Source organism: Coffea arabica, chromosome 10e (genome assembly GCF_036785885.1).
Source record: "Coffea arabica cultivar ET-39 chromosome 10e, Coffea Arabica ET-39 HiFi, whole genome shotgun sequence".
Lineage (NCBI taxonomy): Eukaryota > Viridiplantae > Streptophyta > Magnoliopsida > Gentianales > Rubiaceae > Coffea > Coffea arabica.
In genome coordinates this window covers 7,728,885-7,850,175 of record NC_092328.1, presented here as the reverse complement: position 1 = coordinate 7,850,175, position 121,291 = coordinate 7,728,885, and the positions used below count along the sequence as shown (strand labels likewise).

General features: G+C 36.3%; 12 protein-coding genes, 1 long non-coding RNA gene and 1 other non-coding gene across 25 annotated transcripts; 5 read left to right on the top strand and 9 right to left on the bottom strand.

Moving 5' to 3' along the window:
* Positions 1-7,325: 7,325 nt before the first annotated feature.
* On the bottom strand, positions 7,326-8,389 carry LOC140015038 (uncharacterized). The gene is made up of 2 exons (XR_011821800.1): positions 7,878-8,389; positions 7,326-7,771 (listed from the first exon to the last, which is right to left on the bottom strand). It is a non-coding gene; the product is annotated as an uncharacterized lncRNA (long non-coding RNA).
* Positions 8,390-8,630: 241 nt separating this feature from the next.
* On the top strand, positions 8,631-17,517 carry LOC140004261 (serine/threonine-protein kinase CTR1-like). Of its 3 annotated transcripts, none has more exons than XM_072066863.1 (15): positions 8,635-10,212; positions 10,789-11,087; positions 11,169-11,313; positions 12,325-12,440; positions 13,062-13,267; positions 13,784-14,200; positions 14,302-14,342; positions 14,758-14,826; positions 15,083-15,183; positions 15,287-15,371; positions 15,449-15,547; positions 15,635-15,703; positions 16,330-16,461; positions 16,595-16,689; positions 16,942-17,517. In XM_072066863.1, the coding sequence occupies exons 1-15, from the start codon at positions 9,313-9,315 to the stop codon at positions 17,036-17,038; spliced, it is 2,871 nt and encodes a 956-aa protein (XP_071922964.1). In that variant the 5' UTR covers positions 8,635-9,312; the 3' UTR covers positions 17,039-17,517. The 3 variants fall into 3 exon arrangements, with proteins under 3 accessions (XP_071922966.1, XP_071922964.1, XP_071922963.1); XM_072066862.1 differs by having other exon boundaries at positions 11,154-11,313; XM_072066865.1 differs by lacking the exons at positions 16,595-16,689; positions 16,942-17,517 and having other exon boundaries at positions 8,631-10,212; positions 11,154-11,313; positions 16,270-16,409.
* Positions 17,518-18,065: 548 nt separating this feature from the next.
* On the top strand, positions 18,066-18,701 carry LOC113713877 (uncharacterized). The gene has a single exon (XM_027237684.1). It carries the CDS (start codon positions 18,066-18,068, stop codon positions 18,699-18,701), a length of 636 nt encoding a protein of 211 aa, XP_027093485.1.
* Positions 18,702-20,752: 2,051 nt separating this feature from the next.
* On the top strand, positions 20,753-24,251 carry LOC113714704 (cuscuta receptor 1). Of its 2 annotated transcripts, none has more exons than XM_027238711.2 (5): positions 20,753-21,207; positions 21,369-21,521; positions 21,649-21,804; positions 21,953-22,106; positions 22,325-24,251. In XM_027238711.2, the coding sequence occupies exon 5, from the start codon at positions 22,351-22,353 to the stop codon at positions 24,184-24,186; it is 1,836 nt and encodes a 611-aa protein (XP_027094512.1). In that variant the 5' UTR covers positions 20,753-21,207; positions 21,369-21,521; positions 21,649-21,804; positions 21,953-22,106; positions 22,325-22,350; the 3' UTR covers positions 24,187-24,251. Both variants share the same exon structure in this region, with proteins under 2 accessions (XP_027094512.1, XP_027094514.1).
* Positions 24,252-24,543: 292 nt separating this feature from the next.
* LOC113713876 (serpin-ZX-like) lies at positions 24,544-26,923 on the bottom strand. The gene is made up of 2 exons (XM_027237683.2): positions 26,271-26,923; positions 24,544-25,508 (listed from the first exon to the last, which is right to left on the bottom strand). Exons 1-2 carry the CDS (start codon positions 26,652-26,654, stop codon positions 25,044-25,046), a joined length of 849 nt encoding a protein of 282 aa, XP_027093484.2. The 5' UTR covers positions 26,655-26,923; the 3' UTR covers positions 24,544-25,043.
* Positions 26,924-31,491: 4,568 nt separating this feature from the next.
* LOC113714703 (kinesin-like protein KIN-14R) lies at positions 31,492-41,190 on the top strand. Of its 2 annotated transcripts, none has more exons than XM_027238709.2 (19): positions 31,492-31,860; positions 32,186-32,487; positions 32,701-32,872; positions 32,960-33,009; positions 33,143-33,326; positions 33,486-33,595; positions 33,688-33,787; positions 33,855-33,941; positions 34,067-34,243; positions 34,600-34,873; positions 37,533-37,694; positions 37,893-38,108; positions 38,188-38,225; positions 38,529-38,692; positions 38,909-39,160; positions 39,242-39,307; positions 39,684-39,758; positions 40,193-40,264; positions 40,429-41,190. In XM_027238709.2, exons 1-19 carry the CDS (start codon positions 31,662-31,664, stop codon positions 40,912-40,914), a joined length of 3,186 nt encoding a protein of 1,061 aa, XP_027094510.1. In that variant the 5' UTR covers positions 31,492-31,661; the 3' UTR covers positions 40,915-41,190. The 2 variants fall into 2 exon arrangements, with proteins under 2 accessions (XP_027094510.1, XP_027094511.1); XM_027238710.2 differs by having other exon boundaries at positions 31,757-31,860; positions 32,088-32,487.
* LOC113715249 (U11 spliceosomal RNA) lies at positions 34,376-34,504 on the top strand. The gene has a single exon (XR_003453889.1). It is a non-coding gene; the product is annotated as a U11 spliceosomal RNA (small nuclear RNA).
* Positions 41,191-41,720: 530 nt separating the features above from the next.
* LOC113713875 (E3 ubiquitin-protein ligase UPL1) lies at positions 41,721-60,095 on the bottom strand. 2 transcript variants are annotated; one of them, XM_072066911.1, is made up of 17 exons: positions 59,676-60,095; positions 59,337-59,462; positions 56,501-56,596; positions 56,163-56,366; positions 49,424-55,997; positions 48,226-49,262; positions 47,822-48,109; positions 47,539-47,743; positions 46,299-46,567; positions 45,926-46,200; positions 44,353-45,463; positions 44,135-44,281; positions 43,961-44,041; positions 43,653-43,878; positions 43,208-43,347; positions 42,142-42,248; positions 41,721-41,987 (listed from the first exon to the last, which is right to left on the bottom strand). In XM_072066911.1, the coding sequence occupies exons 2-17, from the start codon at positions 59,430-59,432 to the stop codon at positions 41,885-41,887; spliced, it is 10,959 nt and encodes a 3,652-aa protein (XP_071923012.1). In that variant the 5' UTR covers positions 59,433-59,462; positions 59,676-60,095; the 3' UTR covers positions 41,721-41,884. The 2 variants fall into 2 exon arrangements, with proteins under 2 accessions (XP_071923012.1, XP_071923010.1); XM_072066909.1 differs by having other exon boundaries at positions 48,226-49,286; positions 59,676-60,094.
* Positions 60,096-66,074: 5,979 nt separating this feature from the next.
* LOC113712380 (transcription initiation factor IIA subunit 2-like) lies at positions 66,075-71,260 on the bottom strand. 3 transcript variants are annotated; one of them, XM_072066744.1, is made up of 4 exons: positions 71,039-71,260; positions 69,647-69,792; positions 69,481-69,531; positions 66,075-66,457 (listed from the first exon to the last, which is right to left on the bottom strand). In XM_072066744.1, the coding sequence occupies exons 2-4, from the start codon at positions 69,773-69,775 to the stop codon at positions 66,317-66,319; spliced, it is 321 nt and encodes a 106-aa protein (XP_071922845.1). In that variant the 5' UTR covers positions 69,776-69,792; positions 71,039-71,260; the 3' UTR covers positions 66,075-66,316. The 3 variants fall into 3 exon arrangements, with proteins under 3 accessions (XP_071922845.1, XP_071922843.1, XP_071922844.1); XM_072066742.1 differs by lacking the exon at positions 71,039-71,260 and adding an exon at positions 69,974-70,128; XM_072066743.1 differs by lacking the exon at positions 71,039-71,260 and adding an exon at positions 69,951-70,085.
* A 732-nt stretch (positions 71,261-71,992) lies between these two features.
* Positions 71,993-76,775, bottom strand: LOC113712398 (uncharacterized). Its single transcript, XM_027235804.2, has 15 exons — positions 76,498-76,775; positions 75,635-75,756; positions 75,479-75,538; positions 75,155-75,274; positions 74,962-75,081; positions 74,496-74,637; positions 74,169-74,339; positions 73,922-74,077; positions 73,726-73,832; positions 73,482-73,572; positions 73,260-73,401; positions 72,986-73,145; positions 72,738-72,854; positions 72,503-72,629; positions 71,993-72,399 (listed from the first exon to the last, which is right to left on the bottom strand). The coding sequence occupies exons 1-15, from the start codon at positions 76,534-76,536 to the stop codon at positions 72,145-72,147; spliced, it is 1,929 nt and encodes a 642-aa protein (XP_027091605.2). The 5' UTR covers positions 76,537-76,775; the 3' UTR covers positions 71,993-72,144.
* A 2,261-nt stretch (positions 76,776-79,036) lies between these two features.
* Positions 79,037-84,104, bottom strand: LOC113710999 (uncharacterized). 2 transcript variants are annotated; one of them, XM_027234115.2, is made up of 15 exons: positions 83,920-84,104; positions 83,697-83,818; positions 83,408-83,467; positions 82,828-82,947; positions 82,612-82,731; positions 82,208-82,349; positions 81,954-82,124; positions 81,382-81,537; positions 81,201-81,307; positions 80,882-80,972; positions 80,630-80,771; positions 80,397-80,553; positions 80,042-80,158; positions 79,632-79,758; positions 79,037-79,481 (listed from the first exon to the last, which is right to left on the bottom strand). In XM_027234115.2, the coding sequence occupies exons 1-15, from the start codon at positions 84,085-84,087 to the stop codon at positions 79,236-79,238; spliced, it is 2,046 nt and encodes a 681-aa protein (XP_027089916.1). In that variant the 5' UTR covers positions 84,088-84,104; the 3' UTR covers positions 79,037-79,235. The 2 variants fall into 2 exon arrangements, with proteins under 2 accessions (XP_027089916.1, XP_071924314.1); XM_072068213.1 differs by having other exon boundaries at positions 81,201-81,289.
* A 2,159-nt stretch (positions 84,105-86,263) lies between these two features.
* LOC113710944 (uncharacterized) lies at positions 86,264-94,385 on the bottom strand. 4 transcript variants are annotated; one of them, XM_072067887.1, is made up of 15 exons: positions 94,344-94,385; positions 93,812-93,933; positions 93,582-93,641; positions 93,348-93,467; positions 93,141-93,260; positions 92,826-92,967; positions 92,326-92,496; positions 91,889-92,044; positions 91,537-91,643; positions 90,689-90,779; positions 88,944-89,100; positions 88,710-88,866; positions 88,310-88,426; positions 87,301-87,427; positions 86,264-86,548 (listed from the first exon to the last, which is right to left on the bottom strand). In XM_072067887.1, the coding sequence occupies exons 1-15, from the start codon at positions 94,383-94,385 to the stop codon at positions 86,315-86,317; spliced, it is 1,923 nt and encodes a 640-aa protein (XP_071923988.1). In that variant the 3' UTR covers positions 86,264-86,314. The 4 variants fall into 4 exon arrangements, with proteins under 4 accessions (XP_071923988.1, XP_027089832.1, XP_071923990.1 ...); XM_027234031.2 differs by having other exon boundaries at positions 88,959-89,100; XM_072067889.1 differs by having other exon boundaries at positions 88,959-89,100; positions 93,141-93,245.
* Positions 94,386-96,123: 1,738 nt separating this feature from the next.
* On the bottom strand, positions 96,124-103,149 carry LOC113710943 (uncharacterized). Its single transcript, XM_027234030.2, has 16 exons — positions 102,347-103,149; positions 101,316-101,389; positions 100,586-100,707; positions 100,307-100,366; positions 100,097-100,216; positions 99,883-100,008; positions 99,258-99,399; positions 98,813-98,983; positions 98,549-98,704; positions 98,342-98,448; positions 98,124-98,214; positions 97,633-97,774; positions 97,396-97,552; positions 97,093-97,209; positions 96,695-96,821; positions 96,124-96,612 (listed from the first exon to the last, which is right to left on the bottom strand). Exons 1-16 carry the CDS (start codon positions 102,399-102,401, stop codon positions 96,376-96,378), a joined length of 2,004 nt encoding a protein of 667 aa, XP_027089831.1. The 5' UTR covers positions 102,402-103,149; the 3' UTR covers positions 96,124-96,375.
* A 2,309-nt stretch (positions 103,150-105,458) lies between these two features.
* LOC113710842 (uncharacterized) lies at positions 105,459-109,328 on the bottom strand. Its single transcript, XM_027233889.2, has 6 exons — positions 109,158-109,328; positions 108,898-109,006; positions 107,659-107,794; positions 106,535-106,672; positions 106,288-106,409; positions 105,459-105,908 (listed from the first exon to the last, which is right to left on the bottom strand). The coding sequence occupies exons 2-6, from the start codon at positions 108,939-108,941 to the stop codon at positions 105,749-105,751; spliced, it is 600 nt and encodes a 199-aa protein (XP_027089690.1). The 5' UTR covers positions 108,942-109,006; positions 109,158-109,328; the 3' UTR covers positions 105,459-105,748.
* Between the last annotated feature and the right edge of the window lie 11,963 nt (positions 109,329-121,291).

The window sequence follows — 121,291 nt, the reverse complement described above, 5'->3', positions numbered from 1 at the left end:
GAATATAGCAACCTATAACAGTTTAGGATTAATGTCACTTTAAAGTTAGTATAAAAATTTCTACATTAACACTAGGGATGACAATAGGGGTAGATGTTTGCATGTGCTCGTTTTGCAGGAGAGAAATAAGGTGGGGATTGGGGCAAGGCGGGGCGGCGGTGGTGGGAGAATTTTTCTCCCAGTGCCTTAAATGGGGTGAGGGACAAGGGAACATACCCTTGCTCCATCCTTCGCCCCGTACCTACCTAAATTTTAACATAATATAATATAACATCTATTTATGTTTTTATATGTATAATATGAAATAAATACTAGTATGTGTTACTGTTATTATATAAATATATTTGTATGAATTAAACAATATGTTTTTATGATAAAATGATGTAGTATTTTGCTAAAACTTCAAAAGAATGATTAATAAAACATTATTTTAGATCTATATAAATAGAAAAAGTTAAATCAAATATAAGATAATAAATGATACTCCAGTAGAATAGGGCGAGGTATTTGTCGAGGCAATGGAGCGGAGCAGGAGCAGCAATGATTGGGGGAGTTGGGAACGAGGTTGGGCAGCTGACTGCCTGGCTGCCTTCCCTAATTAACACAAACTATTGCAAAATGCACATACATGATACAACGTGTGCGCAATAAAAAAATACATAATATTTATAGTTATATATTTTAGATAAAATTTTTATTATTGAAGCAAATTTTATTTTTTTTAATATTTTTTATAAAATAATTTCATATGTAGTTATAATATTTAGAGATAGTTATGTTAAAAATATATATATTTAAATGGTTAAAAGTAAAAGTAGTTGTAAATAATTATAAGCAGTTAAAGTAAAAATAATTTTGATAAGAATAAAAAAAGAAAGTTGATAAAGTGATGCTAAATGTTAATTTTAATATTAATTTCAAACCCCTTCTTCAAGCTTTATATACAGTATAGATATCTAATGAATGCAAATAATGAAATCAAGTTGCACACACACCAATGGATAAAATGAAAAAAAATGAAAGAAAACCCTCCGATATTTCTATCGAGCCAAAACAAAAAGCTCCAATATTAGCAATCGAGCCAAGTATTTGTCAGTATTTGGACTGGATAAAATTTCTTCGTCTGCTTGTCTAATTAATCAACGCAGTATTCTCGTCGACCAAACAGATCCGGATCCCTCAGCATTCAAGAAGGGCCTCATAGTCAACTTGTCCCGCTTCATTTTACAATGACGATAGCCATCATGCTGACACTCACGGGCCCAAGTCCTCCATCCGACTAGGATTTTGCATATACAAACTTGCACTTTTTTAGGGTTAATTCCACTTTGTCCCCTCAAACTTTGGGCGATTACCCACTTCAGTCCCTTAACTTCAAAATGGGACACTTAAATCCCTAAACTTATGAATTGCTCCCAGTTAAGGAAAATTGTTGACAGAATCCTGATTGCCGTTGGTGGTCGAAGTGCGTGGCAAACACTCTCCGTTAATGAAGATGGGGGAATATTGTTACTGAAAATGATAAGGACATAAACGTAAATTTGGGTCGTAAATTAAGGACAAACAAAGACAAATTCCAGAGAAGGGAAAGTGCGAAACAGTCAGAGAGTGGTCGTTTCTTTCCTCTGTCTTGGATGAAAAAATAGAGAGGAGGGGTAAAACCAAAGTGTGTAAAAATCCGAATGATTGTTGCTGAAAAACACTGAAGATTGCAAAAATGGGAAGAAAGCGAGTCAATGTGAGAGAAAAAGCGTCCGCGTCCGCAGCGAAACAATGGAAAGCAAAAGAGAAGACAAGTACTGGTATGAGAAAAATATTTTAGAGTTTTTTGTGTACTTTAATTGAATTTAATAATTGGAATTTGGGTAAGAATTTACGGTAGCAGTAGAAAAACGTTTTAAAGCCATAAGGATTGTTGAAAAGTTAGGGTTTTGGATGGTTGTGGAATGCATGTCCAAGGCATTATATATTTTTGATGGTACTGTTAGTGGGTCTACATATTTTACTGAAAAGTGAGTGTTGTGGGAACCCTAATGTTCCTTCTGTTGAAGACATTGTGGTCCCAAATGCTAAAAATGTTGTTAATAATTAATGGGTTAATTATTAAAGATTTATTTTTTTATTTAACCAGAGTGTGGTCCAAATGACATTTTGCCCAACTCATTTTCCTTGGCGATACACCATCAGGGTGAGTTCAGAAGCTCTCCCAGCAAAGAATACGTGGGAGGAAGGGTAGACTATATAGACAACTGTAATGCTGAAAAATGGTCACTACAAGTGCTTGATGAATGTGCAGTAAGACTAGGATACCCGAAAGATGCTCGTTTTGGGTGGTATGGTAGGATTCCTGGTATGCCGCTTGAGACTGGACTATATTTTTGCATGTGTGATTGGGATTGTGATCTTCTAGTAAACACATTGCCACTGAATAGAGTGGCAGAGGTTTATCTACAAGTTGGCACTGATGATAATCCAGTGAGGTTTCAAACTCAAAAAACAGAGTATGTAGACATGCCTGAAGGCCACAAAACTTCTGCTAAGCAGGATACAAAAGATAAAGAAACATCTGAAATGGACAGTGACATAGCAATACTGGAAGAAGTTGACTTCAATGATATGGACAACAGAAGGAAAAATGTGGCTGATGACAACAGTAATGAAGTTGCTACAAACAGTCATGAGAATTTTGATTCCAAAAGTCCTAATTTGCAACAAGAAGAGGACAACAAGAGAGATAATGCAGGGAAAGAAGCACAAATGGCAGCTGATAATGATATCCAAGCTGATGAGACTGATGTGCAGGCTGATAATAATGTGCAGGCTAATGATGATATGCAGGCTGACGACAAGTTCGATGATCCAGATTATACGGGGCAAGTTGAGGAGGATGTTTTATTTGATGAAGCCTTAAAGATTGGACAACAATTTGGCGTGCATAAAGGAGCTCCTGAAGTTGGACCTTCTACCAGCAAAGACAGAAGAAAGAAGAGAGCAAGTAGGGAAGGAGAAGCTGTTGACGAAGTAAATATTTGTGATGAGCCTGACATGGTTAATGTGGAGGATATGCAGTCAGAATATGAAACAGATTGTTCTAGAGAGTTGAAGAGTGAGAGTGAATCCGAAGACGAAGATGGTCGTAAGAGAAATAAGAAGCCTAAATTTTCAGTTTTTAATGAGAAAACTGAAATAAGAAGTCCAAGATTTAAGGTAGGCCAGAGGTTTTCATCAGTTGTTATTTTTAGGTTGGCTGTTAGAATCCAGGCTATTATGGAGGGAAGGGATGTCCAATTCATAAAAAATGACACATATAGGGTACGGGTGAAATGCAGAGGCTGTGAATGGCAAATTTTTGGCTCAAAAATGCAAGGTGAAAACACTTTCCAGATCAAGACACTTAGCAAGGAGCACACCTGTGGACGTGTCTTCCATAATAGAAACATGACATCAAAACTAGCTACCAGGTTGTTTGTAGATGAGGTGAGAAAAACACCATCCATGACAGTCCAGGAGCTCATGACTAGGGTGACTGAAGAATTAAATGTAGATTTCAGTCTTAAACAAGGCTATAGGACAATGAAAAAAGTAAGAGACATAATTGAAGGCAGTCATGAAAAACAGTATGCATTGTTAGAGGACTTCTGTGGTGAATTGAGGAGAGCAAATCCTGGATCGACAGTGTTCGTTGAGACGGATGAGGATGAGGATGGGATTGTCAGATTCAAAAGGCTTTACATGTGCTTAGAGCCATTGAAGAGAGGATTTCTAAAGGGCTGTAGGCATTGGATTGGGTTGGATGGGTGCTTCTTAAAAGATACATATGGTGGACAACTACTTACAGCCGTGGGTATGGATGGGGATAATAAAATGTTTCCACTAGCTTTGTCAGTTGTTAGAGTGGAAAATTATGACAATTGGAGCTGGTTTTTGGGATTGCTTGTACAAGATTTGGAAATATCAGATTCCAGTAATTGGTGTGTCATGACTGACAAGCAAAAGGTATGATAAATTGTATTAGCACTTATTTATACAGCAACTTTTTATTTAATAACTCAGGTACAACTTTTTATTTAAGCCAAGTTGTATTCAAACGTGTACAGGGACTAGTTCAGGCAGTTAGAGACAAAATGCCACAAGCTGAGCACAGGTGTTGTGTGCAACATCTATACACCAATTTCAAACAGATTCATAGAGGCCTGGCCTTAAAAGAAAGACTTTGGAAATGCGCAAAAGCTTCTTATGTTACCCACTGGAAAGTCGAAATGGAACAGTTGGGGCAAGAATCTGCAGCTGCGCATTCTTGGCTTGATGAAAAAGATCCCAAAACTTGGTGTAGAGCCCATTTTAGATGTGGATTGGATTGTGATATTTTGGTGAATAATATGTGTGAGTCCTTTAATGCAGTAATTTTAAAGGCCAGGTCACTACCAATCATATCCATGCTGCAGACCATTTATTTGTACCTGCTGAAGAGGATGGAGAGGAACAGGGAAGCAATGTCCAAGCACGAAGGTTAAGACACATTTTATTTATTTACTAGTATTAAGGTCAGTTCATAATTTCTTTGAGAAATTTATGACCAATTTATTGTTTTCATTTTGTATTCAGGTCTTCTTTGTCCAGCAATATTTGAGATATTGGAAAAGGCTAAGCAAGAGCAGTGTATGTGCATAGCGTCATATGCTGGGACAATGAAGTATCAGATAAGCTGTCCATTTGGGGAGCAGTATATTGTTGACATGGCTGCCAAAACCTGTTCATGTAGAAAGTGGCAATTAAGGGGAATACCATGTGGCCATACTGTAGCTGCCATCAACAGGAGACATGAAGCACCAGAGAAGCATGTTTCCAACACCTACTTGAAGATCACGTATCTACAAAGTTATGAACCTGTACTTAATCCAATCAATGGTCCTAATTTGTGGGAGCACATAGACCTTCCAGCAATGAAGCCTCCGACTTATAGAAGATTTGCTGGAAGGCCAAAGAAAATGAGAAAAAAGGCTTCAGAAGAAGACAGACGGGACAGCTGTGTCAATCCAACTAAACCTCACAAGGTTAGCAAGGTTGGCACCATGATGAGCTGCAGCCGCTGCAAAAAATACGGACATAACAAAAGAGGATGTCCGGATAAAAATAAGCAAACCACTGAGGGGACAACTACAAGTTCAGCAAAGGAGAACAGTGATATTGGAGATACAGGCCCATCTATACAGCCAAGTACTAACGAGGCTTGTCCAAGTGATGTGACCGTTGACATACTTGGAGTAAGTACGCAACAGAGTCACACAGGTCCATCTCAAAATTTGGATGCCAATCAGCCAAAACAAGGGGCACAAGAACCAGTGACAAAGAAAGGAAGAAAATGCTCATTTTGTCGTAAGCATGGTCACTCAAAGAATAGTTGTAAGTTGAGGCAATGGACCTTTAGGAGCTCACTGGACATGACTGGAGACTTGGGATTCAAAACTGTAAAAATACGGTCTGATGATCTGGAAAACCCATATAATCATGCTCAAAATAGTTCTGGGCATGTGGAAAAGAGTCCTACAACAACTCATGTAAGTGGTCTCCATACATCAGGTCTTTATTTATGGGTGTCATGTCTTATTGATTCATGTTATGTGCTTGTTTGCAGTTAAGCTCCAAAGCTGATGGTCGCAAACTTTATTCCCACAGCCACGGAGTAACGATGAGAGCACCACACTCATACGTGGACTTGGGGACTTAAGCCAGCACAATTCACATGGCAAGGCAATTTGTGTGTTAACCTGTCTACATTACAGACAGCTGCGGGACATGCGAAGGAGTCACTTGGAATTGAAAATGTGCAGCTCCATGGGGATGGAAACCAATCTGTTAAGTTGGGAAAATTGCAGCAATAGGCCAAATAGCCTTCAAGCATGAACTAACTGATGCTGGACAAACCAACTCAAGAATTGTACAGGCATATAGCCTTTTTTATTTTGCAGATACAATCAAATTGGGCAGTAAAAGCCTCTGTTTTGCTAGTCCAGATGTGGCGAACTTTTGTTCAACTCATATAGTCCATTGGAACTAAGAATTTTTTTGTTAATATGGAATTTTTGTTAGCCTCTGTTTTTGGTAGCCTCTGTTGTGGAACTCATATAGCCTTTGTCTTGCTAGTCCAGATGGGTGAAATTTAGAGGCTGTTAATGTGGAATTTTTGTCATTCCTGGTATTGCTATTATGTATTGGATGATTTGTTGAATGATCAAAGGTTTTTGCTGAAAATTTTATGTTCTGAGTTGATTGCTGTTGTTAATGTGACATAGATTACTTGCAATAAACTTTACAAATTGGGACACTAAAATCCCTAAACAACAAATTCTGATTACATAGCAGGTCCAACGTTCACAATTATGGGACATAGCAGGTCCACTATATCCCTAAATTTGATACAATACATTTAAAACCCATCTACCACCACTCAGGTCATTTCACAAATACATTCATCAGACAAAGCTTTCACCAGTCACAAAAATTCAAAACAATGTGGTACATGTTCACAAGCAAGATGGTTAAAATCCCGACTGTATAATAACGCTGAAACCCGCAAGCGGGATTCTGTGTTTTTCCTACTTCAACGTTACCTCGCATGCGGGTTAATGTTATATTTTATGGCGAGAAGAAAAAATTGGTAATTAGGATAAAAATATGGATAAAAATAATTGGATAACGCAACCGACCCAATTAACCCATCTACCACCACTCAGGTCATTTCACAAATACATTCATCAGACAAAGCTTTCGTCCTGTCACAAAAATTCAAAGCAATGTGGTACATGTTCACAAGCAAGCAGGTTAAAATCCCGCCTGCATAATAACGCTGAAACCCGCAAGCGGGTTTCTGTCTTTTTACTATTTCATTGTTACCTCGCATGCGGGTTAATATTATATTTGATAGCGAGAAGAAAAAATTGGTAATTAGGCTTTTTGGGCATTATAAGTCAATATTTAAATTAATGACAGTTAAAAAAAAGGGTTGTATAAATTGGCAGTTAAGTTTTCAAAATTAATTTAGACGAATTTGTAAAAAGTTAGAATAAATAGGTTGTAAACGAGCAATTGGGTTGTCAAACTCGTTTTTTGACATTTCTATTGAACTACATTTACCCATACCGGCCATGAATAGATGGGTATGCGAATCTTAAAATTTTACTTATGGATATAAATAATTGGGTAACGCGACCGACCCAATTAACCCATCTACCACCACTCAGGTCATTTCACAAATACATTCATCAGACAAAGCTTTCACCTGTCACAAAAATTCAAAGCAATGTAGCACATGTTCACAAGCAAGATGGTTAACATCCCGACAGCATAAAACGCTGAAACCCGCAAGCGGGATTCTGAAAGTGCTGGTAATTACATAGTCAGCAAAAGCAAGAATTTCCTTCCTGCACCACTCAAAAGGTCCACTACTTAGCAATGACAGACAAAGGTGGTCCCATATTTGAGCAAACAAAACGGGCAGTCCGGCATAAGCGGTTGCTTCTTCTACAACTCATTTTGGACCTTCTCCCCCAGATTTGAACAAAAACAACCACATGACAATGGCAACCCAGTGGATAATCAAGTACATCCTTAGCTTCCTTACTTTCGATTGTTGGCACCTTGAATTTTCTTTCAACCTATCCAACTCAGCTTCCATCTTGTTCATCGACCTTAGCAGTCCAGGTATTATTTCTTTTGACCTTTGACACATCTCAGGATCAACCCAATCCCAGTATATGCAGCCTCCTTGTTCCTAGTTTGACAAGAACATTATGTTTGCAGACAAGATTAGGTGGCTGCAATTCATACAAACCCAAAATAAAAAACAAGTATAAACACAAAACCCTAATTTCCCTTACTCTGTACTTGGCACATCGACAAAACCTTCTTCCTGGGTTCATGGCAGTCCATGATGTCATCATCAATGTTTGCTTTCCACAATCACAAAATTGCCTCACCATTTCTCTTTGTTTGTTGAACCATGCGTTGGGTTCTCCTTTTCTTCTTCCTGCCCTGTGGATAGCAGAATGACAGCTTGGGTCTCTCAGCATACCGACCTGAAGTGCCCTTTTATGATTTGGATCGGGTCTACATTATCCATCTGAAGTGGGTAGCATGGAGGGAAACTTTCCCTCCATATTTCACCATTTTTTTTTAATCTATATATGTGATTTTTTGTGAATTTTCATTGTTGCCCTCAGTCAAAGGACAGTGTTTGCCACGCACTTCGACCACCAACGGCAATCAGGATTCTGTCAACAATTTTCCTTAACTGGGAGCAATTCATAAGTTTAGGGATTTAAGTGTCCCATTTTGAAGTTAAGGGACTGAAGTGGGTAATCGCCCAAAGTTTGAGGGGACAAAGTGGAATTAACCCACTTTTTTAAGACCATATCCTTCTAACCTGCGCGGCGGTGCACAATATTACGCACCCACCTCAATTTCGCATACGCCTCCAAACTTCCGCTGACGTGTGCTACAGAGCTGTAGGTGCGCTTTCAACACGCCGGCGCATTTTATCACCCACCCGTCCCTACCCCCTTTCATTTCTATTTTTTTTTTAAAAATAATTTCCCACCGATTTCCCTTTCTCCCTCTAACTCTTACGGTCTTACCCGCGCTTAAAATACTTAAATTATAACCATTTCTCACAATTCTCTCTCTTTCGTTCGCCGCCCTTTCTCTCTCTGCATATAGATACAGAAAATTGTTGTCTGTATCTATATCCGAATTTTCACACTACGCCATTACCTGATAGATCGGAAAAAGAAAGCTTTTTCCGTTAGTCATCTTTACATCTTCCGATTCAGAATTCAGATTCTGTTCTCCTCTTGCTTCGAGCTTTGATTCAACCGCCTGAGCTGGCTTGCCTTTTTTTTCTCTATGGCGTGGTCGTCATGTTCATCTGCAACCAAATTCGCCGATTTTGTTGGAGTTCGGCGTAGCCGGCAATACGAAAAGTACATTTACTCGAGAGTTTGATTATTGCGCAATTGCTTTGTTTTTTTGTTTGGTTTTTTGAAGTGATTGAGATGATTGTAAATGCTTGATCAACGGTTGTTGCTGCTACTTGCTAGTCGTTGTTGGTGAGTTTTGGAGATTTTCTGGCAGATTGTACGGAATTGCCAGGCTCTGGAATTGTCATTTTCATTTGAAAAGTTAGTTGCAGTTAGTTTTGATTGAGACAGGCGGAAAAAGGTGTGTCTGTGGACAGACGGGTAATAATTATAGGAGACTGAAGAGGAGGAGAGATTTTGGTTGCTGTTGTTTTGATCACGAGAGGATTGTGAAAAAATGCCGCATCGGACGACCTACTTTTTTCCACGGCAATTTCCTGACAACCGCGAATTTGATCCATCCTCGTCAAAGTTTTTCTTAGATCACGAGAAGAAAATCAGCGCCACCGCAAGTGTTCATGAATCCGCACATTCGAAAGCAACAGGTACAGGCACAGTGAGTACTGGTCGTGATAGATATGGTGAAAAGGTTACACGTGTTTCTTATACAGCTGTATCTGAGCCTGAGGAGGAGAAGGAGAAGCAGCATCTACATGGTTTCACGGGTGATAAGATCCACCGAAAGCAAGTGGCGGCTTTTGTCAACTGGTTAGCTGAGAAGAAAAAGAAAGACAGTCACGTGAGGATTAAGTTAGAAGGTTGTGATGATGAAAGTGAAGAACATGAGCAGTTGCTTCCGCCGGCACCGGAGGCTGTGTCGCCGGAGATTGTGCAGGTCGAGGTTGGCCATCATTTACCAGCGCAGGAGAAAGATCAGCATGTGTTTGACCGGCAGCTTTGTTTGACCGGTGGGAGCAATTTCGATTATAGTGTTGGGAAGGAGAGTGGGTTTGTGAGGCCTTCCTCGTTGCAGAGGTTGTCGAGTTTGGGGAGTACTAGCTATGCTGGAAGTTTGTTCTCCGGTGGGACGACGACGATTTTTGATGCAAATTGGACTAGTAGCACTGGAGTTAAGGACTCGACGACGAGGACGAGGGAAATTGAAGAGGTGGAAGAGGATGAAGAAAGGGGTAATAAGAACAGTACGGTGCAGAAGTCTAAAGAGAGTTATTACTTGCAGCTGACTCTTGCGAAACGGCTCACTGAACAAGCCACTCTTGCTAGTGAGCCTATGCTTTTGAAAGAGTGCACGAGTGCTGTGACTTCTGATGCACAAACTGTATCCTATGCTCTCTGGGTAACCCTCTCTTCTTTTTGTCGTACCTTTTTATGCCCTTAATATTTGATACGAAAGTGTTATAAACTATTTCACTTGGCCTTTCCCCAGTTGTTTTGGCTGTTTTTGTGTCCCAGTAATTACTTTTATAAAGGCTTATGGATCATGGACTGATGGTTTAGATGTTTTCTTAGTAGGATGGCCAAGACGTATGATCAAGCTTCGGTTTTCCTCCTACTAATTGTTACTTCATACGGGGTTTTAATTCTTTCTAGGAGGATGCTGTGTTTTAACCTTGCATCTTGGTGTCGGGGGGTAAATGCTTTCGCTCAAAAAAGAGATAAAGAGTAGTTCTAGTGACACCCCCGGGCAGATATCCTTTTACTGATAATAAGTGACTGCAAAAATATTTTGGTTTAAAATATGAATTTTAGACATGGGCAGTACGTTTGACAAATGGAATCATGCCTTCTTACAGCAGGAAACTTTCTACCTTCCTTTCCCTCATTTTGCTAAACTATCATGGTATCATGTGCAAATCTGCTAGCTTGTTCTTACGCAAGCACTTCTGTTTACTGTGTTCCTGTCCATCTCCAGGTCAATGGTTGCTTGTCATATACGGACAGGATATCAGATGGGTTTTATAACATTTTAGGTATGAATCCATATTTGTGGGTGATGTGCAATGACGTAGAGGAAGGTACAAGTTTGCCGTCTCTGATGGCACTTAAAGCTGTTGATCCCATTGATACATCAATGGAGGTAGTTCTTGTGGATCGGCGTGGCGACTCCCGGCTCAGGGAGCTAGAAGATAAAGCTCAAGAGCTGTATTTTGCAGCAGAAAATACTTTGATGTTAGTAGGCGAACTCGGCAAACTTGTTGCTGTCCATATGGGGTAGGTATTGAATTCTTCTTTCAGACAACCTTGCACTTGTTTATGCTTCTTTGTAAGGCCATTAAGTTTGTTGAATTTAAGGGGCTCTTTTCCAATGGAGCAAGGTGATCTTCATAGGCGCTGGACTTTTGTGAGCAAGAGATTGAAAGATATGCAGAAATGTACAGTGCTTCCCATTGGGAATTTATCCATGGGACTTTGCAGGCACCGAGCAATTCTCTTCAAGGTAATTTTGTGGAGCTACTCTTGACTTCTTAAAAGGAGAAAATTTCTCTTATACATTTTCTTTTACCCCAGGTATCTACTCAATGCACTCTAATTTACCCCAGGAAAATTTCTCTTAAACTAAATGATTAAGTGGCTAAATGGCCCCAATCCATATACGCGGCTGGTTAGGATTTGAATGTATAGGGATTTTGAGGGAACCATGTCGAAGGAACTTGGTAAAATGACCCCACTTTCATGATTAAAGAATCTTGTTAGGTTTTATATGAAAGAATGAGAAGGTAATAAGTATATGAAAATATAGCTGATGTGTCCTCTTCACATTATCTATGGAGAGAGTGCTATTTTGCTGTATCAGCACAAGGAATGAAACCAAATACGACAACTAGGAAGAAATCATGACAACAGTGAAGCTAAAAGATCAGATTCTTTATGCTCTTAGGACATGATTGTACTAATGCACTGATTTTCCAAGAGCACGGTTGGTGCCTAAGTGTCACAAACTGTCCACAGTTTACCATGGGAGTAGGCATCCTTAGTTGCTTCTCTTTGATAATGTGTAAAAAATTTGGAAGAGTGTTTCCATATGAGATGCTTTACATATCATGATTATTTAGGAATATTCAGGTATTTGTTTATTAATTACTCGACACAGAATTTTTCCTTACTGTATGTTGATCATGGCATCACTGGTTCAAATAGTTGAAAATTGAACTCATGCCAAACCTTGTTGAACAAGTAACGTCTTGTACATTTTATTTAATTTTGGTTCAAACATATAGATAGTCCTGTCTGGCTGGCTAGCTTTCTTGTGCTGTAAATGATGAAAATTTCAGTATAGTTATGTAAGGGAAAAGTTAGTTTGAAATTACAAAAGTAATCCTTTCTGCAACTTAGTTTGGATAAGTGCCTACTGGCCTGAGTTACTGGGTCCCTAGTGCTTCTGGGTCACCTTGTTTATCTTATTATACAGGAAGCAAGGCCACTATAGTAACCACAAGTTTATATGCAGAAATTGGCCGATTATGTAGGTTTGCCCTGCAGGATAGCTCGAGGCTGCAGGTACTGTGTTGCAGACCATCGATCTTCCTGCCTTGTAAAAGTTGAGGATGACATGAGGTCATCAAGGTAATGCAATATGTATTTTTCTCTTAGATATTTGCCAGATATTCTATTCAAAGGAGAGAGAATAAGGATGGGAGGCCATATTTAAAGATGTAGTTCTCTTTTAGTTCTTCTTGACTTCTTATTGGCTGGGAGAATGTAGTAGTGTCATTCTGTCAGTGGTAGCATGTTTAATCAAGTTGACTACCTATCTTTTAAATGATCTTTCACATGCTTTTATTTGTCTTGATTTTAGCAGGTCTCTAAGTTTTTTAATTTTGTATGTTCATTCTTTGTTCGGTTTTCCCCCTGCGTTTGATAGGACTTCTACTGTCCTAGAAACTACTTTTTTTTGTTTTGGGGGGGGTGGGGCGGGGGCCTGTACTTGCAAACCTTTTTGCCATACCATTTTTCCAATGCTTGTTCTGCTATTTTTTTTAACTGTCTAGTAAAAGGCAGTTATCTTGAGGCTCGATACAATGCTTGAACTGTTTAACATATTTCTCTACATCAGGGGGCATGGATTACAAGGTAACATCATGTAGGCTAACAAGTCATATACTATAGTTTTGAACATGTCTTTAAGTTGTTTTAAGATTTTGGTTCACGTGACTCTTTCTGAAAACACGTTTAACGTTTTATCAGGGAATTTGTAGTTGACCTAGTTGGGGAACCGGGAAATGTGCATGGTCCAGATTTTTCCATAAGTGAGGGAGTTCTTTCCTCAGTGCCTTCGCCATTTCAGATTTCTCATCTAAAAGAACATCAAGATCCTTACTTGGATCGTGAAGTATGTAGTCAAATGCAAAGCTCAAAGAAATTTTGCACTCCTAAAAATATTCTCTATTCAGGTATTTAATTCTTTTTTTTATGTATTTGAGTTTATTATTGGTTTTCCTCGTTGATTAAGAATTGCGAGTGTCTTTCATTTGAATTTTATACTACACAACACGTGGGGTGTTGTGCAAAATTTTCCACAGTGATTAATTTGAGTGATTAGGTGATGCCTTTTGACTTTCTTCTACTGTGTATTGTTAGCTGCAGGAGCCCCTGGTGCTTGTCTACGTCCATCTAATGAACTAAAATCAAATGCATTGCCTCCTTGATTGCTGCACAATGTGGACTTTTACATCCTGTCACTTATCAGCATGAAATATGGGAGAAGCTCCTATGTTTGATGTGTTATGTATTCAAAATATTGAAATTCGTTCTGCATTCAGCATCTTGAAGAATTCTTGTAATCACGAATTTACTTTTGAAACCATAAAGCGAAAGACTAAAGTGAATGAATTAGTTTTACAGTAACAATCATAATACTGGAATATGTGGCTTTTTGTCATTTGAAGCTTATTTTCCATATCTTGCAGGCAATGAGGAAGGTGGTCATGCAGTGCAGGGGATTGGCCTGCACCACAATCTGAGGGATACAATGTACTGTCTGACTAATCAAGCTTCTGGAAGTGCAATACGTGCACCTATTATTGCCGGTATAGCAGTGGATGAATGCTCTCTATCCAGAGATGAAAATGTAGTTGTTAGCCAGGGATACAAAAACGAGATCGTCATGTCTGGAAATTCAGTTGTATGTGCTGCTGGCATGCAAATTGCTAAGTTGATGTTGCCTGTTAAGACAAGTTTGATGGATGTTGAGAGCCGACCTAAGAAGTGCGGGAGCTATCCTGCTGGTGGCCATTCTAGATACTTGAATCTTGAACCTTCACTTGCAATGGATTGGCTTGAGATATCATGGGATGAATTACATATTAAGGAGCGTGTTGGTGCTGGTACTTCCTTTGCTATCTTTTGTCTAATATGGAAAGCTTAAGAATTACCGTTAACTTTATCGTCTGTGCAGCAACTAAAATGTTTGCATCCTGCCTTCCAGGTTCATTTGGGACTGTACATAGAGCTGAATGGCATGGATCGGTTAGTAATATAGCTCCAACTTTATTTGTTATCAGCTGCCCTTTTAGACAGTCTAAGACTCCCTAAGTTATTTGTATCCCTGGTACCAAGATATACAGGTAGTTTTGAGTGTGTATTTAGGTGTCCATTACTACTTTACTTGTTCCCAGAACTAAATTTGTTTATACAAATAAAAGATTCCTTGGTCTGCTTGGAATCATTTGTGCATGATCATGTATTAAATGCATTAAAAGATTACAGATCTAGAAATACTCGCCACTTTGAAGGTGATATTTGACTGAAAACAAAGTGGGATGTGTATGGTTCATGTTTATAGAATTTTCAGTCTAGAGCAAAAGCTTCCTCTTTTTTCACATTATGATTTTGAATACAATATTCGTTTCACGTGAAGCTCAAAGTACTTAATTTCTTGCAGGATGTTGCGGTCAAGGTGCTAACTATCCAAGATTTCCATGATGACCAGTTCAAGGAGTTCCTGAGGGAGGTATGCCTTGCGGACCTAATTCTTCGCTACAAGTATAATGATCTCAGATACTTTTCGTATGCAGAATATTTTGTTATCCGACAGTCTTGTGGCATCCACTCTGGAATAAAAAGTCATTTAAGCATGGATCACAATGCACTTACTTCATTGTCTATTATATAATCTTATTTTTGCGACGTGAACTTGACTCCTGTGCCAGAGTTCTTTTATGAGGTAGTAGCTTATATTCTGAAAAACAAATCTGTGGCTTTTCAAGGTTGCAATTATGAAACGTGTTCGTCATCCAAACGTCGTTCTTTTCATGGGAGCTGTTATGAAGCGTCCACATTTGTCGATTGTGACAGAATATTTACCTAGGTACATTTTTTCTTAGTTTCTGTGGAAAGTTAAGTGCTATTTTGTCACCAGAGATTAAATTTTCACTAATTTATGTATGCAATGGCCAATTGTTATGAAACAGAGGAAGTCTGTATCGCTTGATACACAGGCCTGCAGCTGGAGAAATATTGGATCAGAGGAGGCGGCTAAGGATGGCTCTGGATGTGGTTAGTGCAGAATATAGATGTACCAATCATACTGCTTACCCTCATGTACAAAACTTTCTTATGCCTATTACTTGCAGGCGAAGGGCATCAACTATCTTCATTGTTTGACTCCTTCCATTGTTCACTGGGACCTCAAATCTCCAAATCTGTTGGTTGATAAAAATTGGACTGTAAAGGTACACAATGTTAATCCACTTGGTTGGTAAATTTGCTTTCAACCAACCTAGACTTGCTTTAACTTCTTTTGTTATGGTACGCACCAGGTTTGTGATTTTGGCTTGTCAAGATTTAAAGCAAGCACGTTTATCTCATCAAAGTCTGTTGCTGGAACGGTAAGCCTCGCTATCCTCTCTCTCTCTCTCTCTCTCTCACATGCTTTCGCATGTACAATTAGAAGGATTAGTGTTGATACATCACTAGTTTGTGTACTTTGTCGCATTCCCTTGTAGGTTAAGCTTTACTTGTAGAATGAGATACTGATGGTGCTCATGTTTGACAAGATTTCGCTGAGTGTTTAATGTAATTGTCATTTGAGTGCAAATGGTTATATAAATCTCATTGATTTGATTATATCTAATTTACCCTTGGGATCAAGGTCTAACCAATTTCTAGAAATGGTGTTAGCTTTGCTGTGAATAAACGTACTATAGCCACGAATGTTCTAGAATTGCTGTTCTGTTGACAGAAGAAGAGCTCTCCCACTAGGGAGTTATGTTTCTGATTATGATTTGTTGCACTACTAATTATTTACTAAATATCTAAGGAAGTTCTATTTCCCAAGTCTTATATGTACATGCATTTTAGCTTTGCATTTGGATTTTTTTTAGCAACTATTTGGACAAGTGGTCTCCTTTTCTTGCTCAACAGAAAGTCAGCTATGCAAATTAACATCTTGCAGGTTGAGCATTTATTTGGCCCTGCATCAATCAGCATGTAACTCTCTTGGTTTTCCTTTCAGCCTGAGTGGATGGCCCCTGAATTTCTTCGAGGAGAGCCCTCAAATGAGAAGTCTGACGTCTACAGTTTTGGAGTCATCTTATGGGAGCTTGTGACTATGCAACAGCCTTGGAGTGGACTTAGTCCAGCTCAGGTTTGTTTTGACCTGTAATACAGACAACATAAAGTGCTGCTTGGGAAAATTACATTTGTAGCCTATTTCTTACACAAAGCACAACCGAGTTTCATAATGCCATATAATTGAGGAAAACCTTGAAATGTCTCAGGTTGTTGGTGCGGTAGCTTTCCAGAATAGAAGACTCGTTATTCCGCCTAATACATCTCCTATCCTCACGTCTTTGATGGAATCATGTTGGGCTGAGTAAGAATTTTTTGCTGTTTTAGATCTATTATCGTTACTTCAGTACTCCTGTACATTCAAAAAGATATTCGTTAATCTGATCTGGGATTTGGCCTTTGGGTTGAAATGAATCAAAGTTGTTGGAAGGGATTGGCTCGTGCAAATTTGTAGCGAATTTCTTATAGATTCTGTAACAACTAGATATAAAACAAGTTGCTTGTCTTTGACTACACCTCTTATGCTATTAATTTCTGATTTTTTTTTTTTGGACAGTGACCCTGCACAGCGTCCGTCCATTAAGAGCATTGTGGAGACACTAAAGAAGTTGTTGAAGTCCCCGATGCAGCTGATTCAAATGGGAGGGCCATAAAGAGGCATCTCCAATTCTTGTTGTCAGGCGTTTTGACGATTTTCGGCACTTTGGTACACCTAATTGTCCATTGTGGTGTGGTGAAGAAACCACAATTTAAAGTAATGTAGATAGAGATCGTTACAGAGTTAAAGCAACAAGTGGAGGTAGTTTCTTAGCTAACCTATCCGAAGAAGAAGTTAATTAAAGATGTCCACTGCCTGTTATATTTGCATCTTTGGGAGATCCTGTAGCAGGTTTCCTGCAGTGCAAAGCCGCTGGTGTTCCTGTGAGCATCTTTTTTTCATGCCTAGCGACAAATAAACAGCCGTATACCATGTATTGCATTTGCAGGCTTACTTTGTTGGCCATAATGAGCCAGAAGCAGAGCCATAATGTATTGCATTTGCAGGCTTACTCTAGTTTATGTAATTTGAATAATGTTAATTAAAATTCAGCTAATTTTTTTTTTTTGTCAAGAAAATTCAGCTAATTAGTCATGGTCGCCTTGGTGCTTTTTGTCTAGTATGTAATGCTGAATGTGATCGACCATTTATGATACGCATCTTACTAACATTAAACCATAAAGAGAACCTAGTGTCGTCATATCATTTTCCATTCCCTCATCATGGATGCTGGATCATAGCAGTTGCAAAACGATTTGGGGATCTTAAGAGCTTTTCAAGTCTTTGGAGCATTTAAGACTTGATCTATTGGAACTTTTGATGGAATGCCAAGGCAAATGAAGCTTCCAGTCATGATTACCGATTCATCTTAGCTTTACGTCTTTTAAGTCAATATGTTACATATTAATTAGAGACAAACATAGCGGATATACACACTTCCTTTTCATCCTTCTTTTTTGGGATAAACGTTCCTTTAGATGCACAAGCATGGGATGCGTCGAAATACTCGTAGGAGTATAGTACTGCTGAACAGTCACTTTCTCATATTCAACTCTTTTTTCATCCAAAACTGAAAAAAATCGGTCTCTCAGAGTAAATAACACGAACACTTATCAATCAATTTTAGAGCGATCAAATCAAAGATGTGGTCCGATCTTCTTGTTCAAGCGGGCATGATCCTCTTCACAATCTTCATGTTTCTGTATATGCAAAACATCCCCCAAAAATTCTTCTCCAAGCTTCGGCTCCGGGGCCAAGCCAATGTTCAAGCCAAGCGCCACTTCATCAAAGGAGCTCAGCTCTACTCTCAAGCCAAATTGGCCAAAGACCGCTCATCCACTTCCTCCCTGGCCAAGTCGGCCGAAGAAGAAGCCGACGTGGCTATCGCTCTGGACTCCAAGGACGCCGCGGCTCACATTCTCAAGGCGCTGGTTCTGGAGCTCAGGGGACTGAAGGCCGCCGCCATCGACACGCTCGACACCGCTCTTTCGCCGGGTTTGGCGCGATCGTTGAGCGGGGAGGAGAGAGGGGACGCTTTGTTTAAGAGAGCTGAGTTGAGACTGGCGCTGAGTCGACGCGGGCAGGTTGACTCGGCCGTGGAGGACCTGGTGGAATCGGTGAAGCTCAAGGGTGACAATGCTAGGGCCTACTGTTTGTTGGGTGACAGCTATAAAAAGAAGGGGATGGTGGAAGAGGCTAAGAAGGCTTATGAGGATGCCCTCAAGGTCCAGCCCACTAATAGCGAGGCCCGCGAGGAATTGGAACGCTTGGCTCCGTAGTCCAACTTGGGATTTGTCTTGTTTGTGGACTGTTGAATTTGCATTCTCTTTTTGTTTTGATTTTAAGCATCTATGAGAACTGAGGAGGCATTGCCCAAGAAGTTTCTGCTCTAGACACCTCGCTTAATTTTCCGGCCATGTTTGTAGACTTGAAGCAGTTTCTTGCTATATTTTCTTTTTCTGAAACTGACTAACGTGTAATTATTGCATGATTATTAATATTAACCTAAACAAAATAAGATAACGTGTTGCTAGTGCTGGTATAATCCACCTATATGAGGTAAAAACAAATAAATAAATGAAATAACGTGACTAGACTCTATGAGGATATATATATATATGTGATGTATGGAGAGTAAGGATTGATTAAGATTGTAAGAGCATTTTTATCTCTATGGAACTGTCCTCCTATTACCTTTGTTGAACAATTCGTGTCATACAATTTTCAATAAATTTAGTAGTAGTAAAATCTTCTTTGTTATTAAAAAAATGAATATATAGTTTAGACTTATAAGTTATTTTTGTGCATAAAGAGTAAGGGTTTATTAGAGTTGTAATTATAGCTGTCAAATAAACCCATTTAATTAAGTTTACCTATACCCGCCCATGAATAGATGGGTATGGGTATCTTAAATTTTTACATATGGATATAAATGGGTTACCCAATAATATCCATTTAATAAATGGGTATTATTGGATTACCCAATTAATTCATTTAGAATTGTCTTCCCCCACCCATTTTTTTTTTCAAAATTTTCACTTTGTCATGATGTTAACTATTTTTGTTTCATTATTATTATTATTTGTTGGTTTTATCTTATCATTTTATTTTCTTTTAGTTTGTTAACTTGCTCATTTTTCAACATTACCAATTTATGACAAGTTTTAGTCTCTTTTCTTACTTTTCCAAAATGAAATTTTAAATTTACACACGAAAAAATGCTAGATGTTCAAAATTTTTGGATTAAGTTTTTATGTTAACTTTTATAGTACTTAGTTCAAATTTTTGTATTCCTGTTATTTAATTATTAATTAGTATGTAATTTTGCGACATAGAGTACAGATGAGAAAAAATTGATAATTAGATTTATTAAGTATTATAAATAAATATTTAAAACTAATGATGGGGGCAAAGGATAGTATAAATTGATAACTTAGTTTGTAAAAATGAATATAAATGAATTTACAAAAAGTTAAAAAAAATGGGTTATAAATGGGTAATTAGGTTACCCAATTCATTTTTTGACTTACCCATTTATACCCATCTAATTAAATGGGTATAAATGGGTTGACTTACTTATACCCATTATCCATTTTACCCAATCCAAACCCGCCCAAATCACCCATTTTGACACCTCTAGTTGTAATTAAGTATTTCTATGCCATGCCACGTTCATGTGGAGGTTCGACTCTAATTATCAAGACGAACCTCTCGTTATTGCGACTTGCTGTGCTCATTTTTCGTACCATATATGAAGTCCCCAAAAAAAAAGAAAGGAAACTTCCGATAGCGTAAAGTAGAAAATGAGCACCAGTAATACGCGCAATTGAAGGAAATTTAGAGACTCTGATGATCATGGTTCAAAGACTCGGACTAGTCACCGGAAACGGAGCTCTCCGATATCATATCGGGACGAGTTGACTTCAAAATAATGGATCGCCGAGAATTCGGTCGATTCGCTGAGAACTCAGTAAAGACATTTACGAAATGGATAAAAATGGCCAAACCACCCCAAGTCATTTCGAATCAACTCAAAATTTTTATTATTTTTGTTTATTATATATATATTTTATATTATACATAATTTTTAAAATATTAAATATTTCAAAAATTTGCGTCTCGTCGAAACTGCGACCCATATGTCAAGACCGACGTGGAACAGTCGTTCCACGACTGCGACTTTGAACCATTATGATGATTGACATAGTCCATCATCATATTAAATTCAACGCGGTAGACGGCAATGAGCCAACTTTTATCGCATTGACGAGGGAGTTTACTAGTTTCCTAGATATCTTTTGGACCATTATCATCATAATTGAGACTTTGAAGTGTAGCCAAAAGAATCAGCTAACTAAACGCGTGGATCAATATTGATGGAGTTCAGAAAAGCAGTGCAAAAATGGGAGTTTTGTTGCTCACAGACAACTGTTGTTTCATGGATTTTCTGGTTAATGACACTATGTCATCTCTTTACTAGTTCCAAGGGGACAGCGGCAGAGCACGAAAGAAGAGCTCTTTTTCAACTTAGGGATTCTCTGAATCACCCAAATGGCTCTGCACTTGTAAATGAATGGGTTGGAGATGATTATTGTGCTTGGGGTGGCATTTTCTGTGCTAGGTACTTAGATGGAGACCTTCGTGTTCTTGATATTTTCCTAACAAGTAAAAGGCAACTTGGACTCGGAGTTTGGTATCCCAATGCCAGTCTGTTATCTCATTTTAAGGGTCTTCAGTCTCTTGACCTATCTGGGAATTACTTTGGCAGTTGGGTCATGCCAGAAGGTGCCCTCTTTCGCCTTATGTAGTATCATTTTCGTTAAGTAGTATCATCTTTGGCAGTTGCAAATTACTTTTAAGGTTATCTCTTTCTTTAATTTTTTTTTTTTTAAAAAAAAAATTGATAATGCAGGCAAGAATTTGTTTCATAGTTTTGGCACTTGCAGCACTATGCAGGTTGGATAACCTTAAAGTGCTGGACCTGAGTTCAAATGCTGTGGATGGTGATATATTACCTCACTTTAAGACATGCAGTCTTTCTTCTTTGGAGGAACTGCGCCTGTCAAGCATTTATCCCAAATTCGTTCCAGTTTTAACAGGTCAGTCACGTAGTAGTCCAGATAGTTAATGAACTATATTGTATGCAGAGATATGCACGATTACAGAATTTATGAGTATTTTCTTAACTTTCATGACAATTATTAAACTACTCTTCCTAAATTCTAGCTTTCTGTCAACTCAAGAATCTTCGGTCACTGGATCTAAGTAACAATAACATCAATGATGAAAATGCTCCAACATGCCTGTTGAAAAACCTTTCCTCGCTTGAGATACTTGACTTATCAGGAAATCGTCTATTGAACTCTCCCCGTATATTAACAGGTAAGTTTTTCGTAACCTGAATAGCAAGATTTAATGTCTCTCCAGAGTTGCAATGGTACTCTCTCTTTTAGATGGAGAGACGTTAGAATGATTCCATCCTCAAACAAGTTCCAAAGTCCTTGAATTAATTATCATCGATTTGTTCCAGCTCTATGCAGTCTGAGGAACCTCAGAAGACTGGACTTGAGTGAACTTTCTGGATGATATTAGCATACCACCTTGCCTATTCGACAACAGCTCATCATTGGAAAGTCTGGACATTTCTCTGAATTATATCAAGAACCCCTCAAAACTCTTTTCAGGTATGGTTGATGAAATATGTGGCAATATAAAAGCAAATGCCACTCAGCATGTTTAGTTCTGTGATTGACATGCTTCTTGATTATTCTCGATATATGTCAAGATCATGTGCATATAATGCTTCACTAACTTGTATGTTTTTGGTGCTCCAAGATTATTGCTTAAATAAGATGCATCACTTTGTCCTAGTGGTGGTGATTCTGGACATCCGATTTTGCAGGAATTTGCAAACTCCAGAAGTTGCAGATGTTGAACCTAAAAGGAAACCTGATTCAAGGAGGAATAGATCCGTGCCTAAGTGAAATGACATCCTTGATTTCTTTAGATCTATCCTTCAACCATTGTCAAGGAAATTTCCCTTCTAATACATTTAGAAACTTGACTTCGCTCCAAACCTTGCTTATCTCAGATAACAAGTTCGGTGGAATTCTTTCTTTTGCAATGTTTGCTAATTTCTCAAATCTCCAAGACATTGATCTGTCAAACAATATGTTTGAGGTGAATACTGAAACTCCACGCTGGTATCCTTCATTCCAGCTTGTATCTCTCAATTTGAGAAATTGTGGTGTAAACAATTACCATGGTCGGGTGGTTCCAAGCTTCATTTCTAGTCAAAAAAATTTTAAAGTCGTTTCTTTGGCCTATAATGCCCTGCAAGGAGCACTTCCCTCCTGGCTAATATATAATACAACACTTGATCTACTGTCTTTGAGAGGGAACTCTTTTAGTGGAGGTTTCCCCTTGTCTTCCAGGTTAGCAACCTCAATGCTCATAATGCTAGATATATCTGATAATCGACTTTATGGGCAGCTTCCTGCTACCATTCACCAACTGTTCCCAGACTTGAATTACTTAAACACATCTTTTAATCTTTTCAAAGGAGACATCCCTTCTTCCTATGGAAATCTAACAAAATTGGAGGTGTTAGATCTATCTAACAATTTCTTTCAAGGCATAATCCCTGCGTCTTTAAGGCAGAATCACACTTCACTAGCACAGCTAGTTCTATCAGGCAACCATTTTCACGGGCGGACCATGCCTTTATTTTCAAATATGTCAAATCTTGCTTACTTGCATCTCCAAAATCTTGGCTTCAGTGGGTCCATCACTCATAGTTTAATGAATCTTCCCATTCTAAAGGTTCTAGATATAAGTCGGAATAATCTATCTGGCAATATCCCTAACTGGTTTCACACATTTCCAAACCTTGCCATAATTCTATTTTCCAGGAATAAGTTTCATGGAATCATCCCCATATCATTATGTCAGATGCAAACATTGCATGTCTTGGATTTTGCTTCAAATTCTTTATCTGGGGTTATTCCTTCATGTCTCAGTAACATAACATCATGGAAGAAAGAATCCGAACTTCTACTTCCTTCTTTTATGTGGTTATCACCTACATATGCCAATTACAGAGTCAAAGTTCCCTTGACAGCAAAGGGCAACAGACTACTTTATGAAGGCACTCCTCTTTCTTTAATGACTGGCATTGACCTATCCATGAATAAGTTAACAGGTGAGATTCCCACACAATTAGGAGAACTTGCTGCACTTCATTCACTGAACCTTTCTTTCAACATTCTAGCAGGCCACATTCCCAAGTCCTTTAGTACCATGGAAGAAATAGAAAGTCTTGATCTTTCTCACAATAATCTAGTCGGAACCATTCCACATGACATAGTCCAACTCCATTTCATTTCAACCTTTAATGTCTCCTTTAATAACCTCACTGGAAGCATCCCTTTTGAGAACAACTTCCAAACTTTCGACGAGTCAAGCTTCATAGGCAATGGGGAACTTTGTGGCCCACCACTTCACACAAATTGTACTTCCAACAAGAACAGCAACAAGCCTCCTGAAGAACAACAACATGAAGAGGAGGGTGACAGAACAGGGCTTGCGGAGAGTGACTTCTTTTTCTACTCATGTATTGCTGTTTCCTATGTTCTGGGATTTTGGTGTGTGATTCTTCCTCTGATGCTAAGTGAAAACTGGCGCAGGAAGCATTATGCTGTAGTGGATATTTGCATTAACATATGCTGCAACAAGTTGTCTAGTTTTTTTCCTAAGTCGGGATAAAGATTGTTGTTCAATAATTCATTAACCAGAATTCTAAATCAACTTGTAATAGTATACTGTTTGAATTGGAGCTATGTCAGCTAGTATCTAATCATACAAAGATCTCTACATCAACTCATATTGCATTGCACTTACTGCCAATCGCAAAATGCACTTACATTGACGTTTTACTAAGTTACCAGCATTAGAAGCCAAAATGGTCAGTCAAAAGCTGCAATAGATACTCTTTTTGAAGTGCCTCTTTTTTTATTTATTTTTTATTTTTTATATATTCCTGTTAAAGTTTTTTTTTGTTGGGGGGGGGGGGGGGCGGGGGAAAGGATATAGCTGTTAAAGATAAAACGTGCAAATTTGCAATGTGTAAAGCTAATCTTTAGCTCATTTTGTTACAAGATCTCAAACTGTCCAAATTACAGTAGAGCTGTATACATTCAATACAGAATTCATAGAGCTAAAACTTTTATATTAACATTTGTCCTTTGGTTTCTTATTAAGATTTAACTTCAGCAAAACTATTCTAATGATCATGTAAGTTAAAAGGAACTGATATTGAATGATGAGACAAAATGATCAATCTAGGTGGGGGTTTAGTACTGCTCCAGCAAAGAAAATCAATCCAGTCTTTTGTTGTTTGATAATGAACATGAAAGGATGGTCCGCCACAAAACTCTCAAGTTTCTCTTCAAGGGTAGGAGGAGCCCCAAATATGTCGAAGCGTGTGAAAGCTGCAGCCTCTGTGCCTTGCTCATCCACTTCAATGACAGCCTTTTGGACTATGTTTGAGATCACAGGGTGTTCTCCACTTTCAAGATGGACCATCTCTGTCAGCTCCATGGGTTCTTCCATGAATGGAAACTTTATGTTGCCAAGGTTGTACGAGAACTTGAATTTGTACGGGTTAGCTGGAAATTATGCCGGTTTATTAACCCATATGAATCTGCATTGAACTGCTCGAGTAGATTTTGCAAGCCATCTTTCGCATTTGGGAGGAGGAATTGCATGGAGAAATGCTTCTCGTCTTGTTTGCCACTTTGATATGGGATCTCTAGAGCTTTGAAGTTGTCGAACGAGCCATATAGATATGAACATGAACTAGTCATGAAGGGGACTGAAATCTTGTTTCCATCAAGCAGGTAAAAGTCCCTCTCCTCAGTCCTTTTAGGATTAAATTTGTTCTTCCAATATCCTTTGAAATAAAGTGCATTTCCTAGTACTAGTGCAGTAAGAGGATCAATATGTTTTTGAGAATCAAGAACTCCACTGATGAGGCCGTTGGTTTGGGACTCTACCCATGAGTTAATTTCCTCCACCGCTTCATCAGCCTTAATGCGGTTAAGATATGATTATGTCAACATAAAACATAATGTCGAGAAATCTTTCAATCATCATGATAGGAAAATACATGCATTATATGCCTGCGAATTCTAGAGATTTTGTTTATTCTAATGTAGGTAGCCTACTCTCCTGCAGATTCCAGAGATTATATCCATTCTAGTTAATGTAAGTAGCACGTAAACTTCGAGCAGGAATAGTTCTATTCTATTCTAGTTGTTAAACTTGACTTCGTTATACTCATTGTTGTACACGAATGTGTAAAAGTTTTAATGTATACCAATACAACTATATTGTGTTTTATACATCAGTTAATGTGAAAAAAAAAGAATATATAACAATCTCGTGAAACCGTACAAATCGTACTTCCTGCAAACCCAAAAGCAGAAGTGGAGAAACTCTACACTGCTCTCTCTACACACACACACACACTGGACCAGACGGCTCATGAACAAATGTGATAATCATTGGCAATTTCAAGAATTTTTGCGGGTCAGCAGTTATCTACACTTTCAAATTCCAGTTAAAAGGTATATACACAGAAGATTATCCATTGTACCCACTGTCATTTAGCTTTATACACCACGAACTATATATGATATTCGGCTCCTAACTTTCTAATTAAGCAAAACATGTCCGTCTGTAAAAAGTTTAGCTGCTTGCAGATGCGAACAAAAATTATTACTCCTACATTTGTTTAGCAGCATGAGAGTAGGTAAAGACAAGAAGAGATCATGCAAACAGAAGAATACCTGGTTGGAGAAATCGACGTTCTTAGCTTCTGCTTTGAAGGCATCCCTAACACATTGCTGGAAAGAGGGCTTGAGAGGAAAACGTTTATCCACCCAAACTCCGTTGGCAAACGAGATTTTTGGACCACCTTGTTGATCACCAGAACAACAGGATGCTGCAATACTAGACATGGCATCTGAAATTCTTGATTTAAATTCGTCCAAATTGTTTGATCCAACAAAGCTCAGTACACGCCGTTGAGAGCGTCCTGAACATCCAGCACCCACCATTGCTGCCATGGCACTCAACAACAGTGGAGATAGCACAATATTCTTATTGGAGAACCCATTTTGGAGGTTCTTCAGCAGAAGCTTTCCGGCCAAGGGGAGACAAGAATTCATCATCTTTCTTTATTTGGTCTCAAAAAAAAAAAACAAAATTGACAGAAGGGAAAATAGGTTGTTGAGCTTGTCATAAAACCCTAACAAGAAAAATTGATGAAAGGAATATAGCCCGTTGAGGTTGTCGTAAAACCCTATCAAGGTTCTTGTTAGGACTATCAACGGCTCGAACTAACTTAAATTCGACTCAAAAAAAAGCTCATTGAGACTAAACTTTAATTGGGTTAGGCAGATATTGCATATAAATATTAGGGATATGAATCAAGTTTGAGTCATGCTAGACTTAGTTTCAATTAAAATTTGATCCATATATGAGTGTAATTATATTTATATATGTAATATATATAATAATATCTGTAATTCATAATTACACATATTACAATGTAAAATGTTAATAATTTATATATAAATTTGTATAAATTCATAATTATAAAAAATAAATTATATTTAATTATATATTTAATTATGAGTTTAGACCAAATGCAATTTGATCCCAAAACTCATATAATAGTATAAATTGAGATTGAACCTTTTAGTGTGAATCCAAAAACCAAAAACTCATATAATTAATGAGCCGAGTTTAAACTTGTTAAAACTCGACTCATAAATCCCAAATGATATCCCTAGTACTTGTGATGGTTGATTGTTCAAAGTTAGTCCTGAAAATAATTGAGTTTGAACCTTTTACTATGAACTCGAAATCCAAAATTTCATATAATTAATGAGTAGAGTTTGAACTTATTAAAACTCGACTCATAAATCCCAAATGACATCCCTAGTACTTGTGAGGGTTGATTGCTCAAAGTTAGTCTTGAAAATCTGCTGCCGCCTACAAGTTGTTGGACCAAGTCATAGAAAAGTGTGCTAGTAGAGAAAATAGGAAGACCGATTGTAAGTTTAAAATAAAGGATTTTAATTTGAGTTGAGTTGAGTTACAAATGTCTTAATTCCCTTAAGGACAACTTAATTGTTGTTCTTATGAACTACGTCTCTAACACGCGTAAAAGGATACCCTTAACCCCATGGGACAAGGAACAAAGGGACAAGAGAAGCCAAAGCTATGGCTTGCCATCCTCTGTCCCCAAAACTACTCCTGTCCCTCTGTCCCCTTGTTACCAGTGGCTGCCACGTGGATTCTTCCTTTTTGAAAGCAAGTGAGCCAAATTTGTAGAGTCAAAAATCATTTTTTGTCTTGCTAAACTGCAAAAGCCCCTTCAATTACTTGGTTTAATTTCTGCATTTTCTAAGCAGCCACCAGTACATTCTTCTCCATATTAGCCTCTTTGCTGGTAGGTCTAAACTTATGTGCTTTTGCTAGCATGGAGAAGCGAGAAGATTTGTTAAGGAGAGAGCATCAATAGCCATCAACAACCAAGTATTCTTCTGAATTTTTCTTTGGTCTTTTTATGTTAGATTTTCAAATGAACTTAGAGGCAATGGGAATTTTGTTTTCGTACAAAAATGTAGCATTTGTCTGCTGTAATTTTTATGTGAAACATAAAAAAATCTGATATGGTGTTGATTTTGATTTCCCAGTTATATGTATGGTAATATAGAAAATGTCTAAACGATTGATTGAGCATACTTATACATTGATGATGTACACAGTACACATCGAATCTAATTAAATTTTTAAGAATGAAGACGAGGAAATTCGGCCATGCTATCAGTACAAAGCCCCTAGTTTGTGAGGATGACAGAAGAATCCGTAAAGATAGAAGAATCCGTAAAACATCATTTATTGTGTGATACACACGTGGCAGGAAATGGGACAAGGGACAGAAGGACATTAGGAGTTTGGGGACAGAGAATTTGAAGCCTAAAACTATATATGTGAAAATGGAAAAGCCAAGATACGTACTTTCTTTTTTTCATCAACTAAGTTTTTTTTTTTTATTCAAATCTCAAATTTCAACTTACCAAAATATCTATGACACAGACACAATGGAGGGAACCCAGGGGAGGAAGGAAATCAGATAAACAAAGGGAAGTCAAACTACCGCTCTATTCATCTAGAAGACCTTTAGAAAGTGTTAGAAAATAATTACAACTAAATAATATAGAATATGGTTTTGACGTGAATAAATTCACTTTTTATAAGGAAATTTGCCACTATTTTGCTATCAGGTTTGTGGCAATTTCCTTCAAGAAATAACAAAACCAAACCTAGAATTTCCTTATAGTGAATAAAGAAATTCTCCTAAAAACGTTTTGAATTTGTTTTTATTAGAAGTGAATGAATGAAAGAGATGTTAAAAGTGAGTAAATGATGTCTCCACCTTTTATTTATAACTAGTGGGTGGGGCACATACTATGTGTGTACATATTTTAGAAAAAAGCAAATAATAAAAAAGATATAGAATAAAAAATTAGTTAGAGAGATTTTTGGAAAGTGACGCAATGTTCATTAGTGGATTAATTAATCAATTAATCGGTAGTGATAGTTATCTAGTGGTAGTTATGCAGGGGTGAGGTTTTTCAGATAAGATATAGATAAATACTGATAAAATATTAAAAAGGTATTTTGAAAAAGTAAATGTTAACACCAAACCCCTGCTCATACTTTATTATATATATAGGTAATTACGTAGGAGTGAGAAGTTTTCTAGATAACACAGATAGATAATGATCAAATGTTAAAAGGGTATTTTTGAAAGGGTAAATGTTAAGACAATTTGTTAATACCAAACTCCTGCTCATGTTTTTTATTATATAGTAAGATAGTCTAAACACTCCTTAATAAAGATGTGTCTCTTTAGATATATACAACTCTTTGTCATTAGATACCTTTTAATAAATAGATATCTCTTGAATAATAGGCACCCCTTAATCAATAGACACCTTTTATCAATGGATGCATTTTAATATATCACTTTCATATTTCTCTAACTTTCCAACGTGATGAAAAAAGAACAAAGAACAAAAAGCCTTCTTCAGTTTCTCCTATTCTTTAAAATAGGTTTCTCTGAATGCTGGAAGAAACACGAAGAATGTGTCAAATGAATTTCCCATGCATGAACAATATTACCATTAACTCATGCATGCATGATCCACAAAAAAACACGTAACAAGGAATTAATTTGGTTATTCCACAAGGGGGCTCCCGTGAAAGAGAACTACTCCGGATGTCTTTTCCTCTACAGTGGAACATGAATGGATGGTCAGCCACAAAAGTCTTAGCTTCCAGTTTTCCCGGAGGTATTTCCAAACTCACAGCTGCCGCCTTTGTGCCTGTGTCTCATCAATTCAACAAAAGTTGTCTGGATTATGTTCCAGAGGGGAAGATCTCTTTCTTGAAACATCTCTTCCAGCTCCATGGGCTTGCTAGTATTAGTGCGGTAAAAGGAGTAACATTCTTAATTAATGAGGCCTTTTGCATGGAGCTCCGCCCCACGAGTTAATTTCTTCGACGACTTCATCAGCCTGAACCAAATTTCGTCATGTCCAACAAAAAACAAAGAAAACTTCAACAAGAATCCTATACAAAAAGTCAACAGATTGACTAGCTGATAAGACTTTTATTATGATGGTTCAGGTTGAAATCACCAGAATTAGAGATACTGAATTGATGTTATGTAAATTTAGTTTAATTAGATGCTAATCCTAATCCCGACATTGGATCTTAGTTGTAATGTTGATCAATTGTTGGCCGCATGTACCAATCCTATACTATTTGTGGGTTAATTGTAAAATATGGGGAAAAAAAAACAATCAATAAGTTATCTAACTTTATGAAGATATTATTAAAAAAAAAGAAATTGGAATTGGAATATTTGAAACAACTAAGCTTCTGAATATTGTAATTAAAAAAGAAAGGGTAAATTATCTTTTACCTTCCTGTGATTTGGTGTTTTACCTATATATAATTTTTTCATGATTTGGATTAAAGTGTCACAATTAACTTTTTTCGTTAAATCTAACGGTCAATAGTAAAAGGTCAAAATTAAACTAATAAATTTATTAGTCGCGAAGTTGGTTGCGGCCAGAAGTTGATTGTGGTCCTTTGGTCACGACGGATCATGGAGGGAGAGGGAGGGGGAAGGTGCTAATGAGGGAAAGGAAGGGAATGGGAGGGGAGGAGTAGGAGGAGAAAAGAGGAAGAGAGAGAAGGAAGGAGGGGGAGAACGAGGGAGGATAATGGAGGGGATGGTGGCGGCGACAGCGGTGGTGAGTGGTGTAAATTATTAAAAAAATACCAAAAAAATTTTAAAATTCTTAAAATATTCTAAAATACATTTCAAAAACATCCATAATACAATTATAGTAAAAGGTTTTCAAATACAATACTAGAATAAAGTTTTTGAAAAACACTTCCAAAAATAGTTACTCAATACGGAGCCATTATAATTTCATTGCCAAAACAACATTTGCATTCAAGTGCCAAATCTCTTGTCAATGCTCATTGCTCAACACCTTTACACAATATTACATTAAAATTTTTGAAAAACACTCCGAAAAATAATTAAACTATATGGAGTCATTATAAAAACTCATACTTGAGTAGACCTGATTTTCATAGATCAATGACTCAAGTTGTGCCACACCACTTGGTGAGATGGTGTGGCACAATCTGAACCATTAGATCTATAAAGATCAGATCTACCCAAATTTCGACCTAATTTTATTGCCAAAACAACATTTGCATCCAAGTGCCAAATCTCTCATTAATGGTCACCACCATTTTTTTTCCTACTCAAAAGAGGGAATTATAGCCATTTTAATTTAAGACTGCTGTGACAATAAAATGGTTGTGGCAATATCATCAGCCCACAAGGTCTTTGGTTTCGGCAAATAGTCAATTGCAATAACAATAACGGTCCTATAAATTCAAAATTCAAAAATGAAGCAGCAATCATTGTTAGAATTAATACTCTCAATCATTCACTCAATAGTTCCTTTTCAGCTCCGATTTATGCAAGCAAGAAAACCAGTAAACCACCTATTCGACCTCAGAATATCTCCATACTTTTCACTTTCCAATCCTGCTTTATTCCTTGTAAAATCAAGAAAATGATGGCCGGGTTTGAAACTCAACCAAACAGGGCATTTCTTGATTGGCTCCAAGCTTCTAGTAATAGCACTAAAAAGATTAAATCACCCCCTCTTCTCAATCAAGAAGAGCAACCATTTTTCGAAAATGCTGAGGCTGTTGATTCTATAATATGTGTTCCAGGTTCAAGGCTGGTTTCTAGGAACGCCATTTCTAAAGGTTAGCCATAGTTGTAATTTCCAATTTTTTTTAATTAATTTCCAAGAAAACCCTTTTATTTTTTTAACTGAAATTTAAGGCATGTATGTTTGTTGGATGAAAATTGTGGCATTTTAATCTTTTTCTGGATATGGGTTTTCTAGTGAGTTTAAATTTGAAGTCTTGAATTTCTCGGATTCACAAATGAGTCGTAATTATTCATTGTTTTGCTGAAACGTGAATTCTAGGTGTTATTCCATATTCTAGGGGTGGATATCATGTGTGGGTGCTGAACTCTGTGAACAGTGTTGATGTTTTCATATTACTGTTATCCTCTTTGGGACAGAAAATGTAGTGAAGTTTGTAAATGCTGGAGGTGGGACTATCAAAGAAGAGGGAGAACATGGCAAGTTTATCATGTCTGATCATGGTTTTGATGGAGGGAACGTTCTTAAAACCAATGAAAGTGTAATTGATGACAGCAATTTTGGGGCTTTGTACCAATCAGCAAGGATAGGAAACTTCAGCTATCAATTTGAAAACCTCCCAGCTGGAGACTATTTCGTTGATCTTCATTTTGCCGAAATCATAAACACAAATGGTCCCAAGGGGATGAGGGTCTTTGATGTGTTCATACAGGAAGATAAGGTGAGCAGCTTTCTTCTCGCAACATTGTCTAAGATTTCATCACCTTTTAAGTCCCATTGATAGATACAATTTTCAAAGTGTTCTATTTGCCTCTTATTGTATTCCATCGTATGGGAAAACTGTCAATCACTTGTCAATCCCCACTCATAAATTCATTCCAAAGAAAGCTCTTTCTTTCTCTTATTGTATTCTTTTGTGTGTCATAATTGGTAGATTTTATCAGAACTTGACATATATTCCCTAATTGGAGCCAATAAACCTTTGCAACTGGAAGATGTCAGAATCTCTCTGGGGCCCAATGACGTGATAATGATAAGGTTTCAAGGATTAAATGGAAGTCCAATTGTAAGTGGCATATGTATTAGGGAAGCACCTAATTTGCCTGGTATGCTGGATCTCCTGAACTACACTCAGTTATTTTGATTAAATGCTCAAATCTCATACTTAACATTTTTCTATGGCTTGATTCCAGTATCTCTGGTGAAACAAAGGTGCCCTGAAACTGAGAACCTTTCCTTTGAGGTAGATTTTACTTTGCTCTGGAAATGTAGTTGAAAGGCCAACAGCTAGTTAGCTTACTCTTTAAGTCTTATATAAGACTTTTGTTTTTCTTGGTTACAAGTCTCATCTAAGACATATACTTGGTAATTTGCAGAATAAAGATGTCAGAGCAAGAAACGATGCTAGATATCAGAGGAAAATGGAAGAGTTGCAAGCACAATGTGAGCGAAAGACAGATGAATGCTACCAGGCCTGGATGTCACTAACAGACATGAGCAAGAAGCTTGAAGAGGTGACCATGGAGCTTGATAACAAATCTTTCCAAAATAATTGCCTAGGTACCTCTTTTTGGCATAGCTCTTTCTTTCAGATATAAAAAGGCTGGATCCTTTTCTATTACTTTTCTTGGTGAGGCATAAGAAGCTTGACTTCTTAGGAGACATCATGTCTAATGCTTCTTCTGTAACATGCCTTCCCAAATCATGATGTTTGTAAAGATCAATCCATGGTGCTACAAGCAGAGAAGTTAAAAGATGTATCCACCAAGTACAATCGTGAAAAGAAGTTCTGGTTTGAAGCCATTAATAAGATAGAGTCAAAAGTCAAGGTAATTTTATCTTAAAGTGATAAAAATATATAAAATTTGTGTAGCATCATTGTTTTGGTGTCAATCAATCCTCTATGTTAACTTGTTTGCAGATCCTGAAGGACGAACAGAGCAAACTATCTCGAGAAACACATGATTGTGCCAATTTAATTCCTGATTTGAATAAGATGGTTTCAGCTGTTCAGGGGCTAGGTGAGTTATAATCATTTTATTGCAATAATGCCTGCAGATGTTCTATTATGAACTGTTTGCATTTCAGTGGCACAGTGTGAGAATCTTAAACTGAAGTGCAGCAAGGAGCAGGCAGAGAGGAAGAAGCTATACAACCAAATTCAGCAAACAAAAGGTATCCCTAATTCTAAAAGGTCTAGCATATCTCTTTGGATACTAGGGACTTTTTTGAGAAACCTCTTCTTTTGACATGAGGATTTTTTTCCAAAAATTTTGAGCCTAATCATCTCTGCACATCAGGAAATATAAGGGTGTTTTGTCGGTCTCGCCCACTGAGTAGAGAGGAAGCTTCAGCGGGATATGCAACAGTCACAGATTTTGACGGGGCAAAGGATGGAGATCTGGGGATAGTTACAAGTGGTTTTACTAAAAAAACATATAGATTTGACCGTGTCTACATGCCAAAGGACAATCAAGGTAGATATTTTAACTTACATGCTATTAAATTATGCGTTCTTTGATTGAATCTAGTAAATCAAATATTATTCATGCAGATTTTTCATATATCTTTTGATGGACATAATGCTTAGTAAATCTTCTATTATTAGAAAAAAGGGTAGGTTGGCTAAATATGCCATTCTTACCCGCGATGGTGATAGCTGTATGCTTATCAAGACATATGGCTAACATAATTTGTGGAGCCCTGTAGGGTTGGCTCGCTTGGCCAACAACCCTCACAAAAAAAATACTTCTATTATTGATTTTGTTCATATTCGACTTCTATTTTACCAAGTTCCCTACTCACTTGAGGTGCTTATTTGGTTCTGTAACAGATGATGTATTTGCGGATGCTTCACCATTGGTGATCTCGGTTTTAGATGGCTATAATGTGTGTATATTTGCTTACGGACAGACAGGAACTGGAAAAACATTTACCATGGAAGGAATTGAGAACAACAGAGGAGTAAACTATAGGACTTTGGAGCTTCTTTTCAGAATGATTGAGGAAAGGAAAGATGCTTTCACATACAACGTATCTGTCAATGTACTGGAAGTTTACAATGAGCAAATTAGGGACTTGTTAGTCAACTCACCAGCATCAAAGAAGTAAGTAAAATAAATGTATACTATAATAGCTTGGTTAATTTTCTTGGATTGAGTTTGCGATGGTCTCAATTAGTTTAGGCCATTAGGATCAAATTTGGATACAATGAAGACTCCAATACATACACAGTGAAAACATATAGGGCTAGACATGAGAGTCAAACCAAGAATTTCATAGTTATTTGATTAATGTCTTGATTAGTTAACTTAGGTATTAGAAACGAATATTAGGACTTTGTAATACACTGAAAGGTCACTAAAGAATTAATTATTTTGAATAGTTAGATCATACATATGAAATAAAATGTGTGATGACCCAAAAATTTTTAAATTATGTGTATGCATATGTATGTCTGTGTGTGTGTTTCGTTGTAGATATATATCAGTTGAAGAAGGCATTATATTCTAGACATGTGGTTCATATAAAATACAATGTAAAACGAATTAAAATTTGAATAAGACTAATTGAAATAAAAGATTGCAATTTACTTGAATTGAGTTTTGCTTTAAGGACAAAATGCCCTAATTGGCACATAAAATCTATTCTTTTGACAGAGTCATTAACCATGTGTAATTCGTCATAGTATGTAAGTAAATCCTCTTGACAATACTCGCTCCGTTCCAATATATTATGTACAACAATCTTTTGTTCAATGAAACTATTCTTTCAACATGACAATATCGGCTCCAAAAAGAAATAACAATGTGGGCACAAGTTAGATAATAAACTAATTTGTTCAATTGTGCATTTTTATTAGTGCTAGAATTTAAAAAAAAATCATAATAGTGAAATGAATGACTTGGTTTTGCCATGGAAAATGGAGTGCCCATTTTATGGGGGACTATTTATCAATTCTGACATTGGGATGTCAATTTATTTTAGAATCATATTTGCATATAATATATGTGTTGTCATCTAATTTATGGTTTGACATTGAAATATATCTCCAAATCTTCTTTTAGGCTCCTTGACATTTCTCGTTGACAAACCTAAAAGAGTGACATATGGTTCCATTACTACAATGACAAAAATTTGTTTATGAGTTCATTTCTATGTTATAACTGTTTGCTACTTATTGCCCAAATGATTCCATCAATTTAGCCTTGGTTTAGAGGTTTTTATAGTTAAAAGCACTTGCAGCTTATATTTATGTAGATCTTGTAATGCAATTATATGATGTGAACTTTCAAAAATAAGAATCACATGTCTGAAAGCTTTTACCTAGGATTCAAACCCTAAACCCCCTAAAACTGGCAGCGAGAAGAACTCTAAGAGCCTTCCCCTGGCCACTGGGCAAACCCCAGTGGTTCACATGTCTCAAACCTTGTGTGTTTGTTTCATCAGACGGGTTTCATCCAAATTTTCCCACTGGGCATATTCTGTAAAAGAATGCCTATTAGTTTCAGAAAATGTCATATTCTTCAGAAGTTGAGAGATTTGTTTCACAAGAGAGATTAAGAAAGCAATGATTTCAGTTCAAGTTTGATTATTTTATAAGTCATTCTTCCATATGTAAAAAATTTCCTTCTATTTTACAATATTTATTCCTTAACGACAATTATTTATTTTAGCTTATTAGTTGTTTCATGCTGAAACTCATCTAATGGTTTCATGCCATTGGTTTCATTAAACATTCAAAAAATTCTAAATAATCTATTAAACTTCTAAACTCAGCCAAACTCTTTAAGCTGAAGAAAATAATCTTTTTGTGCCTTGCTGAACATAATTTTTGAATATAAATATAGATTTTGGTATTAATGATATTTTAGCTAAAAAAAAGGGAAAAAGTTAAACTCTTTATAGCATTTTGTTTTAGATTTTCTTTAAGGTAAATAAATATATTTTTCTCATTGGAAAGGTTTTGCGTGAGTTTTAGCTGTTGTACAAATTAATTACTATTTTCCAAAATCTCTAATACTATTTCCAGGCCAATGGCACGAAAGATTTTGAATAATCTCTAAACTTCATTAGCAATTCACCATTTTCCATTGCAAGCACAACCTGGGCCAAAATTTTAACATTAAAGAGACCAAATTGGTTCAACAAGATACTAAGGGACCATATTAGTTAAAGTTTTAAAAATAGCAGACCACATAAGTCATAATTGTTGTTTTAAAGAATATCAATAAGTTGGTAGATCTTGAAGATATTTGGAAACATTTGTAATTTCAGTAGCTCGGGTTTTGATACTTTCGTATCGCATAAGTTAGTGTCATGCTAAGTATTTGTCTTACATTTTTTTTTTATCACATTTAGTTTCTCTTACTACATTTTTTCTTAAATTCAATTTGATAATATGTTGTGTGATTGCAGTGAAATGGAATGTGGGTTAAATTTTGACAGATGTAAATTGTTGAATATCAGTATGACTATTCATGTAGCTTTTATCTGTTATAGCCAAATAATCATGAATAACTTGAAACATTTACCAATCTTCTAAATATGCTTAAGAATACATTAAATTATTAATTTTTTCCCTCTCTTTTCTCATTAATCGTGGGAAAATTGTGTGTAGACCTAATTATCGCAAAGAGGAACACATTACATGTGCAACACACATACTCCCATACTAGTTTCCTTCAAAGATGACAGTAATCATCGTATTGTTGTTTCTTCTTTTGATTTTCACACATTGGTCATATTTTGAGTTTGAATTTCCAGGTTGGAGATAAGACAAGATATCGGAGGAATTAATCACGTACCTGGAATAGTGAATGCTGAAGTAGAAAATATAAGAGAAGTTTGGAATGTTCTGCAAGCTGGAAGTAATGCAAGGGCTGTAGGATCAAACAATGTGAATGAGCACAGTAGTCGTTCTCATTGGTGAGACTGAACTTCATTGACTGCATTAACACCTCTTGAGTTTCTCTTAGTGGATGTGATTCAGATATTATAGAAAGTCAGTGGCTTTTCTTGGATTGTATATGAATTAGTCCTTTGGGTTTTCTTTGTTATTTATTCTGACCCAGCACATTGAAACCTTGATCTTCTATTTGTCACTTACATTTTTCACCTTTCCAGCATGATCTGCATAACTGTGAGAGCTAGAAATTCAATGAATGGTGAATGTACCAAGAGCAAGCTATGGCTTGTGGACTTGGCAGGCAGTGAGAGATTGGCAAAAACTGATGTTCAAGGAGAGCGCCGCAAGGAAGCTCAAAATATCAACCGTTCTCTTTCAGCACTGGGAGATGTCATATCTGCTTTGGCATCTAAGAGCAGCCACATCCCATACCGGTATTCTTTTATTCTTCTTCATTAAATTGTCATTGCTAGCTACCACTAATCCTAATTAGTTCGTTTGGGTTATTTTCAGAAATTCAAAGCTTACACACTTGCTGCAGGATTCCCTTGGTAAGCACATATGTCTGGTTAAGTATTGAATTTCAGTTGGTAAAATTGATTCCATTGCAAAAACAAAGATTTTTGCTCATCCTTCTTGGCTGGTTGTACTTCAGATATTCACTGGAAATTCCTCAAATCTTTAACAAAAATGGGATGCAAATTGCCACTCAAATAAGCTGCATTAAATATGCTGCAGTAGTTTCTTGATGTTACTAATTTATCAGATCTATATTTTGAGATTGATGAAACTAGACAGCTAATTAGGTCAGGCCATGTTATTTGTAAAAGCTATTTAACTTCACTATCTTTTAGGCGGTGAAGCAAAAATTCTGATGTTTGTGCAAATCAGCCCCTTGGAGCAAGACTTGGGTGAAACTTTGAGTTCATTAAATTTTGCAACTCGTGTTAGAGGTGTTGAGTTGGGTCCTGCAAAGAAACAGATTGACTTTGGGGAGATTCAAAAACTTAAGCTACTGGTAAGCTTTATTGTTTTTTACACAATTTTTTAGAAAATTCTTTAACTCCATTTATTTATTCCCCTATTCACGCCTTTAGTTACATAAACACAGATATATTTACATGCATACTGTGGACTCTTTGGTATATATTAGTAACCCATCTGCATGAACAGAAAGTTTATTTTGCTTGTAACAAAGTTTTTGTCATTGTCTTTTCTGCTTGATCTTTTAAAGCTTGATAAATTAAAGCAAGAATCCAGAACAAAAGATGATGCCTTGCGGAAGTTAGAAGAGAACTTTCATGCCTTGGAATCTCAAGCAAAAAACAAGGATCAGTTCTGCAGAAACCAACAAGAAAAGGTTAATGAACTAGAAAGCCAACTTGCGATGAAGGCAGACTCATGCAGTCAGATGGACAGACAGCTGACAGAACTCTCAATGAAAGTGAGAGTTGGAGAAGACATTAGAGCGAATCTTCAGCAAAAGGTATCAAAATTTCCAATGTTATTGCTTCTTTCCATTGTCTGGCTACCAAATCTTATTTTGGATTTCTATTCAATGAATTAGGTAAATCAGCTCGAGAAAAAGCTGATAGAATGTGAGCATGTTGAGAGCAATGCTCTTCAGCACAAGGTTTGTGCACATCTTGGACTAGTTATGTTGGCTTTCTGATATGCTTTTAGCTGCATGGATCAGTTTTTTATCAATTGGCAAGTGACCTTTCTGGGTCGTGAATACACCAACCTTTGATTCAATCTGAACTTATTCACAAGATTTTGCTCTAAATAGAACATCAGTCAAAGTGATTTAGCTTCTCTTAATGAAGTTAAAATTAGTGCACTTTTGAAGCAAGGACTTTGTTATATGTACCTGCCTCTTGTACTATTTCAAGTATGCATGTCATAAATGTAATTTGCTTATAGCCTGAATCATATTTTCTTTTTGCCAAAAAAAATATATATCTTAAATTGTCGTGTACAATATTTGTTGCTCTTCTTATGTATGACAGGTCAAGCAGCTTGAAAGGACATTGAAAGAAAGAACTAACGAGTTTGAAGTTCATTCAGTGATCCTCCAGAAAAAGGTATTAAAGATTTTCCCTTCTAATAATTGACTCTCATTTTCAGTTGATCCTACTGAATTCCACTTCTCTCTGAACTTTGAAGCCAAACAGTCTGGTATTCCTGAGATGTGGTGGAAAGTTTTCCTTTAGTTTTTATTATTGGTAACAAAAGTTATCGTTTTGCTTCCTAAGTGGCATGGTTACACCCCTCTCCCCCCAACAACACACTCCTCAGCTCAGGAAAAAGATCCTTCACTTTACATCTTTGCTTTGTGAAGCTACTACAGGTCATAGTCCATGCACACTTGAACACAGAGGGAGAGAATTGGTTCTTACTTCTTACCTTATACTAATCGACATGAAGTTTTCCCTGTGTCAAAGCGATGACCTGTGTTTTATCACCTGTAAGTGTTTGAGGGAATGCACTACTTAGCATATCGCTGTTGCTAATACAGGTTAAGGAACTTGAGCACAAGTTGGAAAGGCAAGGAGGAGGTACTACGGTATCTCCAATGCTTCGTCCAAAGGTCTTTTATTTCTTTCCCACCCAAACACCCCCCCCCCCCCCTCTTTCCCTCATTTTTCTCTTGGTTTCTTTATCTATTTGGTTTTACTTGGGTCAGAGAAACACCATGGATATATATCACCAACCTGAGGTCTCACTCAAATCCTGTCTAATGTCTTGTTTCAGATTCAAGAGCTTCAGGAAAAGGTAAGCCAACGTGACAGACATTTGGAAAGTTCACCAGAACTGTGTGCATCTGAGCAGTCAAGAGCCAGTACAGATGAAAGAAAAGACTCTTCATCAATAACAGAAAATGAAGTCAATACAGGTCCAGGCACCCAAATGTTACAGCCTCGGAAACGCCCCACAGGACAGGGTTCTATTCTTCTTAAAGGAAATGAGTCACTGGGCCAATTGCGAATGAAAAGGGAGTTCCAGAATAAAGGGATTGAGAACATCTGCTTATCAAACCCTTCAACTGAAAAGAAGCGGTCACTGGCAACTGAATCAAATAAAGGGAGGCATATTGACCCGACAAAAGCATTTGCAAGAGTAACAAGAACTACAAAACCATTCCCTGGTATTCAGAGGTCCTTATCTAGTCGAATCAACAGAGAACCAGTGCCAATGGTCAAGGAGAGGGAAAGCAGTACAAGAGTTTGGTTGAGATAAAGACAAATTATAAATTAACCCCAACAAATTTTTTTTTTTGGCTTTGCATTGTATTCCGGCTCATGTGTAATTCCTTTTCCTCTCATCTGGACGTATGCTCAGGTATCTGCACAAATACACTGAGCTGTCTGTTTATTAGAGTTACTGTACATAATATGGCTAATCCTATAAAGATATTGGAGGCTGTATATAGCAATGCCAGCGCCTCAATGGCATAAAGTACAGCCTGCTTTCTGGTGTATCTTACCCATACATCTCATTATATGGTTTCTGCTTTACATACCAGGCAAAAGATTACAAACATGATTGCTAGTAGCATAACAACACTTGCGATTAGACATGGGAAGCCCACTTAGTATTTACTACCTTTATTGCAAATCGACTTCTGATTGATTAGTGATGGGTTCACGGAATCCTGATCAATTGGTAGAAGCACTACTCTGTTAACTGAATCTAGTTCAGAAATCTCTGCCTCGAGACAGATCATATGCCTCTGTAAACTGGCGCTATTTATTATCTTTGGGTGGCTGTCAGTCCTTAAAAATTGAACTTACCTACCGCGTTTGATCTCTCCAATCCATTTGAAATCAGTACGGTTCAGTATATAGAAAAATCAGGGCGAGCACTTTCTTACAAAGACCCTGGCAATTCTTTCAGTCTCGTCAGCTTCTCTCAGTTACCGGTTTCGTTTGCTGATGATACATTTTGGACACGTAAAATCATGAGAAAGGATAACCATAGCCTCATAGAACCAGCAGTATACGCAACTCATACATTCGCTCAGATTAAATAGAACAAAGAGCAAATTGACAAAATTTAAATTGCCATAAGCATTTGACATAACTGTACTGTACAATAATATCAACAAGGATAACTTGGGCCTTCAACTGGCCGCCCTAAACAATTTCCTTTCATAATAAATTTCTTCAACATTGACATATCTACATCATTTCCTTTTATCAAATTGCTCTTAACCAAACCCAAATCCTTCATTAGCTTCATGAATTGCAAGTAGCAGTCTCTCTTCCAAATGCTGTTTGGAAGGATATTCAGGTAGATCCAATTGATTGAAACTGCATAAACCAAAAACAACAAACTTAAAAAACTACACATAAAAATTTGACTGGAGATGAGACCTAGCAAACTAGATTATCCATGTTAAAGATTTTTTGTTTTTTTTTCCCTGCAATTGATAACCATGATTGCCAGATAGTAGTAGGTTATTACCATGTGTGCGCTGAGGGCAAGTGATCAGGACTGCCATATGCTTTATGAATCTGAAATTTCTGGGAACCCGAAATTCCTTGTAGTGCACTGAATCCTTCTAAAGGAACCTGTAAAGACGGATATTATGGGTCAAACTGTTTAAAATTTGCGTGAAATGTTAACACTTCGTAACATCAAAAACAATAGATGATTAGTCAGTTGTCTTGCGGCAGATTACAGGCGTCAAGCAAGGCTTCTTGTTATTCTTAATTTTTAATTTGTTCAATAATTGTCTCTGCATACGTGAAACTGTTGATGTTGACTGACGTTCAATACACTCTCTTTACTTTCTAGAGCAAATGGACAACCTTTTGCTTGTTAAAGACGTACATTTAATGTCATGCTGTCTATTTATACATAGGAATTAAAAGAAGAAAAATAATCAAGACAACACTTAACAACACCATCATCTTGCTTGTCACCTATTTTTCCAGATTCCTAATCACTCATCTGAACCAGGGCTTTCAATGAAACTAGACATAAATCTACATTCACCAGTGCTAGCCAAGTATAGATTCAATCTAAAGCGTGCTTGATGCAATCAGTTCGTCAAAATGTACACTAGCTAATTACAACCAATGCCTTAACTGAGAGAGGGAAGAAGATAATGATGCCCTGGAAGCATTACACATTCAATCTACACTTTTGAACAGCAAACCACATTCAGCACAAAGCACTTCATATATATAGAATCAATTTATTGAAGATGCTATATGACCTTATATCACAAACTAGATCTTGGCATACTGGTGCTGAGAACCGCCTAACCATAGGGCCAATTGTCTACTAAGATACTTTTTTCTTGATTTATTATTAAGTAGTGAAGATGATCATGACATGGAATGAGTTGGGGCTATTAAACACAGGCACAGTAAGATTTGCTACAGAATCCATCAATTAGTAAATAGTGTGATATTACTTACAGTGAGTTCTGTACCACATTTGCAAAGCAGCAGTGAACAGCACAAAGAAAAGATGGGAAAGCACACAAGTATGCATGAATCAACATGAAATGATGGGAAAGTACCTTAGAGGTTCCTGTTACAAATTGTAATAACCGAGCCTTGTCTTCCTTGCTAAAACCTTGAACCACCTCCCAAAACCATTGAATGACAGGAGATGCTGCACTATAACCCGAATACTCCGTATTTGCTCTCAAGTCATCCACTGAAAGAATTAGCTTAAAAGTGAGAAAGAGCGACAGAGAGCTCCCCCAGGGTTGAGGGACTGAGAGGAAACAATCAAATAACTGCTGCATCTTTCATCAATGTACTTTGATTTGTTTTTACTTCATTTTACCTGGGGTCTCATCTTATCCCTTATTTTTCCTGTTCCCTTTTAAAAGGCTCAGGTTTTGTCCTTTAGCTTTTTCACTTTTGCCAGCATGCAGTTGTTTTTTGGGCCCCCCGAATTGGTGCAGGAGAGCATAAGATAGATGGAAGAACATAAAGCAGAGTATACTAGTAACTTACAGTCAATATCTGGAAGCCCACTTATCAGCAATTCCAATTCCTTGTCATGGAATATAGATATCAGGTCCCGAGGTATTAATTCATTGAATCCCTCCAAGAATGCATTTATCTGTGGACGAATGGCAGTATTTAACCGATGCTCTGCAACGAGATCTACATACTGGTGTTTATTTTCCTCGGTAACTCGGATGTTTCGACCACCGGGAATCAGTTCATAGTCAGTAACCTGTAAATAAAATGAAATAAAAATTAAATTTGGAAAACCACCAAAAAGTAAATTAATTCGAAACAACTACAAATATTCATACTTCTGTCCGTTCATATAGGATCAGTTTTTCTTCATCAGCATCAATACTGAATGTGAGATCAATAATATCACTGATATCATTCTGCAGAAAGATTGTAAAGATTAGTTTTTTCAACCAAAACAGTTGTGTGCAAGCAAATACAAAATGCAGAGAGAGGCTTTAAGAATGCCATACCTCCAGCAACCATTTCAGATTCTTAAAGTAATCAGGGTCAATAGCTTCAATGTCATGATATGTTACTTTGACCCCAAGGATATGCTTGTAAAACGACCGGGTAAAATGAACATCAAGAAGTTGTCCATCAAAAAGAGCCTTCCCAACCTATAATACACAAGATGATTAGGCATGCACACAACATGTCAATCCAACAGACAAAATGGACTAATACTCACAACACGCCCGACAAATTTGAAGTATGAAAGGTGTTCCGTCTGGTAAACTGAGTTTGGATTAGGCTGGAAAGTTGATTCATTGCCAACAGTGGTAAATAGCAGCGCTCCTTTATCAAAAATTACCCTTGACAACAATTGATACCATTCCCTTGTTAGACCACCAGCATCAATTCCTTCCTCCCCTTGGAAGTGAACGGTCAACCTTCCTTTCAATTCTTGTGCTGTCCTCATGCGAAGCTGATTGTATGAATCTTCCAGAATGTAAGCTCTTCTAACAGAAATTCTTAAAGGACTGTGATGATGATCATGGTGGTGTTTGATCTTAGATCTAAAATGCGCACGTTTATTGTCAAAATCAATAATGCGAGGAACCTTCAACATCAGCGAGAAAGACTTCTCAAGTAAACCAGGATTTTGCCGGATGAAAGAATTCAGAAGTTTTCGGTGCTTATCTGAGAATTTCACAAACGCCATTTGCTTTTCATCAGCTTTTGCCAAAGGTCCAGAAGCTTTCTGCTGACTAGCAAAAGCAGCAGCCTCTTCAACATCAGAAACAGTAGCAAGACTAAAATCATGCCCTGAACCTGGCTCTTCAGGATGCAACTTCTCACACATCACAAAAAAGGATTCTATATAGGGCAATATATTCTGACTGCCAGCAGGAAGGGGGGGCATCATGCCAGATGGTTTAGATGTTGAAAGAATAGATGAGCGCAACAAATCAGGTGCTGAATCAGAATAGCTCTCCATCTTGCTGATACAAATGCTCAGCTCCAACCACAATGGCTCTAATGCTACATTGATTTCCCGGACAAGAGAAACAGTTTTAGAGTGCTTTTCAGAAAGAATCTGAGAATCCTTCTGGTTAAGTGCAGCAACAAGAGAGCTTAAAGCTTGTAGAACCCTTAAAATAGCAGCTCCATCAGAGGAACTAGTACTAAGAAGCGCTTTCTCTACTTCCCCAAAAATGTGCAACTCATGCATCGCAGACTTGATCAGACTTTGCACAGAACTAGCTAGCTCAGTAATGAACAGATGACAATGAACAGGAGCAATAGCCACCAATTTTTTCAAAACTTCTGCCACAAGAGTGTATGCATTATCTGACAGACTGAAGAAAATATCCATAAGTTAGTAGAAAGATAATAATGATAAGTTAAATTTCAACTGCAAAAAAGCAATAAAGTGATCAGAAAACATCATTAGGACTCGGTCTTCACAAATAGTAATTGATCACAAGTTTTATACTGAGTTTTGAAAACTTAAAGGTAAAAAACCAGTTGGTGTTGGATCTGAGTAGTAAAATTTGCGTACCCTTTTTACCTTACTGTCATTTTTGGACTCAAAATTTTTAGAAACAAAACAAAAATCTTTATTCCGCATTTTCAAAAGGATTAATGAAAATTTGCGGAGGCCTCAGCAATTTCCTAGTTTCAATTTGAAAACATATCCTAATAAAATAATATACTTATGCACAAAAAGGTTAATATGGAACAACATGCCTGGAAGGACTTTCTAATATGAACAAGAACATTCAAAAAAATGCAATAGCTCAAGCACAACTTTTTTATACCCTTCTCTTGCAAGCAATGAACACAGAAGTCGAAGTTCTGCTTGCGGTAAATTAAGCAGAACATGAACAGAGTCCCCTTCTCTCTTGGCACCAGAGGAAGAAGCCTTCAAGGAATCATTGACTGCTGATGTGGCTCCAGAACTGGCGTTCATCTCAGCATCAGATGTGGAAGTATGAGGATCAGATTGTTGTCCAGGAACAGAAGAACCAGGCTCATCAGATGAATTTGATTTAGTTTCAGCATTGTCAATGACCACATCCAATAAATTTAGCAGCTGAAACAACAACAAACACAAAATTAGAGAGAAGCCGTTGGTACATAAATTTTGCAAAATCTAGTAATGACACTACACGATTAGTTTGGACCTATCACCTGTTCAAGATGTGCTATACTTCGCAAATAGAGCGGTTGCTTCAACAGTGACAAAAGCAAGGCAAGTGACACAACCCCTTCTTGCTGCTTTTGTAATTCATCCTCCTCAACAATCATTATGGCTTTTCCCTTCTGTTCAGAGGTCCCAGAAACTTTCGAGCCTGGCTCAGGAAGGCTAGATTCTAGAAGAATCTTTGCAACTAAAGGATGATTCCGAGCCAAGTAGGTAAGGGTTTCTAGAACACGCCGGGACACCAAAGGAGGAACCCCTGTGCATAAACAATATTTTAAAAAACACACTTTATGATCTGAAACTGAACTCACAAATGCTTGCAAGAGCAAAATCTAACCAAAGAACATTATTCTTTGATAGCTAAACGAGCCATTAGATTCTGAGATGCAGCTGGAGAAACAGAAATAAATAGCAAGTTGGCACCTGAAAGAGTAAATTATCCAACACCCACCCCCCAACTCTCTGTCCCCTGGGGCCTAAGAAAATGGCAATCTGAGCATCAGAGCAAGTGGTACCTTAAACCAAATCTTGCAACATTTTTTAAGGCAAACAAACCACTAATTCAAGAGGTCAGTTTGCTTTGACAGACCAGAAAAAAAGTTAAGAAATTCAACTTTCAAGCACCTCTGTTAATCAATTGGAAAGTCACAAATCTCAGTCTATTCACCTTACGACCAAGTTGAAATAAACCAGCTTGATCATAAAAGACATGATGATTCAGCTATTTAATAATCATATTCCCACAAATTCAAACACTAGAAAGGAAATCTATATTCTATCCAATCTGGGATTCCCCATTTATGCTGAAGAACATGAAATGGTAATGCAATTTAAGTAAGTAGCAACAATTAAAACCAAATAGAACCCAAGCATGTACAACAAGAGGGGCCCGAACTGGCAGCAGTGAGATATCTATTTATAAACAGGGGAATCCATTTAGCTCCTTATTTGTGCAAAATTCAATAAATCCTAGACCAAACACAATAACTTAAAAAAAAAAACTTGTTTTTGTTCCTTTTTTCAATTATATTTCACATATAAGATGATATAAAACAACTGATATCAGTCTTAAACCATTAGATTACAGCTCATGAGAAAAAAATTGGACCAACAGCACGCAATTGTTAGGAATTATAGATTACAGGTACGCCCAGATCTAAGACATAAGTCCCAAGTTAACTTAAACTGAGGATTGATCACGAAATGTACATGGGAAAGTATTCTTACCATCAACATACTGAGGGCGAGAATACGTCACGTGACTCTGACAGGCATACAGTCTGTAGAGGGGCTCAGCAGCATTAATACAACTGGCTGGCTTCTTTATATCAAGCATTAACAAGTCCACAAGAATTTTGACCAATGCTGATCTGGTTTCGGCATGAGCGCTAAGGTTCAGGAGAAGCCTTTGCAGCTGCCCTTTATAAAGTGGCTGGAAAACAATAAGATCAGATAAACAACAGATTGTGAAAGACCTAAGAAGAGAAAACCAACTCTTCCAATTGAATACCTGAACTATCCGAAGCAACCGGATCATTGCTTTCAGATCCTCTGTGTCAACCAAAGGTGAGCCCTCAGCCTCAACTGGCTTATTTCCCATTGACCTTCGCGGAAGAATTCCACTAGCTCTGTCAAGAACTTCACCACGTCTAGAAGATTCACCCCTACGATTTCTTGGATACATCCCAAAAAGAGTGCGATTATACCGACGTGCAAACCTTTCCCTCAACATGTTTGCTTCCGCCACAAGGGCAGGAGTCAGATTTGCAAGAATAGCATCAGATGAAGTCAAAAGCACCTTGAGATGATAGCAAAAGAACATCAAGTAGAGATGAGATTCCCAAGAATGAAAAAAATTAAGCATCCTAATTCAACCCAATAAGTAACCCAATGAAAAAGAATCCTAGAATGTACCTCTTCTCTTAATTCTGAAGGAAATGTTGCAATTATTGAGACAGTGTCCATTTCAACAGGTTGACCTTCCAGCTCTTGTGCTTGGTGCAGCCTTTGGGCACGTTGTTGAGCCAGAACTTCTTCTCGAATATCGGGGGGAAGTGCAGCAAGAAACTCAGGATCAATATCTCCAGCATTCTCTGGATCAGGATTTTGCGGTTGGGCTGCTTGACCCTGCTGAGCAGAAAGAACTTCAGCACGCAACTCCTCGGGCAGTGCATCAAGAAAAGCAGGATCTATTGATCCAGAGTCAGCATCAGCATTTCGTTGCTCTTCAGCTGCATCACCTTGCTCTGCTTCTTGACTGGGATTTTCAGAAACCTCAGTTACACTATGAAGGGGAGGATCTCTTACATTCAGTGGGGCAGCATTTACAAATGATACACTAGTCCTCCTTGTTCGATCTCCAGTGCCTTGCCTGTCTCCACCCTCATCATGGCCATCAGCACTCCCAATTTCGACATCCAAACTCCGAAGACTCTCCCCAAGAGTTGCGCCACTACCACTACTTTCTTGACTTACTGCTTCAACGTCCCGAACAACAGCATCACTTTGCTCAAACTGCATCTCAACGGATTGAGGCTGTCTGCTAGAAACATCAGCTTCCTGAGTGGTTTCATTTGCTGCAGGTACAGTATCAGTAACACGAGAGGTATCTATTGCTGTGGAAGAGGTAGGCGGTAGGTTTCCACCGTCACTGTTGGCACCATCAGCAACAGAGGGTCCTGTCATTATCCCAGCTGATCCAGGGGAATGACTAGCCTCTTCTTTATTTTGTGATGACACTGAAGTATTATGATCAGAGTTTCTCTCAGGAGTTGCACGCCTCAACTGAGAAACAAGCAAGTCTTCAAGACCCTGAGGGATTGCTGATGTACTTGATCCCCCACTTTGCTGGTTATCACTTGCCCACAAATTAAACCGGTGGCCATGACGTCCATTGCGAAGTGAACGGAATATGGAATCCAACCGAGATGATGTTCCGTCCAAGTTTCTATCTGTGTAAGCATCACGAGCATTCTCTGAGCAAACAGGAAGATATAAGCATCACACCCAAATAACAATTATACAGGGAGAGAGACAGGATAGAAATCGGGCAATAAATCATAGAAGTTAAAATTTGCAACATATAAAAAGACAGATGTATGAGTAAATATACCTGGCTGTCCCAAAGAAGCTGCTGGCGATGAGGATGGTTCCACCAGAAGTGGATGTTGTGAAGGAACAATACTATCACCACTTCTACCCAACAAATTGTAGATGGATGTTGTACGACCTTGACGTCTGGAGCCAAATACTTCAACAGGCATTACATGTAGAGTTTCACTCGAAAAGCTACTCTCTCTCCCAAAAACTTCGATATGGTCAAATACATTAATGCCATTCATTCCACCTCCCAACCTCAATATTACACCATCCTCATCATCCTCGTCATCTTCCTCCTCTTCTTCCATCACTTCTTCATCAAACTCGTCTTCATCAATTTCATGGTCATCTTGATCTGTATCATGATGTGGTAAGTGATGCACTTCATCTTCTTCAAGAATGTTCTGTTCTTCATCATCCCCATCTTCATCAACCTCATCTCCTTCATCACCTGACATCTCATCATCCTCATCCTCATCTTCTTCTTCATCTTCTTCATCATCATCAAGATTCTCTTGCACATCCGGCTGTATTTCAAATCTTACTGCTACAGAGTCTAGGCCATTTTCCACGCCTCTTGTGTCTTCTGGAGTTTCATGCATATAATCTTCTTCAGGAGCAGCAAAACCTTCATCCATATCCTGGTCATGTTCCATATCATCTGTCACAGCCTCAGATCCACCATAATTCTCAATCACAGTAAAAGACTCAACATTGTCCACGTTCACTGCATTTGCATTAGCTTGGGACATTGTTTCCTGCGACTGTGACGTATCACCAGCAATTTCTGTTTCTCTAGACTCTATTTGAGCAGATGGTTTCCCCAACTGCTCACCTTTCCCTGCATTGGAGTCAGCAGCATTGACATGTTCCTTAGTCACCAATTCCAGAACTTTCACAAGCCCAGTTACCAACTTGGCAGAATCGGCATGATCTAGATCTAACACATGAAGAACTCTAGTTAGAGATCGAACTAGACCAACATCAACAAAAGTTACTGAGGCCTCAGCTGAAATGTATGAGCCTGTAGGAGTGCGAGCAGCCAATACATCATTTAGGAGATCAATGAAGGCTTGGATATCAACATCAGGTGCTCTAAACCCTTTAGCTGAATGAGAAAAATCATTGAAAACATAGCTTATCTCCACAAAAATTCTTTTCCTTGCTTCAGTAGAGCGAACACACGATGCCACCAAAAACTGGTTTGCTCTGCTTGCTAATTTATGCCTCCAATCACCATCTGTTTTCTTTTCCTTTCTAGAAGTTTTCAAGTGTGGTAAAAACTTATGAAGAATATGGTGAAACACTCCAGCACTAGAACCCCGTTCAGATGTTACCCTGCAGCTGCTAACTTCAGAATCTTTCCGGAGCAAAACATGAATAGACGAAGCATACATCAGAAGAATCTCGGTCAAAAGCTTCAGAATAAATACAATCCTGGCCATGGATGCTGCAGACTCTTGCTCATTGCTTTCATTCTCATCAGATGCAGACACTATAGCTTTACCTTTGCCTTTAGATCCAGATATATCAATGTCCATGTCTTGCGACGATGAGTTATCTTTTGTCAAGGATTCTTCTTTAACTGGAGGATCAAAAGTAATAACTGAATCCAAAAGAAGCTCAATTACATTTACAAAGCTATGAGGAGGTTTCCTGTGGAGTTTAACATTCTTTGAACTTGTGTCAAAAAGCTTTCCCTGCCCACTTCCAGGCGACTGTGAATTCATATGACCCAGACTAGCTTTCCCATCACTGTTCTGTAGCTTGTCTTTCTCTTCTGGTTTCTCCTTCTCTTTCTCTCTTTCCTTAGTTTTATCCTTGTCACGATCTTTGAGCAAGACAATGTACGGCCTCTCTCCAACCATCTCAATTTGGCAAACAGACTGAGCAGCTTTCATAAAAATCACTGGATCCCGTTGAATGACAGAACTTAAATTTAGTAGAAAATTTCGAGCTGTAAGCCTTCCACTGGCCTGCCGGTTAGCTGCAGTTGCTATACTGTGCCGAATTTCAGATTCCATTGCTTGCTGAAGTGTCTGGGGATCTTCAAGAACATGTCTGATTATGGTAGCAGCTATATTATCAAACCCAACAAATAGGCTACTTGTTGGCAAGGAAAGCAGTGACTGCAGACCCCCAGCATCAAGAAAACTGACAGCAATTGAATGAGTTCTTGTAAGAGTAGAACATAACTGCAGCACAGCATGCATTGTCTCAGAAGGAAGTTGTCTCTTAATACAACCACATGCTATTTCAACAAGTCGCTTTTGCTCCTGTACATCCAAGTGTTTGGGAGATGAGCCCAATGTTTTCTGCAACTTGTTTTGTCTATCATCATCTATCACAATAGATGTCTGACTGCCAACCTCTTCCTTCTTTAACAGTTCTGAAACATCAAGATTTGATTTCTGCTCCACTTGAGCAAGGCGGTCAATGGCAACAAATGCTGCTGTCACCCATTTAGGGACTTGAGATGCAACCTGGTCATATGAACCTGAATTCCACTGTGACAGGAGGTCTGATGCAACTTTAACCAAAGCATGCTTTGCAGCAACTTCCCTAGCAGCTGCATCTTCATTTAAAATCAAAGCAAGAACATGGAATAAGGAAGACAGCATGGTACTGCTGCCACTGTCAGAAATGTTACCACAAAGCTTCACTTGTTCAATAATAAACGAAATAACATGGGACCTGTTATGACCGTCATTTTGGGAGCAAATCATCACAAGGAGCCCTCTAACAGGAAAAGCCAGTGTCTCTTTCATCTGCAAAAGCCTCCTACAAGCTAATAACAAGTCATCAACAGGAGGAAGTTGCACCATTTCCTCTACAATAGATTGTCTAGATTCATCAGCAGAATCTTCCTTTGACTCTGATCCAGAGTTCCCAAGGGACATTGCTAGTGCTCGGGCAAGTTCATCATCTTCTTGAGTTTCCTCAGGATGCGAGAATAACCACTCCATTGCCAACTCCACACTGTTTGAACCGACCTGTCTCAGTGCCTCTTCAGCGCGGGATCTGGAAAAACCCATCTCTGCTATTGTTGCAATAGTTGATTCATTGGGGGGAGGGCCAGATATCCGAGTTGCATTGCTAGCAATGTTTTTCACTTCTACCCCAGAGTAAATGTGTCTGATGATGTTGATTAGTGTTGTAATGAAATCATAATTGCATTCTGTAAACTGTGGATGAATCCAAACTGGAAGAACAGCTTTCAGTACCATAGACTGGAGAACCTTAACAAATGTCTCAGCATCTCGAGGAAATGGTTTATCCCCATTCACCAAAGGCTGTGTAAGCAAGTGCTTCGTAAAAGGAGATAAAATAAAGGATGAAGTTACCAGGTGGTCCATAAGTCTACCGAAGCAGGCTAGGGGACCATATATCCAGGAATGATCTACTTCTTCCATTCTATCCTGCCTCAAAGCCCCTTCATCAGTCTCCATGGGCGATGCAGGAGCTCTGTTCACATCATAAAGCAACTGACTAGTAGCGTCAAATGTGGTCAAAATGGATTGGATCACCCCTCGTCCATACAAGCAATTTAGTATAACAGGATTACACGAATCAGGCTTGTCAAGTAGAATGCCATCAATAAAATCAACCACCTTTCCAAAATAGCGACACTTGGTTGAAACAGATGCATCAGATCCACTATGATTTACGTGGCCTCCGAAGTTCACATGGTCTGATGCAATTGAAGCAAAGCTAGAACCAACTGATTTTGAAGGAGAAGACACATTTAGCATGTCATCTCGCCTACGAGATGGAAGAAGCATTACCTTTCCCAACTCTTGAAACAAATGGGTGATGTGAATTGATAATGATCTCGCCATATCACAACAGGAACGGTAATAGGTTCTCTGCCTATCTTCATCCTTCTTACCACTGGACTCAGCAACATTGGCAGAAGCAGACTGATGAGACTGATGACCAACTCCTGGCTGTATGTTTGAGAGACCATCAACAGTCTGTCGTTGCTGAAGACCAGATGCGCGAGTAAGATCACGATAGAGGTTTATCAGATCAAAAAACTGTGATTCAACACTCCATCCAGACATTCTTCTTCGAAGCAGGGGATCAAGAAATTGTCGGAAAGAGTTGAATCTTTGCTCTTCAGAATCAATCATATCCAACTCTGACTGGCGTGACTCATCCGCAGAACCAGTAGCATCATCCTCTACATCAATCTTAGAGTCTTCAAGAAGAGCAATCTGCCATAAGACTTCACGATGGATACGCCCAATATCCTCCAAAACTTCCTTGCTTTCACTTCCAAATTCAGTAAGCAATGCAGTTACCCAACGATTGTCTTTTGAGGCAGCCAGAAATAGAAGAAACTCAACAATAAAGAGTGATGAAAAAATTCCACTATCTGGAATCACCCTAGGGTCCAGCAGAAAGGATCCGGAGACACCAGTAAATCCAGTTAAAGCCTTTTTCAGATTATCCTTGAGAGAAGAACAGAAGGCACGTGCTAAAGGTGTCGAATGATGTTGAGTGAAACTCTTGAAGACCATAGTACTGTGTAGTGCTATGGACATCCCTTCAGATGACTGTGCAACACTTGGCCTTAAAAGAAGTTTAAGTAGACCTTCAATTCCTGACTTCTCTACAAACAACCTACATGTTTCAGAATTTTCCATTGTCCTGTGAACAAGTACCATGACATGAAAGATACTTAGCTGGATGAACTGCTCATCCGAAAGCCCTTCAGAAGTTGAACCGGTAACATCAACAAGGCTGCAAGGACCCATGTTTTCCTTGTTTTCAGAATCCATTTCCATTGCAGTGCTTTCATTAGATTTCCCTAATGAATCTACAGGTTTAGCATCCCCAAGCACTGCAATCCTATTGATAATTTCAATTATCAGATCAACACCGGTACCTCGTAATGAAGAAACATGCCTCAGAAGCTCTTCCACAGCATTTGCCAAAGGGACAATACCTTCATTCATAGCTATCACATACTTTTTGTCCGTGAATATATCAACAAGAAAGCGCAGTGCCGAAGTTTCTCTCACTGCCTCTAAACCCTTGGCATTAAGACAAATCGCACCGAGACCATTTGGAACACATGTAAGTGCCTTTGAAGAAGGCAATATACCAGCCACCACTGATGACAGAAAAGCATTGGGGAGGCCCAATTCATACAAAGCAGGAAAGCAGGTGGGGTCTTTATGAATTATTTCACTCATAACCGTCACAGCAGAATAATAAATATCACCTCCAAATTTTTCCACATTACCAAAAATCAGTGACAGAGTAGCAGGTAAAGAACCATCATAAGCATTCTGGGATCTTGTCGAATTTGCTAAGGCATAAGTAGCAGAACTAAGAGCCTTTAATAGAACCCTGATGAGTCTTTTCTGAGAATATATCTGATCATTAGTGTTCCTGGAGCATTCACCAACAGCCATTGGACTAACATCTACTCCAGCCAAATCAATTACTCTGTGTACCTCTATCTCCAATCTATGTGCCAAAAGCTCCACCCCACCCAAATCTTTAAAGAGTGTCACTGCCGCATTGCTATAGTCCAAGAGCTTTTGCAGAGTTTTCACAGCTAAACACACAAGATGCAGATGTGTTGGATCAGAATCCTCTAAAAGAGGTAAAAAGGCAGGGACCATCCCCGAACCTCTGATTACGCTCCCAGAACTTGAAGAAGATATGACATGTAGCAAGTAGAACTGAACAAGTGCTTCAACAAAGGCAACACACAATGGATCATTGGAGTTATTTAACGATAAAATTGCTCTTTGGAGCACATTCAGAAGAATCATACGATTACCCCCTGCAAAACTGATGCTTGAACCACTCAAAATCCTTGCCCGCTCATGCGATGATGAATGAGCAGCTAATTGGGCTCCCAGAGCATTCATTGCAAGCGTTCTGATAGCTCCAGATATGGTTTCTTCAGACCTCACAATCCTAATTAACTCATTTGTGTATTCTGGCTCATTGGCAAAAAAGGAAACAAGTTCATCATGAGAATCACTGGATTGGACAAGCACAATGAAGGACAGGAGGCAAATCTTGCTGTACAGTCTGCATATTCTAGGAGAACGAAATGCACGGGCAAATCTGATCCTTGTCAGTAATGAGAATCTGTGTTCAGGAGGAACATCATACTGATCAATGCACAACTTCATAAGCGATAGATCATCCTCTTTCCTCAAATGGAGCTCAGGCAAGTGAATAACACTCATGCCAGAAGACACCGAGCTTTCACTAACTCCCTCGGTACTTTGACTACTGGTACCATGCAACTCATAGTAAAGGGTTGACCCCAAATGATACTGTGCTTTGCCAGTATCATTTTCCACATCAGAAGGAAACAAACATAAGCCCCCTTCTTGGGTCCTTTCATTAACAGTAACGCAGGAGTACAAGCCCAAGCCTTCTTCTTTGCTTCCCCATCCCTGTGCGAGTGATAGGAGGCAGCTATTTACAGACCCACATCCGACCAACTTCCCACTGGCATGCAACTTGGATGGATTTATTTTCACTAATGCAGAAAGAGTCTCTAAAGTTGCTATAAGGATTTCAGGATCAGTCGAAGCAAGTAAAAGCCTGAAATGCTGGAAAGCAACAAAAAACAGGGATTATTCAAAAATCACAGACACAAGTAGTAGATACTATAATGCAAAGGCACATAATGCCATCTAAAATGAGAATAACACAATTTTTTTCCAGTAAATAGTGAATACAATAACTCTTGTTCTCATTCACAGCGTCCAACTCACCTCTAAGCCACTGAACGTACTCTTATTATGGCAATTTTCTAATATGATTTGCATCACTCGCAAAATTTGTAGAACCACTTGCTTCGGAAATGGACTAACATCTAAAATATTATCAGATAACAGAAGGTCATTCCTGCAAGATATGTATGTCTTTAAATATGTATCAAAATGAAGAAACAATGGCCTCCAATGATTAAAGTTCCCCTGAAACACAAGCAAGCTGCATTAGAAACCAAGAAGAAGAAAAACAAGCTTATGGCAAATATAACAACTAGCAACTTTCAGGACATATCAAATGAAGGCAAGAAGAGTAAAATAAAAAAGAAAGACAAAACCACCTTGCCATACTCCCATCGAAATCCAGAAAGAGGTATAGCTATGTCTTGTAATGGACTTTGAATCACCTTGTCAATAAAAGCCTTTACTTTTGCCGGCTGCACAATACATAGAGTATATCAGACTACAGATGAAAATAGGAAGATATAATCAAAATTAATATCTTCAAACATTGCAGGAAACTAATTGCCTAGGCGACCAAGAGAGAGAGACAAAGATTACACATAAAATTAATTGTTCTGTTCTCTTTTTTCCCTCTCCTTTAGTCATTTTACATTTTGCTAGTGCCAAATGGGATTTTGGAGATAAATCATCCACAGAAACAAGTAGGTTCTTGTCAAAATCTTTCCACATAAGCATATAGTAGAATACAATCCAATCAATGATTTTAGATATATCCATCAAATAGTGGATATAACCACCAATATCCCTACCTACTTTTTTGACCATGACCAAAAATTGTGCCAACATACAACCTAGTCATTTTTTAACTTGTACACACCCAAAACACAAATACAGCAATTACAAGCAGGAGTCCTTCCAGGAAGACACATAAGGCCCAAAATATTTCTCTTTTGCTGATATTGACATTGAAAGTGCTACTTTATGGCTTATGAGGCTGAAAGGCCATGTTTTGCTCTTAATGTGTTCCTAGTAGTCCACCTGGAGTTGGCAACACTGGGTTGGGTGCATAACATGATACAGACTACAACTTTGTACTTATATCTTCCTTTATCCTTTCCATAAAACAAGTGCCAAAACAGTAGGAGTTTAGATATATAATAGTTACAGGTACCAAGCGTAGACTACATGGACTCTTCGATTATTCCCCCTCATTATTATAGCTTTTACCAGATAAAAGATCTAGAAGACCAAGTAATTCAGAACCCATGGTGATATGAATGTTGGCAAGTTAGTAACTTAAAAACTAATGCACCTGCTAATTCAGGTCTTAAGTTCACATTTCAAAATTCCAGGGACTAGTACCATAGTCCAAAGCAAGGTAAGTAGATTGTTAACAGTTTCCATATGGTTAAATCAGAAAAATACAAAATTACGAAACATGACATGCTCCAAATATTCCTGCATATCATGACCAATCCTGCAGTTCCCACTATACAATACTGTCAAAAACAGACATTATGTCGTACACATTGTGTGCAAGCATTTGATGGTACCACTAACACTATTCAGTTGGAAATCATGCTTATGACAAACATACATACATCTTAATTAAAAGATTACTTAGTAAAAATGATTAAGCCTGCAAAACATTAAATTATGGTACTTAAAAACATATAGTAAATAATGCAGAATATTTTATGAAAATTCAAAACTAAAAAATGTTTCCTCCACTTCGTTCACATCCATCTTACATGGTAATCCAGATGCATATCAAATTGTTGTAGCCATCAGTAACTGAACCAATTTCATTGTTTTATCATCATAGCAATTGATGACTACTACAAGTCCCGATACAATTTCCTAACTCAGAATATTCTGTTATCAATACATCTAGCAGGTAGGAAGATCCATGTTCTAATCCCTGGAAAATAAAAATGACAATAGACTTAATCTTTATCCTATTCCAGTCTAGAACTAGTAGCATACTTCTTCTACAAGAACCAAACTTGCACCACCCCCAGCGCATACCAACAAGTTAAAATCTACTTAAGCTCAGACAATCGAGCAAGCATTCTGCTAAATCTAAGCACCACAACCAAAAGGTCAAACTGGAAGCAAATGCTTGGGCTTTGATACAAAATTGGGCTCAGCGGCATATAACTATATGATAAACATTATTACTCTAGACAAGCTAATATTATTCATGAAACCAACAACAATTGTATCGTTGTACGTTGTACAGGATCACTCGCTCTACATAGTTTTTTGAAGCACATATTGTATATTCCACAAAGTTTAAGGAGGAAAAAAAATCATAAATTCTAACTATATACTACTTCAGCCCAAAATATTTTCAATTTAATAAATCTAAAAATACATAAAAAGTACCCCTCTGAGAAGCAAACTGCTTAGAGAACTTAAGATAAAAAGACGCATTTACTGAGGAAGAACAGAGAATTTACTCATGAAGGTTTTCGCTTACTTCAATTCCTTCAAATAAAGTCATTCACTAGCAAAGTGGAGTAAAACCAATGTATGTCACAAATTCCAAGTTTCAAGAACACAATGGAAAGGAAATTAGAAGAAGGACCTTAGTTCACAAAAAAAATAAGCCACGCAAGTCCTTGAGAAAGCGTAAGACCAAGACATTACAAAGTATAATGCTCATAAAGCAACATAGACTACAAAAAAGAGCACCATATCCTCCTTGGTAACTCTTAAAATACACAGAAGCTGAACAACCAAAAAACAAAGACAGAAGTTTTAAATCAAACGAAATCTCCAATGCTGCCGCATCTATTAAGCATCAAAGCAAATAAAAAGTTAATTGCGTTTGTCAAGGTTGATATGAATTTCCCTAGGCAAATTAAGCCATTTCACATTTAATTTTATCTTTCAATATACTAACCATTAGGCTGAAAGCACATAATACTGCTAAAAGAAATCAAACAAGTGCATTTTTCAGCAAAGAAAGCAATACCCATATCCAGGCTCACAATACAACAGAAAATTACTTGCACATTGCCACAAAGAAAACATTTTGCAATAAATTAAACCCAAAATACAAAACCCTCAAGTTGAATCACCAGTAAATACCATCACATAAACTAGGCATCACTTGAACAGTTATAATATACACGCGTATATGTGTTTCTCTGTGTGTACTAGTGTAGTGTAAGTAGTGAAAGTAGTGTAAGTAAATTGAAGGCATACAGGCTCGGAGTCAAGTTTAGCAGAGGGACCGATTGCTCCGTCACCGGACAGAAGTTGCCGTAGCCGTGACGGCAAGCTCGATCTTAAGCTCGCCATATCCAAAGTCTACTTCCCTATATCTATTTACTGTATTCACCAAAACCACAAACAATAAAACATAAATAACAGAAGTTAGCATCAAAACAAACAATTTTAAGCTCGAAAATCGACAAATTAAATCAACAAAACCCTAAATCGATATTGAAAATAAAACGAAAACCATCCCTAAATACCAAAAAAAACCCCCCATAAACACTACAGACTTTTATGTGACAAACATAAAAAGACAAAGTGGCTGACCTGCAAAACGGTGGATGCTTCGGACATCAAAAAGGTATAACTGTACAGAGAATTTTTTGGAGAAGATTTGGGGATTGGTTTAATTCGAGAGGAAATAGGTTAAGAAGACAAAAAGGGTCTCAGAAGAGAGGAGAAATTATGTAACCCTGGGGCAAGACTCAAGGGGCCTGGGCTGTGGCAGGGTTTTATATATATAATATTTGATGACGTGCACTGTATAAAGAAATGGAGAAGAGAAGTCTCAGCGATACATGGGCTCTCTCTTTTTTTCCAAACAGTAAGGCGGTTTTGCAATTTAGTCCCTTTCGTTCTAGGTTGTTCTTTATTCTTACCTTTATATAATTGGCTTTGAGAAGAGTTCCTCTCCAAGTTTTAATCCTTTTCTTTTAACAAATTGTAGTATCTTTTTGTTTGAGAAATTTGTGGATTACGAGATTTTTGAGATGTGATGGCATTGGAAGCCAAGAGGCAACCCTTTTGGCAGCGGATATGTTCGTGTCGGTGTTTATAAGCGGCTCCAATAAATACGCTTGAAACTGTCGATGTATATATATAGCGATTACGTATTACGATTATAGTCAACATGTAATTGTCGGTACGTGCAAGTAGAGATATTTAGTGTGTTTGGATACCCCAATTATCCCAAATAATATTTCGCTTGCATCATAGATACATTTTCCAACACACCTTTTTATATTCCCAACCACCTTTTTATCTCACATACATCACATCACAAAAAGTGCTACAGTAATTATTTCAAATAATACACTATCCAAACAAACTCGAGATGTATTATTGATCAATTAGTGAATTACGTTTTTAGATATTTGGTTTATGAAAGTAGTTAACACGCAGATGACGTTATGAATTTTGTTAGTTTAATTTTGTAGTAGCGTGTAACTTGATGGTGCTTTGTAACCTAGACAGAGTAGATGATCTATGTTTAATTTGCCTGTTTTATACTGTTCAAGTATCAAAGAGCATAGTGCTCTAAGTCAAATTATGAGATCATACTTCTCCATGCATATTGCCTTAGATTATCAAACATATAATTATCAAAAGATTAGGAATTCCCATTAACATTTTACTCTAAAACCATGAATATATTTAACTATATGTATATATATATATATATATATATATATATATATATATATAGGGAATAGTAGTTACAAATTAATTTTACTAGAAAAAAGTTTCAATTAAACATGTTGGTAGATGAAAGATGAAACGCATCTTTGGCTTTCACAGTAATATCCTCGATATTATTAACATGATTAGATAATATCACTAACAATTTTGATGGTGTCAATATTTCTAAACCAGTTACAAATTCTCATGGTATTCTTTAAATGTATGTTCATGTAATATGTTTGAGAGCCATTGGGATTTTTTTTTTTTTTTTTTTTTTGCGTCTATGGAAGTTTTATTACATGATCTCCTCACAGACAACAGCCAGCTTGAAACATGATGGATTTTATTTTCCTCAAAGGATAATATTATTGACTTAATTATTTACTTCCACTTAGTTTTTTTAGATGAACTGGTCTAATATATGTGTGTGTGTATGTATATATATATATCATCTTTAGTATAAACTATTAAATGTATAACACTTAGCTCATTTTATCGGTCGTCCTTAATTATTTATTTCCTCGTATTGCTTTCATTTAATGTCATGAAAATTTGTCTCAAAATATGTAAAATAGAGCACTTCCTTTGCTATATTTGATAAAATCTTATCCCGACTCAACTTCTTTGGTTCGGAATAGAGAAAAATGGTTGAAATAAAAGAGTAAATCTTGCTATGATGTGTGCTTACTTTGTTCTTTTTTCAAAGCCACTGGAAGCTTGAGTCGAATTAGAATAAGTTACCCAAGACAAAATTATTATCTTTATATATATATAAAGTTTGAGCATGGATTTGGTGTTAAAAATTTTTGTCATCTTTTATTTTTTTCAAATTTAACGTCACAAAAGTAAAAATTTACTAAATATAACTACTAAAGTTCAGATAACTTCCACTATTTTAAGTTCCAATAATTTCTTTGTTTGCAAAAAAAAAAAAAGAAATAATAACCTTTTTTGCAACAAAAAAAAGTAAACTTCTAATAACTTCCATTGTTTTAATAAAAAAAAAATTCCTTAATTTGCACACCAATAGATGTGTAATCAAATCACTACAACAATCATAATCAACAACAAAGAAAACAACTTATCAATGAAATATGATTAGGCAATGATGATATGATTTTGGATTTTATCCTCATAGAGTAAATTTGTAAACGAGTTTACTGGGTTCTAAATCAAATTATCAATTTGCTTTAATGATTTGTCTCCAAACTAGGATGAGAATCTTTTTTTGGCCCCTACCAAAAACATGTATCCAAAGTTACCAACCTACTTTCCAACTAGTAATATAGATTAGATTGAATTTTATGTACACTAACAGTGCACACATTATCACCGTTGAATCTATGACACATGTGCAAAAATTGAATTTCAAATTTAAATTTTATATTGTTGTCATTCATGATATTGGTTTGTATGATTTCTTGAACTATTTTATACATTGCACGATCAATTCTTTTTTCAACAAACAAACAGAGCGAGAATATTTACATTGTTCAGTTTCAGCAATACATTATACTCTTTAATAAAAAAATGCACTCTCAAATCCGTGAATCTACACATTAGTGAAGAACAAAATGCACAGATCGATGAAAAAGGTACATGCCAAAACCAAATTGAAAGGCTGGTCACCATTTCCAAAGAAAAAAAGGGTTTAAAAGGAGAAACCTAAAAGTTGAAAACAAAAGGTTCGGGTTGATCCATATCAACCTGAACAAAAGGTTAAAAGCAAAAGTTACAAACAAAAGGTTCAGGTTGATCCATATTTTGCCCGCGTGAATGATCCAACGGTAGCACCTCCCATTGGTGACCATTTGGTCCCGAGTTCGAATCTTTGCTCTGTTGGATTCCTCCGCGCACTTATCGTGCTTGGGTCGGGTTGGGGCGCTGGACCCGGATTACAGGGGATTAGTCGGACCCCGTAAGGATTGACCCGGACACCCCTGTGTCGACAAAAAAAAAAAGAAAAAAAGATCCATATCATTGCTTCTGAAGAAAAGAAAAGTAGGAGAACAGAAGTCAGATGACCTTCTCCATGTCTCAACATGCAAAATATCTGCATGATTGAAAACTGTGCATATATATACATACATATGATTAAGGATTTTATTGAGCTTAGAATTTTTTTGTACCCACCAATATGAGAAGAGGGGGTGCAAGAAAGAAGTATAAAGCATTTGTGGAAAAGTTCAGATGGGCCATAAATCAGAAAGCGATGAGGACAGAAGTTTGACGACTGGACTTCCAAGCCAAGACATGAAAACCACAGACATGGATTGGAAACTGGAATTTCATCCACAGCAATATGCCAACAGCAAAATGAAAAAAAAAAAAAAAAAAAGGGAATTTTGTAAAAAGTCTTTGGTCAATACTTGCACCAACTTGAGTGGCATCATCAATCATCATAGTAGGACATTGCATCCATGTGGCAAACGGTTGCTATTCTGTCATACATCCTAAGACTTTGCATTTGAAGCGATAATCATAGCTTACCCTATTGCTAATCATCTCTTGGCTGGCTGTGCCAATATAGCTCTTTAGACATTTTTATGAATTGTGAATATGTTCTTATTGATCCCATTACAATTATACCAAGCTTCCTCCACCATATGAAATGGAGTAGTGTGCTTGGATGCAAATTTTTTGTTTTATCAAATATTATTTTACTTATATTATAAACACGTTTTTTTTAACTGTTCTTTTATCTCATATATACTGCATTACAAAAAAAAAAAAAAAAGTTACTGTACAATAATTATTTCAAATAATACCCCTTTATTCAAACATTTTTTTTCCATCATTGCCTCAAAATTTGAAATTGAAAACTGAGCTATAAGAATTTCTTTTTTTTTTTTTTCCTTTTCATATGAATTTTAGGACAACATCACAATATTTTTTTTTCCTTTCACTCGCCAACTTCCTAGGGACTCACTCAACGTTATAAAACAACTAAAAGAGATGGATGTACATTGAGTTCCACATGTTCATTGAATTTTTCCTATATTCATCGAGTTTCTCTAGATTAGAATATGAAGCAACATAAGGACTGATATGGATGACCATTTAATTCCTTCGTATTTATGGGGTTAATTCCACTTTGTCCCCCCCAAACTTTGGACGATTACCCACTTCAGTCCCTAAACTTCAAAATGGGACACTTAAGTCCCTAAATTTATAAATACCTCCCAATTAAGAAAAATTGTAAATAGAATCCCGAATGTCGTGGTGGTTGAAGTGTCCCATTTTATAAGGGTTTAGGGATTTAAGTGTCCCAATTTATAAGTTTTAGGGACTTAAGTGTCCCATTTTAAAGTTTAAGCACTAAAGTGGGTAATCATCCAAATTTTGGGGGGACAAAGTGGAATTAACCCTATTTATGTACCATTAATCTTGTTTTGTATATGATTAAAAGTCATCTAACTTGTCTTATAATATCGGGAACACTTTTTTTTTCCAGACTTTTGAAATTAGTTAGTTAAACTTAATCCCAAAAATCGGTAACTTTTGAGGCAACCTTGAGGACTTAACTACCCAACCCCCCAATATAAATACTTGAGTGAATATAAATACGAATTCCCTCTACTTTTGTCTAATTTGCTCTATTCCATGCCACTCTCTTCCACATTTTGTTCTTGCATCCGTATTAGTTTTATTACACTCACAAGTCTAGAAGTATAGCTTCACTAGTTTTTTTTTGTTTCAATAGAACATCTTTAAGGGATCAACGATTATGTCACAGATTAACAGGTGAAGACAAAAAGAATAAAAAACTAGGCAATTGGCCCTCTTACGAAACTTTTGGCTCCTCTTCGTCTCCTAGCACTTTTTTTTTTTTTTTTTTTGATCTTATCGCAGCTTAATTACGTGGGCTAGAAGCGATGTCGTGGTTGATTTAACCACTGTTTTATGTGGTTAATGTTTTATGTGGTTTGTATTTGCACCGTTGCAACTTGCAGAGTAGGACAAGCCATGATCCACCGCCCAACCCGAAACGAAAGTGCAGGTTCACGAATGAAATAGTGGCATGCAATTGGGAAAGGATGCTGATTAGTACTTGCGGATATTCCTTGGTACCAAAATCCTCGAGTTTTGTCGCACCAAAATGCCTCCTCAAGGCTCGACTACCTTTACTTTAGGGTGGCTCCAACGGTACGCTCCTCCATTCAACGCTGCTTGGGGGAGTTCACAAATGGCCATTACGCGCATCATGCATATCATATTTACAATATGATGCAAAATAGTACCGTTACTTGAAGTCTTACATTTTTTATAAGATCCGATAATCCATGTGACTCAAGGTTCTATTAAAAATTTTCAAAATTACCTTCAAAGGAACGCGGAACTATGTGATCGTGAAATACATCATCAACTACGATTGGACTCGTTCGAGCATATTTGAGAACGATTTGGAGGCAATGACAATGAAAATTAGTACTATTTATTATATTATTATTTGCATTTTATTTGATTTAAATTATGTCATGGAGTTAAATTAATTCGATAGAGTATTATTAATTAAGTATGAATTATTATGACATCTTCCCATTTAAGGGAAAAATATTAATATTTTTGAGGGACAGAAAAATATATATTATTGAAAATCACAAGTTAATAATATTAGTTTTTAGAAGATAAAAAATCGGAAAGGTAAAAAATTTAATGAAAGTTAATATTTTATTTTTCAAGAAAAAAGTGATTATTTTAAAAAATTAATCTTATTTATTTATGAGAAATTAGAGATGTGCATTATAAAAATAAATATTTGATTTAATTGTGAAGTCACGTTATTATCCTGTGTTGGATACCCTTTCTTTCTTTCACGTCATCTTCAAAGAGAAGGCAGTGTCGTCACCTGTGGCCTACGTATTTAGAGAAATCATACCATACAAATGTTTTAGCACTGGCATGATAGATTCATGCTGTTATCAGACGAACATTCGACTGATGGCTCCATGCTTCCTGATGCTTAATTTCAGAGGAATAATCACAAGAAAGAGGATGGAACAGAAGAAGAGCTCACAGGGATGTCAATAAAACGGGGAAGGAAAACAAATTCAATCCAGCCATCCATCTAATGGTCTTTGTTTCTGTTGAATGAAAGTAGTTCCAAGAATAAAGCAGCATAATGCAAAGTTTATCGCTAGCATCTTCGCAGCTCTGCTCAGATATCCACAAAATGCAACTAGACCTCACAACAACAAGCACGCTGGTTTTCTATTGAACAAAAACACAGAAACATGCTATGAAATCGAACCACCTTCTCAAGAATGAAGAAAGAATTAAAGACTATCCAATATGTATATGTCAAGTAGTCAAGAAACACTCAGTTTACAATGATCTGGGATTTATACAATGAGAGTTCCAGTTTCCCCCTCACTTACAAATACAACTACATGAATGAGCTTCCATATCCCTTCCGCCAACTCCTCTTACCAGTCTTTTGCACCATCTGGCAAATAGGTGACATCAGCAGCTAATATTACTCAATATCGGCCCAGTATGCAGCTTTCTCACTGTGTGAGCAGCTTCGAGTCACATGCCACTATCTTAACACGGCTGACAGTCTCTTGACATTCATCACTCTTGAAATGAGCATCTTGTAAGATGAAAGTCCAAACATTGTCACAGAATCTATAGGTGTGGAGATGTCCCTGTAGGACAATGCAAAACATGTTAGTGTTGACAAGTAACAAGAAACTAGACAGCAGCTAGCCCTTGGCAGTAGCAGCAACCGAAGCAGCATAACATCGAGACAAAAATTTGCCAACCAAGGAACTTTGCATCCGAGACTAAGCCCTACTCCAGTTTGAATGACACTTCTAAGCCAGCCAAGCCTACTCAAACTCATACTGACTAAGGCAGCTAAAACCGTGCTTTGTTCTTACAATTTTCTAAGCCATCAAAAATTTGAATAAGAGAACATTAACATCACCAGCAGTCTGACATACAGTAATCATGACTTTTTCCAGTCACTTTTTTTTTTAATCTTGTCTATCACCCTTTCATCTCACAAACATCACACCAAAAATAGCGACAGTAAATTGTAACTAACATTCTCCAAACAATCTTCAATTGAAACACACTGAGAGCAAATTTGAGAATCATACGCCCTAGCCCCTAATTCCTACAGGATGACATCAAGGTTCTTTCTGTGGAAAGCTAACCCAGCAGAAATACTCTTACAGCCACATTTATTGTACCAAAAGATAAACGACAGCACAGACTAAAATGAAGAATGCCAACTGATTGCAGCTGTCTTGCCATGTCACATGGCAGGATATATATGCATCTAAAGTGCACCAGCTTTCCACGTAAAGGATACATAAAACTTCTAAAAAATCAACATCGTTATCTCCCAAGTAGGCTAAAATTGCTTGCATCAGGCACAAAATCTTGATGATTGATAGCCACAACTTTCAGATCTATATACTAAATTGTAATAAACCCAAAATATTTCAGAACAAAATTAGTGGCATCGCTTTTCCATACTAAACTATTGGGGTTGATAATTGGTGCCAACCAATTTTAGCCTATAAATGTCCAGCTATACGTGATAAAATCTTTTAATATATGGGAGTGCCTGTGAAGTTTGCGTGGATGTTGATTAATGATAAAATACCATACTACTACTTTTTCGGATAATATGAGAAGTGGCCGACAAAATTACAATTCCAGCAAGTATGGAAACTAAAATGCTTCTCCAGTCACAACCAATCAATATTTCCACAAAAGCATGTCTTCACCCATTAACTTCATTACAGCATGGTATACTGGTATTCACATGTGTAACTCACAATAGAGATATCAAATATTTTGAAAAGAAGATCTCCCACACCCAAGATACCATAAGCAATTTGTAAAGTGCTTGATATGAAAGAAGAATAGAAAAGGAAAAATAAAAGGCTAAAAACAAGAAAATTCATAAACTTCTTTTGAAGTCAGTAATGTTCCCCAAAAAAGTCAGTAATATCACATGCAAAACTCCAATGCACTTTACAGCTCTCCCACAGAATCACATGTCAAAGTCTTTAATGTACTTTTTACCAAAACCATATAACAATGTACCAGCAAGCTATGCCTTTTAAAAATCACAAATTATTTGAGAGAAAATGTTCTCACATAATGGGGGGAAAACTATTTACTTATGGTTTTGACAAGATGACAACACTTAAGCATATAAACTGCAAGAATTTTAAAACAGAACAAAGGTAATTCCTTAAAAGTCTGAGCAATAATGTCCGAAGAAGCATGACATGCAATGCTTCAAAAATTATGCAAATGAAAGCATATGAAACACAATATTGGGGGACAGGCTAAACCACTCAAATCCCCCAAAGAAGAAAGGGTCAAGAACACAAGGGCAAAGCAAACCACATCCTCAGTAGCATAATTAGCTATACCTACTATGAGGTTTTCCTCGATCCTTCTAACGTCCAACACATTAATTATGTAAAAAGATGCCCTTTCTCCTTTTGTAGCTACCAATGTTCCAGATCTTATAAAAATCCTTTTCCATTTCTTTAAATTTGAACAGTATTCTAACCACAAGAATAAGTAAACTTGCAACATAATCTTGAAGTGGAAACACAACAACTGACATAATTAGGAGCAGCGATGCTTCTCCTAATTCTATATATTTATAGCAAGAACAAAAGAGAAAAGAAATTCAACTGAGCACTAAGAGTTCAGGAATTTGAAAGTGATCTAACAACAAAATTGAACTGAATTACAAAATGAATGTGTCCATGCAAGTCTTGAAACTTACAAATCCTCCACTAAGTCTTGCTAAGATGTACAAGCCTTTGAACCACCATAATCAGGTCCAAGTTGCATTATTCATGACTCAACAATATGACATACACGCATTTAACCAATTGAATACATGCAACAAATGCAAAATTTGAACAAACCATCTAGATACAACTAAACTGACCACCAAGAAAGCAAGTTTGACTGCTTGATCAAATCACATGTTTCATGTTCCAATACAGGAAAGAAGATGGAACAAGACAATATACATCTGCCTTGACATCACATGTAAAATAAGAAAGTAGGCACCACTACACAGTGTTTCACCAAATGCAAAAGTTGCATCAACGCACTTGCAGTATTTTAAATAGATGACATCAAACAGCATTAAGAATTTGAAGATAGATATATGGTTTCCTCTAGTAGAAATTAAGTAGTGAAACACATTTTCTGATACAAGAAGGCATTAGATATTGGATCACAATAACAAATTCCAAAAAAAAAGAAAGCATGTAACTTCATTTTTCTCTTCAGAACATAAGAAATCAATAAAGATCATACGTAAAAAGAATAAATATCATTTGTCATAACTGAAAATAAACCAACTTAAGGCAATCCTAAACAACCCAGATAGGCTAGAACAAATAGCAGTGCATCAAGAAGACTTATATATGACAAACACATTACAATAAACTATTTGTTCTAGGTACATAGACGCACATAAAACCGATATCTACGTCCACTGTTTCACATGAATTATTTCCCCCTGAAAATCAAATTCTAAGTACACAATATCAGTGCACAATGACAACCAAAACCATTACATAACCATCACAAAAACCGAACTAAAAAAAAAAACTCATTAAAATTTCACAAAACACATAACTATTCACTCCAAAAAAAAAAACACATACTACATACATACCTTAATTGAAACTTTGCTCTTCACTTGAGATTCAAGAGCTTCAGTCATTGACTGCGAGCAGTACAAAAAACAGTACCAAATATTCAAAAACAGTACCAATATCCGCGCACAACCAAGCTCTCCAACCCTAATTAATCAACAAAAGAAATTGAGATGGAAAATCAACCTTATCAAATTGAACCAGAACTTGAATAGCGAGCTCGGGGCTGAGGATGCCGTTAGAGACCATCTCATCAAGCGTCTCCGTCAAGCACATCCCGATCGTCGACCTCCGATACAGCTCGAACGTCGCCATAATCTCAAAGGCTTTTCCTACTCAAGATCCACAAATTCAAAACAAACATTTTCAGTAATTAAAACCAAAAACAAGTACTCGAATCCAGAAATTGAACAACAAGATTAATCGAAAATCATATCAATCGAGACTAATCAATAAACTCAAAGCTATTAAAAAAATTGAATGTTTTTACGTAGAGAGAGAGAGAGAGGTTACGATTGAAGACGAGGCGCACAAGAGAGAGTTACTGAGAGCTGTGTGAGAAAGTTAGAAAGAAGAACTGAAGAGGGAGTCGGGAGAGAGGGAGAGGATTTGGGGCCTTTTATACCCTAGAATTTGGAGAAGGGGGCTTATATAGGGGAGAACTCAAATCCGAATCGTAGGATGCCAAAAGACATTATTATCCCTGCTGTTTTCCAAAATTTACTTGTGAGGGATTGCTTTTTCTTTTTTCCAAAATTTATTTTTCCCCCTTTTATTCTAAGTGTAACAAAGATATTCATATATAGTGTATAACTTCAAAGATATGCGATTTAAATTCAAAATATGAGATTTAACTTCAAAGTTTATGATTTTGATGATTAACTGTATTTCTTTTTGTTTAATGCTAATCCCACATCTGCTTGAAGCAAATTTTAATGATTAATTATACATCTTTTTTTTTATTTACTTGAACCAAATTAATATTAGAAAATCAATATGAAAGTCTATACGTGTTAACATAACATACAAATGACCTTATTAACTTAGACTCTAAAAGCAGGTTATTGTGCTTATTACAATGGACCTTTTTTTTTTTTTTTTTTTTGGTTTTCTGAAAAAATGTTCCTAAAAGAAGGAAACAAAAGAAGGGGGCAAGAAAAGGGTATGTGGACAGGAGACCACATTACATTCTAGTCCTATGAGTTTTTGAGTCCATGAAATGTCTAAGGCCTATTTAGTCCATAGAAGTCAATATAAAAAAAAAAAAAAAAAAGGGGGCAGGCCTGTTATTTGTCAAGCAAAGATTTAATTTTGAGTAAAGACAGTAATTTGAATCGAATTTCCCCTTGATTTTCATCTAGTAGATAAAGAAAGAATCTGTTTGGCAAGTGAATTTTTTGGGTGTTTGTCTAAAACTTTACTGCAGTTTACTGTAGAAGTTTTTAAAAATTTTTTTGAAATGTGTAAATTTTTGAATATTTTGAAGTGTAGTTTAAATATTTTGAGAAGTTTTTTTTTTTTAAGTTGTCGTAGCTAAAATTTTTAAAGAACTTATAACAAACTTGATAAAAAACTTGCCTGCCAAACAACGCCGTGCCAGTGTATGCCAGTTTTGTACTGTACCTACTAATTTCTGTGTTTTTGCATGTGTCCCTTCCCTCACACTCCCCTATCCCCAAAAAAATTTTTTTTTTTGAGGGATGGGTTTTTGACGTGTGATTATGAATATACTAGTTCTTGTTGATATTGATCGTTGATGTTGATGATGGAAATTAGGGGGTTGATGCCTGATTTGGACCTGATTTGCTAATTTATTCTGACTCAATGGGCTCTTATCAATTATTGAGACTCTCAACCGGTGGAAACTAGCCACCTCACGTAACTTGGCAAAAAAACGTGGCAAATCCTGATGCCTTTGCTCTTGCATGCTGGCAATCTACACCTCTTCTCGACTGAGATCAGCAAACCATACTTTCTTGCCCGCAAGAGAAAGATAGACAAAGAAAGACCAGATCAGGAAAAAAAATTGGATCATGGAAGAAGTAGAGTCTGCAGCATCACAACAAGAAGTCACTCCCAAGAGAAAGCATCATGAAGGTTCAGTAGCTTCTAATATCAGAAGAGAATGCCTTTCCTTCACAACTTCATTACAAGAAGGTTTCCGCTACATCAAAGGAATTGTTGTTGGACAGGTACTGGTAGCTTGCTTTTTGTAGATGCTCCCACCCCACACAAAAAATTACATGTAGCTGTGAAATTTTCGAGTGTGATAGTAGTTTATTGATGGATGCAGGCAAAGAAAATGACTGCCAAGGATGAGCATGAAGCTACTGAAGCTGATCTGTTGGCTTCAAAGATGCAAGTTGATGCTGCTGATGAAGCTGAAAGTACCAAGAAGAAACTTGATAAATCCTATTAAACTTTGTCTTGTGCGTTTATTTGTCTGATCTTCAGTGTTTCCTCTTTCAGTTTATGCAAAATATTGTGGTCTATGATGCATGCATGTAAAGTCATTACGATGATACAGACATGGAACAAATGTTATGCTCTTATGCATAATTCTCAAGGGGCATATTACTTGCTGAAATGCTGATGCAAGAGATGTCTCGGTGCAGAAATTTCTTAGTGATGTACAAATTTGATAGACCTTAGTACCAAGCTTTCTTTGTCTAAAGACTAGAAAGTTATTTCATGGGAATAGTGTCTGGTTCAGGACACTCCATGCGGATATAGTCATACATAATCCCATGGAGAGCAGTGTCATTTTTTGCTTGTGTGAGGTATATGACATTGTAGCCTTGCCGGAGGTGAGATTCCGGTATGTCGATGTTAAACAGCCAATATAGCCCATGGACCCCATGTCTTGCAATCGCATTATCACTTCCTATTAATCCACTGGTGAAATGGGGTGGATTTGCATCTGGATCATTAACCCTCACCTAAGAGAAATTGTTGATAAAAAAGTTAGGATAACATACATTAAGTTTTTATCTCTTGTATTCATCAAGAAATGGGAGAAAACTAGGATATCTTCATCTGTACCTGCAACTCAGAATAGGTAGCTGAGCAGAGTGCAATTCTCAGTTTGTAAGTTCCAGTTTGAACAACATTGTCAACTTCAAAGTTTACTTGCCATGTTGTTGATTGAAAGATATTCTCACCTATTTTTCTGACATCCAAGATATATAAATTGAGACATTAGGCATCTCCTGTGAAATGGACCTTTCAGGTATGGTTCCATGTTATTGCTCAAATGAGGCAAAGCAAAAGATTGTACCTGTTTACATGAGCATAAAACCAGTCTTTTCGGTAATCACTGGTGCCAACTGTGTATACCAAATCTCCATCAGGATATAGGTCTGCATATCTCTCCCACAAGCCATATTGCCTAAACCTGTCCCAAAAAAAAAACAATTGTTATTGAAAATTCTGAGTTGCAAAAGTAAAAAAGACAATTTTAATGTAGAGTATAAAAATGGCCACTTAGCTATCATACTTATAAATTGAACTAGGAAGATAAATGACCTGTCTGCTGGAAGATTTATGTACAACTTATTGATGTACAATGGATTAGGATCAGGAAAATAGAACTCTGCGGCAGAACGATCAGGGATGCCAATTTCCCACAATGTTGGCCCGTCTCTTGGTGGTTCAAATACAAGATCTCCCAGCTCTACCTCACAGCCTGCATTGTTAACATTTGTTGGTCACAACTTCACAAGTGAGAACGTATGATTGACAAACTGAAAAAGAAATTAAGAAATTTGTTGCCCTGCCAAATTCTGAATTGTAGTATGACCTGCAGTAATGGTTATTGTGGATTCACTTCGATAATCTCCAATAAAGCCCGGAACCCAAGCGTAGAGATTATATGTAGCGGGGGAGACATTGTTGATTGAGAAATAGCCTTGGCTATCAGCTCTTGTCCAGAATTGGTAGCCCTGCTAGTAAATCAATGCCAAAAGATAGTCTTCAATATTGATAGATGCGATTGGCATTATCATCTCTCAAATAGTATTACCTTGCATTCTTTTTGAAATGACCCAATCTCTCCGGGAGGAGCCAACCCCACATAGGCACCATCTGCTACTATGAGCTCCTCACTTGTGTACCTTGCCAAGGTACGATTTTTCACAGATAATCAATAAATCTACTTCTAACTTCAAGAGATGGTGGTGAATAACTAAATGGTCATGTTGCAAAATCTGAGCCTGAGGATTCCTATTGATGGACATTCCTAGACTTCTGCTAAGAGATTCCTATACCTGTCTTGCACCAGTAGGTTGCCACTTACAATACCTCGTTGATCAGCTTTTGGAAAATCTTCTGAAGCTGGGAAACCATACGGCCAGCTTTCAACTTCTTGGTTCATCTAAACCAAAGAATGTCAGCTTCATTGTTTTCATGCTCTATTCTTGGAAATGTATTTTGAGGTAAGCAGTTGAGTGTTTAAGGTTTAACCTGTCGTTTGGCATCATTCCACAGTTTAAATGCCTCATTTTCATCTGATGCGGAGTTGAGATAGATGAAAACAGGACCAAAAACTTTCTTCCACGGCTCGCCTTCGCCAAATTTGACCACCAAATCAGTTCCTCCATAATGAGTGCTAACAAACATCTAATAGAGTAGTTATTTATTAGCAATACTATCTTGGTTTGGATCACTCTGTCAGCTGTTAATAGGATTAGATTGTAAGTTAGTTACACACAGCAAGGGTGGTTGGGTTGACATGAGAGGTGAGGTCCTGCTTGGTTGGCCCTCCAGTCCTGAACTCATTGCTTGGAGTAATTTGCCAGAATCCTACTGGTGGTTCAAGGCAAATAAATCCATGCACTTGATTATCTTTGTTCTCACATGAGTACTCGTACTTGTCATCGACCTGCTCATCAGTGGATAGTACTCAGTAGACATGACATTATGTCATAATGAAACCTAGGATCAGATATGTGGAAAAAGTGGTAGAACAAAGAAACTGCTTTCAATTTTGGTTCAGAGAGCAGTAATGTTGTTTAAGAAATCAGATTTGGTTGATTACTTCTCCTTTAAATTCTGGTTCGATAGGATCAACAAGTCTGACAGCTTCCGGAAAAGCAAGTTCTTCACCCCTTGGAGGTAATCTATCATCAGGAAGGGGCATGTACCTTTGCCTGTCATCTGATATAGCCATGTAACGAAACCTAGTTTGCAATGCAGAATAAAATTGCGGTTAACTTCAATCTTTTTGCTGATCAGTATCCGTCTCTGCATCAACTAATCCTCTTAACCTCCATTACTGCCAATACTATTAAGTCATGTTATTAGCGTTCACCCAAAAAGAAAAAAAAAAGGAAATGGGAAAACGTTTGTTGTTCATTTCCGTAATCAAGGCATTTAATTGGTACCAGAAAACTAGATTTTGATGCTGAGTTACTCATTTATGTTCAGAATACATATTCAGTGAGACATGTGAGCTAAGATAAAAATATTTAGAGAAACAAGTAAAAATCTGCAGGTAAGGCTACTTTTGTATATTGAGCATGAAAGCAATCCTGGTCTCGTTGAGGTTGAATGCAGGCATATCCTCATTGCGTTCATAAATGGCATAAGAGTAGAAGCCTGAGCAACCACGAAACAACATGAACCTACAATTTTTATCAGAATAGAGTCAAAATTCTGTCTTTTACTCTAGTGTGCCGTTTTAGAACAAGAATGGACCTTTTATCTATGCTTAATGGGGCATGATCACCCTGAAGTGAAGGATCCCACATCCTTGTGAAAGAAAGCTCCACTTGTTCATCGGTTTCAACCACAACTCTGAAAGTGGTTCCTTCAATTCTGCACAATAATCAAATCATTAGATTGTGAACCACTGTGTAATACTCATTTATTTCCATACAACTCAGCATCAACTCTTGGAAATCATCCTTAAACCATTGCATAAGATGCATATGGGATCATGATCTGTGTGGTGTAAATATATGATTTTGAAAGATCAATCGAAGAATAAAGAATGCGAGGGTCATGGAAACAGAATATTACGTATCAAATTTTCCTCTTGTCCCTGCACTTCCAGCTTCACTCCAGTTCAGGTCCCAGAATCTGTTGACTCGATAGAAGAAGTTAAATCTCAACAACGTCTCGTACTTTATTTCTATTATAGTCCAGTAACTTAGCATTAGGAATAGCTTAGCTTACCCTCCTTTCAAGTTTGGATTACTAAGCTCAAGCAAATTGTCAATTCCACAATACTGGATTTCAATGAGATTCCCCCCTGGATTTGTTAGAGTGAGTTGGAGTATTCCATTAGTTAACACCACCTGTATGGAAGATGATAGTACTGATCATCTGTGGATATTAACATGTACAGCTAATTAAGTCATCAATCCGCAGCAGAATTAAAATTATGATGGAGATTATAAACTTGTATGGTATTGATTCTTTCTTGGCTTTCCCGCATCTAAAGCCCCTCAGCAATATAGCAACAAGCATCTCATATATGTGTAACTTTCTGAACATCCTGGATACCAAATCTAACTTCTTCAGTTCTTTGAAGTTTGAAGCTTTCTAATATTAACTTCTTCAGTTCTTTCTGATCATCTGTAGATATTAACATGTACAGCTAATTAAGTCATCGATCCACAGCCGAATTAAGATTATGATGGAGATTATAAACTTGTATGCTATTGATTCTTTCTTGGCTTTCCCCTCAGCAATGCAGCAACAAGCATCTCATATATATGTAACTTTCTGAACATCCCAGATACCAAATCTAACTTCTTCAGTTCTTTGAATTTTGAAGCTTTCTAATGTAAATCTACACCCACTCCTACTCAACCAACTTTCCCTTGCAGTTTTTCTAAACTTTCATGGTTGTGAACATGGATACTTCCAAATTTCCTGACAATGAGTCAAATGGAAGTGGAAGAGTCTAAAGTAATGTTTGATATCTTAGACAAGTAGACGGAATAATGTGCAAAAAGATGAACTTTTTATATCATAATATATTGGAATAACTCGATAAAAAATTATATATACAATAGTAAAATGATATACAATACTTGATCATCTTGAATACGCAGTTGAACCGCTGCAGCCATAGACCTCTTTCCCAGACCACCACCTGACACCTCAGGGAACTATGTTTCTCTCCAGTTGAAGAAAATATATTAGATTAAGAATGCAAAATTTTGTAGATCGAAAAGCAAACGTAATATCATAACTTTTGATGCACGATAGCCACTAGACTTGAGTCTGCCTCAGGCTTATTCAGTAGTCAAGAATCGGTTGCTTTTATTATGCTGGAGGAGTATTTTCTCATTCCAGTTTTTGCCTTAACGTCAACGACAACTCTATCTTCAACGACAACGAATAGCCAAATGTGGAGCTGGAAGCGTCATACGGAATATAAAATAGCTAAATGTTGAAAAGTGGTTTGTATGCTTTAGGCAGAAAAAAGAAACAATCATTATCAGTGATATATAAAAAAGTAGGAATCTTGGTATTAGGGAGTGTAAGTGAAAGTACTTTTTTTACCATAGTTTTTGTTATTCCTAAATTACCTTCATGTCTTTTACTTAGAATTATTACATTTTAATGTGACTGGCACTAATTAAAATAAATGAAACACTCCAATTGATTACATCTTAATAGTATTGATAATTATAATTAAAAATTGATCATTAAAAACTATTTACCTACTGTTGGACTCCATCTCAAGTTATTATACGTATCAAAATTTCTTAATTGAAGCATTAAAAATTTCTCATTAGTAAGTAGTTGAGTTTGTATAAAAGAAATTAATTTCAAAAAATAGATACTCTCTAGAAAATGAAGAAACATACAAGGAGAAGAGAACCCTTTTTAATATGTATATTTTCATACAAATATCACGAGTATTTACAATTATGCACTTTTTACCAATATGAACAATTTTTCATGTTACACCCAATGGAATTTCAATATACAAAAAACGATGATACCTTTATAACTAAAATAGCAGTATTAAACTGAAAAAAAGAAATTTGAAAGAGCACCATACAAACAACTATTATCATTAATAGCAACCGATCAAAACAAGAAAAATTGAAAACTATTATAAAATGACATAAAGTAAATAGCAAATGAATTAAAAAGGTAGAATACATTAATACCATAAACAACATCCAAATCATTGATATTTAGAGGAAGACAAACATTGTTACTGACAATAATATAGTAATGCTTCATTTGTATTGGTTTAAACAAATTAAATCCATCCATCAAGCCAGAAGCCATCTCCAATGATAAAATAAGAATTATAATAAGAGTACATTTAAAATGAAGAATGATAGAATGAAAATGATATCCAAATTGTTTTTAGTGATGTCCAAAATACCCTTATTTTTCTAATGATTACATATATTTATTGTATTGTAATATTAGTGAATAATGGAAACGGTTATGAAATAAAAAGATTTAAAATTAAGTAAATTTCATTTATGGTGACAATTGTAATTAGACAGATTTAGTGCATTCCAATAATTGATATTGGTTATGGATTAAAAGTTGGAAATTAAAAAAATAAAACACTGCAATGTATAAAAAATTAATATTAAAATTGTTAACTAGCCACAATTCTCATTCCAATTCCATGATCATCAAAAAAACTGATATTAAAACCAAAAATATTGTGCTCATATGACGAAAAGTAGACTTTTTGCTTTTGCTTCGCATTGGATATTTTGCTAATAATATGAATAAAAGAAAAGGAAAATAGAAAAACTCCAACTATCTCTATCTATAAAATTTTAATTGTCAGAACGTACAAGCTAAAAAAACTTTACCTGGTGGATCATTTATAATCCATTATTGACAAAAATAGAATTAACATAATACAAAGAATTCAAATTACATGTATGTTTATTTTTCTACCGTACTTATATTCTTCGTTTACAAAAAATTGTGATGATTGTGGTTTATATGCAATAGAATCATAAATATGCAAATAATTTTGGTAAAACATGATATTATCAATATTTGATATGTTAGAGTTCAAGCTATAAATCAAAAGTGTTTTGCTTCATGATTCCAAATTCAATCATAAGGGACATGTCAATTACATTAGAATGTTTTCTATCTCTTTTCATCATTTAATAAAATTTTTAAAAATAACTAGCTTAAAAAAATAACATAAAAATACTATATTATGATGTTGATGATCAAAATTTCATAAAAATTTTTTAGTAGCTAAAGAATAATATATTTCAAGATATTACAATCTCGTGCAAAAGTTTTGCACGTCAACTATTACCAGTGACAAGAAAAGAATGTTTGAACGTTACACAAGTCTCAGGTAGCTGAAGCTATCTGATATAGATTTGCAAATTCTTTCCAGTTCCCATCAGCCCTTTCTTTCTATTACAAGCACAACCACTGCAGCTGTATATCAGCTACAGATTACACGATATTGAATCATTTACCACGTCATGCACATTGAACTCGTTAGCTGCCACTATAAGCACACCAATTGAGATCCATGTTTGGAATCAACCATAATGCATAATTGCATGGGGAAAACCAGACAGTTGTACCTTTCCGTACGACATCAAGTTGTATAGCTACGGGAATATAGTGAGAATTATTCCCTCAACAAGGGTGCAAAAACAAGAGCAGAATGGAAAAATGGAAAAACATAAGGATAACTCCGTCAAAAATGATTTCATCTGACCTAGTTGCTGAACCAGTTTTAGGTTCAATACAAAATATGAATAATGATCGTTAAAACTTTCTATACCAAGATGATGTACACTAAATTTTGTTAGGGATTCAATGATGAGGGTCCTTCCAAACGAATGTAGTCATACATAATTCCCTGGAAAGGACTGCTGCTTTTTGCTTGTGTCAAAAAAATAGTATTATCCCCCCCTAAGAGTTCAGAACCTGGTATGTCAATATTGAACAGCCAATATAGGCCATGAATTCCATGCCTTGCTATCGCATTGTCTGTACCAATTACTCCACTTGAAAACAAAGGTGGATTTGCCATTTCATCATTGACCCGAACCTTCAAAGAAATGTCAAACTTTAGTCTCAAGGTTTAGTAACGAGTCAAAAAAGTAGATGAAGGGTCCCTTTGCCCTCTGGCCTGCAATTTACTGGTGTGTATTTGGTTTTTTGCATTCACAAGATAAACACATGAAAGAATGAACATTACCTGCAAGTCAGAATTGTGTGCAGATGCAAGTGCTATCCTCAACTTATAGGTTTCAGTTTGATCAACATTATCGATCTTGAACTTGATTTGCCAAGTTGTGCTCTTATAGGTGCCCTCACCTACTTTCCTACACAACAACCATAAGGGAATTAATATAGAGTTGATCAATGGTTTTGTAGACCAGAAACTTAATTAATATGTATAAAGACTTTATTTCTGCAAGTACTTCGGAACTGATCTAGTTAGCCATGTTTTAAGAATTTTCTTGTTTTGGTGAGCCAGACTGATTCAAATTAATATAGTGCAACTATAACCACCATTATGCTAACAGATGTGGAGTTCTGGTATAAAGAAAAGGTAATCCTTTTTGTTAAGATTTCGATTATTTGAAAATCAAATGGCTGGATCACCTGTTAACTTGAGCAAAGAACCAGTCTTTCTTATAGTCACTGACATCGACAGTGTAGACCAAGTCTTTTTCAGGGTATAGTTCTGCATATCTCTCCCATAATCCGTACTGCCTGAACCTGCAAAAGGAGACAATTGGCAGGATTTGATTTGCAATGACAGAAATAATGTCAAGATATGGAGTTTTCCATTAGTCTCCATGCATGAAAATAGTTAAGCACTAACTCTTCAAGCAAGAAAGTAAATAAGTAATAGTCCAGCTGTTCTTTTTTTCACGTATAGGGTATAATGGCTTGATGAGTAGCCACTTACCGGACTTGGATATGCATACTTATACAAGCAGGAAGAAGAACTCACTTATCTGGATGATTAACATAAAGTGGATTGATATACTTTGGATTTGGATCAGGAACATAAAATTCTGCAGCAGAGCGATCAGGAATGCCGATCTCCCACAATGTAGGACCATCTCTTGGAGGCTCATAAACAAGCTCACCAACATCAATGTCGGACCCTGCTCTAAGAAGTATGCCACTGGTCAGAACAATGTCATAAAATCCAATTCAAAGTTCATTCAAATTATTTGAGACCTGGTGATATGCCGATTGCAGCATCATGCTTATAGTCTCCAATAAATCCAGGCACCCAAGCATAAAGGTTATAGTCACCAGGACGTATGTGGCTAATGGCAAATGAGCCACTTTGGTCGACTGTTGTCCAAAATTGATAGCCCTGGTAGAGTTAGAAAATGCCACAACTATCAGCACCTGATTTGAACTAAGAAAATACAACCTAAGTTTCAGAAGGACTGATAATCTGACATGGTTTTCAAGACTAAATACCTTGTTCTCCCTCTGCCAGGACCCGGCATTTCCAGGGGGTGCTAACCCAACATATGCGCCTGCTGCTGGCATAGCTTCCTTATTAACACACCTACTCAGTTCAGAATAAGTTTATTGCTAAGCATGACTATATTTCTAGTAATACTACTGTTTATATATTTAGAATGACTAATACAAGTATATACATCAAGCTACACACAGAGATTACTTAATAGCATGAATCTGTATTCTGAATTGACAAAACTAGTAGATTGTATAATCAACTTTGCAAAACGTTATCTACAAACTAATATGGTTATAACTAACATATGATGCAAACCTGTCTTGGACTAGCAAATTACCCCTAACTGTTCCCCTCTGATCAGTCTTAGGGAAATCTTCGGAGGCTGGGAATGTGTAAGGCCATGACTGGACTTCTTTGTTCATCTGGAAATCAATTTAACTAGCACCTCATATAGAAATCAAAAATTGTCACACAATTTATTGGGCCAAGGCCTCACCTGTTCTTTGGCATTGTCCCACAGATCTTGTGCTTCTGCTCCCTTTGGCGCAGAATTAAGATATATACAAACAGGTCCAAAGACTTTCTTCCACACCTCTCCGTCTTCAAATTTTACAATAAGATCTTCCCCAGCATAATGTGAAGTCACAAATATCTAAATATCAGGATGCAAAACTACAATTAGAACCGTTGATACAAATTATTCTGAAGTTTTATCTTTTTTTTTTGGGTCGAAAGTGAAAGTCGCCAAAAACAGGTGGAATGCTCTTGAAACCAATTGACTCAAGTGAGAGAGAGGAGTACATGCAAATATGTAAAACTATAATCTATACCTTGTTGGAGATTGAGCTTAAGATCTTTTACTCCTGAAATTTTCTAAAGTCTAGTTTAATACAGAAAAGAAACAAGTGTGACGCATTCTGCTGTCGAATATTATTGCTTTGACTACATGAAATGTATTGCTTGAAGCTGTATGCTCTATTTACAAACTATGTGTAATTTTTCTCCATCAGTGATGCAACTAAAATTGTTCAAAGCCAACAGCAAAATTCTTCATCATCAGCAACTTACAGCTAGGGTGGTTGGATTGACATGGGAGGTTAGGTCTTGTTTGGGTGGTCCTCCAGTTCGAAACTCATTGCTGGGAGTAATTTGCCAGAAGCCAACAGGTGGATCAAAACATATCCATCCATGAACTCGATTATCTTTGTTCTCAAGTGAGTATTGATACTTGTCATCCACCTGTTTAGAAGGTGATCAGTGGAATAAACAGGCTAGACGGTCAATTTACTTTAGGAGAACATTATGGCCAATCTCAGATGTACCTGTCCTTTGAATTCTGGCTCTATTGGATCAACAAGAAGCACAGCTTCTGGGTAGGCCAATTGTTGTCCTCTTGGTGGTAGCCTGTCATCAGGAAGTGGCATGAATCTTTGCCTGTTATCAGTTATGGCAATGTAGTGAAACCTGGCATGTAAAAGCACCATTGTCACACAGTAGTCCCGTGCAGCTGAATGTTAAATAATCATCAATGAAGATTATTCTATTTGGCAAAAGTCGTTTTCCAGGTAAAACTGTGATGGTTTAGGATCTGCATTTTTCATTTGACTCATTTCATTTGTGCACAAATCATGTAAAGTTTTCCTCCACTTTAAATTAGAGTGTTCTGGCAAATCCCATTTAATGGTTTTTTTTTCGGACGATAGGAAAGGTGGATGAAATATCTTACTTGTCTTTCCTAAGCATGAAGGCAATCCTGGTTGTGTTGAGATTGAAACCAGGCAGGTCCTTTAAGTGTTCAAATATGGCATAGGAGTAAAAACCAGAGAAACCGCGAAGCACGACAAACCTACAAATAATTCTTTATCAACGATCATCTTCCACTGTGACCACAACGAATCAGAATGATAAATTATGAATGGAAGTTAGTGACTACAAGTAAAACCTTTTGTCTATAGATAAAGGAGCCTGATCTCCTTTCACTGAAGGGCTCCAGATTCTTGTGAATGAGAGCTCAACCTGATCCTCTGTTTGCACTATAACCTTTAAACTTGTTCCTTCTATCCTGCAAAACAACAAAAAGTTATTTTTCCCCCATGTAAAATTGGTAGAGTTATGTATTATACTCATCTGTATAATCACTTTGATTTTTGGTTTTGACTGTCAGAAAAGGATGCCCAGAAACAGAGAAGATCAGATATTTTCCTGATTTAATAGCACATATGGCCTTTATGGCCTTTATGGCCTAAATTTGAAGGTATATCACAAAGAGAAAAGAACCGAAAATTAAATTTGGCTTATCTACTCTAACCCAGAAAGGAACGGTGTAGGAGAAGCAAGAAAGAATAAAAATTAACTGCTTCTTGCAGAAATAAACTCATGCATGCTGCAGGGAATCAGAGAGAGTATATAGAAGGAAAAAACAAACACAAGACGTCAAGGACACTAGAAAGAGGGGACGAATTTTAGATTTCTGAGAGAAAAAGAAAAAAAAAGAAAGAAAGGGAGTATCAGGGAAGACATACGTATCAAATTTACCCCTGGTGCCTGGGCTTCCTGCTTCACTCCAGTTGAGATCCCAGAACCTGTTATTTCCATAAGCATCAAGCATCAGTCCCTTCAAGGTTGCAATAGTTGAGAGTTCAGTTGTGTTTCATTTACAACAAAAAGAAAATAAGACTTGCTAATAGTTGGATGAAGGCATAAAACAGAAAACAGCACAAGAAATAGAAATGGTTGATCCTTTCTGATGCATCTGCATCCATAAAAATGTGCTCAAATATATTCTCTACGTCCACAAAATCAAGATGATACCCTCCATTCAAATCTTGGTTGTTAAGTTCCAACACGTTGTCAATTCCACCATACTCTATTCCTCTCAAGAGTCCCCCAGGATTTGATAACGTGACTTTTACTATACCATTATCTATGACAGCCTGCAAGAAGTAATGATAATCGCATTGACATCAGAAGAAGAAAAGTTTCATTTCTGCTATCTGAATACAGATTAACGACGAAGAAGGGAAAAAAAAATTACATGATCAGCTTCAATATGCAACTGAACTCCTGTGGCAGCCATAGGCTCATTCAAGGTGCTGGTTGGCTCTTTCTGTAAAACCAAAACAGATTCATCAGTTTTTTTTACCTTTATACATGCAACTAGGAATGGGAAAATTTCAGGGCTGAAAAAAATTGATTTGGGCATCCAGGAAATTTATTGATACGAACAAGGGAGTGATTCTTTTCATGACACAAAACATTACTGTTCTGTGAAATTTATATCAAATCAGGACAGCTCATCGAGGAAACAGAATTAAAGTAGTCAACTAGTACGCAGCAAAAGTACAGAAACTTGACTGTAGTTATAAAATTTTTTTTTTTTGGGCTTAAAGTAGACATTGAAGGGATTGTCTCTCACCATGGATTTGGAGCCTAAATGGTGTTCTTGTTTGGTTGTTTCACATGATTTTAGGTTCTGATTTCAAAAATTAATTTGTTTTTATTTTTTCCTTGTTCTTGTTGCTTTTGTTTCTTGAATTTAGATTTTTCAATAGGCAACAAAATCTTACTACAATCTTCTGTTGATAGCGATTAATCAACTTTTTGAGAAATCTACACGTCAATCCAAAAAACAGCTTCTGTGAAATTTCGCATAAGGGTTACACTGTCCCACATCTTTCCCTTGTTTTTTCCCCTTTCGAATGAACTAGTGATTGTATACATTAAAAAGAAAGTGCATACTTGAAAAAAAAAAATTAGCTTTTGTAATCCGAACCAATCTCGGCAATAAATTGTTCCAAATTGCTCCTGACCTCAGATTGGATACATCAAATGTTTTCTATAAAGAACCAAATATATCTTCTCAATGATTTCAAATTCAGGATTTCTAGACATTGAACCAGCACCCTGTCTGGTTCGAAAGGTCGTCCAGATAATCTTTTTGGATCTTTCCCTACCAAAGATCATTCAGTCCTTTCTGAGTTTCCAATGATCTTTTTGAATTCACCCGTAACCTTTAGTACAGAGTAGAAATAAAAATAGAATAACAATTATTGTGTCAACAATATATATATATATATATATATATATATATATATATATCACCCATTTCAATCCTTTTGATGCCCTGATAGGTCAATAACGTAAAAGCCAGCCTTTGCATGCACGCATGCTCCAATTTAACATCATTAGTCATTAGTACATTGTCCAAGCTTCATAGTTTTTTTTTCAATCAGAAGGCAACCGGTAATTTAATTTATCTCTGCTCCTATTCTAATCCATACGCTATAGGGGGAGAGGCCCAAATAAAACTTAGAAATATTGATAGGAATTGAACTATCATCGAATTAAACGGATGCATAATATATACACGTATATAAATTAAAAAAAAATCACGTATAATGATCCGTTGATGGGAGTCAGAGCTTCATAATTGATTCTTATCTTCCTCACCACGCGTGGCATACTTTCATCCTCTAGAATCTATGATCATCTCAAAAAGCAAGCAGCCACCAAACATCCAATCAAATTTTGCTGACTTTAGGTTTTTCTTTAACATCCTTGCCTTAGTTACAATATGCGCATTGTTTTACTTGGCTTCATCTCATATATTATTTGATTGTAGAAGTGACTCAACGTTTCTTTTTTTTTTTTTATCTCTTAATTTAATCATCAAAATTAATTAATAAAATTATGACCACTCTACTTATTCCCAATCAAAGGAGTCAATACATACACACTAGAAGTATTTGAAACAGAAAATTAACTGTGGTTATAAATTTTGGATGCAAAACTGATTCTTTTCTTTAAAGCAGAGAGTAAAGGCATTATTGTCTCTCTTACCACGGATTTGGAGTTTAAATGGTGTTCTTGTTCGGTTATTTCACGTGATTTTATGTTTTGATTTTTTTTAAGATGTGTCCCGCAAGGAGTGGATCCGCAGATTATTACCCATCCTCTACAACTTGTTGGCAGCAAGATTCGAACCAGAGTTAGACCAAGCTCCGGAGGGCATGATTTTATGTTTTGATTTCAAAGACCAATTTTTGTTGAGGGCATGATTTTATGTTCTGATTTCAAAGATCAATTTTCTTTTTTCAAAGTTCTTGTTGCTTTTGTTTCTTGAATTTAGATTTTTCAATAAGCAACAAATTAAATTCTACCTCAAAGAGTAGCTGAAATTAAAATACTCTCATATCATATCAAACCAAGAATACTACCCTAGTAATCAACATGGAATACATAATACATTTGAGCAATTTTGTCAAACCAAAAAAAAAAAAGGGTATATATAAGCAATTTTTTTTGCTTGAAATTTTTCGTAATTTCGAGTAATTTACCAAGTAAATGAACAAAGGTACAAAGTAGCCAAGGCCCGTGAATTAACAACAGTTTATAAAGGATCTCAAATAGAGTATCTCAAGAAAAAATAATTAGGGTCCTTCCAAGCGAATATAATCATACAGGAGTCCCTGCAAAGGGCTGGTGCCATTCGCCTGAGTCAAATTGATTGTATTGCTCCCTGAAACAAGCAACGTGCTGGGAATGTCGAGATTGAATAGCCAATAGAGGCCGTGAATCCCATGTCTGGCAATCGAATTATCTTTCCCTATCAACCCGCTTGAAAATAGAGGAGAATTTTCTGTATTTTGATCATTCACGCGAACCTACATGTTAGTAAAATATTGTGAGTATTTCGCTAGATGGCAAACTACATATATATTTGTTGATTGGTTTTTTTTTTTTTTTAATTTTCGTATAATTCCACGAACCTTTTCAGAGGTTTCTGATAATTTCACTTGACTGCTTTGTCGATTTAAATATTATACGTGCCGCCTTTATCTTCAAATTTAATGTAACGATTGTCGGCCCATGCCAGTAAAAATAACACATGAAGTGCTAATTAAAGTATTTTCATTTCCGAATTATCCTTCCATGGCTTATAGAAATTAAAATTCAACCACAAAAGTAACTTGAGAGTGCATCAAATAAATGAAAGCAATTTAGAATAAAAAAATCATCTATGGATTGGTGGGCTACAAAGAGTTAAATAGGTTGTTGCAAACGCTTGAGTAAATTAATATCTAAAGGTTGATGCTTGAAAATATTTAGGGCCATTTTTCAAGTCCTTTTTTGAGTTTAGTTGAATTTACGAGTGTGAAGGGCAATTTGAGAAAGAACACACGTACTTTATGAGCATTTTATGTGGATTTGTAAGATTAAAACTCAGAATAGGGGAGCCAAGTGAAATTATCAAAACCCTCAAGAGAGAAGTCTGAATGTATCTTTTTTTTCTTTTCATCTCCCAAATATTTCTTGTGGTGAGTCCCTTTAAGATCAGTTTCTTTTTTTTTTCTTTTTTTTTTTGAAGAAAACATGAAACTTGTGATTTTTTTTTTTTTTTGTTTAACGAAAATACCTGCAGAATGGCTTGTGCTGCAGATGCAAGTGCCACTCTCAATTTGTAGTTGCCGCCAGTACTGATACTGTCAAGTTCGAACTTGATCTGCCAAGTGGTTCCTTGGTATGTACTGTCATCCTTTTTCCTGAAGCTTTCAGAAACTATCTCAACATATACGGAAATCACTACTAACTTTTCTCATTACTTCACGGTGCCAATTTTCCACTGGGATAAACTCCACCTTCATTCTCCCGAACTAATATCACTTTTTTATTTTGCTCCCTACACTCTCAATTGTGGATATTCTGTACCCTAAACTCTTAATTTTGGATATTTTGTGCTCTAAACTCTCAATTTTGGATGCTTTACATCTAAATTCTCAAGTTTATCCTATTTAAATCTAGTTAATGACAACTTTTATATAATTAATGCATAGAGGCCCCAATAAATTAATGATGATGTGTCAAAAGTAATCAAAAGGTACCAAGGTATTATAGCAAGAATAAAATAATACATTATCATTAATTTGTATTAATTTTTATCTCGTTAATTTTGCTAACAATATTTGTATTTGAGACCATATAAATAAATTATAATGTGCTAAAAATGGCGAAAAAAAAAGCTAAAGAATCATAGTTTGGATATACAGTACATTGTCATTAATTTTCATTGCTTTTTATCTCGTTAATTTTGCGAATACAATCATTGATTGTACTTAAACGGGACAACCTGAGAGTTTAGGGTGCAAAATGTCAAAAATTAAGAGTTTTGAGCGCAAAGCGTTCAAAATCGAATTTTGGAGTGTAAAGTAAACAAGTGATAGAAGTTCAGGGATGCAAAGTGAAGTTAATTTCATGTAAAGGATATTCTTCACACTAACATGCATTGTATATATCACCAATAAATAAATAAGATTATTATTATTACTAGCACATAAGAAACTTTTGCACACAATGCAATTTTCTTGCGTTTTATGTACATATACCACGAAAAATTAATGTACCCAAGAAATCAACAATGGTTCTACCTGTTGAATTGAGCAAAGAACCAGTCTTTCCTATAGTCACTCTGCCCAATGGTATACACCAAGTCATTTTGAGGATACAACTCTGCATACCTCTCCCACAGTCCATATTGCCTGAACCTGATCAGGATAAATTCAGCAAAAAAGAAAAAAAAATAGACAATTTTGTTAAAGGGGTTGTTGGAATTCGTCCAGCACCATTTGGAATAGCCAAGTTGATTTCTATTAAATACTCAAAAAAAAATTAAATTTATTGCGAAAAGTAAGCTGAAATGCAAACATTTTTTTTTTTAAAAAAATATAGTAGCACATTCTTGGTTGAAAAATCCTACTAATCTCAAAACGATATTCAGCCCTTAAGGCCCCAAGTCAAAATAATAATAGACATGCAAACGAAACTAACCTGTCAAGGTGAATGGTGTAAAGTTTATTGATGTAATTTGGGTTAGGATCAGGAACATAAAACTCTCTGGCAGAACGATTAGGGATGCCTATTTCCCATATTGTAGGTCCATCTCTGGGAGGCTGATAAGTAAGATCACCCGTTTCAATTTTACACCCTGATTAAATTTAAGCGTAAATGTTAATATTTGGGTATGTAGATGAACTTCGGTCTTGTACAGAGGAAAAGAAAAACTGGAGCAAATTAAACCTGAAGTTATGGTGATAGGGACATCGCTCTTGTAGTCACCAATAAAACCAGGCACCCATGCATAGAGGTTATAATCTCCGGTACGTATATTAGTGATGGAGAAATTACCGCTGGTGTCTGCTGTTGTCCAAAATTGGTAGTCCTGTCAAGTCATCCAGATAAGAAGTTGATTATGCCTGACGCCCTGTTTAATAACTCAATTCAGCACTTAAATTTATTGGATTCAAATCTTAACATATTCAAACTATTCAATGAATTCAAGCTATCGCTGAATAATATGATATACATTTAATTGTATTAGATTTAATATTTAACAATTCAATAACTTAATGAATTCAGATTTCAGATTTCAGTTTTATCAAACGCACCCTTACTTTAATTGATTGCATGCATCACTAAGAATTGTTCATCTTTAAAGGCTGGAGTATAATTAACTTATCTAACGAGTCGGAAGGGTGAAATGGACCTCTCCAGTTCCAATTCTCTTCAATTGCATAAATTAATAAAATTTCGGTGTAAACGTGAGTTATAATTGAGTTGATATAAAACTCACAATTTATATCCAAAATAATTAGATGGAACTGGATGAACCTCTCCTCAACTGGAGAGGTTTCGAATCCGAAGAAGGATATGCATAAAAAACACCACATATAATCTTATTAGTGATTCTGGGATAAAAGTAATTAGCAAGGTTTTAAAACCTAACCCGGATCGTCTGGTCGAACCGCCGATTGGATTATTTTTCAAGTCAGGTTAAGGCTAAAACCTAAAAGGTTCAAAAAACCAAATCTATAATGTCAGGACCAGTTGACTCGTTCGGTCGGGCCAATCAACCATTGAACCAGAATGACTATTATCAAACCGTCCCGGTTTTGTATTTCACTTAGAAAGTGCAGCCAACAAGCTTCAACAACATCGTCGTGAAGCCAGCCATGGCGATGGTACCACTACTTTTGACTTTTTTCCAGCCAACACTCATTCTTTCTTTTAGACATTTCAATATTTTATTTTTTTGTGCCATTATACTTTTTAAAAACTACAATCCAGCACTTAATTGTCCAGGCATTTCAAAATTTCTCACTAATGTTGTTACTTTTTATTTACCAAATCATTATTAAAATTAAACTATGTATATTGTAGCCTAATTCTTTATGACTCCAATTTTTATTGATTAGTTCACAAGTTTTTTATTCTTATAATCAAGAAATTTCACGTTTTATCGTAGTTACTTCATTTTTCATTATCTTTTTTTATTGCTCATGTTTAGTACAATATAATTTTCTTTATTGCATTTGGATATGTTATGATTGTAAAAGCAATTTATTTATTCTATATTTTTTATTATTTCAATTTCTAAGTTATTTTAGTGGTATGTATCATAATTAAAATAACTTAATAATTATTTATGCCGTTATTATGATGTCACGGGTCAACATCGGCTCAATAATAATTAGTCAATAGTTGAACCAGTGACCCTTGATCCAGTAAAATTTCTGATTCAATGAACGGTCTGGATTTTAAAACCTTGATAATTAGACTCGCTCTAGTAAATAAAACTTAATAGACAGTGCTTATAGGATGAAGATAATTCTGTATATATAACTATAAACCATTGTTTCTTTTTTAATTTGTTTGTTTGAAGCACATTTTTAATGATAACTATTTGTTATTTTTTTTTGGTTTATCACTACATAGTAATATATTTAGGCTTTCCTCCTAATTAGTATCACCTTGCATTCTCTTTGCCAGGATCCCACGTCTCCTCGTGGAGCCAAGCCCACATAAGCACAACTGGCTGGTAAAGGATCATTACTGGCGAACCTAGAGTAGCAAGAATCCAATTATCAAAAAAAAAAAAAAAAAAAAAAGAAAAAGGTGCAAGAATCCACGCAATACACAAATCAATTTTCCTTTTTAATTGTTGTGAACAACTAATCTAATTGAAGATTTTTCAATGGCGATATAAAACTTGAACAGAGAAGCAGTGTTTCATGGAAATCCATTATAATCTAGAAAAACTTTATTAATTAATTAGCTTTATTAAATGATTATATTGCTTAATTAATTTTAAAAAATGACATTTTGCATATTCACTTGCATGTGCATGTCTCTCTCCATATCTCTCTCTTTATAAGTGAAAGGTTTTTAATTCAGAATTTCTTACTTACAATCTCTCCGTCCTTACCACTCAACCCAATCTTCCACCAGCACGTACATGCCTTAATAAAACATAAGTTAAAAATGTTTAACATGTAAGTGATAAAATAAAATTTCAGAGGAGCATGAGTTACCTTTTGTACAAGCATTAAAGCTTCATTTTTAGAAAATAGAGTAATGGGTTTCATGCAATTTTTTTCCTTTTAGTAAAAAATGAACTCTACTTTAGAGTTTCTCCAAGTGTTCATTTTTTTTTTATGTAGCTAGAACAAACTAAGAATATTTCCATTAAATCTAAAGTCAAGAGGTGTTTTAATTTTGCTTAAATTTTAAATTTACTACTCCAAACATTGAACATTTTGAAATTTGATAAAATTCAATATTTTGTTCCCTACAGTTGAGGACAAGAAGTTTTGATCACCTGTCTTGAACTAATAGTCTTCCGCTAACATTACCACGCTGCGTTGATTTTTGGAAGTCCTCCGAGGATGGAAAACTATACGGCCAGCAATTCACTTCGATCATCATCTGTTTGCTGATAAATATTTAAATGGTGCCATAGATAGAATGTTCCATAACGTAGAAATTGTAGTATATTCACACACCCCGTGAAATTGTCTTAACAGTTCAAATTTAGTATTGAAAGATGTTCCTCGTACGATCATTCTTGGCACATACTGATTTTTATGGCTTTCTTAACTTTCTGCATGAAATAATTGTTATCATGTAAAATCATTTGTACTAACTTGTAAGAATATGTTCAAGAATTAAACCTGTTTCTTAGCATCCTCCCAAAGTAAACACGGATCCTCTCCTTCCAAAATATTATTGAGATACAAAAAAACTGGTCCAAAAACCTTTTTCCATGGTTCACCTCGTTGAAATTTGGGCACTAAATCCTCTCCCGCATAGTGAGCACTGAGAAACACCTGAAATTGCCATTTTATTTTAGTATGAAAGAAAGTCATGCATTGTATTAGTCTGAATAGCTGGTAATTTTCTTGTTTTGGAGGCAATAAATTAGTATGCATGGCTTATATTTCTATTGCTAAAGAGGGTTTGTGCTACTATAGAAGTACTATCGTATCTGATTTTGAATTCTGGTCCATTGAACAGGATTCTGCATTCTGATTTTGAAGAACAATTGGACAACCAAGAAAAATGAACCTTGAAAAATGAGATCTTGTGCAATAGACTAAAAATTACGTACAGCTAAGTTTGTTGGACCAACATGAGAAGTCAGATTTTGTTTAAGGGGTCCGCCGGATCTGAACTCATTGCTTGGAGTAATCTGCCAGAAACCCACAAGTGGATCCATACAAATCCATCCGTGGACCTTGAGATCCTTGTTGTCACACGAGTACAGATACTTGTCATCCACCTGGGAGATGTACAAAGGGAATCAATCAAATACTAGCGAAAGAGAAAATTGTAAAACTTCCTTGCATGAGTTTGTGAGGCAAATATGATGACCCTATAAACTTTTGAACTGGTGCAGGTGTAGTTAGGGGATTGGGTGATCAGTTTCTGGTCTAAACCTGAAGCTTATAGTTTGAGATGGGCACCTGTTATTCTTGGCTAAGTTAGTAATTAATATATAACAAGGTAGCATTTGAACTCTGAACACTGTAAATGCTGTCAAGATTCTTTGATGATACATGTTTATAGTGACTTTGTAAGCAGAAGCAGAAGCAGGAACAGAAGCAGCACCTCCCCTTTAAACTCTGGCTCCACAGGGTTCACAAGTAGGACTGCTTCAGGATATGCGAGTTCTTGGCCTCTACCTGGTAACCGGTCATCAGGCAAGGGCATGTACCTTTGCCTGTTATCAGCTATAGCCATGTAATGGAACCTAGCACACCGATACATTTAGGTCTGAGACTAAGAAACAAGAAATTCAGGGATGACAAGCAAACGCAATTAGTCAATTTGCCGTTTTCTTTTCTATAGTAAAGCATGTATCTCAGTATTTAGGAAGGAAGAAGATTTGTTCAACATGAATGGAGTTGCGGGGAAAGTGTTTACTTCTCCTTTCTGAGCTTGAAAGCTATCCTTGTTTCATCAAGGTTGAATCCAGGCCACTCTTTCAAGTGTTCATAGATAGCATAGGAGTAAAAGCCAGAGGAACCACTCAGCATTACAAACCTAATGAAATGCCATCACAATTAGGATGTTATCAACTGTAATCATCAATTTTGAACATGACATGGATTGCTGATTTCAGGCAAGAACCTTTTGTCTATGTTCAGAGGAGCTAGCTTGCCTTCTAATGATGTATTCCATGTTCTTGAAAATGAAAGCTCTACCTGTTCTTTGGCCTCCAAAATAACCTTAAAAGTTGTGGCTTTGATCCTGCATTATATAGATCCCTTATAAGATTTGATACAGAATAACATGTGCATGACAGAAAGGGGATTTTTTTCCCTTTTAATTGGGGGAGAAGGGGGTGGTTAACTAGAAATTTGCCTTTCAAAAGTTCCTGTTGTTCCTGTGCTTCCTTCTGGGCTCCATACAATGTCCCAGTACCTATGCAGGATCACATGTTAAAGTCTTGTAATGAATTATGTCTAGGATTAATGAGATTCTATCGAGGGTCAAGCAACTTCTTACTGTTTTTCTGTCATATATGAGCAAATGCATTGTGATTTTCTTGAAATTTTAGAAAGTTAATTCAGAGAATGATCTGATGACCATACCCTCTATTTTCTTCTTCATTGAGAACTTCAAGAAGATTGTCAATGCCATTATAACATATTCCTGTAACGATGCCATCAGGTTTTGATATTGTGACTTGGAGAATGCCATTGTCCATTACGACCTGCAAAATATAAATAGAAAAATTATGATAGTTTGAATGGTATGACTGTATACATTTTTGCATCTCATTTGAAAAATTAAAAGCGTATTTGAATTCGAAATATTGAAATAAAATTGCTCAAGGTGTTCAAGTTTTGAATCCATTTAGACATTTGTGAAACTTTTATTTCTCCTCTTTCAGAGATGGCACTGAACCACTAAAATAGTATTGATGAAAAGTTATGTCACATTTATATCAGCCTTTGTTTTGACTATATTGCCAAAATTACTGGATGTTAAGATACAAAGTCTTGCAATCCATTTTTAAGTCAGTGAAATAAGCAAGATTTGAAGCAGTACCAATAATCTCAGAATAATAAAGAAAACAAAGCAGAAGAAAAGAAAAGAGTGGATGGAGTCAGAATCTATTACATGTTCATCTTGAACACTCAACTGTATCCTTGAATGAGACATATTGGAATTTATTCCCCGCTGTCCACTCTGAGTTCTGCCAAAATTTTTTTAATCTTAGTTGGAATTCTGAAAGGACTTCTCTTATGAGAAAATGAAACTTTTGCTGCTACTTAATTGACCTTTCAACATTTCCCCTCCCTGCAGTCAAACAAAAATGCTATTACTTTGTTTGAGCCTGGGGAAAGCTTGCTTTCATTATTATAGCATCATAATTGTCTTTACTTAATCCTCAACACTGGTTGGTGAGACAATAGCTTGCAAGACCCGCTTAAACAACTCAAATTGCAAGTCAAGGAGTCATGAGTCATCACCATGGTGCGAGTCTTGAGGTGCTTTTCTACGTAACTTTCTTTATCTGAGGCTGTCCATGAATTTGATGGCTTTCACCAGAACCTCAGCAAAACTCATAGCTTAGAACCATATAACAAACTTGAAGCAGATGGATAAAATACATCTCACAGCATCCAATAACGTCTAGTTTCTGTCAGATATCCTTTTAAGGCCAAAAGAAATGCTGAAGAGAAAAATAAAAACAAAGATAAGATTTTTTTTTTTTTTTTAGGCAAGCAAAGTTTTTTACCATGATTAAGGAAAAAGTGCAAGATATTTATTTTTTTTAATGAAAAAAAAGGAAAAAAATAGGGGAGGATAATGTTACTTAAGCAGGCATGGAAAGCTACAGAAGAGCGGATACCTTTTCCTATCAGGCTCAAACAGAAGCCCTCTACTATCAAACTCTATAATACAAGCAGCCCTCTACTATCAGGCTCAAACAGAAGGATAAAAATGAGAGAATTTGGCAATCCATGATTGGATGGTTTGGCAAATAAAAGATTCTAGAATCAATCTCCAGACTAATTTTTCGAAACAAAAATTAGTTGTGGAAGAGTTTACGTTCCTGGGTTCTCAGGAGTTTTAACATGCAATTGCAGAGAGATTCACACTGCATAGGCTTTCGTTTTGTTTGGATACACGTGAAATAGTAAGATGACTTTGTGCTTAAAGATACAAAAAATGCAGTTCCTCATTTCTTGGTGCTTCTAATTGGCTGCCTTTGTAACTTATCCTCCCAGATTCGTGGCCATAATTCTGACAGCATGTTGCGTCTGACATTGCCCCAGCATATAGACAACGGGCAATTTATGTTACTACTGTTCACCTTGTGTGTGTTCTTATATTACCCTCCAGAAACACAACAAGCATATGTTAATAACTTCCAAGTTTCCTGGTTCTTATGATTTCCACAGGATCCATTCGAAATGGCCCCAGTATAACCACAGGCAATTGATTGAGATTTCAAACTCTGAAGCATTTGAAATTTTGATGGTAATATTACAGATTTTGTAAATAAGCCTAGGTTATCATGTTTAGGTGCATGCGATCAATGGTGCCAAAATCCAAATGTAAGGTTCTTTGTTTCTAAGTGCCCCTAATTGAGCTGCATCTTAACATTAATACTTCTCGAATTTATTTAGCTGCCATGAAGAATGTTTCATCTTTACTAAAGTTGAGAATGCAAACAGATCTTGATTAACCCCTCATTGAGCTGCATCTTAACATTAATACTTCTTGCATTTATTTAGCTGCCGTGAAGAATGTTTCATCTTCCCTAAAGTTGAGAATGCATGCAGATCTTGATTAATTTGAGGTTTATAAGACTGAACACATTGTTCAAATAATATATTGCAGCAATTATATCTGAGCTATCCACGATAAATCATGTTATAAGATGTATATGTAGCTTACAACTCACTGGATCAGATCTGGGATTCATTGGATGACTTGCATGATTAATGACTGGTTCTTACATATTACATTTGTAACAGAACAGTAAAAAATATAATGCTCCTAGGTGGGGAAGAAGCCATGAGGTACAAATTGCAAAGTTCAACAAGATAGAAGCTTTATTAACCATTTTTTTTACTAAGTTGTACTAGAACTCAGTAATTGATGTCAGGTCTCGTCTTTACACGAACAGAAAGCATGCTATTTAGCTGGGGGGAGCTTCCAAGCGTATATAGTCATACATGAAACCCTGAAAAGGACTGTTATTTCTTGGCTGCGTTAAATAAACTGTATTATCCCCTTCCACTAGTAAAGCACCTTGGATGTCCACATTGTAAAGCCAATAAAGCCCATGGATCCCATGCCTTGCAATAGAGTTATCCCTTCCAATCAATCCAGAGGAGAACAAAGGCCGATTTGTACCTGGGTTGTTGATACGAACCTGCAAGAAAATTTTGGATGAGTCTGATGTAAAAACCGTCTGTAAGTTTACCCACATGAGAATTACTCCAGCAGCCATCTACCTGCAATTCAGCATATGTTGCAGATGCAAGTGCAATGCGCAACTTATAGATCCCTCCTTTGTTGACATCATCAAGCTTGAACTTGATCTGCCAGGTGGTACCTTGATAAGTATTATCCTCTTTCTTCCTACAAACATGAGAGCTCATTCATTGAGAAGCATCTAAAATGCTATAAACTGTTCATAGCAAATATCAGCAGAAAGCCACAAGCAGGCAATTATAAGCTGTTACAGTGAACATGCGAGGTGTTTTGGTAATATTTACGAGTCATGAATGCCATCAGAAATTTCTCGAGTTGCTATTGTCTTGCAATTCAGAGAGCAATGACATTTTCCATGCAATGATGCAAGATCCTGAAGTTAAAAACATCTTGGAATATTAATCTTCATTAGAATCACCTGGTGACCTGAGCGTAAAACCAATCTTTCCTATAATCGCTCTCGCCAACTGTATACACCAAATCTCCTTCAGAATATATCTCTGAATACCTCTCCCACAGTCCATATTGCCTGAACCTGTTACAAGAAAGAAGTTCGAGAACATGCACTTCATTCTTGGCATAATGTCACCTGACTACTATGCAATCCCATCATAGTGGTAAAAGATAAAGGCTATCAACGAAATGTCACTTAATATTCTATCTCTAATCTCGTGTTAACTCTGGATTAAATCGCTTCATATGAATATGAAGGTGGCCTAACCTTTCAGGGCTACTCAGAAGGACTTTGTTGATGTACTTCGGGTTCGGATCAGGAACATAAAACTCTGCAGCAGAGCGATCTGGAAAGCCAATTTCCCACAAAGTTGGACCATCTCTTGGAGGCTCATATACAATATCACCAATATCCATATCACAACCTGTATTCCATTCTGATTAGACAAAATATGGGGTGAAGAATTATGTTTACATCCAGAAAACCTTTTTGTTGGAGGAAAACCTGGAGTTATGGTAATGAGTGCCTCATTCCGATAATCTCCAACAAATCCAGGGACCCAAGCATAGAGATTATAATCAGCACTTCGGACATTTCTTATGGAAAAGTACCCTCCCTCATCTGCCTTCGTCCAAAATTGGTAGTCCTGATGAAAATGAAGTTAGGTGACCAACCAACCACGCCTAACATGAACACTTAGAATAGAGTAATAAATGTCAACTTCCAATCAAGTAAATCAAATTTCAAGCTGCTTCATATCAGTATATGAGAATACATAAAGATGTTACTACTATAAATGCCAGAAAACACAGTAGAAGACTGAACAAAGAAAGAACAGGAAACCAGAGCAAACAGTCTAGAGAAAAGCTTGGCTGCAGCAGAATATGTCATTACATAAGAAGTATGCACAATTGCACATGCTTGTTCATTTCATTTGTCTCATTGATGCACTCACTGCTGCTAAATCTTTTAATTTTATATCCAATCAAACTGACCTTGCATTCTCTTTGCCAGGATCCAACTTCCCCTGGTGGGGCCAATCCCACATATGCACCAGCTGCTAGTATACAGTCACTGCTAACATACCTAGCTTGGCCAGAGAGTCAAAACAGCTTTAGCAATATATCCATGTTGGAAGAAATGGAATTAGATCTCACAAATAAATAAGAAATGAAAAGTGAACCAATGGTAACCTGCATGTCACAGGTCTCACCTGTCTTCAACCAACAGTCTACCTCTAACATTCCCCCGTTGATCACAAGATGGAAAATCCTCTGAGGCTGGGAAACTGTACGGCCAGCTCTCAACTTCCCTCAACATCTGAGCAGAACTCAAACTCATCAATACTATTGCTTACTTTCTCGTATTGAAGTACATAAGTTAATATAATCAAAGAAACAAATTCTTTTTTCGGTCAAACCTGTATCTTTGCATCATCCCAGAGTGTCAGTGGATCTTCTTCACCCATGACAGAATTAAGATAGATGAAAACTGGGCCAAAAACTTTCTTCCATGGCTCACCTTTTGCAAATTTTGGTGACAGATCATCCCCAGCATAGTGAGAACTAAGACACATCTGAATCGAAATAATGACTCAATATCACCAACCAATATCATTCATTACGCTGTATGAATTTACTACTTTGAATTACAATTTGGCAATGGTGATGCAACGTTAACTTACAGCAAGAGTTGTGGGGCCCACATGGGAGGATAGGTTCTGCTTCAGGGGCCCACCAGATCTGAATTCATCACTAGGCGTAATTTGCCAGAACCCCACAGGTGGGTCCATGGATATCCATCCGTGAACCCTAAGATCTTTGTTTTCGCACGAGTACTGGTACTTGTCATCCACCTGCCAAGCATGGAATCAAGTGCTAAGGATACAGTAATAGTGGTCAGCAATCTTTATAGTTTAGCAGTACGTAAATCAAACATGGAGCAGTGCAACTTCAGACCTACAATATCTGAAACTGCTATATAGGTATCTGAAATTTGAAAAACAAAATGGGACGAATTTACTCCATTGATACTCTAAGACAGCTTAAAATCACCTGGAAAATTATTGTTCCACCTATTGGTGGTTATGAGTTTTAATAGTTCATTGTAGCACATTGAAAAAAACTTACCTCTCCTCTGAGCTCGGGCTCCACTGGATTCAAAAGGAGGACTGCTTCAGGATATGCAAGAGGTTGGCCTCTTCCTGATAACCTGTCATCTGGTAGAGGCATAAATCTTTGCCGACTGTCTGACACAGCCATATAATGAAACCTATATGTGCCAAACAGGGCATTGTCATATCTTAGTTGACAATATGACTTGGACAAGTCAGAGAAATTTTACCACATGAAAATCATCAAATCTAATTTCATTAGGAATGCAATGCATGAATGCATTAGTGCTATGCTGGCAAATTGAAAGTCAATATTTGTAATGCTCCTTGACGTACAGATTTTAGAAAGTGTCGAATTCAGTGGCATCTTCTTCTAATACCACTGAAGATATAACATATGGAAACTTCTCTTGCTATCTGTAGGGACTTTACCGCTAGCTAGGGTCACATCTGTAGGGGCTTTGTGCAGTAGATATTATTTTACTAAAAGAAAACAAAACATTTTAAGATTGATGATGTTACATGGATTGGTTCGCCTATATAAACTCCAGAGGTTAAAAGAATTTGGTTACGTATACAATACTGCTATGTTTTTGACTGGATATGTTTACATGATCATAGAATTGAGAAAATGTTCTTACTTGTCTTTTCTGAGCTTGAATGCTATCCTGGTTTCACCCAAGCTGAAAGCAGGCCAGTCCATCGATCCAAGGTGTTCATATATAGCATAGGAGTAGAAGCCTGAGCAACCACGTAGTAGGATGAACCTACACGATAACAATAGCAGTAAGTAAAACCATTGACACTTAAAACAACCGTCACTTGGATAACTGCAAGAAAATTTTCCTCAAGAACCTTTTATCTATGTTTATTGGAGCCAGCTTGCCCTGGAGGGAGGTATCCCATGGTCTTAAGAATGACAACTCCACCTGTTCTTCAGTTTCCTTTATAACCTTGAACTCTGTTGCTTTGATCCTGCATGGGTATTCAATTCTTACTAATCTGAGCCACGTAAGAGAACATAAAGGTTCAGCTTACATGAAAATGACAAAACTGACTACTTACACTTCAAATACTCCTGCTTTCCCACTTCCATCTAGTGCATTCCAGACAATGTCCCAGTACCTACCATTTTACGATAGATAGTAAGTCTCTGATTCGGTAATAAAACCTAAGACAGCCGACTTAGAGTATGAATATCAGGCATATTAGGAAGGCTTCTGTTTTCTGAATGCACTCAATCGTCATGCTGGGCGTAATTTGTTTTGACTTGCACTACCTCCACAATGGATACAATACCATACAAACACTAACAAAAGTAGAGGAAGCTGTTCTTTTCATTACCCTCTGTTAGACTCGGCATTCAGGACTTCAAGCAAATTGTCAAGGCCGTTATAACATATTCCAGTAACAATTCCATCTGGATTTGATAGCGTGACTTGCAGTATACCATTATCCATCACCACCTGAAAAAATTGCAATGTTTTAGTAGTTCATATTGCAAAACATAAATAAGCAAATATAAATAAACATCAAACTAGGTTTAAAAGCTTGATTTCTTACGAGAGTGTCCAACTTCTGAACTCAATAAAATGAAATTTAATTTTTTCTTCACTTAGAAAACTTAATTTTCTTTTTGTATCGGCACTAAAATTTAATGATGCATGTAACATCAGCTGCAGAAATAACCTCATCCCAAAAACTCACACATCAGCAAAATAAAGCCAAGAGAAAAAGAAGAGCATAACTACAAAGTCAATGGACAACAGCTATGGACAAACTTTTAGCGCAATTGTAATGAACTATCATTCGATGAGCATGTGGATGTTAGTGCACGTATTGTGACAACTTATTATAAGACCCATCTGGTCGATAACTTCAAGATGAGTATATAGATACTTCTATATTACTGAGGCACTATAATCCCAGAACTTGTAATAACTAGGCAAATGTCATTAAATCTCACCACATGATCGAAGCATTTAGGTTTGTAAAAGGTAATTAAGTGGAAAAGCAGTTTTCCTTTAGTATTGGCACAAAGGGAGGCAGAGACTTGGATAGGAGAAGTATTTACGTAACGATCTTGAATTGACAGGCGCACCCCTGTAGGTGCCATGAATCCAGTTCCCTGTTTATGCTTCCTAACTTCTGCACAAAAGCAATTAAAGTTAAGGTTACAGGAATGGTTTAAAAAATTTCCCAAGGACCATAGCTGTCAATGAAAAAAGAAGAAGACAGCAGTGTTTTAATTACCTCAAATTAAGATGAGTAGAGTAAATAGAAGTCTGATGACTGTATAGTGAAAATTCCAAGCTAGAGTTAGCTTAGCTTCAATTAGAGACAAACAATTTGTCTTTGGCTTATATAGCTCTACAGTTACTATTTCCTTATGCACCACCAAAAATTTGTTAGCAGATATAGCTTACAAGAAATGCTAAGTAGAAAAGCCACAAGCAAACTTAAGGGACAGTGGAGATTGTGTGAAACAGACTTCGTTCTTATAGTTGTTAAGCAGTCAAAAACTTGGGACGCTTTCACTTGCAGTTTTCTGCAAAAATTTTTATCAAAAGGTTCATATTGCCCTCCATTAATAGAATAGGTATTTAGCCCAGGGAATTGGTCTGAATTGTATTCGGGTGTCAATAGAAGAGTGAACAAAAACTAAGTTCTTTAGGCACCGTTTCTGACTCACCATCTGTTTCTAGACCACAGGATGCAGGGTCATATAAAAGAGAAGCAAAGGAGAAAGGACAGTTAATGTTAGGTATTGCTGATGAAGATTCAACTAGTCAAAACTAGAGAATATACAATTCAAGACTACTAGATATATAAAAATTTCAGCTTGAAAAAACTCTTCATGCAAAATGTATATGGTATTGGAGTAATCAATGAGACAACTTATTGATGTTCTTGCTTAACTAACTGTGATCCCCTTTTCATGTGGCCAATTCCACTTTGGCAAACATTTAACAAAACCACTTTTCTTCTTCAACTCAACTAGAATCATCATAACCAGAAATCTAAAATAAAATTAAGTAATCAGGAAGTACAGTAATATCCTTGTCTTAACGTTAAAGAAATGTAATCCAGGTGGAGTAGACTTGCCTGGATATCTCCCGCACGTGCATATGGATTTAACAACATTCTTGAAACCGCCCATGATTGTTTTGTTTTCCTAGAGTCGGCTACTCCAAGAAGAGGACAGTATAATATATTCATTCAAATACCATCAAATCATCTGTGCCATTACGCGCCACCAACCCCACCACCGCCACTAACTACTTTGACTTTGACAGGTATTCACTCGCTTCATAAATCGCAACCACCACCACCACCACCTACCACCGGCCCGCCACCAGTTTTGTTAACAAAATTCTAAGCTTTCTGAACTCTAAGAAAATCCTTTGGTCTAAATTTCATAAAGATTCTTGTCTAATCTTTGTCAAGACCAAATGACATTTTCTCTGGGTGGTAGGTACCCTTTTTTAAGGTCTCTGTACTTTTCAACTGGAAGTTTATCAATATAACTTCCACAGAATAAGGGAGAAATTTAGGAGCTAGATTTTGTCCAATTGGTTCAGTGGGATGAAAGGCAAAGTATTAGGCACTTAGTTACTGACGGAATCTTTCTAACGCTCAAGGTTATCTCCCAGGCCTACATGATGGTATACTTTAGGTTCTGTATTAACAGTAGAACTAGCAGCTTGCAGTTGGTTCTTTAATCAAATTTCCACTTTCGTTTTATTCCAACCTGAGGAAAAAAAGTCCATTATGGACTTGATTAGATCACCTAATAGATTTTTGAACATCGATCATTTGACGAAGGACATCACTAAAATTATTGGGAAGACAACAAGAAGTGTCATGGCATCATGCAACCAACGACTTGGCTCGTTGGGCAGTTGGCCACTACAATGGCTTTAAATGCCTTTTGTGGGATTAAGCGGTTTCTACTAAATTCAAATGATGTGTAATAATGCATCTTTTGATCTAGAGATAGGATAGGAACTGCTTATTCTAACTCCTATTGGTCTAGTTGAATCTTCCTTTGGATAGGTTAAAATAAGAGGAGGAGTAGAATTAGTATCGAAATTGTCGATTGATAAACTCTAATTCCTCTTGATCCAGTTGGACCTTCTTTATATAGGTTAGAAATTTAGAATAGGACGAATAAGATCAGTGCAGTGCAGGACGGTTGAGTTGATTTACAAAAAAAAAAAAAAAAGTGTCATGCATCATTAGTGGCTCTCGACTAAAGTTTTGTTCCTAATATTAATTGTTAGGGCTACATTTGGTTACTTGGAATTGGATCCCAATTTCATAGGATTATATGTAGACAGTGAAACTTTTATTTAATTCATTTAATCAAGATGGAAAAAAATAAATTCATCTTGATTACACTAAATTAAATTAAATTAATCATGTCAAGTCTGTTGTTTCCTTGGATGGATGGATAAGTTGGGTGATTTCCAGATGGGGCTCAAAATGAAGGTGCAAAGTCCATTTAAATTAAAGTGAATTAATAGATATATTAAATCAAAATCGACTGTTCGAGCCTGCATACTACTAAAGTTCAAGTTGAATGGGTTTACTATTTGGACCGACCTATTTGTAAAGTTTCAAATTGAATGGGTTTCGTGAATTACAAGTTTATTTGCGATAAATTGAGATTTTAATACGTCCTAGACTTCGAATATACAAATCATTTAGAGACAATATACAGATCATTTTGCAAGAAGACTTAAAGATTGAAGATACAAATAATTCCCTTCATGTTGAAGAATTGAAAATTGAAGATTCGAGGGTTCAAACGTAATCAACCATTTTGTATGCCCAAATTATGAGAAACACTCTTTGATAAAAAAAAAGAAAAAAAAGAAAAAAAAGAAGCCTTTTCGGCCATTTGATTAAAATCATTTGAGAGGTAGAATCAGGAACAAGCTTCTTCAACCATTCGATCATAATCCTTTGAGAGGAAGAATGAGGAGATTAATTTCATGATTTAAGAATTTTCAGAAATTATATTCCTTTTATTCTTTGATTTAATATATTTAATATTTGTACAAGATTTCTTATCGTTTGCCTATAGCCAACGAAATTTGTTTTACATTAGTAATTCCGAAGGGTCAATGGTGAAAAAAGGCTGAGAAGATTGGCGAGGAGGTAAGTGTCCCTATCATTTGTTCAAGCATGTCAATAGGAGGATTTGGGGTTAGAAATACAAAATTTGGATCTAAACCCAGTAAATTATTTGGTAAACCATACACACGAACTTAAACCTACCAAATATACTTGAACCGGGACCTAATTCCAAACCCTAATGGTCCGTCTCATATTTGATGTGCATTGCGTACTTCTATAAATGCTCCGATTCAAAGTTACAAATTTGAAAACTATTTGATGAAAGGTCAGAAGCATAAAAAAAACGGATGGAACATTTCTCGTCTGGGTGAGTAATCTGTTTAGATTTGGATTTGGCTTCGAATTATCCAAAAAACCAAACCCTACTCAAAAGGCATAAATTTGTTACTTTGTCTAGGTAAGAAGTGGATTTGAAAATCTAAATCTAGATCCAGAAAAAGTGTAATCGATTGATATGCCTGTTAATATCCGTCAAATGAAACGTCGCAGTCATAAGTAAATTCAGAGGGCGGCCAAAACTTGAGTAGACAGGATCTTCAAAGACTCAATGATCCAGATTGTGCCAAAATATTGGGTCTTTAAGACACAGGATTTACATAAATATGAGCCAAATCAGGGTATATCTTGGATAGACTCGTTTTTCAAAACAATCAATAACCTAAATTTTGCCACACCATTTGAGATATCGAGTTTTTAAAGATCGGATCTATCCAAGGCATCACACAATTTGAACTATTGAATTTTTGAAGACCTAATCTACTCAAGTGTGAGCCAATTATCTGGTAACAAGTATAATGAGTTGATATGCCCACCGATATCCGGGTCTCATCATTTGAGGACATTCTTCTTGTTCTTTCATGCTCCTTAATGACACAAACATTGAGAGTCTCTACGGGGCAGATTGTTGTCCTATTGGAGAGTCAAGAAGTATATCTAGAGTATATCACCAATAGCCAAGGAGCTCTGGCTAACGTTAAATGCCCTTTGAGAAAGGGATCCATATATGATCTCAAAGCAATGCCCCACTATTTAAGAGTTTATGAAACGGGAACACCGACTTCGCTGGCACCAGTAATATCAAGAACGGAAGGAATGTTAGCATGATGCTATTTTCATTCATTTCTTGTCTTCACACCAATTTACTTTGTCGTGAACTCCTGACTTTACATGTATCTATATTTACCAAGAATTAATGATGAAAATCACTTGATACATGGGATTGATCTGCGAAGTCTGTTTACGCACTAACAGAGTTCTCAAGCATACAGCAGTACGTGATTATCTTATCAGGTAACACATCTCAATAAATTAAAACTCGCAGAAGCTGAGTATGCATGACAGCCGCGAATGCGATCACCAAAACCTCTAGTGCACTTGACTGTGTTCCGTTTTCCTCTGGAAAAGAAGCGAACCCAAAAGGACCGCAATGCCGGTAATTGCAATGGTAAACAGCAGGCGCTTTCTGGAGAACTCGTTTGGCTGCCTCCTTTGAGGAACACGGTCTCTCTCAACTGGCCTTGTTGCCCTTCAGACAAACGAAAGTTCAAGGGATTAGGTGAAGAAAAACAGCATAAATTCAATATGCAGGCCTTTGCAAAGCATATATGGCAATATTGCAGCAACAAAAGAAGTAAATTGGAAGGCTGACATTCCAGATGCTAGTTTTGAGTCAGGAGACAAAAACAATCATAACTGCAGCTGGAAATCGAAGAGAAACGTAAATCATAACATACAACTTTTGAGTACATCTGCTTCCAAAAACTTTGATAATTAATATTGCTTTCAAGACTCGTTTGGTTCTTAGGTTGGGAAAGGTACTTGCCAGTTAGATGCAAGATAAGGTTTTTTCATGGAGATGAAAATTAAAATGCTGAGTGAAGGATACATTATGTAGTTTCTTCAACCTGGAAGATTCAGCAATATTATCAGCAACTCCAGTACACCTGCTATCATGGCCAATCCTTTCACGAAGTCTTATGTATCGGTTGCATAAATAACATAATTCTGTCCGGTTTCCACATACTTCCTGAAATGCCAATGGGAACACATTTGATCTAACATGTTAGAGGGTGATGCAGAATCAATGTGTGCCAGAGCTACTACAATTGCTTCGGCAAAAGTATTACTTGCATTATCAATGAAAATTCGTACCTGATGCTCGAGTAAATCTATTGCAGGCAATGGAAATTCACAAAATTCGCATGTTACTATCCTCTGAGGGCAGTTTTCACCCTTATGTATAGCCAAAACTTCCCGTTCCATTGTCTCACTGCAAAGAGAACAAGACACCTGGCTCGAAGAACAAGTCATTAAGCCATGGTGATTTCATACCCATATACATAAAGCATTCAGCTGAATATAAATGCTAAAATTTGGTAATGCTGTACCCACCAATTTTTTACTAGTTGCCAAAACGTTCAACCTATGCCTAAAACCATATCAGTCAAAATAAAATCTGTCCCTTCCTAGGAGTTCTTCCCAGCCAAGGGAGAAAAGTTAACCAAAAGGACACCAAAAATAGAGCAAGGAAATAAGTGCTGCAACATTCTCCTAATTATAACCTTGAGTACGATAGCCCACTGACTTTTATGTGAAGAATAAACATTTTGAAGTGAAATTCTCATGCACAAAAAGTTGCATGCATACTGTTCTGTAAAGAAGCTTGAAACCAGCACCAGTACCTCTAGGCTACATTAAAAAATCAAACCTCATTCAGGATCTTCTGCCCATAGACATCTTAAGAATGATCAATAATGAGCTATTCTCGCATTTAAAATACGCTAGCCGTACAGTAATAATATTCCCCTAATTCCAATTACAATGACCTCATCTCTTTACAACCTTATTGTGTTAAATTTTTTAAGTTGCAAAACTATTTCTTATGAAAACATAAAGAAATATAATGCAATTGAATAAAGGGAAGTGCATGCAAATAAATTAGACTGAGTGGAGGTCACTCTAATTTCACTCTAATTTCCATGTTTGTGACAGATGGAAGCTCAGTTTTGTTTACCTCTATCATGCAAAAGAAGTTGAAAGCAACAAAATAACTTACTCTTTCAGCAACTATGTGCAAAATACATCAGCCATGCAGAAAATCTAATGTCCACCAGACCATAACAGACTCATGACATAAAATTACTCTTGTTCAGACAATTAGAAAAGTTCACAATAATTGAAAGGGTAAAAGGGGGTTTCCTCGAGTTTTTTATGGCTGGGGATGAAAATTATAGGAGGATTTACATACTAAAAATATAAGAAACTAATTACCATACCGGAGCATGAGTGCTTAAGAAGTGTTCCTCAGCAGATGCTCTGGGAACCATATCACCACAGATTTTACATTTTTCCAACTTCCGAGAGCAGTGAGCAAAATGCAAGTCAAAATTTGAAGAAGGTATCACTCTATCACTGCAAGTATGAAGATTTACGTCAAACAGCAATGAACACTATCAGAAAGCCAACAAGGTAATGCAGTCAGAAGCGAATTGATCACCAGAACAGCATTGATGTAAAGCTGAATAAGTTACTACATTTTACACAATCCAAAAAAAAAGAAAAAAAAGAAACCAATTTCACACTCATATCACAAAGGCAAAACATAATTAACAACAAAATTTAAATAGTCAAACCAATCAGACTTAAAAACACAACTAAAAACCCAACATCTAGACTCTCCAGTTTCCAAAGCCAAAGAACCCAGCACTAGCAGTAGCTCTTTGGAACAAATTGATGCCCTATAATCCTAAACAAGCTTTCTGTAGATTAGAAAAAGTTCGTTTAAAACATTCCAGGCCTAATTGTTTAAACTCAACTTTATGAAAGACTTATCCTATCCTATCCTATCTGATGTCAGCTACCTATATTTTCTTCTTCCTTTCTGCTCTAACACAGGCCATCCTTTCAAGCCTGACAAGCATACTGCTCAACATAGAGACATCATTTACAGCTTGTACAGCAAAACCAGATAACCGAGCCACTCTCGGCACATACACAGAATGTCTTGTGGGGCAATGGTACTTAACAATTACGTATTCTAAGCATAGTAAATACAAGTATTCTCTAATTCAACGCAAAACACTATTAACGGCATGCTCATAAACCATTAAAGCTCGAGAGTTTAATTGTATGCGCATGAAGCTCAAGAAAGAAAAACTTTCACAAGTCAAAACCATGCAGATATGATGATCAGACCTTGCAGATCCTATGATTGCATCACAACTAGCACCAAAAAAAAAGGGAAGATTAAGGACAACGATTCCCAACTAATTTTAGTCCTGTCCTTCAGCTAAATTCATGATCAAAACACTTGCGAACTACAATTATACCCACCAAATTTAACAACCTCAATCCCAAATCAAAAGAAGAATTAGCACTTTCAAGATTAAAATCAGACACCTAAAAAATAGAAAATCCCCCAACTCCACAGAAAAACCCAATGCAATGAAATCCCATCAAGAGAATCTCATAAAAGAACTAACGAAAACGAAAAGAAAAGAAAAAGGGAGTCATACCAGTGACTGCAATTGCGAGTGGCATCATCTGAAGCAACAGCCATTTTTGCCCACTTCACAAAAATCCCTGATGTCCCAACAAAAACCCTGTTCTTATAACAGCAAATTCCTGGCAAAAAACAAGACAATTGAATCAAAATCAAAACTTTACATATAAAACGAAAAGGGGCATAAATAGGAAGTTAGGTAAACCAATTCTGATCCATCAATTAATTATTATAGTACTAATAGCGCCTAAAATCGAACCTACCCAATCCTACCTTAATCGTAGATACTCAGATTCTAAAACTTGGATTTAATGACCCTTAAGCATAAAACCCAAGTCGAATCTATTCTTATTTTTTGGCTTATTCTTCGATAGGATCTATACGAGAGAATTTGACGACTTTCAGGTTCCGACTCGAGACTTTAGGATACCCCCAAAACAAGAGGACGAAAGTACGACTGAAAAATGTGTTAAGTACTAAAAAAAAAAAAAATTGGGAAGTCCAATTTTGCGACGGATGACTTAATAATGTATGGATCGGGTCGTATGACTGGAGTCTGGAGTTCGGGTGCTTGGAGGACTGACGAATATTTTCTTGTGGTGGACAACACGCGCTTATTTATTGGGTATGAATGGGTCATGAGTTGGGCTGAGTTTGTTTTGTTTCCTTAACTCTTCCCAAAAGGCCCAGACCCTATTGCATCCTAACTTGAAAGCCCAAATACAAAAGTGCTAAGGATAAGATGATAAAAGCCTAGAATACCTAATGGAGAATGAGAAACTAAAAGCCCGATCGAGTTGGTATTTTGTTGCAGTTTTTATAGAAAAACGTACCGTAATGATTTGATGTATGTAATATAAAACTGTGATTATGGAAAAAAAAAATTTTTTGAGAAAAAATTAACTATCCAAACAAGACTTGAGTTGTCAAAATCAAGATTCCAAATTGTCTCCAATGAATTTTTGTCAGATCAATATGTGGTTATATATATATATATATATGTATTCTTGGTTTGGAAGGAGTGATTGGGGACGGTTGTTGGATTTGGGCACGTGGTGGTTTGGTGGGTAGGGATAACCGGTGCTTAACAAGAAAATTTTTTTTCTCTTATGGCTTGTTGTCAATATACACAAAAATACTTGGATGGATCCAGTTTACGTGCCCACAGGTAGACCATATGCTCTATTTAATAGCCATATGGTTCTAGTAATCCAACATGATCAGTGATGATAGGTGATGACAATGACATACAAAAACCCATGTGATAAACGTAAATTAGACAAGGTCTACGAGTCACAAGGAAACAGGAAATTCACATAACTTCAAACTTTGGAGTCAAGGTAAAAGGTTTTCCAAAAGCTTTTCTTCCTAGCTAGGTCCCAACTGTGTTTGGTATGTAAGTCTGTCCAACAAGTATTCGCCTGACATGCTATAAGTCCTCTTGGATATTTAAAAAGGAAAAAAAAAGAGATAGATAAATAAATACCACCTTTGATAGACCGTTATCAGTTAGTAAGAAAAAAATTTGCATCATTTTGTGTATAAATTAAAGGGCACGAATCTTTAGTAGGAAAATTTATTTGACCTTCGACTTTTACTCTTTCAAATTCAGACGGTTTGGCTTGGACTCGTTTAAACTTCTGCGACTACCAACTTATGTAGATTTTTTTACAAAATATGATGGATATGTAACATGTAGTTCCTTATCGACTGGACGAGGGTTTCAAGCCGAAAAAGTTTCTGCTCATCAGGAGTCCAGAAAACAAGAAGCTAGGCTGGACAAGTAAGAGCAAAGTCCATGTTAATGTCCAACGAGAGGAGCTGAGCATTTGAGTTGTACTTTTGACTCCTTGTGTCGTACGTGCACATATTATACCATGATCATCTCAACAAACCCTTTGATTCAAATTGTTTGATCGTAGCTTGTTTTCTTGTGCTGATTAGAAAACTGAAATAGGGCAATAGAGATCGAGGCATCATATATACATATATATATATATATATATATGTAGGTAGGATTCCTCCTCGTATGTATGGCTTTCAAAAGAATACGTTTACATTTGAGGTATGCAGGCCAAGTATTCCTCGTCTTGTTTGTGACCAATAAGTTGAGATTACAAGCTACCAATAAGGTTTAGACTTTAGAGCAAAGCCCACAATTTGTATATATACATCATAGGCCCCAGAAAATCAAAAGTCACTGGGTCCTCTAGCTAGTCAGATTATTATTCTTCTTTTGTCTGTTCTGATTTTTCTTCCTTCATTGATCTTGTCCATTACGTTATTGTTAAAGATTTGTTTATATGCATTGGAACATTGACATTTTTCCCAATCCGGCATAGGTCTTATTTGACGATACTGTCGAATATCTGAGACCAAAACACGTTTGCATAAAAGTAGGAAAAAAGCAAGGATTGATGTTGTTTAGTACGTTTGAGCTGACATTGATGTGATGCCATTTGTCTAAGTAACATTCAATCTAACACTATATATATATGTAATGGAGGAATCATTCAATCAGATCCAGAGTGCAGGTAGTCTCCAAGAAACATGAGTGCCTGGCGCCTCATGGTTCCTTACTGAGCTAAAATTATAGTGCAAGAAAGAAATGAAGTCCAACAATTGCGGAGCTACAGGCACAACGGATCTTCTGTTCCACACCCTGTGGCATAGAGTGTGGGACAGAAGATCCGTTGCGAGCTATAGATTGCATTTTATTAAGCGTATATTTGGTCCTTGACAACCGGGTGTAGATATAGGTTGTCATTTATGTACGTATCCTGTATTCAACCGAAGAGTGAATTCAAAAGAAGAAACCTTCCTCTATGTATAACATTTATAAATACATATTTTATCTCACATACATATACAAACATATATGTATATATATATATATGTTGATTTCTTGTTTGATATTATAACGCACTTACTCTAGAATTACAGAGAATAATAGTACATGTTAACAAGCTAGAATGAAAAATATAGAAAAAAAATAAAATAGACAAAGTTTTCTTAATATATTTGATATCTTTCAAGGAAAACACATTACGATATGTTTTTTTTTATGGAATTGTAAAATATATGCAATGAGATATTTCAACCCAGTGCTCATTCATTGATTCTCAAACATATATACCTAATTTGTTGACTTAGAAATTTAATTTTAACACTTAAATGTTAGTTTCAAAATTTTTTTTGATCAATTTTATTCAAGGGCGCACATTTTTGCAAATAATTTCTTTTTGTTCATAATCTCTTTTTGTTTATACTTCAAATCCTGTCATAAACATATTCATTTCATAATGTGGTTCTTGTAATGCGCCATTAGCCATGACAACGTGAACTCTACAGCAGGAATTAGCGCTTTGCTTTGTTCCACACGCCTATCGTGGTGGTATGGCACCAATATAATAAACATGTGTGTATATATATATATGTTCTAGAGTTTAATTAGGAACCTATAGCACTGTATACCCTCTGAGATCTGATTGTGTTGGTTCAAACCCACGTGAAGTAAGTTTCTTGGACCAATAAGATACCTTAATACATTGATCCCACCAATAAGAGTTCTTCGATGTTTAAGCACAGCGAAATTCAAGATAAGGGATTAAAGTAGTGCATCTTTCTTGCCTCCAACTAATGAGGATGGACAAGTGTCAATCATCAGCTAAATGATATGAGCACACAAGCCAAGAAGAAAGTGAATTCCCACAATAATGTTCTTATTTTAAGGATCTAATTAGTGGTGGGCATTCTTTACTGAGTCATTATCATGTAGATAATAACTTTTCTTGTAGTTAGTGATTGCTAAAAGGATTAAAATAGCTGCAAAAGAAACATAAGACCTTCTATCTTTTTGTAGAAGGAGGATTTGCTTTCTTGGCAAGAGTGTCATGTCGTCCACAATGTGGCTTCAGTCTCCACCTTTTTCTTTTAGTATGTGTCAAGTGTCAACCAGGCCTTAAGCACACACTACTACATATTTGATGGTTTATTTGCTTCTTAAGCTTGCCTTTTGAACTAATAGCCACTTTTGTGTTTTCTTTTTGCATACACTTCTTGAGCTCTTGATTTCTCCAGCAAATTTTGTACTTTTGCGTCCTCTTGTCTTTGTTGCTTCTTGTTCAAATGGTCAATAACTTGAGATCTTTGAGTAGATAACAATTTGTTTTACTAGGATTTTAGATGTTTAATAAAGAGGACTAAAGAGTTAAAAGTGAAATAAAATGAATAATGGATAATGTGTCGAAAAAAGCAAAATATTATATGCATATATGCTTTTACTTTATGTGCCACCCTCATTTTTCGTCGGAATAATCATATTGTCAACTATTGTGAAAATGCTCGCTCGTCGCTCCAGCTGAAAAATCTTTATAAAAAGAATACATTGCGATGCAAATAAGATAAGATATCATAAAAGTACTTTTGTATCGTGTTTGTGACATGTTCTTTTTCTTTCGCCATTATTAGAATTGATATTTCATACAAGAAGATGGCATTTTTACAATTACTAACCATTAATTACAATTGACTGATACTTGAAATACAACTACTAGTCCATATGTGATTGCCTGAAGTTGCACAGTCAAAGGAAAAGCATCAAATATGATAAATTAGAAGTAGTCTCTCCTGCTATATATGTATCGTCAAAGAAGTGCATTGTCCGTGTTTTAGGATAAGTGTTGCATCTATATGCCTAAAATACGCTTGTCCTCGTTCCTATGCATCGTATTGATCTCAGCTGATGTGCAGATGACGTGCATCAAATGTAGCATTTTTACCGGCCCTCGCATCGCGCGAATGAACTGGATGTAGACCACCGTCAGCCATTGCTTGTGGTTTCTTAATTGCATCAGACCCTCAAAAGAAACAATAAAATAAAATGAAAAATATAAAAATATAAAAGTGCCATGTTTAGCATGTATTTTCCTGGCTTAGTTATTATTTATTATACCTATAAATGCAAAGAGTTCTCAAGGCTTGGGTTGATTGAATCTGGCAGTTGAAAAATTTTTCATCTGCCATCTTTGGGAATAATTTAGGTAGGGAAAAAATCAAATGCAAGTGATTAAGTCAAATGTGCAACATTATAGTGTATAGTTGACTTGGATTTGACTATTGTGTCCTCTCATTTGCAATTGGCTTATATTCCACGTTATTATCAAGCTTTTAAGTGGTGTTTAAACCACTTACAAATATAATTGCAATGTTCTTCATCTTCATTTATAATTGTTGGTTAGCTTTTATACCTACAATAATAGAGGGTCTTAATGTTAAAGATGATTGGTTCAGGAAGCACTTAATAATGAACATGATTGGTTTTGCATTGGTTCATTTCCAATCTGTTACGAGCTCTTCAACTTGACAATAATGAAGGCTTTTAATACTGAAGAATGTTTTTTCAAGTGCTTGTGCTCAATCTAATGTTGTGGGTGTTTGGACAGGTATGCTCATTTACTTTCTCTCTTTCTAGAGTTTTGGATGTTTAGCTGATACACTAAAAGTTGTGAGTTTTCTACTGCAATATTTTCTCATTAGCTATTGTCTAAATATGGAAATTTCGTTATGGAATACATGATACATACATATGAATATCCATGGGAACCTTCTTACATTTTCTAACTATATTTCCAAAATTTGATGCTCGTGGCTACAAGTGATTAAACTGTGACTAAAGATTATCTATTGACTGCAATTTCATGACTAAGGTAAGATCTAAATCTGATCTTATAGTTAATACATGTTAATTGTTGATTGGATATGGCCATGATTATGTTATAATGGTATAGTAACAAAGGTAATGATGTTTTTGCTATTGTTGTTGTGGTATGGTGTGATTATTTACTACAATCCTATTTCTTTTACTTATAAATTTGTTTTCCTTTATAAGTTTGTTGATTTGGCCAATTTACTTAGGAGCCGCTTGGTACAAGGGTTTGGGAATCAAAAATTGGAATCACCACCATATTTGTTGCTTGTTAAAGAGGTATGGGTATTAAAAAATTGGAATGAAATATAAAAATCTGGTCACTCTCAATTCCCGACTATATTGGGAGGTTTTGGTTGATTTCCAAATCTGACTCCTAAATGAAATATAAAAATCTAAAAATAAATAGGAATTTTCTCTCCTTCAAATCTGGTCTCTTCCCGTACTTCTACCTCCACCACTTTGCATTTTCACCACACATTCTCCTCTCTCTCCCTCACCATTCTTGTGTAAAAACACACCTTCTTACTCCTCACTCATCTTCTCCTCCCAAAACCAAATTCTGCTACTTTTTATGGTTTAATAAACCTACAAGGAAGTTCTTTAAAAACCTAAATATTAGCAAAATTCCCATTTAGAAACAGCAGTCGGTGATGATGAGATTTATGGGTGGTTTTGGCAGCAAAAGATACCCAAAACCAAAGAAGATGATGAAGTTTGTAGTTTGAACTCAAATTTATCTTAGATTGGAAAAGTTTGGAAATCTTGAGGCTAAATACAATAATTGTAGGTGCTCCAAGGTAGCAATTAATTGTGATTCTATCCTGCATTCGCCAGCAATGGTGGTTCAAGGAAGAGTAGCTGTCAATTGGCCACCAAAGCTGGCATTATGTGCAGCAAGGAAGAAATAGAAAGAAAATATTTTATCCTGATACCTAAACCTAAAATGTTTTTACCAAGCAATATATATTAGAATGATGGCATAGGGCCATACCCATACTAATTATTTATATAAGATACCAATTCCAATTACAATTCCGGTTCACGAACCAAGTGCCCCCTTATAATTTCATTTACTTCAACTGATTCAATTAAATCAATTACCATGTAGTTCTAATTTTACTATCTTTTTTATAAATTTATTTGAATAAATATTTTATCACATTGGTTAAAACTCCCACGCTTAGCACAGGCTTCCCCCTAGTTTTAAAATACAAGAGAGTTGGTAGGGCGTTTTATGTTCGCCCAAAAAGCAAAATGGAAACCCTGAATCTAAACTCCATAAATTTTGATTTTTTAAAATTTAAATATATAAAAAACACAACAATACTATGAAAATTAGAAATAATATTTATATATGTATATATTACTAATAGATACAAAAACTTTTGATAAAATTTAAATAATATATTACAAAATCATTATTATTGTCTAACAAATAAAAATCATAATACAATGAACACAATTCCAACCAATACATTAACCATATAGAGTCATTTTAAAATAAAGTAACTATGTCTTCACATCAACGAAAATAATATACACAAGTAAACAAACACACACACACACACATATAAGTATGGAACAAAGCAATGGATGCTCTGTTTTGTAATTTACCCAAACAATTCTCAAAAGAAAATAAATAAAATATTCCTTGTTTTAAATTACTAAACAATAATAAAGACAAAAAAAAAGAAAGAAAAAATAGGAAAATCAAAGTTGAAACTCGCCAAAAAAAAAAAGGAAAAATAAATGAAAACACACCAAATGCCCAACACATAAATACTCAACAGTACTTGTGTGTCCCCCATTCAATCTTTTCGAAGCATTTAAGGGTCACCTTACACCGGTGCTTGCCTCAAGACTCACTCCAGAATAGACTTTTAAAGCACTGATTAGGTGGGATGCCACTATCTGCATGGATTGATGGATGGCTTATAATTGAGAAAGAACCATTAGATCATATTAATAAAAATGCTTGTATTATATGTCTTCATAACGTAATCAAACTACAAGAAACCTCATCAATGGCCCCTTCAGTTCATAATTGTGTGTATAAGTCATAGTTGAACTATATGTTCATGTTCTTGATTTAAAAAAAATATTCGTGTTCTTTACTATTACTGTTTCAGAGTTTAAAAACCAAAACAAGAAGACCCACATGTTAATTTATGGCGTCTTAGTATTTTTCAAGATCCAAAAGTAGCAGTAGTTTGTGGTTTTGTATCTCTGTGTGTGTTTGGCCCGGGGCGGGGGGTGTTTGAATGAGTACATAACCATATATGTAATATACAAAGGCAAATGTGCATGCAGTTCCACATTTGTTCAAAATTGACAAGTGTTCATATGGGTTTGCCACAAACAACAATGGACTAGACTGTCTTTATGTGAAAAGTAGTGGGAAAATATGTTTTATTTAAGTAAAATGGAGATTACGAATCTAATCTGTACCATCTTTGATCATCATCCCATGACCAAAGGGGCATGGTATTATCTTAATTCCACACAGAAGTGATGCTCCAATTGTACGTTTAGGTACTTAAATTGGCACAGAAGCTTTGATGCTTATGCAAATACAGCTATCTGCTTTTCAATATTTAATCGACTTGTTAATATCAATCGGTGTAGGTACCATTAAAGTAATAATGGTTACCCAATATGATAGTGGCTTTCCGAATTCTTTTGGTAAATTACTATGCACTAAAGTAGCTTACCTAAAGAGTGGACAGAAGCAAGCCTGTCAAACTAAATAAAGAAAACTGTTAGGCAGAAAGAGATAACACCGGTTACTTAGTTAAAGATTCCGCTTTGTAGAATTGTTGATTTTGCTTTTTCTGTTTTCTTTCCAAAAACATGTATAAAACAAAAAGGACTTGATACAAAGTAGTAAAACAAAAGCAATTACCAAACTTGAATATAAAAATAACTAATATTGTACAAAAAGCTTTCATGTTCAAGATGCTATAATGATTGCAAATACAACCTCTAAATCCAAATTAACAAGCACTGTTTCCAAGATATACTTGCAAGTTTGTTTGAAAAGAGGCAAGATCAAGCCAAATTGGTCGTAGTTATTGCCCTTAATAACATGTTTTCTTACTCCCTTCTGTGCTTATCATTTGGACCCTTACCAAAGGAGAAAAAAGAACAAGAAAAACTACTATTTACTTCCACTAAGATATATAATTGTGGGTAAGTGCTCAACTTTCTTGTCCAGACATACAAATTGGATCCTCACAAAATTTTCCCTCTTGTGTAAGTAATTATAGAAAGCAAATATTTGAAATAAATGTACGAAGTATCAATGACCTCCAACACAGGATTTGCAGCTCATATAATTAATTCATTCTTCGGAAAGGTGATCAGGCACCCCGTTCAAAATTAGTTTAAGTAACATCACCATGTTATTGCCCTGTATGAATTGCCTAGTTCGCTTAACTCCAAAGGGAACACTGTATATGTTGCCCAAGAAGCCATCAGAAAAGGGTCCGTGAGGTGGAATTCCACCTCACGGATTAGATACATCTAAACAGGAAAGCACACAGAACATCATATAGCAGCGGCAGTTCTGGATTCAATCTGAGGAAGGCATGTTCTGGGGTTGGAGCCATCGATCGGTGATCTGTCTTTGTCTTAGGTTAAAAAATAAAACACATCTCTATACTCAAGAAATTCAGCGATTATTTAACTATATTACCGTACAATACCTAATCAAATTCATTCTAAACTATTGGTTTGCTTCTTTCCAATCCACTCCTTTATTTCGAAAACCATTTTTTATTCCTTTATCTTTCTCTATGGGTTTGATGTTTGTGCAAGAAAGAGATAACAAACAGATAATTTGTGTACCAAGAAAGCTTTAATTTAGTCGTTAAGATTAAGATTTTAAAACGTAGATGCTCTGGATTCAAATTCCTCTTCTTCCTTCCCACTTTTTAGACCTTACCTCTCCCTAATAAAAAAATAATAATAAAGATTTTGTGGTGCGTACAATAGTACGTACTTTTGCGTGCGAGAGCGTGCGAGTCGCAACAAAAAATAACATAGTTGTATGATGTATGGCCAAAATATATTTCAATAAATTGTTAGAATGCATGTGTGTGTGAGAGAGAGAGAGTACGTACATATGTGTGAGTATGTGTGTGTTAGTGACATAGACAAGTAAGATGCCTTTCACTTAAAATTTTGTACATAAATTAAATGACTTTTAATATATTCAGATGTAAGGAAATTCTGTTGGCAAACAATCTTCATTGAAAACCCATGAATTCATTCACTTTAAGTATTTAATGAGGTTATTAACCACCAAAATCTTGTATATAAGCGGGGTGTAATCGTATTCCATGCAAGACAAAGTTCGTTACATCAAATATAGTAAGACTCAAAAAAGTAAAAGTCGCTTGAATGTTTTCGGCACCAAAATTCATGTCCCTTAAAAGACATTGGCCATTTTATAATAAACCCTTGATGACGTTGTACTAGTATATTTTAGATCAAATCATTTTGATTTCCCAAAATCCTTGAAACGATGTACATCGGTCATGAATGGTCTCTTGCTGTTTGCCAGAGGTTAAATTCGACAAAGGCGTGCTGAACCTATTCTTGATTGGCAAAAGTTGATTTGACTGCTAAATAAAAATTGTATTGTATGCCAACCAAATTTCGTGGCGTTGAATTGAATATTTCAGCTTACTTCTTGTGTACCATTATTGTTAAAATTAAGCTCTAAAGTTTTACTTTTGAAAATTACGTATCTCCACCTTGAAAATTTTCACTAGACTCATGGCATTAGCAAAAAAGGCATAATTCTTATCCTTCCATAAAAGACTCCTTAGGTGAGATTGAAATTATTTTATCATCGTACACAAAGAGAAAGAGAAAAGGCGATGGTAAATTATTTCTTGCTCTTTCGCCAATCATGACATAATATACCCTTCGATTGAAAGTGATGAGCAAAGGGATTAAATACGTAATAACATTGTGCTTTCTATGTGAATTTGTGTGCAATTGATTTCCAGCACAAATTTTGGGTGCCTGACTTGAAAAGCTAAGATGATGATGCTCATGACGTTTTCTCATTCAGTACTGCATACGACTCACCCCTTCTGCGATGATGCCTCTTGTATGATGTCCAAATTCCTTGACAGCTATTTCGGTATTAATTAAGGTATCTAGGACATCCGATTTGTTCATATGTTTGTTTATTAATTGCGGATTATTTTACTTGCGTGGTGGGTAATTTGTCAATTAGTTTATATGAGACAGCTAGCATTTCAATCATTTACATATGCTTGAAAGGAAAAACTTGACCTAACAGGATTTATGGTTTTATTGTTAGCACATGTTTGAGACGTGAATTACTTTCTTAAGTCTCTAGCTCTTCTAGTAATCCAATGAATGATTTGTCTAATTGGTACGGATGCTAATTAAGAGGATTAACAATTGTTAATTGTTTAAATTAAGGGACTTGTCTGAGAGACGTCTAATGGTTACCAATATAAACTTGAATCTTAAATGCTTGGAAAGCAAATTTTCATAACCTAAAATATACTAGCATTCTTATGTGCTCTTTAATTTTTACACATGTTGCATTTTTCTTAATATTCGTTTGCACAAAAAGCTTACTTGTTGATAACTTACCTTGCTCACTTCATGTTTCCTCAACCATAATGAAAATTTGAACCACTTGTAACCTTTATTTTTTATTAAAGAATTTCTATACTTAAATCTTTTCAAGGACAATGAAATGATACTCCCTCTCCTTTCTACTTTGATAGTCTTGTTTTTCTTTTTTATCCGTCCCAAATTATAGTTCACATTCTAATTGAAAAATAAAGTTAACTTTTAATTTCACTAAAATGCCCTTATTTAATGTACTTTAATATCAATAAATATAACCTACCTTATTCAATAATTGATTTGATTTATGTCTTGAATAGTACAATTTTTCATCAAAATTGTTGTTGAAATCAATGTGAAGGTATAGTGCTTGGTCATACTATTAATATTAACATAAAGATATATTAGAAAAACAGTAAGATAGATTCACTTTCTCAATAAAAGTCAATTAAGTTTTCTTAATTTATGTGAAAAAAAAAATCAAGACTATCAAAATGAGTCGAAGGAGTAATAGTTTACATGATAATCACTTACTAATTCTTAAAAAATTAAAACTCATGACTTTCCTTCTATCTACCATTAGTAAGAAAGCACAACCTATTTTTCCTTGCAGGGAAAGTGCTTAAATATAAGAATCAATGTAAGTGCGTATGCTCCATAGTAATTTTGATATAAATGAGATATATTAACGAATTGGACACCAATTAAAAACAAAAAAACCCTTTATAATATCTAACGCTTTATTCCTTCAACTATAATTGAGTAGATAAGTCCACCACAAATTTCACATTACCTTTAAGCAGCAAAAATTAAGTGCCTAGAATTGAGTTAAGGAAAATTACCAAAACATCATTTTTCATCTCTCAAATGGTTGTTGTGACTCTAAAAGACTTAGCTCTAAGAGTTTGCATTTCCACGTACAATGGATCTTCATGCAGGAGAGAGAGTGATACCCAAAGAAGGAAAGAGAGAGAAAGGCACATTGGGATGGCTTGAAAAATCGGACTTGCAGCTGCAGGCTTGGTACTATCGTATTATATATTCCCAAATTGGTAACCTTAAAACCCCGAAAAATAGAAGC

Coding starts and splice junctions, on each gene's coding strand:
- LOC140004261 (XM_072066862.1), top strand. CDS start 9,313: ATGCCGCATCGGACGACCTACTTTTTTCCACGGCAATTTCCTGACAAC. Junction 13,268..13,783: donor TAAAAATATTCTCTATTCAG/GTATTTAATTCT, acceptor CATATCTTGCAG/GCAATGAGGAAGGTGGTCAT. Junction 15,372..15,448: donor TAAGGATGGCTCTGGATGTG/GTTAGTGCAGAA, acceptor TATTACTTGCAG/GCGAAGGGCATCAACTATCT.
- LOC113713877 (XM_027237684.1), top strand. CDS start 18,066: ATGTGGTCCGATCTTCTTGTTCAAGCGGGCATGATCCTCTTCACAATC.
- LOC113714704 (XM_027238711.2), top strand. CDS start 22,351: ATGTTGAACCTAAAAGGAAACCTGATTCAAGGAGGAATAGATCCGTGC.
- LOC113713876 (XM_027237683.2), bottom strand. CDS start 26,654: ATGATGAATTCTTGTCTCCCCTTGGCCGGAAAGCTTCTGCTGAAGAAC. Junction 25,509..26,270: donor ACGTCGATTTCTCCAACCAG/GTATTCTTCTGT, acceptor AACCGCATTAAG/GCTGATGAAGCGGTGGAGGA.
- LOC113714703 (XM_027238709.2), top strand. CDS start 31,662: ATGATGGCCGGGTTTGAAACTCAACCAAACAGGGCATTTCTTGATTGG. Junction 38,109..38,187: donor AGCAGCCACATCCCATACCG/GTATTCTTTTAT, acceptor GGTTATTTTCAG/AAATTCAAAGCTTACACACT. Junction 39,759..40,192: donor CAGTGATCCTCCAGAAAAAG/GTATTAAAGATT, acceptor TTGCTAATACAG/GTTAAGGAACTTGAGCACAA.
- LOC113713875 (XM_072066909.1), bottom strand. CDS start 59,432: ATGGCGAGCTTAAGATCGAGCTTGCCGTCACGGCTACGGCAACTTCTG. Junction 56,597..59,336: donor CTAAACTTGACTCCGAGCCT/GTATGCCTTCAA, acceptor TGTATTGTGCAG/CCGGCAAAAGTAAAGGCTTT. Junction 44,042..44,134: donor ATCTGAAATGGTTGCTGGAG/GTATGGCATTCT, acceptor ATCTTTCTGCAG/AATGATATCAGTGATATTAT.
- LOC113712380 (XM_072066744.1), bottom strand. CDS start 69,775: ATGGCGACGTTCGAGCTGTATCGGAGGTCGACGATCGGGATGTGCTTG. Junction 69,532..69,646: donor TTCTGGTTCAATTTGATAAG/GTTGATTTTCCA, acceptor TACTGCTCGCAG/TCAATGACTGAAGCTCTTGA. Junction 66,458..69,480: donor AGAGCAAAGTTTCAATTAAG/GTATGTATGTAG, acceptor ATTGTCCTACAG/GGACATCTCCACACCTATAG.
- LOC113712398 (XM_027235804.2), bottom strand. CDS start 76,536: ATGGCTGCAGCGGTTCAACTGCGTATTCAAGATGATCAA. Junction 75,275..75,478: donor ACAAGAGGAAAATTTGATAC/GTAATATTCTGT, acceptor ATTATTGTGCAG/AATTGAAGGAACCACTTTCA. Junction 73,146..73,259: donor CACAATAACCATTACTGCAG/GTCATACTACAA, acceptor TTAACAATGCAG/GCTGTGAGGTAGAGCTGGGA.
- LOC113710999 (XM_027234115.2), bottom strand. CDS start 84,087: ATGCCCAAATCAATTTTTTTCAGCCCTGAAATTTTCCCATTCCTAGTT. Junction 80,554..80,629: donor TGCAATCGGCATATCACCAG/GTCTCAAATAAT, acceptor TTCTTAGAGCAG/GGTCCGACATTGATGTTGGT. Junction 80,159..80,396: donor TATGTTAATCATCCAGATAA/GTGAGTTCTTCT, acceptor CTCCTTTTGCAG/GTTCAGGCAGTACGGATTAT.
- LOC113710944 (XM_072067887.1), bottom strand. CDS start 94,385: ATGTCTCATTCAAGGATACAGTTGAGTGTTCAAGATGAACAT. Junction 93,934..94,343: donor TGAGTGTTCAAGATGAACAT/GTAATAGATTCT, acceptor TATATTTTGCAG/GTCGTAATGGACAATGGCAT. Junction 86,549..87,300: donor CAGCACAAGCCATTCTGCAG/GTATTTTCGTTA, acceptor ACTAACATGTAG/GTTCGCGTGAATGATCAAAA.
- LOC113710943 (XM_027234030.2), bottom strand. CDS start 102,401: ATGGGCGGTTTCAAGAATGTTGTTAAATCCATATGCACGTGCGGGAGA. Junction 100,708..101,315: donor TGTCAATTCAAGATCGTTAC/GTAAATACTTCT, acceptor CAATTTTTTCAG/GTGGTGATGGATAATGGTAT. Junction 97,210..97,395: donor CTTCTGAGTAGCCCTGAAAG/GTTAGGCCACCT, acceptor TTCTTGTAACAG/GTTCAGGCAATATGGACTGT.
- LOC113710842 (XM_027233889.2), bottom strand. CDS start 108,941: ATGGCTGTTGCTTCAGATGATGCCACTCGCAATTGCAGTCACTG. Junction 106,673..107,658: donor TCTTAAGCACTCATGCTCCG/GTATGGTAATTA, acceptor TCTTCGAGCCAG/GTGTCTTGTTCTCTTTGCAG. Junction 106,410..106,534: donor TAGATTTACTCGAGCATCAG/GTACGAATTTTC, acceptor TTGGCATTTCAG/GAAGTATGTGGAAACCGGAC.